The sequence below is a fragment of the Amphiprion ocellaris genome, chromosome 2 (genome assembly GCF_022539595.1).
Source record: "Amphiprion ocellaris isolate individual 3 ecotype Okinawa chromosome 2, ASM2253959v1, whole genome shotgun sequence".
In the NCBI taxonomy this organism is placed as follows: domain Eukaryota; kingdom Metazoa; phylum Chordata; class Actinopteri; family Pomacentridae; genus Amphiprion; species Amphiprion ocellaris.
In genome coordinates, this window is record NC_072767.1 from 11360633 (window position 1) to 11504811 (window position 144179).

Genomic DNA, 144179 nt, shown 5'->3' on the forward strand with positions numbered 1-144179 from the left:
CACCAACTTACAATTGATCCAATTTAAGGTGCTTCACAGAACGCATATAACGCAATATAAACTGTATAAAATGGGCTTCTCACGCTCAGACACATGTACGCAATGCACCCAAAACATGACTGACACTTACTTTCACGCTCTGTGGCTTTGTACACCCGTCTATCAATTCTGGGTAACAATCACACAGAAACTCTCCAATATTTTGGACTGCGGGATTCCACATTCCCCGAACGTTTGCCTAATTGGTGATCTAACGCAAACAGCCCTTCCAGACATTCATATCCAACCCACACTTGCAGCTATCGCCATCGCCAAAAAAACTATCTTAGTTAACTGGAAAGATAAGAAAGCCTTCAACATCATCCATTGGCTGAACCTCCTCACAGAACACATCTCACTAGAGAGAATATCTGCTATCAGAAAAAAACAATTGGACTCCTTCAAAGAAAAATGGTCTCCATTTATTAAATCAATAAATATTAATCTATAGCCTCCGCTTGTATGTGGGCGTATGCCATTTCCCTCATAAAATTGTGATTATTATTGTCTGTGTGTATGGTCTGACTTCTCTCTGCTTTATTTCAGTTTATTAACCCTCTACCTTTTCAAGTAGGATGGCACCATGGACTTCAAGGCTGTGTGCATGCACTGGTGGTGTCCTTTCCCTATTGCTCTTGGGGTCGCACTCTGGCTCTGCGGGGCTGGCGTGGCTCGGGCCCCTCTGCCTGGAGGTGGGTGTCCCCGGTGTCTCTCCCTTCGAGCCCTGGGTCTGCTGGTTCTGTGCGCTCTCCTGGGGCCTTGGGGGTGGCGGCGGCTGGTCTCTTCTGGGGCGCCCTGGCTGGCCCTGGGGTTTGGGGTGGTTCGGCCCTCTGGTCACTCCCCTGTCCCTTCCTGCTCTGCTTCCCTCCTCCTCCCTCCTCTCCTACCCGGCCGCTCGTCCTCGTCCCTCTCCCTCCCCTGGGGGGGCTGGGGGCCCTCCGCTGCCTGGGGGACTGGCATGGGGGCCGGGTGGTCTCTCTGGGGGGGTGGCTCTGGCTCATCCGGGCACAGGCCTTGGTACTTGCCTGTGTGCCGCCACTGGAGATCAGTTTCTGCTGGCTGGGGGCTTCTGTCTGGGCCCGGTGCTGTCCTGGGGAGTAGTGGGGTGGATGGGGTCTCGGTGGTGCTGCGGGGTGAGCGCCCTGCATCCTGGACGTGCCGGCTCCGGGGTGGGCGTGGGGGCTCGTGGCCCTCGCTCCCTGGTGGTGCGGCCTGGTCCTCCCTCCGGGGCGGGGTGCTGCATGCGGCTGGCCCGTGGTGGGGCTACGGCGTCTGCCGGGGCGCTGGTCTAGCGCTCCGACTTCTGGGGGTTTTGGTGCTGGCTGGGCCGGTCGGGTTCGGGTGGGCCCACCTCGGCCTCTTGCCTCTGGGCTCTGGGGGTCCTCGGCATCAGTACCGGTGGTCTTACTACCTGTCTCCCCCGCTGCTCTCTCCTCATGGGCCGGATCCACACCAGACTGCCTCTTACTGTGCACTTCACATACTTCACACATCACTGTATATAGTTACTCTTAGGCACATATAGGGACACAACAGTTAGGGACCTGAGAGCAGGTGGGGGCAGGAACGATGGGCTCTGTGGTGGGGCAGATGGCAGGGCTCTACGGCCTTGTCTCTTCCCCATCACCCTCTTGCTTGCCTCCCCTGCTCTCTAATTTCTTTTTAATGCACCACACACACTCACAGCTTTGGGGTAGGTCTGGGACGGCTCGGGGAACTTGGGTCAGGGTAGGCTGCAGAGTAGCCATCCTCTGTGGTCCTCTGGCCCGCCCCCTGGACGCCTCGCCCAGCCTCCCCACTTTTAATGCACCACATGACACTCAGGGTTACACTATCAAGGTGCAGGGATAATGTCTCCAGTCTGGGATCGGGAGACATGTTAATAGGGAGTAATGGGGGGGATTTCACCAATATGGCCTCGCTGGTGGGATCCGGCCCCCTTATGGCTATGGGGTGGCGGGGGTGGACCATCATCCGTGTTGCTGTGGCCGGGGGGTCCCCGGGACCTGGGGGCTGTGGTCGGGGTGGGTTCTCCTGCGTGCCCGACGGGTCCAGGCTGGTGCGATGGCTCTTGGTGGGCTGCGGGGGCTGGATTGGCCGTCCTGGTGGGTGCTGTGGCTGTACTGCGGGCTGGCGGCATGTGGTGGCTCTGTCCTGGTGGATTGTCAGGGCGCATTGCGGGGAGTGGGGGCCCTGGGTGTACTGCGCTCACCTGGGGCCTGGTGCGGGGGGTATGCGGGGTGCCTCCCTGTTGGCGTCGCCGGGCCCCACCACACTGTCCATTTTTACCCTCTGGACTCACATCGGGTCCCGGCTCCGATTTCCTCTGACCGGCTCCCGGTGGCGGCCTGCCTTGTGATGGGCTGGTTGCTGCCCCTTCGGTGGGCTGCTCGGCCCCTGTGTCTGGCTTCCTGGCTGTGTGGGGCCGTTGGCCCCCTCGGGGGAGGGAGAGGGGGTGGGGTTGGGCGGGTCGGGTGGTGGGGTGGGGGGTTTGGTGGGGGCTGGGGTGGGCGGGGTTGGGGTTTGGGTGGCGGGTGGGTCCTCGTGCCCCGGGCTGCCTGGGTCGGTCTGGGCGCGCTGGGGGTGTCGGTAGCTGCTCCCTCTTGTTCTCCGGGTCCGCGTCGTTCACGGTGTCCCCGGAGGCTCTCTGGGGGCGCCACCCTGTGGCTCCTACGGCCCGGGGGGAGGGGTGCCCTGTTGGCTTGGCCCTGCCTTGCCGTGATTGCTGTTCTGGGCTTCCGGGTCCTTCACACTTGCATGTTTGATCAGGTCTCGCCAGCTACTGCCGAGTCCCATTTCAGTGAATGATGGGACCCGCCAGAATGTGCTGAGAATCTCTCCAGAGTCTCTACCCTAAACTCATTCTCTCTTGCACTAGTATCCTCTTCTGGCCTGTTCTATTCTATTCTACACTATCAAGACATCCACAATTATGGTGCTCAGTACTGTTTGTTTAATTATTTATTTATTTATTGTATCTCTTTTTCTTTTCTGCTGGTTTGGATTTCTTGTCTTTATTCAAAAATTTTTTTATTTTTTTTATTTTTTTTTAAATCGATTGACAGTTAGTAGTTGGGCATAACACACCACCTTACTATCTTTAATTGCAATAGCACCGCCTGTTAATTTCTATCCCTGTTCATCCTGTTCGTCCTGTTCATCCTGTCCAGTCTTTGTTTCCCCCACACATCACTGAGGTGTAGCACTGCCCTCCCTGGCTTATAATAGGGAATTCTAATAAAGAAGGTCTGCTTAGCTTTCAGGGAGGGCTGGTGATGGTCACACACATGCACTAAATATTAAAATATTTGGCTGCAAGACTAAAATATGCATCGATCTCATACAATGTTGACTCCCCTCTTGTGGAGTTAAACAATGAGAACAAATGCAGACAAAAAAAAAAAAAATAAAAAATTAGCTGATTAAAAGGAGAAAAAAAAATATATGGCAGATGGGGCGGGGCTAAGGGAGGACTCTATGACGTGGCAGTTTCTCATTGGACCCATACTATAGCCCGCCTTATGACGTGGCAGCCTCTGATTGAACTCCTTAGGACAAAGTCCCGCCCACTTGTGATCTGGCAGCTTCTGATTGGGACCTGTCAAATTTGATGAGAAGTGTCCCATATTATTATTGTTTTATAAATCTTATTTTTTAAAACGATCATTTCTGGCATTTTTAAATGCGTCATTTCCTTTTTAAAAAAAAAAAAAACAACAAAAACTACAAATATGGCGGATGGGGCGGGGCTAAGGGAGGGACTCTATGACGTGGCAGCCTCTGATTGGACCCCATACTATAGCCCGCCTTATGGCGTGGCAGCCTCTGATTGGACGCCTTAGGACAAAGTCCAGTCCACATGTGACGTGCAGCTTCTGATTGGAACCTGTCAAAATTTGATGAGAAGTGTCCCACGTCACTCTCTATTATTTATAAAGTTCTGTTGAGCTTGACAGCCTTTTCTCCAGTTAGTGGAATACTGAACTGTGTGAAGTTAGATTGTGGAGTTATGTGTTTTTTGCCAAAAAAAAAACAAGTGTTGGAGTTATGTGCTTTTGTCAAAAAAAAAAGTTCTGAAATTTTTTAAGTTATCTCTATTTATTTATGTCTTTTATACTGAGTCAAATCCAGTCAACTTCAGTTTGATATTTGATATTATCTCAAGTAAACAATAATAAAAAAGTTTTCTGAAAATTTATAAAAATGGAGTTATCTGTTTTTGCAAACGTACTGTATATATATATATGTATATTATACATACTGGATGTTTTGGTGTGTGTAAATATAAAAAAGGTCTCTCCTCTCCTCACTGTTTTACAGCTGAATTCACTTGACTAAGATACAAAAATATATATATTTTTTTTGTTTCCTGATTGCACATAAACCATTCCAGACAGAGAAAGGGTTGCACCACTGCTCAACACAGCAACTCCTCCACCGCAGATCTATAAATCTGAGTGATAAAACACAAATGTGTGACATTCCTGCAGTGAAGCATTCTTCCCTATTCTGATGCAAGAAACGATTTTCACTTTTCAATAATTCTTGCTCATAACTCACTATCCATGGCCATATTCCAGTACTTTCAGTTAACAAGAGGCTGTAAACAGCTCAACTTCTTGTGCAACAGTCTTTCTCCCCTCTAGAGTGTTTAGCAGAATATTTTTCTCCAGTTGCAACAACACCCACTCATAAAACCATAAGTCTGTGGAGAAAAGTGAGACAAGACAGGTGGAGACAAAAAAAATGTTCCTCCTAAGAGTGTTCATGCAGTGGGGTCAAAAGGCCACTGGAGATTAAGCCATTCCAAAATTTGCAACCTGCGCTGTAGTATGTTTTCATTCTGCACTTCCTTTGGTGAATCACATAATGAGATTACATGTTGTTTGTTTTTGTGGCCAGAGGCTGAAACAGACCTTTGTGTCCGGTATATTAACCACTAATTCTTCACCTCATAAGTAAAGCACTAGACTTGGCATTATACTTGATGGTTGTACTAAGAGCATTTCTCTGATGAAATACAGTGAAGCACTGATCGTTATCAACTGTTTGGGAAAAATTTGCCTTAACTGGAGACAGTTTTATCTGAAAGCTTCCACAGACCCAGCACTTTCTAAAGAAAAATGGGAATTCTGTTTCTGGGAAGAGGTTGCCATCTACTGGGAGAGCAGCACCACAGTGGACCGCTGGAGACTTCAGCTGGAATCCAGCCTCTGAAGCCCTCGTAACATTTACTGATAGAGATATTTTCCTTATGGGAAGTTGGTCTAGCTGACTGTGTTAACTTTATTTATATAGTATCTCTTTAAAACAGTTTACAAATTGCTGTATAGACAGGCCAAAAAAAAAAAGAGGATACTCAGGCTGGAAGGTGGAAAGGCGGAAAAAGTCACAACTTTCATGGTACTTTGGCCGCACATTTTTTCAGGTCATTTGAAATACTGATGTAAAAATGTAGAGTCTAATTAACAGGTCAAAAAGCTTTGCATATTGATGGGTCATTCCATAACTGGAGGACATTTGGGCTTCAAAATTTTTGAAAAATAAATCTTTTCTTTTAAAATTTTCTGCTCCATATTCATCAATAATAGGCAATAAACTATCAAGGCTTGATTGGCTAACCATTTTTATTCCATGTTTTATTTGTTGTTTGCTAACCCTACTTTAATCACAGTAACAGGGTTGCTAATCCATGCTAATGTGATCTTTTTCTCAGCAGTAGAAGCTAGATATTTAGCTAGCTGTTACTGCTGACCAAGAGGACAAAGTTACTGATGGAAAACAGTCAAGAAAAAAGGAAAAAGAATTAGTCTGATCCTGATAATATGAGGTAGAGTGAGACATTCAATCAAGGCTGACAATGTTATGAAAGGACAGGACATAGCTTTGCTCTACCCATTCTTTTGGAAAATTATTTGATGATGTTAATTCCAGCATTTCATGTGACTCACTGTTTTCTTCTTCTTCTACCACCTAAAAAGGTTATGCTAACATGTTGTGGGACACACGCTCCATGCATAATAATTATTATTTAAAATATTATATTGACTGAAAAATGTTCCCACAGTTACAAGAGGCATCAATGAAAAATGATACCAATAAAAGGAGATTTAAATTTCATTGTAACTGTTTTATCTGAGATTCAGTTTGGTCGCTCAGAGGGGTGGGACAAGAGAAAGATGGCATTTTCAGGGGAACACCAGCCTTATTTGGTATTTTAAAAATATTTTCAAACATTTTTTTTCTCCTATTTTTTTTTATTTGGTCTCAGGACAAGAACATTTACATCATGACTGCATCTTTTAGTATTTTGTACATGGATTCTTAGAAATTTGATGGGTGTGACGTAAAATGTCCTCCAATTCTGGAATGACCCTGATATTCAGAAATGACTGTCCCTAGAGTGAGAACATGTGTGTTTGTTTTACACAAAGCCTTTATTTCAGCATTAATTTCTGTACCCACTGTCTGATTTTAACTCATGGTTTATGTCAGCATTCAGATTGCTAACAGACCTGTTGCTATTAGCTACTTCTTGGTTCTATTGATGCAGTGGGTAATACACGCTCACTCCAAACACATACATCCCTCTAACTAAGCAGGAATAGCCATTAATATAAGTAACAGTAGCTATGTGTTTGACATGACATATCTCCATGGGTCTTACACACAATAGCCCCTTGATGTGTGTGTGTGTGTGTGTGTCATTGTGCGTGTGCCTGTATGTGTGTGAAACAAATGTTTAGGCCAGAATTTCACCAAGGGATTAAATGTGCTTGCTGCCGAGGCAAGGGTAAGATTTACACTCATATAAAAACAGTGTGCCAGAGAGTGGCTCTAATCTGCTGCATTGATTTCTGTGAAAACAGATACAATCTAGTCAGATTTGCATTGTCTCATATGAAACAGATCTGGTGTTTGGGCAGCTGATTTCTGTTTGTGCAGCTATCAAGCCAAGTCTGTAGCGTGCTGGCAGCTCCATGAGGCTCTTCATGTAAGAAATGCTGGAGTCAGCATGCTGACACACTCTCCATGTTAACATGGCGATCACCAACAGGTATAATGAAAAATAATCTGCATCCTAAAGTGAACTACACAACTAAATCATCTTATTAGAATAAAAAAAATCTGTGACAAACAGAACACTGTAGTATTTAACATTTAGGTGCTTCTATACTAAATAAGAGCTTTATCCATATATATATATATATATATATATATATATATATATATATATATATATATATATATATATATATATAAAAGAGCTTTATCTATATATAAATGTGTGTGTGTGTGTGTGTGTGTGTGTGTGTGTGTGTGTGTGTGTGTGTGTAGCAGATTTATTTCCTTAAAGCCTGGATTTTTTTACCATAGGAAAGTTACGTGTCAACGTCTTTCAAATCTATTTTTTTATTTATTTAATGGAATAGTTCTTTCCAAAAAATAATATGGAAATTAACAAAAACAAGACAACATTACCAATTCTGACTAAAACAAGTGTCTCTCACAGCTTTGTTTCTAGTTCATCTATAATTAGTTCCAGATTACTTAGTTCTTTCCAAGGACCCACCTTAGGAATATAGACAACACTGTTTTTTGGTGGTAATACTATCTCAAAGCCTATCTCCACTGTCAAGAATATAATCTTTGTGGGGAAATATTTAATCCTGAAACTATTTTTAAAGCAATTTTATGTTCCCGTTTGTGTGTGTTTTTAAATCAGGCAAATTTAAATGTTTTGACTCTGATTCAGGCAATAAATGTCTTTATAAACTGTATTTATAAAATGTAAACTCATCCTCAGACTACGACAAGTTTACACAAATGCTGGTGATAAAGTCCTGCGGCTGCCATTATTTTCAGCCAGCTGTGGTAGCTGTTCATGGTCCTTGGGCAGTAAGAAGTTTTTCCCCCAATTTTCTCTGACCCACATTTCCAGGTAAAAGCCAATACGCTTTTCATTTCCTCCTCTCCATTACCACAGGGTAAACACAAACCTAGCAAGGAATTTCCTGTTATTCCATAAGGAGACAGTTAGCATTTGCTAACATTGCAGACTGCTTCAGTTACAGCTAATATGTCCAGAGACAGCCACTGTGTTTGCACAGCATTTATTTCACACTACACAGCTGTATCCTTCAGATGTTTGAATGTAATTCATTGCACATTGTGGCTGTCTGGGAAGGACAGCTTCTTACTGCAGCTTGCGTTTAAGCTTTTTGCAGCTTTTTGCCTCAGAGTCAGTCAGTCTGTCACCGTAATATTATTGGTACTTGGGTTACGTCCTTCTTGTTTCTGCTTATTGTGAAATTTAAATGACCCAGTCGAAGTTCATTCTACTTCTCTGACTGCAGGCCAGTTGCATGTGTCTTCAGGATGAGCCTCATATTTGTTTATGTCAACATACCTTAAAATCATTTTGTTTAATAAAATGAAGTTAAATTAAACGAAAATAAAGAATGATGTTATACACCTGACAATATGGAGACTTCTTTAAAACAGCACATGTATCATCACGTACTATATATATACTGTAAGTTACAATCACTTCAGATGGCATTCCGACCTCTTCACCTTCTGCACACTGTTGTAGATTTCATTCTAAAGGGGAAAAAAGGGGTCATCAATCTACACTCTATAACTCATAATGACACAATAAAAATCATTTAGAAATTTTGCACATTTATTAAAAAGAAAAAACTGGTCAATGTCTCATTGCCTCAATCTATGCCTGTTTTTCTTTTGGCAAGATAAGTCATGTAACTGTTTCCCCAGTGTAATATGGTAGACTCAATTTTGTCTTGTTTTGGTTTTATTTTTTTGCTTTTGTAATTTACTTTTTAATTTAAATGTATTCCTTAGGTTTAAGATTGTTTAAATGCTGTTGCAAAAAAAAAAGAAAGACTATAATAAGTGAGCTACAAAAAAAAGACAAACTGAAATCTCTTATTTAGAAAAATATTCTGATTCTTAATCCAGTTCTTTACAGCAGCCGCTTTGGCAGTCATGGCAGCTTTGAGTCTTCTTGAGTAAGTCTCTTCAGGCTTTGCACACATAGGTTCAGGCAGTTCCATTCTTCCTGCAGATTCTGTCAAGTTCTGTCAGATTGGATGGGAAGGGTCTGCCTTCCATCATGACGGTGCTGAGGGTCTGTGGGGTTTAGGTCTGGGCCACTCAGGGACATACAGAGATCTGTCCTGAAACCATTCCTGTGTTGTCTTTGTTGTTGTTTACTTTGGTTCACAGTCCATGCTAAAAAAGTGTACCGTACCCCCTCAGGTCTCTGCAGTCTGGAGCAAATATTGTTTAAGGACCTCTTTGTATTTGACTGCATTGATTCTCCAGAGGGTTCCTTGTACTTCATGGCTTGGATTTAGAATCTTATATATACAAGTGCGTCTGTGGACTCCACTTAAGTTCTAAACACAACTCTGGGATAATTAAAGCAAATAGTGTGCTATTAACGACAACTAAGACAATCACAGTAAAAGGGTCTAAATAGTTTCAAAAATGAGAGCTTTTGGCTTTTGATTTTAAATAAATTTGCAAGGGAATTTAAAAACATGTTGTAACTTTGAGTTATTGAGTATAGATTGATGGGAAGAATCTCAACATCATACATGGAAAATTAGGTCCACAATACAATGGAGAATGAGAAAAGTAAGGGTCTGAATACTCTCCAAAGTGACTATAGTTACACCTGTGTTTTTCTTCTGTGGCATGACAGTGCTGTCACTAAAACAAAGTCTATTTAACTAATTAGGAGGTATTCCATTGATTTTATAATCAATGATGTCAGTTTGTTGGTGAGTACTACTGTACTTCTAGGCTGTGAAGAGTTGTTTTGCTACCTAAGCAAAACCTAGGAGCTAAGCAACATTGTGTATGTGGAGTCATTGCAATCCAATGCAATGTGGAGTACACTGGGAGACTAAACATTCACTTGATGGGCGCATGGACCAACTGAGGAGAGCAACTCATCATAACAAGACTCAACAGTCCACTTACAGCTAAAGGATAAGGGACAGCAATGTTCTCATTCTGGACAGAGGACAGGTGGTTTAAGAGATGAATGAAGGAAGCCATCTGTGTTAAATGAAACAGCCAACACTTAACAGTGAAAGGGAGTCTATAACACCCCTTATCAGGTACTTAGAATGCAGATCTGAGGTCCCTCCCTAAACCTTTTACCCACTATTCATACCCTGAGTCATCCTGCACCAGGCAGTTTCAAAATCACTTCCTCCTCAAGACATGAGTCTTGAGTCATCAACAGGCCATTGACCCTTGTGATTTGGGGGTTAGAATAAGTACCTGAACGAATGAATGAAATGAGAGGTGAAATGTTGTCAAAAACAAAAAGAGAAGTCCAGTCGTCCTCTACTGAAGCCCTTTGGAACGCTGACGCTGTATTTACACAGAATAGTGGGCAAATCAGGCAGCAGTCCATTCTCTTTTAACTGAAATGTTTATTCTAGTAAACAGTACAGACCATGTAGAGAGGATCACTGTTCAAAGTAAACCAACATCTGTTCTCTCCTCAGCTGTTAGTGTAATTGTAGCCAATCCCCCAAATGGTTTCATAACAAGTTTACTTTTTCTTCTTCATCCTCACTCTTTATCGGACAAATATAACAGACATGATACTATATAGACTGTATACACATTGTATGCATCTTGATAAAGACAGCTCTGATTACTTTGCCTACATGGGATGGTGAGCAGTTGAGGGCAGAAAAAAAAAGATTCCAACAAGCTTCAGAGTAAACAAAAAATGACAGAAGTCCCCCCAAATCAGACCACTTACTATTAAGCATCAGCATGTCAGTACAGACAGAATTCAAACACTTCACACCAAAATAAAAATATTCAGCATTTTGATGAAATGAACATTAAAACTAGGAAATTATTAAGCAGTAAATATATTTCTCATCTACAACCAATCTTTAAATATTTCTTTAACATCTAATAACACTGCTGATATTTAAATAATCGTGAATAATGAACATTGTGTTTTCTTATCTTTTCACTGTGCAATGAAAAGCTTGTAGATTCTGTAAGTAGTGGATTGAAATCAAAACATGATTTCTTTTACAAAGTCAGTCCAGAGGAGTGGCTGGCTGAGGATCTATAAAAAATCATGTTAAGAACATACGCTACATAACGTCAAAAACATCAGACTGGTTTCAAATAACATACAAAACAACAAACGTAAACATGATCTATTGCACAGTGGAGGTATTAGGTAACACACACAGTATGAATGATGGTACTGTCTGTAACACACCCCTCTAAGCAGCACACAGCAGACAGGCTGAGCTCAGAGGAAGACAAGAACAGATACAGGGCCACAGTTCACAGGAGGGATGAGGATCAAAACTTCTTGGTACTGAGCAACAGGTATGTTGTACCAAGAGTTGGCATAAAGCATCTGGCCACATCCATAATACTCTAGCTTTCTCTTTGATCAAATCATTCTTCGCATCATTTTAGCAGTTTTGGACACATTTCACATTCCAGAACTTTGGCTTACTTTAGGTGTTGTTTTAGTGGTACAGAAACTTGGGCATCATATCAACACTAACATTAAAGAGTTAGAAATGATACCCAGCATAAATGTGTTGGCATGAGCACAGCTTTTCATTCAAGCCAAGAAGGCCACATTGACTCAGTTGATTTTTTAAAAAACTTTTCTAATATTTCACATTGTTTCTGGGAGGTACTGCAGGGGTCATGATTACTGGCGCATTGTCTATGTAGCCCTCTGCTTTGTAGATGCTGCTAGAAGACATCACAACTCAGCCAGCTGATGAACATACAAACACCAGTGACCACAAAATGTCAGCTGCACTCTAAAGAACATCTGGCATAATGCCAGAACTGAATTCTGCTGTTACCCTCTGAGCTGCCCAAACCCTGTCCCAGAGCAGAAGGCACCACTGTGTCTTGTGATACACACATCTACTCGACATGGTAGATTTATGTTCACATTTCACAGATGGTTTGCTTTCAAAATGCAGCAGTTATCCAAGTGTGATTAACAGGACAGGTACACCGAGACCAAACTTGAAGAGACATTGGATACTTAAACATTACCTTTTAATTTTGACTGCACAAGCTGCCTGTCACATTGTTGAGAAAAAATTAGACGTGGATTAAGTTTGTTAACAAGGGCATTTCATTAAACTAGCACTGTCTCCATAGAGTTTAGGAGGGCGGCAGTAGTGGCAGCTTCACTCTTCTAACTGAACTCATGTTAGAATCACTGGGCACTTAAATGGAAGAAAGCTGCGCTGAAACACAAAATTATGCTTCCGGTTGTGTTTACAAATGTATAGTGTGAAAAAAGTCACTATATAGCCTGTACTGAGCTTATGAAAGCAGGAGAGTATTAGAAAAGAAATGGGTCAGATACTTTCTGAGATACACTGTATCTGTTAAACAGATTTATGCTTCTCCAGACACAGATCATCATCAATCATCTTAGCAGAAAAGCTAATAAACCAATGGTTGAAGAGGAGCCAATATCACAAGCAGGTTTATTAAGTGGCTAAGAGCACGCTAATAACATTGACTATTAGCATTAAAATAACACTTAAAAGTACAGTGCCCAGCTGTTTCAGGGTAGAGGATTAGATAGTATTTCTATTTCATTAGTCTTTTACTTTAGATGGATTTCCAGATAAACTGCCCTGATAGTAAAGCAGTGAAAGCAAATGGGTAGGTGAAATCACACTTGCTTGTTAGATTTCATTTCAGTGACGAAGAAAAAAATACCTATAACAGAGTTTCTCAGACTGCAACATTTTCACTACAATGTGACAGGAGCAAGGCAAAGATTCAAAATGTCAACACGTGTTTTATGTCTCAGAAGTAGATAAAACTCTTCGGGAGGTATAAGATGTGTACAGCTTAGAGGGAGAAACTCACTCTGTACCAGGGGCACTCCTCTCCTACAGAAGAACATGTAACAGCTACAGCAAAGTTAATATTCATGATATGTAAACAACACAAAGAATGGCAGGGAGAGGCAGTTCACCTTTCTGTCTGGCAGTCAGTGGATGCATTTCAACCTTAACTCAAGCATTTCTGTCTGATTTGGGTGAATTCACATTAAGAGGATTTTTAGCATTTTTACCCCAAAATGAAGCAATTTCATTTTGAATCCTTGTTCTATATTTCAGTCATGCTTTTGGCCTCCGTAGTACCATCATTTGTTTAATGTGGTAGCTGGAGAAGCAAATGTAATACTGAAGACCATGTGGTCACCTTGCCGTCTCACAGCCAAGCCTTCTTCAGAGGCTACTACAACCCAGCACCCAGTCAATGTCAACTTACAATCTGAGTAGTTGCAAAGTATTTTTGATCACAATGTGCTCATCCAGTTACATGCTATTTTGTTTTTCTGGGAGTTCCACACAAGATACGGCTTTTTGAATTTTATTGAGGACCACAATGTTACAGTCCTGGAAAGACATCTGACAGAACCTTAACATTTGAGTAAAGTAGGCACATGCTTAACATTTGTTACGGTAATGTCCCCTTCATCATGGCCAATTAATACCGCACCATTTAAGAAGGACTACAACAAAGTTAGAGTGACAGTGCGAGGTTATTTACTTTGAGGTCAATACAAATGACATAAAATCACATTTAGTCATTTCAGCCTCATTCACAGACAGGAATCTATGCAGCTCCAGTGCCACTGGTGGTTGGAAGCATTTCTATTGAGCCAACAGAGGCAGGACAGGAGCGCTTCTGTTCAGCAGACTCCTGCTAGTGAAGAATGAAGACATGTGGCACCATTCTATTTTATCATTCCTTTTTCCCCGTGTAACAATTTTTTCACCTTAAAAGTTATTAAGTAGTTTGTCTGTTACAAATTTAGTAAATATTAATACAAAATATGAATTTAATATTGAAAGAGTGATTGAAATATTTTGGTTCTATCAGAATATATCCAGTACTGCATTACAGAATGGTCCTACGACCAAAGTCTCTGTCAGCAAGCTTGGCTTTGAACAAGCCAACAAGCGCAGGACAGGTCATCTCTTAAAGTAGTATTGGCGCTCTGAGGAGAATACAACTCCATAGCAAGCACATGGCAAAACACTGAGCAAAGCACATGATTGGTCAAGGTCACACACAGAATACAGCATCACGTATATAAAACATGACACAACATTTGGCTGCAACTGTGACAAACGGGGTTTGGGTGGAACACGATGTCTTCAGAAATGGAGTTAAGCAGAATCTTTCTTTTGCTTTTTTAAGTCCAGATGAAATCACACTTTAGACACTTCAGTCTGCCTCCTTCAAACATTAGCCACTCCTTCAAGTAAAGGGACAACATATAAAAACATAAGGTGAGTGGTTAAGTTCGTGTTGGAACATCAAGCTATGACACATCAGAAATAGCACTTTTTCCACATCTTTCCAGTTTTCAGCCAATCACAAACTTTTCCAAACACTGTAGCTTGTGCTTGCTGCTCTGTAGAGCACTGGGGTGACTAAAGCTCAACTACAAATAATAATCACAAAACAACTACATCAACTTGGATGCTCTTCAAACAAAAACCTGTCCAAATATAATGTAATAACATCTAGCTCATTAAATAAAAATGGTTTAATATCCTTAATTTAAACAAACAAAAACTATGTGAAATGTGGACAAATCAATTCCCTCATCTTACCTTTGACTTTTTAGATGTGGTATGACATCACAGCATTAGGATCAGAGTGCAGCTTTCGAGGAGAGGCATAGTTAGTTCTGTCTATATACGCTGACCAAAGATTAGAAGTACTGCAAGTCACTGCAGAAATCTCTCTACAGTACAATCACAGTCATGGACAAAGAATACATATTTATACAATTTGTTACTGTCACTCCAAAGGGTATGCTGACATCTGGTCATATATCAGGTACTTGTCACATTAGAGGAAAGTGGTTTGTGTTTTTTTCAAGCTGCAGAGAAGCATTTTGCATTTTCTATACATCCCATAATATGAACAAGAGTCAAATGTGAAAATATCAGACTAATGTTGGGTCAAAGTTTTCTCTTGTACTGCGTGACCAACTTACAAGCGTAAAGCAGATATAGTTAGTTTGTGGTAATTTAACATAGTTACAACATAAACATCTATTTGTTTTCCAAATAAATATGTTGTCACATTATGATCAGTACTACTCTACAAGCACAATGAAAAATAAGATGTCTATGTAAGAACTGTGTAATGAGGCCTAAAGGGGGCTTCATCAATTCTAAGAAAAATCCCTCCTCATGCTGTCCTCGTGACTTCACTGGGTTTGTCTCCACTTTGACTGTCTGGTCTTTTGAACAGATAATAATGCAAGTAGTGTATACTGTTTCCTAAAATAAATTACCACAAACTAAGTGTCACATTTTGGGCCATACGGCTCTGCGCTGCTCACTTGGTCTGGTGATTAATCCAGCCTTGGATTATTACTTCAGGTGAATGTCTCTAACCTGGTGGTTTAAATTAAAAGGAAACATGATATTTGGGACAAATGCTGACCCAGAGTCAGATGATAAAAAGAATAAAATTTTCATCTCTGCAGAGTTTTGCCTACGCAGCAGATGAAAACAACTTCCTTCTGAGGTAAAAAAAAAAAAAAAAAAAAAAAACTCAATATCGATGTTCTCACATCTCATCCGAGTCTGGGTTAGGAAGGTAATTGTGAAAAAAAGACGATGACCTAAAATCTAGGAATTGAAAATTCTCAATCCTGAGCAGTGCAAAATCCAGTCTTCCCCATAGGCCCCTCAATAACAAGTACTTATGTAACACCTCCTTCTGTTGCATTTTCTGACCAGCAAAACAACTCAACACAGTATAGTAACTGACACAGTCTAGAACCATCAGCAGCGCAGTGCTATAGAAGAGAAAGAAATCCCCTCCAAGAAAAACCTGGCCAGTTTGTAGTATCATTTTTCTTCACTGTTGCTTCTTACACTGAAAGAAAACATCTATTTCTGCTTTTGCTAATGACAGGAAATTTTGTTATCATGACATGGAGAAAAAATATACCATGCTCAAATACAAACTGTCGAGGTGTTTCATCTGCGATGATCAGCTTGTCTGCTTAGTCCAGTGAACGGATTCATCACATTATTATCCAGCCACTATAGTGCATATACACAGTGCATCCGTTCGTTCCCATCAAGCCCTCTTGCCTCCTCCTCCTAATGTCATCCATACCTCAGCTCTCCTTCTCTTCATGTCAGCAGGAGAGTTTTGCAGTGATGAGTTTTTGGCCCACAGTTTGGTTGTAATGATTTTAAACGTAGGGTCAGCCACCAGACTTGCCTGGGAGTTCCTTCTGCTTTGACTCATTGAGTGTGGAGGTGCTGGTCCTGTCTGTGTGTGTGTGTGTGTGTGTGTGTGTGTGTGTGTGTGTGTGTGTGTGTGTGTGTGTGTGTGTGTGTGTGTGTGTGTGTGTGTGTGTGTGTGTGTGTGTGTGTGTGTGTGTGTGTGTGTGTGTGTGTGTGTGTGTGTGCGGCAGTTTCCACAAACACTTGGAAGTTAGTCCAGTGAAGTACTTCACGTCTGAATATTTAGATGTCAGTCACATTTATCTGCATGTCAGCCAGTCTATGGCTATGTGTGCATTTGCGTGTGGTAAGGATTCCAGGTCATGCATTGGACATCTCTGCCTTGCTGAGGGCAATGGCCAGCTCCAGGTCCTCCTGCTCCTGCTGTCTGAGCCTTTTCAGTCGCTCGCGCTCTGCTCGCTCACTCTCACGCTTTGCCCACTCCAACTGCTGAGCCTCATTCCCAAGCTACAGACAGAAAGAGAAACAGAGAAAGAAAGACAGAGAAGCCCTTTTCAGACAAATAAAGGGAATACCCCCTATTGCAGTATCACTTAAATGGCAAGTGATTAAAAACTCATAACAATCGCATTACTTCTTAATTGACAGTAGATAACAGTAGATAATAATCTTTAGAAGAATAACTTTAACATTATTGTCTGTTCCAAGTAAAAACAGAAATTCATCTTTTGTGAACGATCACAGACGAATACTAATTGAGAAAGACTATATTGAAAATATAAAAATATATATATTGAAAATCCCAAAGTAGAAACTCAATGTAACAAAAAAGAATATACCTGTGATCACTGACAGGCAAGTTAGAAAATCTGCGACCTGAAACTAAACTGAGTACACCTGTGAATCAGCCTAAATGCATGAAGATGGTTATAAAATGAGCCGTGAACACCAGAACGTTGTCAGTTTTGTAGCTAAGAGCTGTGTCTATCGGCATGTCTGAACTGTATGAATGAAAAAAATCTGAATGTCAGCCTTTTCGAAGACGAAAAGGATACAGGAAGATGGGTGACTAACGAAAAAATCAGTGGAAACACAGTTGCAGCAGTACTGAGCAGGTAAAGAATAAGCCACACTACCACTGGTCAAATCTGCAAAGGAAATCCTACTAAAACGATGCCACTAACACTGTGCTACTGGCACAGTCTTGCTCTGAAAAACAGACAGTTAAGTGCTTCAGACTTGGCACAATGGCTAGCAATGGAAATCAGTTACTGTGAAAGCTCAAACAGTGTGAAGGACAATCTACTTCTGTGGACTATATCCAAGAAAAAAAAATCTTGCAGAGGAATATTCCAATAACAATACAAAGCACACTTTGAAAATCACACAAGAGTATTTTAAAAGGTAGAAGGTGTAACTATGACTTGGCTAAGTATATTGCCTGACTGAATCCAACAGAACATCTCTGGGGTATTTTAAAGAGAAAGGCAGAGAAACACAACCCCACCAGCAGCTAAGACAAATAATCTCTAAGAATGACAGAACATCTTACCAGGTATGTAAGATGGAGCAAAACTGGTATCCTTCATGACAAGGATTGAGTTCATCATCAAAAACACCCAGGACATATGAAGTATTGAAAAAATAAAAGATTTGATCTCAGTAAAGGTGTACTGACCTTAGTTGCACTGAGTTCTTACTTTGGGGCCTGTAATTTTAACAGAGTAAATCTAAATTGTTAATTTTAGACAAGAGCAAATATGCTAGTGTTACTTAGAATTAATGCAATTACTGTAAGGTGATACAATTTATAACCATCTGGTCACAATATCCAAAAGTAAACAAGTAACTGGTACTGTCCCTCGAAAAAAAAATCTAAGTTTACCGAGGAGAACTGCTGCTGACATGACTAAGACCATTATTGTCTATTTACTGTAATTTATAAGAGGTAATTAATCAATATAAACCATTCTATCTTTAGGAGCCTTGTCAACTCAACTTTAGTGCCTAAAACTTTTGTATTTCTGTGGTGTACATATGAAAAATTGTCTTAATGGTCATTAACAAGCCTTTTGAGAAACACTGCCAAATTGTTATTTCATGTGAATTTCATGGTGTTTGGTCTCTTACCTTGACTTTGTCAGGTCCTGTCAGAGAGGGGGATTACAGAACAGAGAAGTTATAAACCACAAAACCCTCAACTCAGTGGATCTAGGTTAGTTTACAAGACACCACGCCAAAGCACATACATACTGTAAAGGGATACCTGAAGAGTTCTGTGCAATCCTCTTTCAAACATTGTCTTGAGCTACCTATTAGTCATTTGCAAGTGATTCTACAACCTTCAAACTACTAGTATTAAATCAAAGTCAATCAGCAAGTCTTACAAAGCTAAAAGTTACTGAAATAGAAACTGGCTGCTGAAGTGCCACACGTGAGACAAACGGACTGTGATGAAAGAGAACATTCAGTGAATCCCTTCAAGTAGAAACAAATGACACTGACAACTAAAGAAAAAAAGACTTTTATGACAACAGATGTGGCATGCAGAGAGTGGGAGAAAAAGATGGACAAATCCATTGTTTCTGTGAGACTTAAATTGTAGAATATATTGTGTTTATTCCAGGAAATGTGTCCTTTCAAGGACATGTCTTATTTTCACCCAGCATCTTGTTTTACTGCTTTATGATATTTGACCATACCACATGATTGATGAATTAAATGTGTCCTCAAATCAAATCAATCTCTGGACTATGAGGTAGTAAATTACAAGAAAGGAACTTGTGCAAAAGTTTGGTGAAACTCACTATCTGGAACAGTAAGACCAGACAGTACAGAAATAAATGGAGTGACTTTTGCAAACTTTGGCCAAGTAGAATTCAGAGAAAAACCTCAGTCTAGTATTCTGTTATTCCTTGAGGGTAGGACAGTTCCCTTGTTACTTCAAATTACAATTTTACAATCCCATATTATTTACTATAGTAGGAAGGAATGTTTATATTTTGAAGCCCTGATATTATCACATTACCCTTAAAACCTTGAAATCTGCAATCAGGCTTTAAAAGCCAAATCATGCTTGTTGTTCAACAAATGTCACATTTTCAAGCAAAAAACTTTCTAACAGTCTGCTAAATTAAATTGTAGAATTATAGTCCTTGAAATACTAATGGTTGAATTTTCAATTTGAACAGTAAAAACAAACTACTCACTTTATTTTAGTAGCATCATTTCAAATTTTGAAAAAAAGTACCTTTTTCCAATAGCCAGATTGTAAAAGATTAAAAATTCTGTGTTCCTTAGTGCAAGCAATAAGCCAGTAGTGAATCAGCAATGACACTCATGAGTCACAAAATTTGAGCACTTTCTGCTGAACTGCAGGCTGTGTTTACACAAATGAAAAACATAAGTATTAAATGTCTATAGTATGCAGAGCCACTATTCTGTTTTTATGATATGTGGCATTAAAACTTTGTCATACTGCAAAGAAATTATTTTTAACTTCTCCCTACTTCTAGCAATGGTTGTGCTGTTTCTATAGTGGTGCAGGCCTTTATACTGCAGTGAAATATGAGCCCACTGTGAGGAAAAATGTGACAGGAACAAAAACATCAAGAAACTGCTTGAGGATCAGAGGATTAAAATGCCATAGTGATTTTTTTAAAAGTCAAGCTAATGAATATATTTTCAGAAATAATGCTTTCATTTATACGCAGTAAAGCAGTCAATGTGTATCTGAGGTTCCACAAAAACACATGGTGAAGCAGTGCTACCTGCTGTGTCAGGCTACAGAGAAACATGGACGGATTCTCCAAAGTAGTGAAAAAAGGTAAAATAGACAAAAGCAAGCATAACCAAAATAAATAGATCAACTACTGACAACAAAATAAATGGCAAACATAGCAGCGTGCGTACACGTACACACACACACACACACATACACACAGAGAAGGGTCATGCAGGGCAGACAGACTCAGAAACTGACAGTTGAGTAGTGATACTGCTGTGTCTTGTATTAGATGGAGAAAGTTGACAAGCAATTGAACCGAGTGGTCTCAGTTAGCTATTTAGACACAAGCATTGATTCCCAGGCCCATCCAAAAAATGACCTTGAATTACCTGGAAAGCTGGAAAATGAAATGCACAGTATTTTGTGATTATCAGAGGGATTACTGTGACAAATTGTGAGTATTGTGAGTAAATTGGTCACAGGTGTCAATGTTAGCATGTAAGATTGTCTGTTGGAAACAGTCCAACAAAAGGCTTTGTGTTGGCCTCGTGTTGGACTGACAACCTGTTCAATGGCACAACAGGCGTGTGTTCATTTTCATGTGTGCTCTCAGTGACTCTACTAGTGCAGGCTGTAAGCATCAGTGCAATGGACTGTTGATAGCACCCTCAGCCTCTGTGTGGGGAAACCTATGATATTCTTCCTGCCAAAACAAACTAACCACAAAAAGGGTCACACCCTTCCCTGCAATAGAGGAAGATAAGAGTCTCATTTTAGCTCTACAACCTGTACAGCTGAATTATCAAGCTGCAGTTTCTAAAGTGAGTTCAAATGTTGTGTCACAGTGGAGAATGGGTGATATTTTAGATCACTGCCAGTCAAAGTGTCTCTGGTCCAGTTAAAATGGGCTCGTCAGATACTTGGATCTAGTTTTATAATATATAATATTTTTTTTGGTTGGTCTTTAGATACATACATATATATATATATATATATATATATATATATATATATATATATATATATATATATATATATATATATATATATATATATATATATATATGCATGTGTGTGTGTGTCTGTAATTTTGAACAGAACCAAAGTAAATGCTTTCCTCTGACTTAAGTCTTCACGCTAAGCTAAGCAAAGCAAAGCAAAGCAAACAATGTTCGGACTTCAGCTCTGTATATCAACAGACATGAGACTAACTTTGTTCTGCTCTGGAAAAAAACTGAACTATTCTTTCAAAATCAAACTCACCATCCCTGAAACATGAAATAACTACCCTAACCAATCATGTCACTACGAACACTTATGCAATTATCCATTCAGTTGATCAGGCGGCAGACTCACTTCTGGAGCGTCAGTTTACGTTCCCATCATTGCGGGTGTCACATGGTTGCCTGGTTTGATTAATACAGAAACTTCTAATGTGGGATTTTTATCACATCTTCACTAGCGTTTACTCCAAAAAGTGCAAAAAAACCCAAAAAAACAACCAGTGAGGGTCAGTTCTGTGAAATGATAGCTTTTTGTGGAGAGAGTAAGAGGAGAAAGGCCAAAAAGAGTATCTGGTTACCCAGATAAAAACTCTCTGCCATTGTGGCCCACAGAAAACACCTCAAAATGGACAACACGTCCAATCTTAAGGTACGCTCCACCAACAGAAGACCATAACAGGTTCCAGTCAGCCAAAAACAAATATCTGAGGCTGCAGTGGCCACAGACTCATAAAACTGGACAAAAGATGCTTGAAAATGCAGTTTGGTCAATAAATCTCAATTTCCACTGGGGCACACAAATAATGGAATCAAAATTTAGCATCAACGGCATGAATCCATTGACCCAACCTGCCTTGTATCAACAATAAAAGCTGAAAGTGGAACTGTAAAGGATGCTTTCTCACTAGACACACTTCAGGTCCCTTACAATGTTACCATAAGAATCTAATTTTCTAAACTAATTGATAAAGAGAATATAAAAAAACTTAACTTAGTAGTTAAAATAGTTCCAGTTCTAATCTGAATATGATACATGATGATGAGCCTTGACATTCTTAGTCTTAGCAGTGCTCTGTTCTCTTTGTAATTAGGTCTCAGTGAGTCTGTGGGTGGAATGGTCAAATAAACAACAATACAGTAATAATATACCATACTCACTGAGATGCCACATTATATTCCTGAACGGAACGTTAGGCACTCAGAATTAGGGGTGCCGTGAATCATGAAAGTCTCCTGTTCCTATCCTATCCTATTCTATCCCATCCTTCACTTCTAGTTACTTTAAGATTGACACTGGCAGTAAAACCGTTTTTCACGCTATGGCAGTTAAACTTTGCCAGTAGTCCATGATTCACATGCAAACCGGACTGTGGGTAAGGATCTATACGGATTAACTATGGACCAGTGTTCAGAAGTTTTAAGCAGTGTCCTTCAGTCGCAGTGATTTCAAATCTTGTGACTGTGCTGGTGTGCGTGCAGAGCTGTGTAGCCTGGTGTGGACACTAGTAAACAGTATCACCCATCTCAACTTACAGAACTGAAGTCTGTAAAACCTGAGGTACAGTCTTTAGGAGGTTTACTTGATGCTGAGGATGGGGCGAAAGGATCTTTGCCGCTGAATGGGTCTCCCAAGCCCTTTTTATTCTGAAACGGGTCAATGACGTCACCGCTGAATGGCTGAAAGGGGTCACATGGTTTGGAAGAGTCAGCTGTGCCACTCATGCTCACAGGCGTAGTCTTACCTGGAGACAAAAATGGAGGTAGTCATCATCACTGAAAATAGTTTCCCTTATGAAACACTTTTTATATCATCAGCAAATTTCTGTATTTTTCCACCTCTTAAATAAATGCAAAAAAACAAAAGAGCATTATCAAACTAATTAAGACACTGATGTTTCTCAGGTAACAACAATTTCACAACTCACAGGCTTCAGGTTACTCATATCTCCAGAGGAGGATGTAAATAAAATAAGCAGATGTGCTCACTGATAGCTGGGAGAAATGATGACTCATGACTCATCACTTTAGCTAAAGTCTCACAATTCTCAGCTTAGTGAACTCTGTTGATAATACAAGACCTGATACGATCACACAAACTCAAATTTCTCTGGCTCTCATAGTTCAGCCCACACCCTGCTTCACTTCCAGTGTCACCTCGAACTTACGGACCAGCTTCTGAAAGCCACACAAGTTTCACATCCACATGCGGCACTGCAAATAATTCAAATCAAGTTCCATCACAAATCTTTCTTTAAGTCATGACCTGCAGTACAACATCTTCTGGAGAACGGAAATATATACAAACAGCTGGTAAAGGAAAAACATAGAGAAAGACAACACCCTAAGAACTAAAACCAAAAGCGATACCCCATAACCACCAAAATGGTTTTTAACGGTTTTCTGGTAAATCACTTGGTTGGGTTTCCTCCCACATTGCCAAATGTCGGTGCACCTATTTACCAACTACATGAATACAACAATGTTGTTTGTGCTCAAAGAGTAGATATAACCACTTTTGTGGTCACGGTCCACAGAGACTACTTTAGTTGTAATAATGTAATTTAACTTGTAATTAATACTGGAAAATGTTAGAAAGTATGTCCTTAAACTTCAAAACAACACTTTTGGCAAAATGATCAGTTCATTTGCATGGAAGCTACAAATTATAGAAAAATCCAAATACTACTTTAGCAAATTCTACTGTTGTACCTGTCATGTTAACTTCCACGAGTTGTCAAAGTCAGGATATATGCATACAAAGCTAAAAATCTATTCCATTTACTCAGCTCTGTAAAATGTGAAAAAGAAAAAAAAAATCCCAAACATACCAAATTAGATATTAAAATTTCTTGTAAAAAAATTGTGAAATGTGTGTGTTAGAAATCTTAAGTGTATTCTTTTCTTATGATTGTGAAGCATTATGTGTCCACTAGTGTCTTCATTTTTTACTTGAGATAAATTTGTCAATTAACATTACATTGTACATTATGGGCTCTCTTACATTAACTGCATTTAATTTAGGCAGTATAACAGAAGGCGTGTGGGCAGGGAGAAGTTGACAAACTGCTATCCCCAAAGACCAAACAAACCAGCATTTTACTAAAAATTACTATAAAATGTAATTTTTATATTAAAATGCCTGTGTATTAAACAGAGTAATGCATATATATGCGTGAGCAAAAACATAACCAAACAGTAATCATAGTAATAGCTGGGCCTGGCAGAGGATCGTGGGAATGTTAAGACTACATTGTGGTACTTCTGTAGGTGTTAAACCACAGTACCAGTGAAACCGTTGTCATACAACATACACATTCAGTCCTATTACCCAGATAACCCCACTGACTGGGGTGAGCAGTTCATTTCACACTCCACGCTGAGCAAAACTGCCTGCCTGGCAATCAGTTTTTTCCTCTTTCAGTAAACTGTGTACATGGGTGCACTCACACTTCAGAAACCACAATGATGAACTCCACCCTGTTTTAAAATTATCCACCACATTTGTGGCATGTAATGTTAATGTGTATTATACATGCATCATGCAACTTGAAAACAAAAAAGCTACAGCAATGTGCCACAGCATGCATATGTGCGTGTGCAGATGAGTAAGGTAAAAAAGAAACACAAAGACACTAAAGAGGCACTAGAGACAACTGTATAACTGTTGAAACTGTTGGCATTCACCCACTGCACACAACCTGCAGGGTGAATTTCTCTGAACCACTAACCCCTGTAAACACACATACATTTAAGGGAAGGAGAGAGGAAGCAAGTTAGGGTGTGTCTGCTAACAGCAGGCCAAGTAAACCACACATCATCGCTCTTACACCATCACCTTCACATGCACAAACATCAGTGCAGCAATTTGTGAGCAATAATAATAAGATCTATGGAAAAATTACAAAAGCATTAATGTGACATTTAACACTGTCTCACACAGAGTGAACTTCGGAGTTAAATCTGACTGGAGTCTGAGCAAACAAAACACTGATATCCAAGCTCTGACAGACTTCTCTCTAGATCCACTGAGTCAGCAAGTGTGTGAGATATGTAATAGCAGCAAGTGTGGCTAATCCTGAAACAATATTGTCAGTATGAACAGTAAGTTCCAACAGCCAGATTTGTACTTTCCCCAAAAGACTTTTGTCATCACAGCCATTTGAAAAGATTTTTTGCAATTACCGCAAATTAAAGTATCAAACCCAACATATTCTTAATATTCAATTCAATTTCACTTAAATAGCGCCAATTACAGTTCAAACTGTCTCAAGACACTTTACAGAAACCATATGCCTGAACCCCCAGAGCAAGCCCTAAGGCAACAGTTGCAAGAAAAAACTCCCTTTGAACGAGAAGAAACCTTAGGTAGAACCTGGCCTTTTATGGGGGGACCTATCTGCTTGCTGGCCGGTGGGTTGAGAGGGACAGAAGAGGTAGAGGGGGAGGGAGAGACGGATGAGGAGGGATGGGACAAGAGGGGGGTGGGGAACAATACAATTTATAATATCTTTTAAGTATTTCCAGCCATTACGATCTACTGCTATTATTTATCATCTTGGCTAGCAGTTGGCATTTTGAAGCCACACAAAGTCACTTGAAAAAGTGACAGACAAATTTTTGAGCTGTGCAAAAATTCTATACCAGCACTAATGTAATTTTAGATGGGATTTGTTGTATTTCTATTCATTTTTGAATTTAACAAGGCAATGCACTCCCAATGGGAAATGGTTTGATCAAATGCTCAATGATGGATCGTCACCTTGCTGCGGTGGAGAGGTTTGTGTGGCTCGAGGACTCAGAGAGCGATGATGTCGGAAGCTTTAGCTTCTGGTAGGGCCACCCATGGCGGTAAGGTCGAGGATGAGAGTCCAGACAAAGAAAGATCCAAACCTCAAGTCCTAAACGACAGACCAGGTGGATGAAGTTACCTGGAGAACTCAACAGCTGTGAAGGCAGACGAAGGCTGCAACAAGTCTCGCAACTCCAATTGTCTTGGATCTCCTTGCCATTGGACTCAGTTTGGGACTTGTGAAGGTTGTGTGCTTCCTGAGTGGTGCAACACCATGTATATGCAAAACAAACTCACGCGCAGGCATCTTTATTTGTGTCACTGAAACACTTTTTTTTAGGTTGATTGGGGAAGGACAACGGGAGCAATTGTGATAGCTGAAAGCTACTTGTCAAGAACTGGCACTGAAGTGGTGCTTATTTGTTTCAGTCCTTCAGCTTCCCGTCTGAAGCAGAGAAGCTGTTCGGCAGTGGTGGCAGCCCTGTTTAGGATCCACTTAGCTCACCCTGAATTGGGAGGGGGCTAGAAAAACTGCCCTAAACATAGCCTGCTTCACCACCCCTATCTGGAAAAGTGCGTATAGAGGGCTCAAAATCACTGAGGTTGAAGAACAGTAAGACACCAAATGAAGTTTGGAACGTCTGAACACTGATGGACACCACGAACAGGGAGAGACCAGAACAATGAACCGCCATCGTTGCCTGAGAACTCTGCAAATTCCACCTCCATATCGTCGCTCTCAGCAAGACCTGAAGAACCTGACAAGGCCAACTCAGGAAACAACAGGGCCAATACACCTTCTTCTGAAAGGACTCAAACCAGGATCCATGGAGTGGGCTTTTGCCATCCAAAACGCTCTCCTCCCAAAGCTGTAAAAACTCCCTCATGGAATCAACGAGCATCTCATGATGCTCAGAATCCGACTCATCAAGAACCAGACGAGATTAAGGAGAGGCTCTATGCTCAGCTCAACAGTCTCCTGTCTGCCTTCCTGAAGGACAACAAGATCATACTGCTGGGAGACTTCAATGCAAGAGTCCAAAGAAATCATGAACTGTGGCGAGGAAACATCAGAAAGGAAGGAGTCGGCAAAGTCAACGCCAACGGGACTCTCCTGCTCACAAAAATCACCAAGCACAACCTGGTAATCACCAACACTCTTTTCCAACAGAAAAAATTGTTAAAAGTCTCCTGGCATCATCCAAGATCAAAACACTGGCACCTAATAGACTACTTCATCACAAGGTCTCGCAGTCAGCAGGATGTGATGCACACCAGAGCCGTTACAGAGGCTGATGAGCGCTGGACCGATCATCGCCTCATCGCCTTGGTCATGAAGCTCAAGCTGAGTCCCAAAAAGAAATACCGAAATCAGACCAGAATCAAGCAGTTCAACATGGAATCCCTGCAACACCCAAGCAGCTGTGACAAGTTCCAGGAATGCTTGCAACAAGAACTGCAAGGCAGACAGCACACCTTGTCTGTCCAAGAAGACTGGAACCAACTAAAGGACGTCATCATCACTACCTGCACGGAAACCACTGGCCTCAGGAAGAAGAAACATCAAAACTGGTTCGACAAGAATGACAAAACACTCAAAGACCTCACTGACAAGAAGAGACAAGCCTTCCATGTTCTGAAAAATTATCTGCAGTCCACCGCAAAATAAAAGATCCATCAAGAATGCAAGGCTGCAGTACAAAGAGCAACCTGTCAACTCAAGAATCAGTGGTGGACAGATAAAGCTTGTGAGATCCAGCAACTAGCATATGCCAACGACAGCAGAGGTTTCTTCAAAATCACCAAAGTCATCTTTAGACCATTGACACACAGAACTGCTCCCCTCAAGAGCAAAGACGGGACAACCATCCGGAAAAGAAACTTGGAAATTACAGCCATTTTTGAACAATTCATGAACTCTGTCCCATGTTTGTACAAATGATCAGTTATGTAAGATAAAAAAATCTACTTGATCACATTTTGAAATGAATCCTATTACATTAGTACTCATCACCAAATCTATAGCATTTTTTAACAAATCATAACAAATCATTACACTTTTTAAACAAATTATTTTTCACATTTTTGTGCAACGTCATGGTGTTCTGAATGAAAATATGCTATCTCTTTCTTTGTCTGTTAGCGGCAAGCTTGGCACTGCATTCTGTTCAGCAAAGTACTGTAATCTAGTGGATGATTTGACACTGCAATTCTGAGAGTTTTGAAAGAGAGTCTTCTACTACCTAGGAAGCCATGTCTTGGCCAGCATTGATCTCAACACCAAAATTCAACACCGCCTGAAATGTGCTGGCAGCGCCTTCAGTCGTCTGTTAGTGAGAGTCTTCCTGGATCGAGAACCGACTCTACAAAGCAATCATAGTTCCAGTGCTCCTGTACACATCAGAGACATGGACTACATACTATCACCATTTCAAGACACTTGAGAAATTCCACCAACTGTCTCTGAAGCATCCTCAAGATCAGCTGAGAAGACCAAAGAACGAATCTCTGCGTCCTGCAAGAAGCCAACGTACCCAGTCTTGAAGCCTGCATAATCAAGAAGCAACTGAGATGGAGCAGTCATGTTGTCAGGATAAGCAATAACCAAGGAACAAGGAACCCTAAGACAAGGAATAGAGATCCTGGAAGCCAAGCAGTGCAAGGAGGTGGAAGAGAAGCACAGGAAAAGAAAAGAGAAAGAACAACAACCATTGGTGACCTTGCAACCCATAACGATCTGCCCTCGCTACAACCGGAACTTCAGGACAAAAATTGCATACATCAATCACATGAAGACTCAAACATGATGACGTCAAACTACAAATTACAACTACGAAGGAGACTTTCATCCTCGACTCTGAGGGAATGCCACACAACATCTCCAGAAGAGATGCAGTCTGTTACTGACTGGGTTGAGACCAACAACCGGTATAGAGGCATAACAAACAACAAAAGCATGTGGTTAATTTTAGTGACCAACCAGTAGATTTCAATTTATTTCTAAACTAATTTTCTGTACATTTAGATGTCAATGGACAACAGTGCAGATATCGGTACTTTAGGCAGTGCCCAGAAATGTTATTTAAAAAGCTTTTTCATCACAGGTAAATTAATTTCCCTTACGCTAAAAAACGAATAAACTGCCTGTTTGGAAAAACATATGGAAAAAAACCCCAAATCGCTTTTGTGTTGATTTTTTTTTTTTTTTTTTTAAAACAGAAAAGCTATTTTACTGCTTGCCAGTATATGAAAGCTTCAAACTTCACTGATCTAAACTGTGCACATTAGATTTTTTTTACTCTAAATATCCTCCATTGCACGAGAAGGGCACCCTTTAATATTTTGCCATTTCTAGGCCAAACACAACTGAAAAGTATTTTTTGGCAAATATCTGCGTAAACTGCCAACAGTGTATGGCAGCTGATGTGAGAATGCAGCACAGCTCAAATATATGACTGCTGTGGTGCACTTGATTTACAAAATGAATAAAAACAATTTGATAGTCAGTTTGATAGGTAAGTGTGATCTTCTTACATCAAACATTACATGTGAAGAAAATCCACTGATGTGAAAGTTAATCAAAGCTAGTTCTGTATCAAAACATCATCTGAGTAGTGAGAAAAGCACATTTTCACACCCCTGACAAAATTCCGTCATGTCAGTACAAATGAATATAAAACATAATAGGACATACTGCAGTGTGCATCATTCCTTGCCACTGCAAGTTGACTTGACTTGAAGAACAACATAGAAAATACAGTCTCTGACAGCAGTGGTTTGGCAAACACATGAAGACTTTTATCTTCTCTGTACCCATAATGACATTCTTTCCTGTTGACATATCAGATCTAAGTTTAAGGCTGTGCTTTCAACTTGGAAAAAAAAAAAAAAGTTTTTTCAGTTACACAAAAAAAAACAGATCAACACCACGTAATGGTATTCTACAGAATAACTAAAACCACACCTTTTCCTCTTTTTTGACAGATACAGGCTACAAAAACCATCAGGACTTATACTGTTGAACTAACTAATGGTTACCTTCACTGAATAAAGTGACTAACAGCGATGTGACATCATTGTTCTCAAATCTGTGGCTGTAACTACAATAGACTAACAGATGCTGCTGGTAGAAAGAAAGAGGAGCTTTTTTCATCTCAGCTTTAAAGTCTACAAGAACTCAACTAATTTTGAGATACCAATCAAATGTGTTGTACTTGCAACATCCAATTACTGTTTGGCTAAATCATTAGCCTTCATTTTGAGCTTCTTCTATTCACCATCAGATGTGGATTAGGATGGAGCAATGACTCACTGCATGCAGTTGGTGTTGAGCACATCAGATTCATGCACGTTTATGTTCTGCTCGTTCAACAGGTATTGATAACATATTCCCTCACAGGTTAACTGAAGAGCACTTGTGGGTAGTGAGTACTGTTGTCATATACTCAAGTAAAATGTAACCTCAGGTCTGTTTCATTCTCTGCCCTGCTGTCTGCTGTGTGTGAGGACCTCAGCCCCACCCTTGTGCAAAGAGCAGACTACAGGAGAGAAAGGCCAACAGGCAAAAATCCAAACTCTGCAGCCATGTTATATATTTTAGGATGAAATTATCATCAAAACTTCTATTATTGGAACAGCAACTATAATTTATTGGTTTTATTTGTCAACCATTAATTCATCAGTGCAATAATTTCCTCACTATTGAATTATGCCTCATTCATTTACTCATTGTATATTTTTTCTGGTCACTGTTCAAGAAGACACATAGGCACGTGTCTTGGTTTTGGATAAAGAAGCCAAAGATCCACTTCCATTTTAAGATAAGCCCTGTTCTGCTCACCTTGGCCAGTATTCACAGGCTTGTTTTCATCAGTCATGAAAAGATCACAATAATGCTCATATTTTCAATACAATTTCGAAGTGAAATTGCTGGAGTGACAGACTCTGAATTGACTATAGGTTGCACTGAGCCAAACTTTTGTCATGCATTTGTGGATGTGCTGAAAAAATCATTTCAGCCCTGTCAGAAGTACAGTTATTTCAACTCATTGCATCAATAAAATATCCAAATCAAACCTTGTGAACATTTTTTCTCTGTTGTTTTGGAAACAAGTAAACTACAAACAATATCACCAGGGGGCCTAATAATTATTGCCTCAACTGTACTTGAGCTGCTGTTACTTAAAAACCCATTAGCCAGTGGGAACACAGCAAGAAATATTTGTCAGAACTGAAAACAAAAATCAGGCAGCACAAAAAAAGAGCTGAAAGTGTAACCTCAAAGTTCACAGTAAGGGCAAAAGTCTCAACAATGAGAAAGGAGCAGAGGAAACTGTAAAGACCAACTGCTTTTTTTTCTTTTCTTAAAGTTCAGTGAGTTTTGTTCTTCAAGTTGAATTTTTGTTTGATATTGAAAATGTTTTTGTTTGATTATACCATCACAAATCTGATTCCATTATAAGTAGATGCAGTAGGACACTCACCACTGGGTGGTTTGGGTCTCGGGGGAACACTTTTCTTCGGAGGCAGAGCTGGTGTGTCATTCTTCCTGCTAAATGGGTCCTCCACAAAAACTGGCTAGAAATAAAGAGTGGGGGCAGAAATAGAATCTGACTGGTTGTAAGAAAAATTAAGTAATACAGGCTCTGAAACTTAACATTTGAAAGATGACCAATAAAAGATGGCACCATCACCGCCATAATGATAAATGACTCGCATGTATGGTACTGTTATCATTGTTGCTACTATACTGTCCTTGCACGGTGAAAAAGAAACCCTGTAGTAATTATTAAACTGACAAAGAAATAAGTAATCAAAGCATCACCCTATGCAATGGGAGACAGAAAGTCAATCAGCTTAGAAAGTGTGCATTCAGGAGAAGGTTTGGCTTCTGGTACCTTCTGGTAGTCTGGCAGCCAGCTAGCCCTTCCTTCAAAAGGGTCTCTGGGCTTTGACATGTGGCTGAAGTCTGCAAATCCAGGAGAGTTGTTACTGCTACTGCTGAATGAACTGCTGCCAAACGGGTCCAATGTGCCAAAGAGATCTACAAATGACACAGTTACAACAAATTTACATTTACAAGTTTAAATTACTAGCTTCCTTCAAATGTTTAGTATTTTTAGAGAACACCTTGGACAAATATTAAACTAAATAATTTTGGACTGCTAAAGTATTTTCTGAAATATGTGAGAATATTTTTTTGCAGCTGACCTTTGTTGGAGGACTTTGTGTGGCTCTACCTCTCTCTTTAAAACAGCCCAAAGGTGATCTGTTGGATTTAAGTCAGCAGACATGCTAAGCCAGGCCATAGTTTTCTGTGATTTTGACATTGTGCTTTGGATGAAATATTTTGTTTCTGCCAAGGTTCAGCGGACTGTCATCTTGTCAACAGATATTTTGGTATATCCACAGGAATGTATGCTGGGATCTATAAATGCCATCTCTTCCACACACCTTTTACACTCATAAAGTCTCAATATCTGCATGAGTGTACCTCAGTGCTGGACTGCCTGGAGTATGCATTAACTGGTGCAGTCCTGGGCACATAACTGGAGGAATTTTTTCCCATGTGGAGCCGTTAGGCAGACAAGCAGAGAGATATAGCCTATATATTCAAAACAGAGAACAGTCTGGTATTCACAGCTCATTTAATAACCATGTTAACGCAATTCATAGTAGAAATTACTGTACTCAATTTTGTTTTGAGTTTCTACTTTAGTGTACTTTCAGTATTTTCAATATGTGCATTAGATCATTCAGAAATGTTTAGAAATAATGCAGCTATTTAGAGTAGATACAACACTGAATCATGTGATATTAAGGTATTATGGCTGAGGGGTCCCCTCACTTTTGTTGTATACTGTAAGCTATGACGCCATCCAGAATTTACTATATTTTTTTATAGTCTTTCTAAGCAGTGGCAGGCCAGCTTACACACTGCACAAAATAAGATATGTTACCATTTGATCTCAATAGAAATACAGAAAATTTAAATTCTTTACAGTTGCAAATGCTGGGCCTTACCAGACTTTGCATGACTATTATCAAGCCGTATTTGAAGTAGCATCGAGATAACAAAATCTGAGCGGGTAAGTTCACTTGTAGCACAAAATAGGCAAATGTAACACCTTTGCTCTCCAGCCATTGCTTTTAAAAGGCAAACCAATTTGGTTGGTTGATTGACTGTCTGAGGAAACAGTGGTCAGTGTGTTGACAGGCTCAAGTTTCTCCAATTAGAGAGGCGTTCAAGCTGACCCATAGTGTGCACATGTTTGAATGAACTTCATTAAGATCCTGGAATGAATAAAGTAAAGCTTTTCTTGAAAATGAAAAGAGGTTTATTTTGTGCTAAAGAACAAACAGCTGCTGAAAACGGTACAATGCACTCTCTGACAGCAGACATAAAATAATTAAGCTATGGCATGAATATTATTCCAGAACTAAAAATCTCTCTCCCTCTCCCTCTCCCTCTCCCTCTCCCTCTCCCTCTCCCTCTCCCTCTCCCTCTCCCTCTCCCTCTCCCTCTCTCTCTCTCTCTCTCTCTCTCTCTCTCTCTCTCTCTCTCTCTCTCTCTCTCTCTCTCTCTCTCTCTCTCTCTCTCTCTCTCTCTCTCTCTCTCTCTCTCTCTCTCTCTCTCTCTCTCTCTCTCTCTCTGGCTTTTTAGTTAATTACATTTAGTCACATTATGCTGTAGATATTGTAGACTCTGCTTTTGCTGTGCCCAGAAATTCAAAATAATTTAACCTTGCTATTGATATGGTAATTTTGTTTTTTCTTTCAATTTAATTTGGTCGACCTGATTATTCACAAGATTCGTTAATGGAGACTGATTTATTAACATGATTGACCCTACACATCTTCGTCACTGTTTTTAGCGTTACCCCAACACATTTTCAGAGTTTTAAGTTTGGTATAGTTTGTATCTCCCGTTGTGTGTATATTTCCAGGTTCCTGTCATCTCCCAAACCTGCTGCCGGCTTTGAAAGGCATGCTTTTTTTTTTTATAATATTCAAAATTACACAGAGCAACAAATTTTCAGACAATCATCACATTTCCAACTTTACAACAGTCCTTGAACTGATCATTTTAGCAGAAAAAAAAAACAAAAAAATTGAATATTTCATTAAAAATTGTATTTTACGTTTCATTTAAAAATTTGCCCCCAAAAATTTACAGTTATATAATATAATAATGTTATAGTAACCAGACCCCAATTTAAAAATGTTTGCGCTGTGATTACACAGGATTGACAGGCTGCTCTACCAATGACCGCGGTGCCCAGCATAAACAAGATGCTTTGTTCCCTGCACTGTCTGGTTGACTCGCTCCCAGCAATGGGCAGGGTACTAATGTAATGGGAAAACAATGGCAAACTTTAAATTCTGAAAAAGAGTTGGGGAAACACTGTAAAGATGTGTTGCAGTTGTAAAGAAGGAAATAATGGCTGCAGACATTTGCAAAATGTGTCGAGCCTATCAAATCATTGTGCAAGCCTTCAAAATTTTAATCCTACAAAATTTATGAACTATGTTTCACCATTTCAGGCACGAAGCTCAATTTAGAACTTTCAAAGCATCTTTTTGTTTCAAAATACAGTGTGATATTCATCCCATATTAGGACACCTCAAAAAGAAACACTAAACTATTACAGAGACAGACTGGAAGACATTGCAAAACTGACTTCAATCTAACCTCTAACTAAGGCTAAGAAAACTGTTATACGATAGTTTGCTTAGTTCACTTATCCTTCTCAGACATTGGTGAAAACACAAACTGACAGATTCCTTTCATATCTGAGGTAAAATACTTCATGATGTCCAAAAGTATTGTGGTGAAATAACAAATTGAATCATACCTGGTCCTTTGGGTTTTGGGTGGCTTGAGGAAAATGGGTCACTGCTTGTGAAGTGACTGGCTTGCTGTAGGAGGCATAGAAAGAAATACACAATTAATAGAAACCCCGATCAAGTCCCACTCAAACTCAGATTAGAGTTTTCTTCTTCAAATAATCAGAAAATGTCCACACTTCTGTTGAAGACTATATATAGAAAAATTCTAATGTAGATTTATGAGACATATAGTTCCAGTCAAAAGTTTGGACACACCTTCTCATTCAGTGGTTTTTATGTATTTTAATTATTTTCTACACTGTAGACATGCTGAAGACATCAGAACTACAGTTGCACTCAAAATTATTCACACCCATTGCAAATTACGTTTATTGGCAAAATGTACAAACTTTCAGCTGTTTTTGATCAACAACTCGAACAAGAATAACTTAAATAGCTCAACACAACCAGTGTTACAGGCGGATTCTCCAAATTCAAGACAAAATGCCATTTTTAATGACTACTGCTGTTCCAGAATCATTCAACCCCCTGAATAGAATCCCACATAACAGCACTCCTTTGCAAATCAGGAGTTGTCTCAAGCACACCTGACATCACTAATCAAAGGCTTCACTGGTGGCATTATGTGTGTTGGGATAGAACACAAATACCTGGACTGGGTGGGGTTTGTTCACAGTGACGTTTGACTGCATGTTAGAAATATGGTTCAGTTAAGAGAATTGCTCCAAAAGTTTAGAGAGGAGATCATTGCCTTGCACAGACAAGGAAAAGGATACAAAAACATAGTAAAGGCACTGAACGTTTCTAGAGATATTGCTGAAAGCATAGTTCGCAAGTTCACAGTTAAAGGAACAGAGGCTATACTACCTGGATGTGGCAGAAAGAGGAAGCTATCAACAGCTACCATCAGATGTCTGAGGAAGCACGTGGCCAAAAACCCTGAAGTGACTGCAAAAGACCTGCAGCAAGACTTGGTGGCAGCAAGCACTGAGGTTTCAGTGTCTACAGTGAGGCACACTAAACACTGAAGGTCTCCATGTCCAAACTCAAAAGACTCAAAGACGTACACCACTACTGACCCAAAAGCACAAGAAAAGTCACCTCCAATAGTCTCAAAACCATACAAACAAGCCACAGAAGTTTTAACATTCTATTCTGTGGAGCAATGAAACAAAACCGGAACTTTTTGCGCATGTAAATCAGTGGTACGTCTGTAGGAGAAAGAATGAGGCATACGCTGAAAAGAACACCCTGCCTACAGTGAAGCATGGTGGTGGCTCGGTGATGCCCTGGGCTGCTTTCTGTCTTCTGGCAGTGGAAGCCTGCGGCATTTGGAAGCAAGATGGATTAAGTCCAGTATCAGTAAATCCTAGGAGAAAATGTCATGCTGTCTATGAAGAAGCTGAAGCTTGGGCATCACTGGATTTTCCAACTGCACAATGACCAAAGCATATCTCAAAGTTCACAAAGACTTGGCTTCAGAAAAAGTCGTGGAAGATACTAGAGTGGCCATCACAGTTGCCTGACTTTGATCCCACAGAAAAACTTTGGTGGGAGTTGAAGAAGCCAGTTGCAGCACTCAAACTCAAGAATATTATAGAGCTGAAGGCTATTGCCCATAAAGAATGGGCGAAGATTTCTCAGGAACACATTCAGAACCTGGTGTCTGGCTATGCATCACATTTGCAGAAGGTCATAGCAGCAAAAGGGTGTCTACTAAGTACCAAAGATGCTAAAGATGCAGTGCAACTGTATGAAAGAACACAGATGGAATTATGTAGTAAACAAAAAGTGTTAAATCAGAAAGTGTTTTATAGTGTAGATTCTTTAAAGTAGCCCCCTTTTGCTTTGATTACTGCTTTGCACACACTATTTTTGTCCTGATGGTAGTGGTCTCTCCCAGGAGGACAGTTCCCCATCCACAGGGGTCACAGGATGGTATGATTGAAATAATGTGAATCATCTGTTATGGCCTTTGCTGTCAACACATCTTAACCCAGTTGAACACCAATGGGAGATTTTTAACAGCATGTTAGACAGCCCTCTGCCCCACCATCATCAAAACACCAAAGGAAGGACAATCATTTTGAGAATGGTGTTCATCCCTCCAGTAGAATTTCAGAGACATGAAGGCACATAGTGGCCCACCACTATACAGTGACATTTTATGTTGGTTTTTATTTTAATTTGTCACTAGTCTGTGTGTGTAAGTACCTTGGAAGGTAAGGTTGCACTTTTACTAAAGGGGTCTGGTGTGGAGAAGGGATCCATTTTTGTGGTCTTTTTGAAGAAATCTTCTGATGAAGCCTTGAATGGATCAGTCTCTTTGAATGGGTCTCCTCCAAACGGGTCTGCTGCAGAAATAATGGACAACTTTAACTACTGACTCTTGCACTGTAGTGTTTATAAAACAACCAAACCAAGGAATTCTCAACAATATTAAATGGCCGATTTCTGCCTAGGAAAGAGTTAACATGCACTTGGGCACTGCTTGGAATTGACATCTCAAGTTAATTTCACTTTTTTCTGGCATTTTCAGGCCCGACAAGTCAGACAACAGTTGTCTTCAACATACTCTAAAATATTAATTTGGTTAAACTGTCTATGTGCTGTGTTCTGCAGAAAACCTAAGTAGGGCCCGACCAATTTATCAGTCAGCCGATAAAACCGGTCGATTATAGCCCTTTTCAAAATAATCATCATCTTCCAGAGGTTTCCCGATTAAATGCCGATATATTCTTAATTTGTCATAAAACAGTAAATGCTGTTAAATGTTGGAGTCGCGCAGAATGATGTCCTTTTGTCCAACACATGGCACTCTGACTCCATTCAATCCTCAGTCCTCACCGCTGTCTTCTCAGGAATGTACAGGAGGAACTACTGCCAGGCAACATTACAGGAGTGGGCTGAGCTGACAAGGATGTTTATAACGACATTAAAAATGAGTCAACATGTCTCCCGTTTCACTTTAACTCTCTTTGTCACGTGTCATGACGAGTGACATGTGCTCCGTTGCGTTGGTCATGCTTTTCATTTTCGCTGCATTGCTACAGTTGTGCTAACCTAGTTTAAGTTACTCCTTGTCGGTTTATGTTAGCAATAACATTGCTGTAGTTATGCCAACCTAGCATAGCATTAGCTAACAGCTTAAAAGTCAGTAAGTAACTGCAGAAATAACGAAAGCGTACAAAATATTTGAGAGTACAGAATGACCGTTCATCACTCCGTCAGCTGCGTGTTAAGGCACATTTAAGGAGAAGCGATGTGAACGCAGAGGGGAGGGGGTTTAATCAGTTCAAAAGATTAACATTACTGTCTGTCTTCAGCAACCGTCATGCTGTCATGCCACTCTTAGTTTTACTTTGTCAGAAAATACTATAACACAGTGCCACAGGCTGTAACAGCAACTCACTGTGTGTTGTTATGGAGCAACATTAGTGTCGGACTATTTGTGACCATTATATATTTAAAATGCAACTCTGTCAAAGATGACATGTTTTACATCTGAGAAAAGCATCTCTGGTTTTTATTTTGGTTCATATGAATCCTGACTTCATGGCAAAGAAAATAATGGAGTAGAGAAAATGTGATTTAACATTAAAGGGCATCAGAGGGTTGCAGAAATAATGTTTTGTCAGTAATTCCTTCAGAGCCACTGGAAACGTAAAACTGGCAAGATTAACAGTATTTATATTTGTGCAAACTTTTGTTCACAACTGCTTATAGTACTTCATTCTGAAATTGACCATTCTGCATAATGAGTACCTTCAATTTTAGTATTTAAGTATATTTTGATGCTAATACCAATATTTTTCCTCAAGTAAACATTTAAATGCAGGACTTTAACTTGCAACAGCAAATTTCTTGCACTGTAGTACTGTAATTTTACTTTAAGTACAAGATCTGAGTACTTCTCCTAGCACTGTCAGAGGGTCAGAGACATTCCAGAGACTGTGGCATTTGAAAGTGATCAATCAAAAGAGTGGGAGATCAGCCACTATCGCACCTCCTAAGTCTCAAAAGTCAACTTGATGAGTGAGCGTTAAGTAGTTGTGAGTGTGTGCAAAAGTTGGGGCGAGCACTCGTCACAGCCCTGTGCTCGCAGGGCCACATTTGTCCTCATGGAGTAGATTTGACTCTTGTGATAATTGATGTCCTTTTGTGAATACAGTTCTGTAAGCTTGTAATACATGCACATAGTTGGTTCTGATGTGCATGGGTTTTCTCTATATACTAACTTTACTTTGCCCCAGTGAACGAACTGTCTGATATCAATTATTCAATTCAAATGTATGTATTTTGTTGTTTTGCTAAATTAAATCTGTCAAAAAAAATCCTCAAGTAAATACCTGTGGATGTTGGCTGCTGCTTTGCAAAAGGGTCATTTTGAAAAGGGTCACCTACAAGAGAAATTAAGCAGGAAAATGAGGTAAAAGTAGGAGGAAAGGAACCGAAGGAGGAAGACATAAAAGACAGTCAGAGAGCAGCTCAGCTGAAAAACAAAAGGTTGCAAAGGAGAGGAGAGGAGAGGAGAAATATGAATGGATGACAAAAAAGCAGCACAATAAATGGATGACAGAGAAAGGCTATGTCGAATTCTGAGGAGGGGGGAAAAGAAAGTAAAGGGGGGGGAGACAACCTTTGAATGGGTCTGTTTTGAAGGGGTCTTCAGAGTGGAAGGGGTCAGTGTGAAGCTCCTGTGGCTGGCTGTTGAACACTGACGGCTTCACTTTGAATGGATCTTCCTGTAGAATGGAGAAAGACAAAGACAAACAGAGAGAGAAAGATTATGCTATTTAATGCCTTGAATTGAGATTTCCAATTAACATCCACACAATTTAGCACACAAAAACAGAAAAAGAAGTGTTTACTCTCTTTATTCTATAGAAATCCTAATGACATCACATAAAAATTAGTGCAGCCATCAAAACCCTCCAAAAATGAGCCGTCAATACCCCAAAGTGAATCCTCTAATATGATCACACAGGGAATTAACGCCTTAGTTAAAAAAAAAAAACGACAGCTGAGCATTTCCTGACGGTAAGATGCATTGCAAGGATCAAAAGCACACTGACGAAATCATGCAAGCCTGACTTGAATGCAACAGAACACCATTAGGGTATTTTAAAGAGAGAGGCAGAGCAACACAACCTATCCAGCAAAGAGTAGCTGAAAAAATAGTCTTTGAAGAGTGATAGAACATCTCCAGAAATTTGTGCAACAATCCTCCAGGATGGAATCTGTCATCAAAAATAAAGGCAGATATAGAAAGTACTAAAAATATATAACAAATGTAACGTGTGTGTTTGTACGAATGTTGAAATACATGTAACCTCCTTCGGATGAACATCCTGAAATAAAATAATAGCGATCTTCCTGGTATGAGATGGACTAAACCAATGGAATTCAGTTATTATGAAAATAGTAGGTTTTGATCAGGGTGTAGGAACTCCGAAGAATTGCAAGCCTGAAGAAAACAGAAAGAGAGCTGTCATTTTTTGTTCAGTGACAAAAATGAAAGCTAGAGGACTGTCATGCAGCAGTTTGCAAACCACTGGTAATGCCTTGTCTAGGTATGTAACATGTCTGGACAAAAATGAAAACAAGGAGGATAAAATAAAACGTGATAAACATTAGAGAGAAACAGATGTGTTTTTTTTTTTCAAAAAAAAAAATTACAGCATTCTAACCTGTTAAAAACATATGTACGTAAGGAGCTTTAGTGCAGCATTCAATTATGTTGCCAGTGGGAGGTAAAGCAGAGATATAATATAATAGAGATTCTGACCTGTGCTGCTCTCACCACGGCTGGGAATCCTCCATTCTCTCTGTCACTGAAACCCTCGCTCATGTCAGCCAGGTTGGTCATACTGCCTCCATGAGTTCCATTTAAGGTGCTGTTGTACTGCTCAATGCTTTTAGACACTTCTTGCTGACTGTCCTGAATCTGGGACAATTTGCTTCGAGCCTGTAGGATACACACACAAACGGTTACAAATAACTTTTCCGGACATTTTCAATTATGTAAGACTGGCATGACAGCTAACGATAGCCCCTTAAACTAATAAGTTCCCTTTGTGAAAATCACCCTCATAACAACTGTGCAAATAAGTCTAGGCATTCTCCAATATGCTTGAAAAACCTCCCTTCCTAGTACCTTGAAAGAATATTTGCAACTGTACTGAGAAGAACTGGTACTGTTAAAAAGGCAAAGGGTGCTCACCCAATGTTGATCTGGCTTTTTAATTTTTTTTTTCTCCAAGTTAGTTCATAACTGTAAAGTATGCATCACAATATGTTTTGCAAGAGTCCCCACTTAATTTTTAGTGCCAAAGCTTGCACAGTGCTGTATGTGTTCATCTGTGGCTCTGCACTTACTGGATGACTGTGGACTGTAGGGCTGACCTAAATTACATTTTGCTTCTTTTCATTGACTAATCTATTATGCAACAACAACTCTCTCTTATCTCTGAAAATACAAATTTCACAGATACACACGACACTAAAGCTTGTTGCTAACTCTCAATTTTGACTTTACTGGTGTAGGAGAAACTTAAGGAGACACTTACAATACCAACAATATAATATAGCAATTGATTCAAAATTTTTGATCCACATATTGTTGTGAAAGGGTGTGAGACATTCCAGTTTCAGTCTCAATTCTTAATCCTACTCCTATTCAAAACTATTGTTTATTTATGTAATGTGATTTCTCTACACTATCTCCGCTCAGACAACAAGACCAGTTCAATCTTAATTATATCTATCTTTGATTAACTAGTAGACACCACTAAATGTTTTAGACTTATGAAACCTTTACTCTCTTTATGAAAAAATATCCATATCACACCTTCCCAGGTCTAGATAATAAACATCACTATGCATAAACTAGATGCAATTTTCATATTCATATGACATTTGGTACTGGGTCTTTGCCCTAGTATCTGAATGGTGAAGACGCCGATTCATAGTTTTTTTTTTTATGTTTTTGTGCTATTATGAATAGCAAGTATTCATGATAGCACAAGTAAGGAAAGTAAACCAATATGTTTGGGGGTGAACATGTTCTAAAATTTTTGAATTCTTGAGCATAAGTGCACATATGTATTAGACAGTAGAAGTCATTTTCAAAGTGCCTATTAGATGTTCTCATACTTTTCACCATGAAAGCTTGTCACTAGGACACAGTTTTACATGACACTATTTAACGTTGACCATAGCAGCCGCTCTCCATAAAAAAAGAAAATATAAATTTTTTGCAACAGTTGATTTGACATTAAGTACATTCAAAAGAATATATTTTTAGGGCTCACCAAAAAGAATTTTATTAAGGGAGGATGAAGACCACACCATATACAATTACAAATCATCTGTGTAAAGCCAAGCTGTATATGCATGTTACAAGCATTAAATGGTGTATGTGCAAGGGGTAGCTGTGAGGAAACAGATGACACACCACAGCAGCTTAGACTAACACACACATGTTGTGCTCTAATCTGTCTGGTGGTATAGGACAACCAAATACTGACTACAGTGGTAATAAAGAAGTAGATTACACAGTGGAGTTTCCATGTTCTCCCTGTGCATGCGTGGGTTTTGTCCAGGTTCTCCAGCTTCCTCTCACGGTCCAAAAACATGCTGAGGTTAACTGAATGTGAGTGTGATTGTTTGTCTCTTGTTTGATAGACTGGGAACCTGTCCAGGTGTGCCCTGCCTTCACCCTAAATCAGCTGGGATAGACTCCAGCCCCGCACCACCCTAATGAGGATTAAGCGGTGTTTAGATAATGGATGGAAGGGTTACTTGGCGCAGTGGCGCCTCCTATTGACAGTTTTCAGACACACACAAACAAGACCTACAGTTGTGCTCGTAAGTTTACATACCCTGGCAGAATTTATGATTTCTTGGCCATTTTTCAGAGAATATGAACGATAACACAAAAACCTTTCTTTCACTCATGGTTAGTGTTGTGCTATAGTTTTTTATTATCAAACAACTGGGTTTATTCTTTTTAAATTATAATGACAATAGAAAGTACCCAAATGGCCCTGATCAAAAGTTTACATACCCTGGAGGTTTGGCCTGATAACAGGCACAAAAGTTGACACAAACGGGTTTGAATGGCTACTAAAGGTAACCATCCTCACCTGTGATCTATTTGCTTGTAATCAGTGTGTGTGTATAAAAGGTCAGTGAGTTTCTGGGCTCTTGACAGGCCCTTCATCTTTCATCCAGTGCTGCACTGACGTTTCTGGCTTCTAAATCATGGGGAAAGCAAAAGAATTGTCAAAGGATCTGCGGGAAAAGGTAATTGAACTGTATAAAACAGGAAAGGGATATAAAAAGATATCCAAGGATCTGAAAATGCCTATCAGCAGTGTTCAAACATTAATTAAGAAGTGGAAACTGAGGGGTTCTGTTGAAACCAAACCACGGTTAGATAGACCAACAAAAATTTCAGCCACAGCTGCCAGAAAAATTGCTCGGGATGCAAAGAAAAACACACAAATAACTTCAGCTGAAATACAGGAGTCTCTGAAAAAAACTGGTGTGGCTGTTTCAAGATGCACAATAAGGAGGCACTTGAACAAAAATGGGCTCCATGGTCGAGTCGCCAGAAGAAAGCCGTTACTACGCAAATGCCACAAAGCATCCTGCTTACAATATGCCAAACAGCACAGAGACAAGCCTCAAAATTTCTGGAACAAAGTCATTTGGAGTAATGAGACCAAAATTGAACTTTTTGGCCACAACCATAAATGCTACATTTGGAGAGGAGTAAACAAGGCTTATAATGAGAAGTACACAATCCCTACTGTGAAACATGGAGGTGGATCGCTGATGTTTTGGGGATGTGTGAGCTACAGAGGCACAGGAAACAAGATGAATGCAGCATGTTATCAGAAAATACTGGAGGAAAACTTGCACTCATCAGTCCGGAAGCTACGCATGGGACATACTTGGACGTTTCAACGATCCAAAGCACAAGGCCAAGTCTACCTGTCAGTGGCTACAACAGAATAAAGTAAAGGTTCTGGAGTGGCCATCTCAGTCTCCTGACCTCAATATCATTGAGCCACTCTGGGGAGATCTCAAACGTGCAGTTCATGCAAGGCAGCCCAATAATTTACAGGAGCTGGAGGCTTTTTGCCAAGGAGAATGGGCAGCTTTACAATCTGACAAAATAAAGACCCTCATCTACAACTACCACAAAAGACTTCAAGCTGTCATTGATGTTAAAGGGGGAAATACACTACTGGGGTATGTAAACTTTTGATCAGGGTTATTTGAGTAGTTTCTGTTGTCAATATGATTTAAAAAGAGTAAATACAGTTGTTTGATAATAAATGGCTTCACCCAACCACTTACCATGCGTGAAAGAAAAGTTTTTGTGTTATCATTCATATTCTCTGAAAAATGAACAAGAAATCATAAATTCTGCCAGGGTATGTAAACTTATGAGCACAACTGTATGTTCTACCTGGTTGATCTCATCCTGGGTGGCCTTCAAAGACTTGATGATGGTCTCTAGTTGGATCTTGCCAGCAGCCAAGCTCTGCTCCAGCTGATTCTCCTCCTGCTGCAACCGGCCAAGGTCAGCCTTTGCCCGGCTCAGTTCTTCTTCCTGGCACTGCAAGTCTGACTCCTGGGAGTGGATCTGACTCTGGAGGGTTGAGATCTGAAGACAAAAGAGAACAAAACAATGAGGCTGGGTCACAAGTTAACACCGGCCAAGCAATGATGGTCATTAAAATCCATTCAACATTGCACTAACTGGTAACTATGCTGCCACCTGATGGATAAAGATACTTTGCTTTCTTCTCTTTGGCAATATTTTAGTTGCCTATTATTAATTCTTGTAGCTGAGCAGAAAAACGAAACAGAATTGCAAAATTACAAAAAAACAAAAACACATTGGAGAGCTACAGCAATGCATGTCTTGGGTGTAAACCTGTGTCTTGTTTTCAGTTTCCTCTGCATCTTCCAGTTCCTCCTCTACTCCTCACCATCTGGGACTCCTCCTGGCACTTCATCCGGACTTCATTCAGCATGTCTTCTAATTTATGTTTCTGTTGGTCCATCTCCTCCAGGCGGTCCTGAGCATCTTGTTTCTGAGCCTCTAGCTCCTGCAGACTGGTTGTCTCTCTGTCAAGGTCGTTCTGCATCTCCTGATGAATGACCATGAATGAAAATAACATATGAATGGCAATCAAAAACCACATTCCATAGTTAGGTGTTAGATCAACCCAAGCTCTTTAACGCACTACATGTACCCTGCACCCATTGGCTTTGTATAAAGATATGCCAAGCAGGGAGCGAAGTTTACAGGTTCAAACATTCTAAAAGCAGATCAATCTTAATAAATTAATGGAAATAAAGCAAAACCATGTGTTCACAGTGGTACTAACTGACCAATAAACAATTTGTCCTCACCTGTACCTCGACACTCTTATGTCTGATGGCCTCCTCCGTCTCCCTGATGTCCTGCTCCAGAGTATACTTCTCCCTGACACATATCAGGAAACATTTACACATAAAAGTGCACAAAAGACAAGATAATAATGAAAACAGAACAGGAATTAAATAATTAACCAACCCCTGCTGTGTACACACACGAACATATCAGAGTAACAAGACACTGGACTGGGATTCTATCAAATCCACAATGTCATAGATATGGAAAAAATGAGCTACTGTCAACTCTAATAAAAAATGAGTTTGTTAAAAATATTTTACTTGTTCTTATCTATTTTCTTTTTTATTTTATGTATTTATTATTTTAACAAATATGTATTTGGTTGTGTATTATATTATGACAGAATGGAATTGCAAAGAGTTCTAATAAATGCAATGTGTATTTCATTTCAAAAGAGGGTACACTTGTAAAAAATAAAAAAAAAAACATGTTTTTACTTGTCTCTGTTCTTAGATTCGTGTGTAAACCAGAGAAAATAAATCATCTGTTTATTTTTACTTTCTGCAAAAAACTGCCATAATTTGGAGAGTTCACAGATCTTGCTTCCACATGATCCAAGTCTACACAGTCACAAAAAACGGAGGGTATGAAGACAACTGTGCAGTCTCAAATACACACTCTCATTGCAAAATTTATATAACTTGGACCCTAGCTAACCCTTGTGTAGTTGTGAATGAGAAATCTTTAACACGAACATAATAACTTCCTGATAAGACTCACCCAAATGAAAAAAAGATCTCTCCATTCTCAGGAGGCTATATTCACGTGTTGCAGCTAAGCTGCCTGGTAAAGATGTCTAATCATTCAAAACAAACTATTTACTAGATACATATTAAAACTGCATCGAGCTTAGTCTGTGCTTGCCATCATCATCCCTGTACATTGCACAGCTCCAATATGTTTTTAACTGCCATCCATGATGTAGGCTTGACCTTGACATATGTGCAAGCTGGAATCACAAGACTGTGAGCATATCCATCCTTACAGGCATGTCTACAAGCTACTATTCTGGGAGAAAATGGATTTGCAGATGGCATAGATATCGTAGAGGGAGACTGCAGCAACAACTGGAAAAAATGAAACATTATGCCTAAAACAGTGGAAAAACCACCATTGTATTTGTGTTTTAATGACATATTTACTATACAATAACTCTTCTATTGCTATTCCAGCAGTGTCGATTGTGTTTTTCTCAGCGGTGACACCTGTCGCTTAGAAGAGGACTGTCTATGCTGTGATTATTCACAGGATAAATAACTTTGTATACAACTTTGTACTAAATGCAGTGACCCTTACCTCCAAACAGACAAGTGTGTGTGTAAAATGTTATCACAGTGTGGTGATGTACAGTTTGCATGCGCCATGACCAATGGGTAAAGAATAATGGAATATTCCATAATTTTAATAAAGAATAATTAGGCAGTTTTGAAAGTATGTGAACCCACTGATCCATCTGACACTGATACTACAGTGAAAACTAGTGAGCAGACATAGTATTCATTCTGTGTAAATTTGACAGAATGCCAGCCCATGGATATTCAGTAGCTGGTGTGTTTACCTGAGAGTATTCCACTGGGTAAAGGCAAGAGTGCTGACGCAGCATGGAGAGTAAGTGGTGAACAAACAAAAACTTGATAAAATAATACATCAAAGAAAGAGTGGGTGGATGGATGGATGGATGGATGGATGGATGGATGGATGGATGGATGGATGGATGGATGGATGGATGGATGGATGGATGGATGGACAGACGGACGGATGGATGGACGGACAGAGAAAGTAATCGGAAAGGAGTAAACCAAAAAGTTCATCCACATCTGACGATGTATGCTTCCCCATTAAGTATGCATGTATTTATAGGAGGCAAGCAACAACTGGACAGGTAGAGAAGGTTTTGAATAGGATTTAGGATGTCATTAATGGGCCCTTGGTGTCCTGTCATTTTGCAAAAGTGTACCCCAGGCAAAGCAAGGTAACTATTCACGTGAAGTGCATTGCTGGAGAGCCAATACACAATGATTCCATCAGATTTCCTTGTTCAATCAAACTATAACATGCTATATGAGGAGGAAGAGTGACTAACATCGAGAAATCATACCAGGGGCTACAAAAAGCCAGACTCTGGTCATAGCAGCACAAGAACAGGCCCTGAGTACCAGAGCAATAGAGGCAGGGGACTATCACAGTCCAGCATATAGTAGCAGGGTGTAAGATGCAAGCTGGGACAGCGCATACTGATAGCCACAACCAAGTGGCTGGGACAGTGTACAGGAACATCTGTGCTGCATGTCGGTTAAAAATCCCTGTGTCTTGATGTAACACAAGATGAGAAGGGGTTCAAAATAAGAGAGCTAAGATCCTGTGAGACTTCAAGTTCCAAAGTAACAAGCAGATGCTGGCTAACCAATCTGACATAGTGGTGGTTGACAAGGAGCAGAAAAGGGCAGTTGAGATAGATGGTGTGGTCACAGCTGACAGTAAGTTCCAAGAAGGTCAAAAAGTACCAGGGAGTGAAAGAACAACTGGAACAGATGTGCAAGGGGAAGTCTGCATCTTTTCCTACCACCATGGGGACTTGACTTGACTAGTAGTCAATGTAAGTGCATGCAGTTCAGACCTGTGGTGTGTTGAAAGTAATACAGAAATGTTTCTATGCCTGACCTTGTTAGATTAAATGATGTATGTGTCTACAATGAGCTTCAGTGTATGTGTTAGGAGAGGAAGTCTGTGAGATAATAAAGGAACAAAATGTCAAACTCTCAGGATTTAATTACTTTGCAAAAGTGTGAACTATGATTGCAATTTCTATTTTGGACTGTGGCAAATATATTTTTGGAGTTTAAAAGGAAAGATGTGACATACAAGGGAAGGTTATCTTGCCCAAAACGTACGACTCTTTAGCCACAACCACACTTTGTGCCCACCAGTTATTCACCCTATCAGACATTTTTTTTCCCATGAAGACCTGCACACTTAATGATGTATAAGGGAACATGGGGGACTGATCTTCGACCGAGCTAATGTTGGATGACGTGCAGGCATTGAAAAAGCACTTTACCATTTAAATTTAAAAAACATAGTGCTGTGACATTGTTCTTCTGTAATCAGTGAACTATATTTGTGCTATTTCATTTGGTCATCAGTTTTCTGTGTGAGTAGTACATTTTGAGAAAACAAAAATTTCAGATGTATCTACTGAAGTTTATCTTATAATATTAAATAATAGTATCATGTAATCAGGCTCATGCTGGTCAAGACGTGATGTAGTCTGTGTTTTAATGTGAATACAGGCAGTGATCAAAGCCTGAATGTGGATGATGACATGGACTAGTGATGAGTCAATGTTACAAGTGATAGGTTGAGCAAAACTAAAAGCTTTCACATAGGATATCACAAAGTGCCTTCATCTTACGCATAGCGACTTGACAACAAAACTAAACATAAACTCCAAGCTGGATCTTGTAAATGACTGCTATTAGAACAATTTACAAATGGCTACACTAATGCTGCTGGTATTACTGCATTATGTTTTGGCTAAATGATTTGCTACAAAATAAAAATGACAATGAGAGAAATACTTATGCAACAGTTTGTTTAATTTTATGCTTCAAACTTAAATTTGTGTTTTAACCTTCCCGTCATTTATAGATGCGGACTGTTATGTTATTTAAGTGCTGTCAGTGATGTTTCTTACCTCTGCAACTGGGCTATCTCCTGGCTGATGTCATCCAACTCTTTGATGCCGGTAAACTCTCCTGAACCCACTGAACTAGAGCTGTCCTGTAGAAAGGGACAGCAGGTAGAAAGAGAAAAGGATGACAAGGGAAGGAAGAAGACAGGTTGGCAAAGTAAATTTTATTTGTTAAAGAAAGTAGGATGATGACATGGCACCAAATGAGCCATGGCAGATCAGGCCAGGAGAAAGAGGTAAAGAGGGAATAGGAGAGAGACCAGTGTTCAGAAAGAGGAGCAGCACAGAGGTTTAATCAGTAGGTAAGGCCTGGGACATTTACCAACAAATGGGGACGTATCACAACCACTGACAAACTGCCAAAGATAGGAAAGATTCAAGATATATTTGTTTTATGAGCTGAGAACATTTGAAGGTGGTTCTCAACCAATTTCCAGCATTTTGTCCACTAGCTTCTGTTGATGACGCCAGTCTGATGGTACGTGTGCATCGAGGCATTTAAGAAAGTAAGAGGCTGTGTCGCTACCTAAAACTGGATGCTGTACAACTAAGCCCTACCACCCTAGATAACGTACAGCTGCTGTCTAACAAGAAACAAGCACAGGCTCCATGCCTCCGGTAAGGACACCTGATTCGATGAACACTTCATTGGTTGGCTGTTGCGGCCAGAATGTAATGCAATATTACCAGAATGTGTTGCACAGCTGCTTACATAGGCAATGAATGAAAAATAGAGAAATGGCAGACCTCATAGACATGTATCACAAGAGTGTGTTTGCACTATATGGAAAAAAAAAAGATTTAAAAAAAAAAAAAAACAAAAAAAAAAACACCCTCGATTAAACTTATTTATATATTCCAAGGTGACAAATAACTGCTAAAACAGAACAGCAGCTGCTGTTTCAAAAATCTGTATTTCCAAAGAATCCTGATTCTCAAAGAATAGATTTTTCAGTAATTTTGAATCTTCCCTCCATCATCAGGCAGTTGACAGTGAGACACTGTCACTGCACTTCATTGAAATGAAGAGAAAAATCTTGCATGCTTTCTAGTAATGAGCCACCTACTGAAAGCATTTAAAAGTAGACTGTATGTCTAAGTTACCTACCCACAACTTGAACAATATAGCCTGAGAGAAGAGGAAGAGGGGAAAGGTAGAAACATCAGCAGCAAAAGAGTTAAAATACGAGAAGAACAACATTGAGCAGTAAATGTCTTTGAATAATGAGCCTATGAAGGTTGGTGGATAGGCTCCATCTATTTATATTATATATGTTTGTTTTGGCGTTTTGGCAGACCGGTAGACATGTTTATACCCAACTCGACAAAAGGCATGACACAGCTTAGAGTTGATGCAAAGAGAAGAAGAAAATCTTACTCACTCGTCTCATTTCCGACAAAGCAGCCATCTCTGATCCCACTGGAGTCATGTATCCAGACATACTCTGCAACCACAAACAAATGACAAAAGGAAGAGTTGTGTTTTCATCCAATGTCAAATGAGACACAGATTATAACACTTAAAACTACAGGAACTTGGATTTCCTTTTGTCTCACCAACATGCCAACAGTCAAAGTTTGAAACTGAAGTCAGTGCAGAAGTAATGTAAAGAGGAGGTTGACTGATTACACATCTTGAAGATTGTCGGATCTGTTTTTCCGTATTTTTCAATGTCTTGCCTTCAGCAGTAAATGACTGCTTACACGTCACAAGTGATAGCCTGTCAGCACCGAAGTGGGCATTTCAGTGTAGTTTTGTGTTGGAATTTGTTACTCATACTTTGACACAGAGATTTGTATTTTTACTGTAAATGCATATTAGTTACAAATATCAGTTATTCCATTTCAAAAAGTGTCAATTTCTCCCATAAAATACTGAGTCAAGGCAAATATATACAACACATTTTGTCCATAGGGGCAATTCTATGTGCCTTAAATAATTTAATACTCAAGAATATCACATAAGGACAAATAACAATAAAGAAGTAAAAACAAACATATAGAACTTTGCAGAATAAAATAATAAATGTTACTAAAAGATAAAGATCATAAAATTCACAGTGCATAGTAAAAAAAAGACACATTTTTACTGTAATTATAAAATGTTAGTAAAATATTAGTAAAAGAATAAACAAAATTAAAGTTCACAGTACATACTGTAGATAATGGAAGTTTTAAAGCTCAATCATTGGCACATAAAAAAACTAAACAAAACAACAAAAAAACATACTGCCTGCTTTGTAAAACGTGATCGGCATTTTAAAACCTCTGCTTGAATTCACTAGGGCTAGTGTAAAAACAGCAGCAGTGACGTGCTGCGCTCTCTTGGGCCTGGATAACATGCTAGCAACAAAAATGTGAACAAACTGTAGCTGCTTAATGACCTTTTTTTGCAGTAGTCGAGTTAAGAGGCCATTAGAGTACTGGCTTAGTCTCCATCATGTCCACTGTGGGATGCTGCTGCTGACCTTCCTAGAGCCCACTGCTTCCAGCTGCCCATTTCCACCAATCTACTCTGCATCGCCCTCACTATACTTTATATGCTCATCTACACACTGTTTGCATCTTACTACCAGCTATATATGTAGTATATTTATTGCCAGAGCCTTACACCATGACAGTAAACTAATGAATCAGTTTCAATGTTGGCCTGTACTTTGTATGTATCTTCTATGTTACTCTTATCACGCATGTATCCCAATGTGTGTTATGTTTCCTTGTCCCCCACCCCCCTCTTCTCCTGTCCCTGTCCATCCCCCTCCTCCACCCCCATCCCCTCTACCTCTTCTGCTCCTCTCAACCCAGCTGGCCAGCAGGCAGATGGGCCCCCCCATATGAGCCGGGTTCTGCTCAAGGTTTCTTCGCGTTAAAAGGGAGTTATTCCTTGCCACTGTCGCCTTAGGGCTTGTTCTGGAGGTTCAGACATATGGGTTCTGTAAAGTGTCTTGAGACTATCTGAATTCTAATTGGTGCTATATAAATGAAATTGAACTGAACTAATTACAGCTATATCTCTAAAGATGATAAGAGGCTTGCTTTGATATAGCTAGTGAAGGTGACATCTGGGTCTATGAGAACACCGCATTTTCAAGGCCCAAAAGTGGAGGTGTTTAAGGTGTTCTAGTCAATACATTTTTTTCACAAAATCTTCACATAGATCTCAACAATGGCATTTGGACAGTACTATTTATCTTTTTACATTAATATTTATTATTAAGGTATTTTAAATTAATATGTTGATACAGAGAGGTAAGGGTATTTTGAGCAATTTTTTTGGATGTCCATTGATATATACACAGCATTTTGAAAACTGATCGCTAGTACTGTAGACACCATGACCAAATGGGTAGCTTTATTTATTGTTCATTTTATTACACGATTAGACTCTTTCTTTCAGTATGGCTTTACCTATACTATTCCATGGTACAACTATAATCCTATCTCAATCTGCAAGCAAATACAATAGAAGAGGTGAACAGTTGCACTGCATTTACTGTTTTTTCTCAGATTCCTATTCAGTCATAGCTATGCTTGTGAGCTACCATGTAAAATGTTTGACTGATCATCAGAAGCAATTTGGGGATCAGTTTCTTGTTCAACACTTCAAATGTGGACAGGAAGAGCTGGGATAAGATAGGCAGATATAACAATATCTCACTCAGCTTTAATAAACATTCACAGTTTGTGTGTACGAGACCTACTGGTACAGGAGTGCCTCTTTCAGAGGGCGGAATCATGTCAGCAGTCAGGGCTTGTGGAGGGTCAATGCCCTTGCTAACTTTCTGCTGGATGAGATGCATGGCGAGGGCAAACTGCTCCCTGGTCAGCTTGCCTATCTGCCGTGTGTCTGCCAAAGCCCTGGATGGAAGACCAGACAGTCAACAAAGACATGTTGAGTTAATTCAGTTTTCCTGAGATGATCATGATGCTGAACATAACAGGACTAACCAAAATCCACAGCAAAAAAGAGAAAAAAGTCAGAAGCCTCTACAAGAAATTATGTGACACTCCTGCAACAATACACAATACATGCAGGCATCTGCGGCAGAAACACACTTACAAAAAAGTCAAATAATCAAGAGCTGCTTAATTTCATTACCAAGTATGAAAGCAACCAAATGAACTGGTACAAAGATGTTTGTTCAAAATCACCTTTAGCTCATTTTTTGGGATATACAATGTAATCACTTCATCATTTTATTCTGTTAAACATTTGCGTAAAAGTTTGTCATGATTTGGCCAAAAATGTGTTTCACCACAGTGACTTTCACCTTTGATCACCAATACACCATTTGCACCAAATACTGTAAAAAACTAAAAATTCTGCACTCCTCTGTGTAAATATATAAAATCCATTAATGACTTAAGTGCAACCAACAGTCACATGACAAAAATTCAGGGACTATTTGGTTGAACTGAAGGCTGTGTTTACACAGAGCAAAGAGGAGACAAATACGGGAATAAATAAAATATGCAAATAGCTTAATATCTATTGTATGGAGATCCACCTGTTTTCAAGAATTGCGAACATGCTTATGTACTGAGAAAAATGTTATATATGTCGATTCTAAGATTTTCCAGAAACATTCCATTTCTTTTTTTTTCCTCCATTTTAACGATTTGTAGAATGACAACATCTTTATACAGCACACACAGCCTTTAATTCTTCATACTTGTAGCCGTGGTTGTGCTGCTGTTATTTCTATAGAGGTGCAAAAGACCTGGACCTCTATCTTGCCTACGCACACACATGCATGAGAACCTACCATATATGTGCAAGGACATTCTGAGAAAGTCCAGACTGCATGAAAATATCCTTTACTTCCTGTCCACTGACAAATCCATCTAGATCAGCATCCGTCTTCAAGAAGATGTCATCATAGCGACCACGCTCTGATACTGGTACCACCCAGTTCACCAAATGCTGAGACAAAGAAAAATGCAGATTTTACGAGTTGCTGCATTAAAAAAAACTTGATCAGGACATCCTCAGCTTATATAAAACCCATTATGTCTTTAACTGATTATTTGACTGCAGCGCAGACACAAAACTAAAACACAGATTACTGGCCGGTACTCACATTGATCTAATAAAACATTTAATTTGTATTTTGGCATAATGTTTCTTACATCTACACAACGTATATTTATTCATTAGTAAAACCAATCTGCATCAGTGCTACTCTTTGCTGGTTTTGTATAATGTTTACTATTCTCATTTGCTTTTGTGTCTGCAAGGTTCTCTTGATCAAAACACTGAGTTTTAAAGGAGCACAACAGGGTATTTTAGACAGCTGGCCTTCGAAAAGCAGAAAACACGTAAAGGATTAAAAAATAAACCAGCCTTGATATAATCAAAACTGATCATAACACAATTTTAAAATAATGTACCACAATTTCCGCACTATTGAATGCACCTGAATATAAGCTGCACCCACTAAATTTAAAAAGAAAAAACGTTTTGTGTATATATAAGCCGCACCTGACTATAAGCCGCGTTGTAACATGAGATATTTAGACAGAAAGATTTTTTTTTTTAAACTTTTAATTAAACAAGTGCTTTTTTCCGAACAGTGCCTGTAACACGGCAGTAACACGCACTGAGTCAGTTCACGCTGCCGACTCCAAAGTCTCACAATGAATTCATTGATGCCAAGCTTATGTGCAGCAGCTCTATTCCCTTCTTCGACAGCCAAATCGATTACCTTTAACTTAAAAGCTGCATCATATGCATTTCTTCGTGTGTTCTCCATGATGAGGGTGTGTGCATGAAGCACAAAATGATTGATTTGAAGAATTTAGTGTGAGTGCGTTTGATTTAATTCGAACAGTTTCATTGTTCCACTGTGACCTGTTGGGTAATTTCATTCTGATGTGACGAGGCTAAATGTATTGACGGCATGAAGCTCGCCCGTAAAAATCTATACATTAGCTGCATCGTTGTATAAGCCACAGGGTTCAAAGTGTGAGAAAAAAGTAGTGGCTTATAGTCCGTAAAGTACGGTAATTAATTCAGCTTTTTCATAAATGTCAATAAAATGTTCAACAATGTTTTATCTAAAGTATAATCTATAGTTATTGATCATGGATTAAGATGTCTAACATACATGTATATAAGTGTATGTAGTACAAAAAGATAAAAGATTTGGTAGCCTAGTTAGTGTATTTTACCTGTCCAGACTTGAGTGTATGTTTGGGAGACAGGCTGCCGGTGCTGTTGAGGGAGTTCATGCTTCCGTGGGAGGGTGTGGAGCGCAGTGAGTCTTTTGGTGGTGGAGGGCTTGCAGGTAGTCCAGGGACAGAGCTGGTTGCTGAGCCAAGACTCTTCTTCCTCTTAGATGGAGGGATGAGGGCAGATGGGAGGAGTGCAGGGACAGGCTCCTTTTCCAAAGCCCGGTACACCAGGTGCATGGCCTGAAGAAGCACATCCTGCTATCACTACTAACACCTTGTCTATTAGCTTTTATGGAAATACGTAGATCCCAAACTTATTATTTGCATCCAGTCCAGACACAAGTTCTATTTTTGAATATCTGGTGGTACTTACATCAATCGGGTATTAAATATTTATCAATTGTAATTTTGTTGATCATTTCCCAGTACTTGAACAATGTATGGTTAACCCAGTGGTTCTCAAATTTTTTCTGTCGGGCCCCCCTTTGGAGGACAAAAAACTTTCGTGCCCCCTCAATAACTTTGTGTGTGTGTGTCTATATATATATATATATATATATATATATATATATATATATATATATATATATATATATATATATATATATATATATATATATATATATATATATATATGAAACTGTGAAAACATGAATATGCAGGGCTGTGTTATTTTATCTGATTCCATTTTGTTGTTTTTCACAGTAAAGATCAGGGGTGTCAAACTCATTTTAGTCCAGGGACCACATAAACCCCAATCTGATCTCCAGTGGGCCCCACCAGTAAAATCACAGCATAATAACCTATAAATAACCACAGCTCCAACTTTTCCCCTTAGTTTTAGTTCAAAAAAGTACATTCTGAAAATATTCACATTTAATGAACTATCTTTTTACAAAATATTATGAACCTGAAATTTCTTAAGGAAAACAAGTTCAGTTTCAACAGTAGCCTATTATGCCTCAGTTCATCATTTACACATGCATTGTAACTGCCAGATAACAGTTTATCTACAAAAACACAAAACATTCAGTCACAGGTATCTGCAACTGAACAATCTAGTATTTTACTTCATGATCAGAACAACTTGTGAAGTTCTAGAAATTATTTTAAATTTACAGCTTTACAAATTTACAGTTAATGTTGTTGTAATTTTTATCATTTGTAAAGTCGTCCCGCGGGCCAAAATGGACCGTCTGGTGGGCCGGTTTTGGCCCACAGGCCGTATGTTTGACATTGCTGGTAAAAATAATCGGAGGAGATGAGCTGAGTATGTGACGTGATCGAGTACGCTGGTGTTCCGACTGCAAATTAACGATGCGTTCTCCCGTTCTCAGGAGTCTGTACTTCGGAGTCTGAACGGCCAGTGCATATACCATAGGTATATACAGAAGATCATTATTATTATTATTATTTATATCTATGGCATATACAGTCTATGGGGCCAGCACAATTTCAGTATTGTTGTACGCCGCGAAAAACAAGCCGACGTTAAAACAATAGTTCAGCTAACTAGTTCCGTGTTGAAGGACGTTTTCCTCCCAGTCGCCCGCGCTCCCCTTGACATGCCTCTGTGTCCCCCCAGGGGGGCGCGCCCCACTATTTGAGAAACACTGGGTTAACCCAAAGTTAAAAATAAAATTGTCAGGTGAATAGCTCCTATTCCGTGCAGTATTTTGCATGTGATTTATTTTGTCTGAATTCTGAAGCTAAGTTTAGTAGACAAGTGTCCAATTACTTGTCTATACTTTTCAGTTCTTTCTAGTGCACTTAGCAACATTGAGGAAGTCAACACTCACCACTGCAAACTCATCTTTGTCCAGATGGCCATCTTTATCTATGTCACTCAGGTCCCAAACCTAACAGCATAAAAAAAATAAACATGCAAAAGATTACTGAGACCATTTAGTAATATGCAAACCCCACAGAGAAAGGCCCCAGCCAACCCTGAGATTCAAACCCAGGACCTTCCAGTTGTGAGGCAACAGTGCTAACGACTCCTCTTTGACAATCCATTACTTAATATCGAATCTGTGAAAAACATTTTTTGACACTGAACTTCATACCACTTGTTTGTGTGGAAGCAAGACATATTGAAGTTTTGAATTGAGTAGTTTAATCTTCAATCATTTAGCAACAAGTTCATAATAGGACTAAATGAAAAGAGCAGAATTAAACTAGATACCTTCCCAAGGACATCCAGAGGTAGCTTGGAGTTGATCAGAACTGGTTTGACTTTCTCGCCTGACAGCAGGCCATTGACAGGGGCCAAGCTTTCAAAAATCCCATCAAATTTATTCTTCTCCTCATGCTACAAAGAAAAAACACACACAGACTTGTCTGTCTCTTAACTCAAGGGAAGAGTGTATGCTTATTCCCAAAATCCCTGTTTTACTATATTGCAATGATAGAGCCTAGACAATACTAGACCTCTGAGTCTGAAGCCAATATCAACATTTCAAGGTTAAACAGCATAGATGTAATAAGCCGAATTTTTACAGTGTAAAAACATTTTCAAGGCTCTCGCTCTGACTAATTATTGCTCTATTCAATATTTCCCTCCTTATTTCTTCATTACTTTTGCAATGGCTGCTTTACTCGGTGTGTGTGATTATGTGTGTATGTGTGTTTGAACACACCCTGACAGCCCAGTGTGATTCGCCTGAGGCAGAAGTTGTGGTGCTCAGAGATGGACTGCTGGTGTCCTTCTGAAAACAGACAAATAAAATGCTACCACAGCACTGTCACATCACCCACTTGCTGACCGCAAACACAACATTCAATACCATTTACATAACTTGAAAATGACAGAAATTGTTTATGAGTATAAGAACTACATTGCAGCTGGTTGTAGCTAGTTTGTATAGGCATGGATTTTAGGTTTAATAATAACAATTTCACACTCACAAACTTCGGAGGTGGGACTGTAAGGTTAAGGCTGGACAGGCTGACTTCCTGACCACTCTGAGCACAGGCCACCAGCCGCAGAGCTATATAAAACCCCTGAGTGAGAAAACACAGTGTTAAACTCACTTTCTTACTCTTCCTGAAATGGCTGACAATGATGAAGCATTCTAAATAATGACAACACTTGTCATCATTATTACACTAGAAATGTGAAAAAAAAGAATTGTTTTAGTCATTTTATTATATATCATGAAACTGTTTAATCTATTTCCTATTTCATTTTTTTCATTATTTATTGTTAAGTATTTGGTGATCAGAATAAAACAACATAATCATTTATCTACTAATCATCTCTTCCTGACCTGTCTGTCCAGATAGCCTTTGCCATCAGGATCTGCCAAATCCCAGATCTGAAACACAAGACACAAACACATGTAAACAGTGAAATGAAAAACAACATTTATTAACTGATCACTTGGTACATCTAAATATGCCTCAAAAACATATTTGATTTCTAGATCAAAATGCCTCTCACTCTTGATCGTTAGCTAGAATGCAGCTAGCAGAGCAGTATCATACTAGGAGAAGTGCATTTGACCTTCAGCTAGCAAACTTGTGAACAACTCTGTGGTTGAGGTGTATTTTGTTCATTTAGCACATATCAACCTCCTCCTGGTCTAACAGAATGAAGATGAGGTGTACATGAAGATGAACAGTTGTGTGTTGCACTGTTGTTCTCTTTACAGCTCTGTATTGCTTTGCCACATTTGCTACTTCGCTACTTTTGAGGAATCCAATCACATCTAAAGAATATGACTAATTTTGCCCAAATATTCAATTTCATGCAGAAATAGGCATAAGGATACTCTATTTCACTGTGTCTTTAAATCCATTATAGCAACAATGGCCATATTGGCCAAGATGGCCAGCTTGGTAAACGTTATTACCTGGTCACTGAAATAAACTGGTTGGTATAAAGTGCCACACACATATGACAACACTAAACAAAGCCTGGAGTTGCAGGCAGGAACTGGACATCATAAATCAAAGGGTTATTCTTTCCATTGCAAGACTTGCACAAGAGATGACACTGCTCAGTGCTTCACTGTATGTAACAGCTCGTTGCTAACTTCACTTACCTGCTAAGTAATGAGTTAAAAGCTCTGGAGTACATAGCATAAAATGTCATTTCACCTATTTCCAATAAAAAAAATACTGATGCATCTAAAATCTTTCTTGTGTCTCAAACAGTAAAGGTCCTATGCATGAAAGGTCTGCAAACAGTCTAAAACAGGCACATATCCAATTGTTGTTTCAATTATGCAGAGATAATTAATTGGTGCACCTTCTTCTCGTTTCTTATGACAATAAAAAGTTCACTGCTCTGGACAGTTGTAAACAAGAATAGCAAGTGACACAGAATGACATAGCTTCAGACTGAAGGCTGAACTTCAGTGTACTAACAATAACACCTGCAATAAAAACAATAAAGATCCAAGAGCTGCAGCCAACTGCTGTGTACAGTGTAATTTATACAGCTGTATTCTTGCTACCTACCTTTCCCAATGTGATGTCAGGGAGTCCAGACTTTTTTAAGAATAGGGCAGCTTCAGTTGGTCCCACTCTCCCTGTATTCCCAGGATCAACCTTAAAGCAAATCAATTTTGAGTGCACTTTGGCATGTTTAGATTTTGAATTTCTCCATTTAATACTGAACTCTCTCTCTAACAGAACAAACATAGCATGCTTGGGGTCATCTTACCTGTCTGTAAAAGTTCTCATATACAGAGTTCCCACTCGACAGCTGTGGCAGAGAAAGAATGTAATGACACTATAAAATAACATGCACTTCTCTCTACAGGTGAGATTTGTCCATGCAATCTATTCTAACACAAAAGTCTCAACTGGAGTCTGTGAAGTGTGATAAAATAAAGATCTCACCAAAAAATAAAAACATCAACCAGTGAATGTAAAATACATGTTTGTATTAGTATCATTTACAGACAACAATATAAAACATGTCGGACAAATAAACTGATATTTATCAAGCCCTGTGTCTCAGTGACATGGCACTTTCCTTGTTGCACCACCAGTCCGTTCAACTGGTGACCTGCTTTACCAGCATACATGCTGTTTTCCCTGCCAGTTAGTTAACATAAATCTGGAAATGCACCTATGTTATCTTGTGATAGCCACAACTTAACACAGGCACACACTGCCTGCTTAATAGCAAGCCTCAGGAACAAATGATTGTCTCACGTTGCAAACTTTTAAGAAGACACGTATGGCCACTGCCTTGTTGTGTATTGAGGAATTAAGGATTAACGGCAACAGATACACTATATTGCCAAAAGTATTCGCTCACCTGCCTTGATTCGCATATGAACGTAAGTGACATCCCGTTCCTATTCCATAGGGTTCAATATGAGGTCGGTCCACCCTTTGCAGCTATAACAGCTTCAACTCTTCTGGGAAGGCTGTCCACAAGGTTTAGGAGTGTGTTTATGGGAATTTTTGACCATTCTTCCAGAAGCGCATTTGTGAGGTCACACACTGATGTTGGACCAGAAGGCCTGGCTCTCAGTCTCCGCTCTAATTCATGCCAAAGGTGTTCTATCGGGTTGAGGTCAGGACTCTGTGCAGGCCAGTCAAGTTCATTCACACCAGACTCTGTCCTCCATGTCTTTATGTGTATCAGGCGCCTCTCCTGTGGAACCAGCTCCCAGTTTGGGTTCGGGAGGTGGACACCCTCTCTATTTTTAAGACCAGGCTTAAAACCTTCCTTTTTGACAAATCTTATAGTTAAAGGCTGACTGGGGGACCCTGATGGGGTGAGCTGGTGTTTTCATTTGCACAACTGACTTCCCTTCTTGACGTCCCTTTAGTTTGCCCCTAGTTCTGCTGCTATAGGCCTAGACTGCTGGGGGACCTCTCTTGATGCACTGAGCCCTTCTCTAACTACCTGTGTATTTACTATGTTTACCATTATTGCATTACACTCACTCTGTTTCTCCCTGTGTCCTTTCTCCGAGTGTCCCTGGTCCCAGAGCTGGATGCTTCAGATCTGTGGTTGTTCTCCCACCAACTGGCCGAGTCTCCATCTGTGGGATGCTGCTGCTGACCTTCCTCCAGCCCACTGCTTCCAGCTGCCCATTTCCACCAATCTACGCTGCATTGCCCTTACTATACTTGATTTGCTCATCTACATATTTTTGAATTTACCACCAGCTATATATGTAGTATATTTAATGCCAGAGCCGTACACCATAGCAGTAAACTATAATTAGTTTCCATGTTAGTTGTACTTTGCATGTATCATCTGTCTTATCATGCATGTATCCAACTGTGTGTTTTTTGGTCCTTGTCCCCCCCCACCCCCACCTCTCTATCTCTAACCCTCTACCTCCACCTCTGACCCTCTACCTGTAACCCTCTACCTCTATCCCTCTACCCCGCCACCTTTCTACCTCTTCTGTCCCTCTCAACCCGCCCGGCCAGCAGGCAGATGGGTCCCCCCACATTAGAGCCGGGTTCTGCTCGAGGGTTTTTTTCCCTGTTAAAAGGGTGTTTTCCTTGCCATTGTCGCCTTTTGGCTTGCTCTGGGGGTCAGGCATATGGGTTCTGTAAAGCGTCTCGAGACAATTTGAGTATAATTGGCGCTATATAAATAAAATTGAATTGAAAAAATTGAATTTATGGACCTTGCTTTGTGCACTGGTGCACAATCATGTTGGAAGAGGAAGGGGCCAGCTCCAAACTATTCCCACAAAGTTGGGAGCATGGAATTGTCCAAAATGTCTTGGTATGCTGAAGCATTCAGAGTTCCTTTCACTGGAACTAAGGGGCCAAGCCCAGCTCCTGAAAAACAACTCCACACCATAATCCCCCCTCCACCAAACTTTACACTTGGCACAATGCAGTCCGACAAGTATGGTTCTCCTGGCAACCGCCAAACCCAGACTCGTCCATCAGATTGCCACATGGAGAAGCACGATTCATCACTCCAGAGAACGTGTCTCCACTGCTCTAGAGTCCAGTGGCGGTGTGCTTTACACCACTGCATCTGATGCTTTGCATTGCACTTGGTGATGCATGGCTTGGACGCAGCTACTCGGCCATGGAAACCCATTCCATCAAGCTCTCTGCGCACTGTTCTTGAGCTAATCTGAAGGCCACATGAAGTTTGAAGGTCTGTAGCGATTGACTCTGCAGAAAGTTGGCAACCTCTTCGCACTATGTGCCTCAGCATCCGCTGACCCCACTCTGTCAGTTTACGTGGTCTACCACTTGGTGGCTGAGTTGCTGTCGTTCCCACACACTTCTTATAATACAGCTGACAGTTGACTGTGGAATATTTAGGAGCGAGGAAATGTCACGACTGGATTTGTTGCACAGGTGGCATCCTATCACAGTTCCACGCTGGAATTCACTGAGCTCCTGAGAGCCACCCATTCTTTCACAAATGTTTGTAAAAGCAGTCTGCATGCCTAGGTGCTTGATTTTATACACCTACGGCCATGGAAGTGATTGGAAGACCTGATTCTGATTATTTGGATGGGTGAGCGAATACTTTCGGCACTATAGTGTAGATTGCAGTGAGCTGGTCTGATTACTGAGCCACATACAGTCCAGCCCGAAATTATTCATACCCCGAGAAAATTTTAACTTAAAGTTATTTTTAAATGTAAATGAAAGCTGAGAAATATTTTTTTCCACAATGATACCTCTTGTACATTATTCTATTATCTTTTGGGAAACAACTGTCATTTTCAATCAAAAACACTTGCTGCTTGAATAAAACTAATGCTAAGGGTATGAATAATTTTACAAACCCTGAGCAACCTTTCACCATAAAAGCCTCAGCTTTACCTTCAACATTACCTCAGATACCTCAAAGGAAAAAATGCACATATCAAACAAGTAATGACATAGACCTTCCAGAAGTTAAAGACCAGAAACTGTTTGTAAAACCTACCCTAAAGATTGCCTCCCCATCTGCTGATGAAAAACATGTCAATGACTAATCAATCAATGCACATCTTTAACACTTGTTTAGACGGCGTTTAATCTCTCTCATCTGTTCTTAATCCACCTCAACCCACAATGTAATAGCAACAGCAGCATTTCGATGTCTCACAGAAAAATCTGAGGTAAAAGGCATATTTGCTGTCCTTCTAAACAAGTGTTGCAAAGCCCCTGCAATTCCTTTATTTGTTTTACTGCTTTCTCGCATGTTATAATGTCTTAAGAGAAATAGCAAACTCTCCTGGTTTTAGCCTTCCTTCATGTTTAACGTCAACTCTGGCCCCAGTTTTCATCGATACTGGGAATGTGAGACTGTGAACATCTGTAATTTGTTCTGATATGCTGAATGTAAACAACCGTCACCACACAACAGGATGACCAGTTCAACTGGAGCAGGCACACTCATTTTCCAGGACCAGCAGACGAGCAGTGGATATCGTGCGTGCAGATTGCAACACAACTAAATAACAGACCATCAAGATGACAAAACAGCTCATCCAAATACTCCTCTGATGCTCATTTCAGTTTTGCACCGGCGCTAAAACATTATAAACCAGCAGTACCATATTATACAATTGACGTGCAGCCGCCTTCTATTACACTGTCACTACTCTGTCTGCTCGTCAGCCTCAACATTAACTTGGCTGCCAGTCAGCTCACATCAGTATCATGAATGTAATGTAGCCCGGTGCTCCGTCAGCCTACACAGCGGCTATTCTCATCCTCCCAGTCCTTGGCATCCAGGCTAGGCTAGCTAAGGTTTGCTAGCATTAGGATTGTGAACGCTATTGCAGTTTATGATGCTTTGGTACGCATACGTGCGCATGGCGGTCTGGGTCTAGGCTTGTTTACACCGTCCATACTGTTTATTCTATTTAACTGTATAATTAGTTAGTTAACTGTGTGTCATGTCTTAGGTAAACAGCTACAAGGCTAGCTAGTACCAACTGATGCTAACCAGCCGGCTATCTAACGGTATTGCAATAGGCCTTATTCGAGCAGCTGACTGTCTTATTTCTATATGCATTTTTAAAGGCAGCTTATGTGTTGTTTTACGACAAAATAAACGGCAATGCCATGAATAGCACATTCCGTGTCACACCGCTAAATATCTTAGCCTTAAGTTGAAGCGTGCGGTCGTAAATCGCTGCATCTTTACCTGGGTGAGAGATGTGAGGGCTGCCATCTTCCCTGTTGCTGCGGGAACGCACCCGCCCTTCCTCTGCGAACAGCACGCCCCCTAGCGGCAACCCGGCCTCCAGCACCACAACCCCGCCTCTGGCACCATAGCCAGCAGGAACCACTTCACTTAGAATGAAGTTCAGCTGATGATTTATCCAATGATGATGCTAGTTCTCTTGTCAGTAACCCAGGATCTCAATAGTTTTTTTTAAATTAGAAAAGATTCGAATTATTATCGGTGTTATTTGCACTGTTTTATTGCATTTTTTTTTATTTCTGTTGTCTGTAAAGCACTTTGTGTTGCATTATATTTGTATCAGAGTGCTATATAAATAAAGTCTGATTGATTGATTGACTGACTGACTGACTGACTGACTGATTGATTGACTGATTGATTGATTGATTGATTGATTGATTGATTGATTGATTGATTGATTGATTGATTGATTGATTGATTGATTGATTGATTGATTGATTATTAACACGAAAGGGGGGAGCAGAAGCTAAAATTAACACTAGAATCAATTCAGACGAAGAAAGAAAAGTTGATATGACTAGACAGAAAACTACAAAACACCTTCACATAATGGTCAGTTTTGAGAAAAGACTTTTAACATGATGCTGACATTTACATTGAAGTTGGGGACCTGATGAAAAAACAATCACCATCCACAGCAAGTGCTTTTAAAGAAGGAACTCAAATCATATTTGTTATAGCCTGAGAAAAGTCGATGTGTGAATTGAACTAAACATTTATCAGTGTAACGCCAAGCGTTGTCTATCATTGTCAAGCAGCAGATCTGCTGAGATTATTTAATTAAAAACCTTCAATTAATATATATATTCAAGTTATTTATTTGAGGTATAGTGTTTAAGAAACTTTATAAGTGAACTTTTTCTCCTGCATCTCTTCTCATGGACTGAATTAGAATTACTATTTAAAAATGAAATGAGCATTAACAGCTGATACAATGTGCAATCACACTCCAGCTGTTAGCTAAAACTAGCAACTCTGATGTAGCTTGGTGGTTCTCAGACATCTTTGACCCTAGACACATCTTAGCTTTTGATTGTAACTGGTCTAGCTGTGTGCTCACACTGATATTGATGTGGAACATTGGTAAAGACAGAGAGCAAGTGGAATGACCTTACTTTGCCTAGAGCAGTGTCTCATTCATTCATTCATTTTACTCTGAAATACTTTGAAAATCATGCAATTATTAGGTTCAGATCTTAGAACATGTCTACTAGGCAAACAACCCAATGTTTCAAAGTCCTAACAAAGCATCTGAATTAATCATTAAAGTAAGCTCCGTAATTTGGCACAAACATTTAATAAATAGTACAACATAATTTGGTTTTGTTATTTACATTGCAGCTTTTGTCATAGTCTACTACAGAATATGATGTTTGATGCTGATATGTGGAAGCTGCATGCTAAATCTTGCAAGAGTAAATAAATGAAAGTTTTTATTTTTAGGATAAATGTAAAAAGTGGTTACTTGTGATTTTGTAATCACAGTTGTCTGTTTGGAAGTATGATACTGAAAACACTGAAATACACTCCTTCAGTAGATATGAGGCTCTTTTGAAGCCTAGCTTCAGTTTAGGAATAACTCAAGATGTGTACTTGATAGTAAAAACATGTCATCGTCTGCTTGCTTTATGATAAAACATTATCTCTTGTCACCCATCTTGTAAAAGCCATTTATTTTACACAATGCTTAAACAAAAGAAAATCACAACTACCTCTCAACTGCTGTATTTAAGGTTGTGACATATATGTGTGTGTGTGTGTGTGTGTGTGTGTGTGTGAAACAAGACATTGACAAAATGGCTAAAACAACAGAACAATTGAAATCAGAGCAACGCCACATTGGCGGTTTCATCTTTCCTTAACCCACTGCCATGCTATAAATAACAATTTCATGCAACCAACAGTCCCACACAGCATTTGTCATAGTACAGTACCTTTTTCCCTCAGTTTGCTTTCCCCATTTCCACCATAACACAAAATTTCCAGTCATTTCCAGTTCAAACAAAATAAAGAGCAGTAAACAGCAAACAGAGAACAGCAAAGCACATGCTGTATGCTGAAAAAAAACATGTATATTTGTTTTGGATTTAGCACTTATTCAAATTCCCTTTAGTGCACTATAGAAGGATTAACTGATAATAACTAAACAGCTAATAATGATCACAGATCCTAGTATACTCTTTGAAATCTGCTTAAAATACTATATTGCAAAATACAACACCATTTGTAAAATAAAACATGTTCAAGTCTTTAACCATAAGGCATGAAGGAGCAATGGCTCAACCTCTTACATTAGTAAGATGCATAGAAGATGTAATATGAGGCAAACTGAACAAAAAAGATTGTCTGAAAGAAGGAAGTGGATTATGTTTATTCAATCCAGCAAAGAGTGCAATTTTTCTTTAAAAAAAAAAAAGATGGCACTTCATAATCATAATCAATGTTAAAATGTTTTCATCTGCAAAATATATAAAGCCAACAGCCTCATCAGTGAAAGACCTGAACACCATTTCTCAAGCTGAATGCATCAGGGTGTAACCGTCCTAACAAGAAATCACAATATACAGTGAACTATTTCAGTGCCGTCCCTCTTCTGGTAGTGGAGTTAACTGTTGGCTTACAGCAGACAGATTTGACCAAATGATGGATGGCTACTGTTTGTAGTTGTCATTCATGGCAAAAAGTTGAAAATAACAACTGTGAATACATCAAATAATGACAATAATAACTGGAAGAGAGTGAAAATAAGATAAAAGTCAGCCAACAACATTCTGAGATCCTCATCCGAAATTTTTAAGTAGCAAGTCTTGACTTAGAAAATCCAAATTATGAGTCACTTACTCCCTCAAAATTCAAGAAAAGTCAAAACTTAAATTACATACTTGTAATTTGGACTTGGTATCTTCATTTTCTTTTTCTGGCAGGAATGGTTGGCAACACTGTAAATACTCCTGCAGCACATTCATTCACCGTGCAGATTTTATGAAAACACAGAACCATATCTGCATTGGTCAGTGAAAGTTCAGCAACCACCAGAAGAACACGTTTTTGCTATTTGGAAGCACTCAGTCTGAGATATTGTCAGTGTCTGGGATTTTTGGAAAGAAGCAGAAGAAATAAATCTGGATCAAACCTGATCTCTAATATAAAGCAATACTGGCTCGCAAACTGTGAAGTCAACAGTTTGCATCACACTTTCAGGTAACTCCAACATGGAGGGTTTGCAAATGCACACATTGAAAATGTATTTCTCTTATGTATATATTAACTACAGATACACTTGGTGTATACTGTGTGTGTACAGTAGTTTAACACAATCTACAGGCAACCTGTAAGCTCACTGCAGAGGAAACCTGTGAAGGTGATGCAGACTGTTGCATACTTCCTGACATGACTTCTCTCAGTGTGAACACTCAGTACAAGCAGCAGCAGCAATGATGTAGCAGCAGTGAGGCAATGCTCAGTATCATGATCATCACAGCTGAATGGAGAGTAGGCAGCACAGCTAACTTAGAACAGCATGTCATCATCACTACCACCATCATCATCAGACCACAGTCATATGGCACGAATAGAAATGTCCTCTTCCTCTCCTGTCCGTGTCACTCCGTGATGGCCTTGTGCAGTGCTGTCACCCACTCTGCAGCCCTCTGTTGAACGGTGAAGTGTTGAGTGATGTTTGGTTACTCATCATCCCATGTCTGCTGTAGAAGGAAGTTAGCAGCCAGATTCTCGTTCTTCTCACAGGCAAAGTAAGCCTGGATGACTAAGCCTTCAGGAAAGCCAAGCGCTTTTAACTGTAAACACAAGCAACATGTTGACATTACACACACATACACTGGGACAGCTGTGTCTCAGACAGTAACTGCACATATGCATGCATGTAATGACATGACAAGAGGATTACAGAAAAGACAATCATGCATGGGAATATAACATACAGTGGTGGAAAAAAAGTTTCCGGACACCCTGAAAATTTTACACAATCTCAAATATTATCATGAAATATTTGTGGAAAAATCTTTTTTGGGTTTCAAAAAGTGTGGCTGCATTAGACAGACACAAATACAAATGATATTTTTTTGTTTATCGTTTACAAGAAAAACTAACAAAAAATAAAATATGTTAGTTCTCAACATTGTCGGTATCAAAGTCAACAAATAACAGAGAATGTGTTCAAAGCTGAACAAAAAATAAATAAACCATCATCAAATGAATATTTAGTAGTATTTAGCAGCAGCAGAGCTCTAATCCTGGCTGGCAAGTCCCTCACGAGCCTTTCACGCTGTTGAGGGGTAATCTGGTCCCATTCTTCGTAAATTACGGCTTTTAATTCTTCTAAATTCTTTGGTTTATACTTTGAAACAGACCTTTTGATAATCCACCACAGATTTTCAATGACTCATGTCCTCAAGTTCTACTAGCCCTGGATGTGTTCAAGGGGCACTATCTTGTTGAAACATGTGCAGAAGCTTGCAAGTGGGTTTGGAGAATGGCACAATACTTGGCAGAGCTGGCCAAAGCTGTGCCATCACAGACTGAGATGACCAACACCAGCAGCACTCATGCATGCCAAAACTATGATAGTGCCTCCACCATGCTTGACAGTAGGTACTGTACATGCTGGAGATAATGCTTTGCCTGGCCTTCTGCATACCCTCAGCATTAGCAGGAGGAAGATAAAGCTGGAAACTGGACTCATCTGACCACAGAATCTTCTTCCAATTCCTTACTGTCCAGTTCTTGTGTGCTTGGGCCCAACGATGCCAGGCTAACCTCTGTCTCTCATTGATCAGGGACTTCTTGACAGCCTTATAGGACCTTAAGCCATGATCTAAAAGTCGATCATGTACAGTGCAGAGGAACACTGGACACCAGTTTGGTTTGACCACTGCTGCTGAAGCTCCTGTGATGTCATTTGGTGGTTTTCCTGCACATGTGGATCAGGATGCGGGCATTTCTTGCTGAAGAAACCCTTGGACGTCCAGATCTTGGTTTGTCTTCCAAGCTGTTGGCTGGTCTGTATTTCTGCAGAGTGTATCCAACTGATGAAGGACTGCATCTGCACTTCCTGGCTATCTGACGGCAGCCGTACCCTTCCTGGCTGAGAATCTGGATCTTCAGGCGTGTTTCCTGCGTTAGGCCCCTTGTTCCAAAATGACCCAATACTCAAAATTTCTCACATATTTTTATGGAACCAATCAATTTTAAGTTTTTAATGGCTTTTTTAGGATTTGTTTAGTATTATGGCTGTGACTGTACTAAAAGAAATTGCACTTGGAGACATAAGAGGGATTCTTAATGCAATTTTTGCATGGGGTCTAAGAAAACTTTTTTCCACCACTGTATTGAAAAGATCTAAAAACATTGGTGCTGCTTGTGTAGCTGCATCGCTTCATAAACTGTTGACTGAAAACTGCACTTGACATGCAATAATTAAAATAGAAGAAATAAACATTTTAGTATATAGAAAGATCTGGTCTCTCAATACCAGCTATCACAGAATGACCAAAAATGTTGCCTTTTTGGCCCCTTGAAACTGTAGTTTTTGAATTTTTTATTTTTGCATGATTATCATCATTGGCTTACGTTTTTATGAATATTACAATGGATTTTAATCATGCTTAGTTTCTTGTTTGGTGTTTCTCTCTACAGATTTTGTTGTTGTGAACATTTCTTGTCCTCATCTTTTTTCCCCCCTTTTTGTTCTAACTAAAGCAGAAATGCACCAATAAGTTGGATGCTAAATGCTGTAAGACAAAAAGAAGAGATTCAAAGATACATGAGAATTTTTGTGTTTTTGCTGTTTGTGCTTGGAGTGGTTTGGTTAATGCAACATCACGCTGAGAAGAAAAACAAATATTCTTTCAGAGGTTTGTGTACTCTAGTATTAGGAACTATTGAGTAAAGTTTTGCAATTAACCAGACAACAAAACTTAACACAAACCTGGAGAAAACAGTTGCATCCCAAATCCACTCTCACCTCTCCAATAACAACCTCTGAACAATTCCAGTCTGGTTTCCGCCCCCACCACACCACAGAAACTGTTCTTCTCAAAATAACCAATGACCTCCTGATGACAGCAGACTCTGGACTCTTATCCATCCTCATCCTTCTCGACCTGAGTGCAGCTTTTGACACCATCTCCCATTCCATCCTCCTCCATAGAGTGGCATCCATTGGTTTATCTGGCACACCCCTGGACTGGTTCACATCATATCTCTCTGGCCGCACTCAGTTCATTCAGTTAAAAACATTCACATCCCATCCATCTCCGCTCTCCTCCGGTGTTCCCCAAGGCTCTGTTCTCGGTCCCATCCTTTTCATCATTTATCTTCTCTCCCTTGGCCACATATTCCGGAAATATAACATACAGTTTCATTGCTATGCGGACAACACCCAGCTCTACCTCTCCACCAAACCCGTTTCCACCCTCCCTCCCACCTCCCTCTGTGCCTGCCTCCAGGAAATCAAATCCTGGTTCTCCTCCAACTTCCTCAAACTGAACAGCGACAAAACTGAGTTCCTCCTCATTGGCTCCAAATCAGTTCTCACTTAAACTAACAGTTTCACCATCACCATTGACAATTCCTCTTTCTCCCCCTCCCCGCAGCTCAAGAGTCTGGGTGTCGTCCTCAACGGCACTCTGTCATTTCAAACTCACATCAATAACATCACTCGGTCTGCATACTTCCATCTCCGTAGTATCAACTGCCTCCATCCCTCCGTCACCCCTGTCAGCACCATCATCCTGGTCGACTCTCTGGTCACCTCCCACCTAGACTATTGCAACTCTCTTCTCTCTGGTCTCCCCCTCAAGTCTTTCCATAAATTCCAACTAGTCCACAATTCTGCAGCCCGGATCATCACCAGGACACCTTCTCTCCATCACATCACCCCAGTTCTCCAACAACTTCACTGGCTCCCAATCACACACCGCACCATCTACAAAACCATTCTCCTAACCTCCAAGGCCCTCCATACCTCACGGAACTCCTCCACATGAACACACCCAGCTGGACTCTCAGATCATCTTCTTCCCTCAGCCTCACCATCCCTCCTGCCCATATGACCACCATGGACTCCAGAGCCTTCAGCCGCTCTGCCCCCCGCCTCTGGAACTCCCTCCCACCTGACATCGGAAACATCAACACACTGGACATTTTCAAATCCAATCTCAAAACCCACCTGTTATAACAAGCCTACTCAGTTTGACCTCCATTCCTCCTTCTCATTCTGTTTTTTTAAAATTGCAAAATTTCCTTCTTTTAAATTTTTTAAAATTCTTATGTTTTATACTGTATATTTGAATGTGTTTAATCTGTGTTTCCTCTGTACAGTGACTTTGAGTGTTCTGAAAGGCATCTATAAATAAAATGTATTATTATTATTATTACACACATTGCTAACTCCCTGCGCTGTACTGTCAGTGAGACTGGTACACTGACCCTCTCAATGGCTTCTTTCTCCTGTGGGGTGACCTGGATGTAGTTGGTGTGTGGTGATCCCTGGGCCTCAGCCCCCTCTTCTCCTGTGTCTCCACTTCGTGGCTCATTCAGCATTTGCACAAAACGCTCCTGGTGCTGTGTGATTTGCTGTAACACACACACAATGAATCTGAATACCACCATACAGATAATATGCATGTGTCCACTTCCTAGCAGAAATGACTCAAGCAGCTAATCATGATTATAGATCCATCACCCATTCAAACAATATACAGTAGACATGGCAAGCTGACCTCAATGACTGTGTCAGATGCATTTGGTCAGACTTTTGTAATAGAAAAACTTCATCAAAGTATTATTTAACTTCTAATTGTTTATGTTTTTCAATCAAAAATGCATTATGTAAAACAGTAGGTTCCTATTTATAACACAGTTTTCAAAATAGGTTTCAAATTTCTGCCACTGATAATGAGGTATTATTTTGGATTGGCTCAAGAATTTTAATTCACAATATAACAGTTGTTGAGAATTAAGACGGTAATGTAAAGAAAACAGTACATTTTTAATTACATTCACCATTTCATGTGTGGACATGTAATCCAAATGTGGTGCACTGGTAACGTATGTCATATTTACCCTCAAAAATCTCAAAGCTGTCAGCAAACAAAAAAAATGTTTACCTTAAACTGACAGATTTCTTACTGCTCTGTTAGCAGTTTTTGGAATATCTTACAAACAGAAAAACAAACAAATCCCTGGCAGAAGTCATTGTGGCATGTCAGTGTGGTACCTGCAGCAGCTGGGGGTTGTCTCTGCCCAGCTGTTGCAGCAGAGCTGGTAGGAGGGCTGGGTTCTGCTGGATGATCTGTCTCATCTGCTGGAACTGAGGCTGGTTCCTCAGGAACTCTAGAGGATTCCCTGTGGACACAGAGCCTCCTCCAGCAGTGGGGGGCTGGCTGGCAGACACTGGTCCTGGTGGGGAGAGGACAGGCTGGTTACAGTTTTTGTTCCTTGTGGGAGACAATTTAACCAGACAAGGTAAACCAGATGAGAAAGTTTGTTTCTGGATAGTTCAATAAACTAACAGCTTGAGAAATCAAGGTACTTAATAAAAATTTATGCTGAATCAAATAATCCATTGGTATCATGAAGCTGTCCTGCAAACCGATTTGAAACCCACAATGGGAAAAGGTCCCAATGCAGTCCTCCCTTGTGGGGACCTCGGTCGAAGAGCTAATGTGAGGAGCCCACCGTCTTCAAGACAGATGCTCATCACTACCTTAAGCAGCATCTTTTCTCCCAGTGGCAGTATAAAGACAGAAGAGTGATACGGGGAGAGCAAGAGGGTAAGACATACAACAAAAGCTGGCCGTTGAAGTATTGACATTGCATTTTTGAAGTATATGCCTTTACCACTAGGCTACAAAGCCCCTACCAAAAACTGTTTAACACAGTAACAGCCAGGGTCAATCCCAAAACCAGGAAGCAGAGACTGTATTATATTTGGCAAGGACACAGAGAGGACAGAAATAATGATGCCCCTTGTTTTGTCTGAGTTAAATCAATCAGCATTTTTTGTCTCCAAGCATAACCAATTAGTATCTGTCTTCAATGAGTTTAACTAATCCTCATTAAGGCAAGCACTGCTGTTTTCAGCATCGGTCAGAAGCATCTACCTTTGACTAGGAACTTTTTTCTCACCTGAAACTGGCACTGAAAGACATTCTACAGGGACGGGTCTTTGACTCAGAACATGCAAAAAGGTTTTCACTGTCCTAAAACAGCTCTCAAATCCTACGGTGGCAAAACTCAGTTATGTTGAAGAGACTTTTTAGGGTAGACTGTGGCTTTAGGCCACAACCTCCTGGAAAATGTAGGTTAGGTTCCTGTATCATTAGAAAGATTCTTGGGGTCCCAGAAAAGTTCCTGGTGTGGGAAAAAGGTCCTCTGAAGATGGACTCTTTCGACAGAATGACATAATAAACATAAGTAGAAATAGTAAATGTGTGATCTTACTGTTAGAGGCTGCTGGAGGCTGCTGTGGCGGTTGTGTAGCAGGGGTTGAAGGGTTGGGTAGAGCACTCTGTCTAACTGGCTCTTGACGCGGAAGCTCACTGGCCTCCACAGGAATACCCTGCAGTACATAAATATTCACACTGAAATAGAGGGGCAGGTGGGGTTGGAGAACTACAAGCTTGCTGGATAAATCCTCACCATTAGTAGATACTCGACTGCTCTGTCTGGGTTGTTGTAACTGGCTCTGAGTGCAGCAACAACCTGCTCCCGCTCATAACCCATAGACATGATCTCTGACACCAGGTTCTCATAGGCCGGACCGGTCACTGGGGAAACAACAGGAGAGGAATGGCAGAGGCAAGGAAGTGAATCAAGACTGTATACAGTACAGAGGTGTTTTTTGTAGATTTATGATGTAGTCACTACATGCCATGACACACCTCATTTTTAGATTAAGCTTGACTAATTACACATATTTCTGCACAGTAATTATGTGTATCTGAATTGATCAAATGTTTCATAGACATAAGAAGTGTCGTAGAGTGTTGTCATTAATCTTCTTTTTATGTCAATTAAACCTGATTAACATTTTTGTTACCACATTTTTTTGGTACACCTAGCTCTGTTCAGGTGAGCTCACACAGACACGCATATTTTTTATGTATGGTTGACACAATTTTATATATATACACACACACACACACACACACACACACACACACACACACACACACACACACACACACACACACACACACAAAGAGTACATTAGTGGTTTGTGTTCATGAAAAATCACAGTGAATTACCTAGAATTGATGCTGCTTCTTCAAGGAGACCCAGTTCGTCAACAAGGCTGATGAGCACAGAAAAAAAGAAAAAATTACAGTAAACATTAGATTTTGTTAAAATAACAAGACAAGAGTTTTACTGAGCTCTGTAAAGTTATTCTAGGGCACTATCGTGTTTTGAGCTAAATGTTAATGTCCGCTTACTAAATGCAATGCAAAAACAATAACAATGGCAGTATTCTAGCATTTAATTGGTGTAAAGTTTACCATGTTCAACATCTTAATTTATCATGTTAGTACCAACTTTATCAACACAGACAAAATGGTGATAGTCACTGATAAATTGTCATCTTGTTCATTCTGGGACAAAAACAAACAACTCTAAGCCTTCATCCGCCCTCTGTTTTGACTCTTGCCACAGCCACATAACTGACTAACTTTATGCATGTATATCCATCCAACCATTATCTATACACTGCTTAATCCTCATTAGGGCCGTGGGGGGCTGGAGTTTATCTCAGCTGACTGAGAGTGAAGGCAGGGGACACCCTGGACAGGTCACCAGTCCATCACAAGGCTATATATAGAGACAAACAATCACACTCACATTCACACCTACGGACAATTTAGAATCACCAATTAACCTGAACATGTTTTTGGACTGTAGGAGGAAGCTGGAGAACCTGAAGAAAACCCATTCATGCACAGGGAGAACATGGAAACTCCACAAAGACAGATCCCAGGCTCAGACTGGGACATGAACTGGGGATCTTCTAGCTGCAAGCCGAAGGTGCTAACCGCCAAACCACTGTGCTTCCCATTGCATGTATATCATATTAACCAATTAGAAGTAAACATAAAGTACAGCAGGGGCAGATGGGAATTACAACTACTACTACTTTGAAACAAAGTATTGAATCACTTTTGATCAGATGATGGAGAAAACATGAAGGACTGTTGAAGTAAATGCAGTTCTTTCCTACAGCCATGGTCCTAACTTCACTCACTCTGTGCACATAAACCTAAGGTTCCTCTAACCTGGAAGCAGAGGATTGTTGGACTGGTACAGTGGCAGGTGGTTCACTCTCAGGGTCTTCCCTTGGTTTCTCCTCTGGCTGGGCAGCAGGGGTGGGACAGAGTGCAGGGGCTGAGGCTGGGGCTGCTTGAACAGCGTCAGGAGCTGGAACTGAGGCAGAGGCAAGAGTGGCAGAAGAACCAGATGCTGCTGGAGCTGAGTCTGTAGCAGAGTGTAAGTCCAGAGCTGCTGCTGCTTCAACTGAAGCTAACTGTGTGTTTTCTGGGGCGGGAAGTGGGGATTCAGTGGGAGGCATAGACTGTGGGGCAGGTATGGGAGCAGACAATGTATGTGTAGGTGTAGAGGGTATTTGTGTTGTTCCAGAGGCTGGTTCTGGGGCTGCAGCTGGTGCTGGAGTTGTAGCTGGTTGGAGAGCTGGCTGAGGGGCTGTTTGTGGAGGAGGGGTTGCTTTAGGCTGGAAGAAATTTGAGAATTGATCATTAGTAGTGTGGATATGATGACCACACACAGCCTTACTGATTTCACTCCACTATAACCGTTCCAAAAGTCAGGCATAAGGCATAGGGGAAGCTCAATATACATTTTTGCAAGACTAAGTGCAGTACACCAAGAGTTCCATTATTCAAGGTCATAGACATTTGTCATTACTCCACCACCAAGAACGCAGCAGAATTATGTGACGATTGGCGTACATGGCATACATATGTCTGTGAATCTGTCCGTCTGTCTGTTAGCAACATTACTCAAAAACGGACTAATGGATTTGGATGAAATTTTCAGGGGAGGTCAGAAATGACACAAGGACCAAGTGATTAGATTTTGATGATCACATGATTGTGATCCTACTGCTGACTCATTGGGACTTATCTGTCGGAAATGATACAAGAAACAACTGATCAAATTGTGGGGGTGTTTCCTGAATTTTCTGACTTTTTGGCAGCGTCTTCCTCATGTCAAGAAACCGCTTCTTTGATAAACACTTCCTGTGCTGTAGGAATGGTGCCAAAAATAAAAGCCCGTAACATAAAAAAAAAAAAAAAATAGGCGTTCAAAATAAAAGCATGAAGGGAACTGTTATTTTAACACTAGCTAAACAAAGCCTTGCAAAAAGTGATGAACTGATCAACAGACCTTTAAGAGTAATTTACACATATGTAGGTCACCTGATTCAGTATCCATATATAATTTACACATGGATAACACACGCCTGTGTTCAGAGTACATCTATATTAAATGACCACATTCTATAGTGCCGTGATTTCTGATCATCAATAATAACAATAATAATAAAATGCTGCATTTCTACCAAAATATGCTGCATTTCTGACAATGCCATATGGGGGAATGAACAGCCTTGGCCAAGTACTGCGCTCTCTGATTGCTTTTCTTGTTTTACCTGAGATACAGAGCAGAGATACAGACACAAGACTGAGGCATGCTGCCTTTAACTGTGTGCCAGAAATGGACAATGTTTCTGTGTGTCTGCATATTAACCGAAATAAACTGAGCAACACTTAACTCAATCACTTTTCCCTGTTTATGTCAACTGGTAATGAACAATCTCTATTATCTTACACTATTTTTAAATTATTCAATTGGCGTACTATACCTGTTGCATTGAAATTGGCTGTGGTTTAAGTGCTCAAAGATTATATGGAGCTGTATTTAACAGTCAAGATGCTTGTCATGCAGCTGTTCAAAATTTACTGTGTAATACATTTAAGATATATATATATATATATATATATATATATATATATATATATATATATATATATATATATATATATATATATATATATAAACAAAACAATGGTAGGGGAATAAATAATTATTGATGAAAAACAGTATTTCTGTTACAAGGAAGACACAAAGCAGCAAAGTCTAAAAAAGAAAAACTAAACAGTCACTAACCTTGGTAACCATGACCACCACAAAGTTTTTCTCATCGATTTTGTATTCTTCCAGTGGGGTGTCGTCATTTAAGATTTTGCCTGTGACAGTCAAAGAGAAATGGCAAATGAGACAAGATTTATAGCACAACTGTTAAATTAAAAATACCCTTCAAAATATGGAACAGAATTAAACCTAAAGACAACTTCCAGTGAAAATCTTGTTTTCGACTTGTTAACATGTCTATATGGTATTTTTTTATAGAAGAAAGAGAAGATGGGATTATTTTCAGGTAAATACTTTAAATATTTAATTTTGGGGAACATAGAGGAGTTTCAAGGGGTTTAATCACCGATCAGAGAAGAATTTAAAAACTGTAACTTTCACATCAGAGACACACACTAGATACAATAGCCAAATGTTTTAAGCACTTTATACCTATCTGAGGCGAGATTTAGGAGATATATTTAACTTTTTGATTACCTACTTAATTCATTGCTGCTTAAATACTGGGATGACTTTAGCAAGCTGATGTGGAGTATAGAGCTATTTTTACATTCCATCATTATCTATTCTCTTACACTTTTGTAAGAGAAAACAGCTCTCCTGTTTAAAATCAGTGGAGGTTATTAAAGTCCCTTCAATTCATACAACTGATATGCATGGTGTGTACCATTAGTATTGGTGCCATTATTGCAATTAAACATACCTTGAGCAACGATTTTGAAAGATGACTACACACTTGACAGAGAAAATGTCTGGGTTGTTCCCATTTATTATTTTAGGAAAAACCTGCCAAATATATAGACAAAGCATTTTCTATGTCTTTAATTTGTTTCTGTCCCACTAACTCACCTGCATAGATGAGTTTCTGTCCTGCTGAAGGAAATGCATCTTTTCCTCTGTCCTCCTCTATTTTCTCCTTCAGGGCTTTCACCTGACAAACATCAACAGATGATGCATTAATATTACTCAGAGTGAAACAGCTCTACATTACACCATGTTAGTAAAAACTACAGAAGATCAGTGCCTGACGGCTGCTGCCGGAAATGTCTTACCATCATATGTTACAGCAATGTGTTCATGTTCAGTGGCTGATCTCCAGAAAGTAAGCACTGAAACCACAACCTGCCTTGAGTCAGTTTCAAGAGTTTGCATATTCAAGTTTCTGTCGAAAATGTTTCATTAACAGTATAACAAGAAGATGGCTATGGAGCATGGCACAAAGTTGATGTAGTGTAAATACAAAGATAATGTCACAAAATCCATTCATGATGAATATAAGCTTGCTTGGTAATTATTAGTGTTCATTATGTGGAATGAACCTTTGTTACCTATGAAATGCCATTTCATTCAATATTAAATAAATGCACAGAGAAATAAATAATTTTTTTTATTTATATATATATATATATATATATATATATATATATATATATATATATATATATGTCTGTGTATATATATATATATGTATATATATATATATATATATATTCCTGCACATACTGTTGTATACTGTACGTGCATGTTTGACCAGCAGCCATTAAAACAAGATGTTTACTGTTTATCTTAAAACAAAATAATAATAGCTTGCAGATGTTTCATACAACTTCGTGCCAGTGACTGTTACGGTCACTACAATTCACGCGATAACACTGGAAGAAAACATTATTTTAATAACACGATATTTAAACATATTGTAATTTTTTTAAATGACGGAAAACTCCAGAAAGACTTGTTTTCTGTATCACAAAAATATACCAATGCGTTTTCCCATTTCTTCATTAGCAGAGAGAAGGTTTAAAATACTGCACCGTCATTCATGGTGAGGTACTAATACAAGTCTAACACTGTCAAGCCACCTATCACTTCATATACTAAATCCGCTCGCTGTTTTCAAAGTAAATCCTCCCTGCGGGATATAAACCTTGTAAGATTACCACAAAATCCGCTGAATTCAGACAAAATATTTCACAGGACGATTAAGCACATGAAACCAGTACTTACATCCTTCTTCTGATAAAGTGCATGTGTACTTTCATGACTGTGATGCTGTTGCAATTTTACTTTGAAGGTAGAGGTGTCCGCTCTTTCAGGCGCTAACTCCAGCTGAATCACCTCACATGAACTCCCTCACTGTCCACTACTACTGCATGACTGCTAACTTGACTGACTGCATATTTGTCACGTCGACATTACTTTTTGAAACACGTCAAATAATTATCTCCTTTATTTATGAGAGCGTTCTTTTCCACGGACGGCCGTGTCCTCACAGTGTCCAACATCCCCGTATGCCTCAGCATGTCTGGGAACCCTCCGGCCTGACCGTGTTTACTTCAGCCCCGTTAACTTCTACTCACCGTCAGTTCTGGGTCTATCTCTATTTTGAACGTCTGCTGCTGGAGGGTCTTCAGTGTTATCGTCAGCATCTTTCGACGTGGTAACAGCTGCTTTCAGGAAAACAGTGCAGTCGGTGTTGTCGACTGTAGCCGCTCTTTTCGCTCAGTATCTATCGGGGTCTAAATGTATGTGTGACTCAGCTGTCTCGAAGCAAGCTGGACACGGACGCCATCTGCTGCTGGAGGCCACGTATAACATGATGCCGCTTTCAGGTGCTGTAGGAAATATCCAACTCGGAGTGCCCAATACAGGATCACTGAAATTCAAATTCACATCTTTTATTTATTTATTTATTTATTTTAAAAACTACTTTTTATATCCACCTTTATCTCTAATGACAGACACAATCCTCCTTCGCATGGAGGAGTTTAACAGATTTCTGGAGACATGGTCCGCCATTCTTTAGAGCCTATTTTTCAGCTGCTCTTTGCCGGAGAGGCTGTGTTGCTCTACCTTTGTCTTTAAAATACTTCAAAGATGTTCTGTTGGATTCAAGTCAGGAGACATATTGGTTCAGGTCGTAGTTTTCACATCCGTGTGAATTTGGTATTGGGCTCTGGACCATTGTCATGCTGGAATATTCCTCTTCTGCAAAACTTCGGCAGACTGTGAGTCATCTTGTCAGCCAGTATTTTGGTTTATCCACAGACATTCATGATGCCATCTATTAATGTCACACTCCCAGCACCTTTTGCACTCATGCAGTCTCATATCATCACCCTCCCACCTCCGTGCTTCACTGTCAGGACTATGTAGTCACTATGGTGGTCGTGACCAGATCGGGATGGAACTAAACAATCATAAAAATCTGAATTGGTCACTACCTGTATCTGTAGACATGCAACCAGCATAAGTAATCAATAGTTTAAGAGATCACCAGCCTTCGTCCATTTCGGGTCATCTTAATTCAATTGTGGGAGTCACAAGAAGCAGAAGCAGCAGAGGGTGAAATGTGTTATTACAGCTGTACCAAAACACAGGTTCCATTTTGGTACAGTAAAAGTTGTATGCCAGTAAAAAATAAGGATCTTGAATTAACAACTATAACACAACTATGAATTAATACCATGTTTGTTTGGTCACCGTTATATCACCAGTGAATAATTTCTTTCACAGCACACTGAAATAAAAGTAGGACCACTGAAAACAGGGGTTGATGTTTTGAGAGAAGCTTCATTTTATTCACTGGAACTCAAACAGTGTGCGCTCACGGTACAGTCACTCATTCAGAGCAATGAGAAAATCAGGATTGTAATTAAAGAACCACAGCTTGTCTAACACACACACACACACACACACGCGCGCGCACGCACGCACGCACACACGCACACACAAAGTTTGGGAGGTTTTCTGGTAATGAATGTAATATCGGAATAAATTATGAAGGGGTCACTGCAAAAACAAATGACTACATTGCATGAGAGATCAAAGTGCATAAACCTGACACAGACTCTCAATTTACTGGACATCCCCACAAAGGAAAAACATGAAAATGAATTGGCTCTCTGAGTAACTGCAGGATGCACACACACCATGACACCTGCAATGTGCAGTAAATCACCTTAAATTAGAAATCTTGCAACTGAAGCCGACGAACAAACAGAAGGAAAAACAACATGTAAACCCTTCTCCTTCTCTAATTTGAAGGTTTTAAAAAGCAACAAGAGGATCAATAAAAAATATATCTGATCTGACCCTATTTTTCACCCCTTCCCCATTCCTACACCTGAATAAAAGGCTGCTGTAAGAAAGGCCAGAGTCCAGAGAGGAGCACACAGCAGTCCATCAACCAGCCCCTCTCCTTTACAACTCGTCCTTCTGTTTGACATCCTCCTCTTCTGTCCCAGCATCTTCCTCACCTTGCTTACCCTCTGCCTCCTCATCCTCCTCCCCACCATCTTCCTCGTCGTCTTCCTCGTCGTCCTCCTCATCACCCTCAGTGTCCTTATTCTTGCTCTTCTCCTCCTCCTCCCTTAGTTTCCTCTCCATGTCCTCCTGCTCCTCCTTCATTTTCTTCTCTGGTCCCTATGTGGGTAAACAAGACAAGCTAGATTAATGTTTTGGACCAGTGTTGAAGTTAACAAACACATTATGCTGTACATGAACAGAAAAGATTGATTCATAAATAAGTGTAAAGATAGTTTAAGGCTAATGGCAGCATTCTGTAGAGTGGAATAAATCACAAGATACCAGTTTGTCCACTGTTAGTAGAATACTTGATGCATAAAGTCCTGTGGTCTTTTATGTCAAGCATGGCAAGTGTGCACACATGCCATAGAGTTGCATTGTGGTAACATTTGTCCAAACTAAAATTAGTTTGGAACTGGACTGACACCAAGACTCAAGTTTATTACTCCACCAAGGAAAGCGGCGGAGTTATATGATGATCGGCGTACGTTTGTCCTTCTGTTTGTCTATCTGTGCGCAACATTACTCTGAAATGGACTAACGGATTTGGATGAAATTTTCAGGGAGGTCAGAAATGACATAAAGACCACTGCGGACTTATTCTTAGGAAATCATACAAGAAAGAATTGATTAAAGAGTTGGGGGTCCAAGTCCCATAATTTCCGCCACCCGCTGCATATTTAGGTCACGCTATGCGGTATCCGTACACAACGTACACATGCATAACACACACCTGTGCTTAAGAGTAGGGCTGCCACAAACGACGCGTCGACGAATCGCCTGAGCACGATACGTCATCAAAAGCGGAAGTGAGCGCGCAATGCAACAGAAATCACAGTCCGAGCGGAGCGCGGAACACGCATGGACATCCGCGCCGTATCGTGCATATATAGTATATGCACGATGCGGCGCGGATGTCCGCGCTGTATCGTAAACGCGGATGTCCACGCTGTATTGTGCATATACTATATATGCATATACTATATATGCACGATACAGCGCTGATGTCCATGCGTGTTCCGCGCTCCACTCGGACGGTGATTTCTGTTGCATTGCGCGCTCACGTCCGCTTTTGATGACGTAAAGTGCTCAGGCGATTCGTCGACGCGTCGTTTGTGGCAGCCCTAGCTCAGAGCAAGGTAATTTTGTTTGGTGGTACATCTATATTAAATGGACACATTCTATGTTGCTGTGATTTCTGATAATCAACAAACCATATCTTCATTTAATGGCTGACCTATTCCACCATGTGAAGTACAGCTAAAGCTGATATATGACCCTTCAAATGATCATTAGTTGCTCGTCTCACCGACTTACAGATCACCTTCTAAGATGATAGGTCGTCTCAGCTGGATTAGTTTAGTCTGCTAGCAAGCCATCACATCTCTGAAGTTAGAGACAATTTTCAAGCGGGCTGTGTTCGACCCTGCTTTGCTAGATGTGGATGTAGAATTTGGACGAAAGTGTGCCTGCAGTAATTTTAGTAAGCAATCTTAATCCTTATTGATTGCCAGGATCTGTGACACCCAATAACGATGCATTGTTATAGCAAATTAGAAACTTTAGTCTCTGTTTACCAATTTGAAGATGAAGTACTTTCTGTGGGTTTATGTGTCTTTAAATCAGTACAGCTTTGGGGCGGGTATAAATTTTAAGGGATCCCATTTGGTGTGTGGCACCAGAATGAAAGGGGAGGTGCACCATTTAGTGAGGATATGAAAATACAGGGCTACTTGCAGGAGGAACATGGGTTGAGATGTTGGGACCCACCACATTCCACATGGGTGTGCAAGAGACAAACATGCAGGAATAATGGTAGGTCTAAGTCTGTTTGTTGTGCGTATTGTTTAACGATGTCAGAAGTGAAAGTGTGTAACATTTTCCAGACCTGTTTCCAGGCGGAGCTGAAGGCAGCTGGTAGTCAGTAGGACAGTTAACACTTATTCACTACGTACTTTAATATTATTGTAATAGTGGATTTTTAAGACTGTTAGTATTTGTTTCTCTACAGAGCATTACTGCTCCATTAGCAGCTACAATTCTACAATTGAATTGATCAGATGCTTTTATCCAAAGCAACATAAATCAGAGAGTAGATACAATACAAACAAGGACCTAGTCGGGAGAAAACAACCTGGATAAGTGTCATCAGGTGTAATAGGACTTTGGTGCTTACAGGAAGTGCGGGAGGTAATAGGACTTTTTTTCTTTTTCCTTTTGCAGTCTGTCAAGTGCAAAGGTGCTCGGTAAAGAGCTGGTTTTTAGTCTTTTCCTAAACACTAAGAGGGATTCTGCAGATCAGAGTTTGGTAACTCGTTCCACCACCTGAGAACGACAGAGAAGAGTGTAGCTATGGACCGGCCTTGTTGTGGTGATTGTATCAGGAGCCTTTTGTTGGCCGAGCGTAGTGAGCGGGAGGCAGAGTATAGAGTTCAGCTAGGAATGAGCTGCTCTTGCTGCCGTAAAGCCATTTTCGTTGTTTTTTAGGGAGGGGTTATTCTTTACTTTTAGTCCCTTTACTGTCTTTAATCTTGTCTGCTGTAGCAAGTGAGCTGGAGAGGCAAAACTACGTGGGTATTGCTCTTGGCACAGACTAGGTGTCTATTCCCTCTTCATGTTTTTTCTTGTTTTCTTACAAGGCCTTGTAAGGCTGCAGGTGCAAACGGTTTGATTTTTGGCAAATTATTAAACAAAACATGAAAAAAAGTGATTTGGATTAAAAATCATTACTTCAGTGGACTTCAATGGAACGGCATGCCACATATTATTAGTTCAAGGAACATCTGAATATTGAAAATCCAAAGGTTCGTTGGATGTGGAATTGTTTTCATAGTTGCTGGCTGATAAAAAATAAAACATATCATGCATTTCAAATCACCAGTGGTTATTGGGGTCCAGAGGGTTATACAAAAATCAAATCTGAACTAAAATAGTGCTTTGTTTAGTGTTTAGTAGCCTCTACATCCTTCTATGCATACATATTACGGTCCTACCTTAGTAGCTCCCCAGGTTTCCGTCCCAAAGTCCTCTGCTTCTTTGACATCATCAGTGATCAGGAAGTTGTCAAAGATGGTTCCAGATTTAACCTTTGAACAAACACATTAAGATTCTTTATTCAAGAAATCCAGATGACTTGTTATTCTACTTTTCTTGATTCAACAGTAATGTACTATCTTTCCATTTTAACCTGAATGAAACAAGCCTGAACATATTCTTATCATAACTGAGTTATTACAACTCTCAATAGTTGAGTAGATATCATTACCTGCCACAGATCCAGGCCCAGTACTCCAATGTTGTCAAACTTGTACATGTTGGGGTCATGAGTGTACTCTGGGTTGTCTATCTCAGGGTGGACCCATGCTCCCTTGTAGTCAGGGTTGTCAATCTTTTTGGGTGTCCACTCACCCTGGAAAGATGTCACAGCAAGGGTTAGGACTAGTGCTGGCACTGGTTATTACATGATAAAAGTAATGCCTTCAGAATATAATATACATTAAATTTCTCACAAACATTGGCGATCAATCCTGTAATCTGTAAAACTCCAAGTCATGTCTTCAGCGGCGCCAGCCGTACCTTATACTCTGGGTTGGTGATCATGGGAGGTTCCCACTCTCCGTCCATGTCCTCATCCCAGTCATCAGGTTTCTTGGCATCAGGGTCAGGGATGGTCTCTGGCTTGTCCCAGTCCTGGAAAACATCAGCACTGTCTCACTAAAAATGCAACTGTATGAAAAAACTGAATGAAAAAATGAGACAGCAATGTGACTTGGGCCCTGAATTCAGATAACTAAATTAGGCTGATTTGATTGGTTATTATTTGACACAAGCTTCAGTTTGTCAGTTCCACAGAAGTGGCTAAAAATGTTGAAATGTGCACTTTATTCACAGAAAGCCAAAACATCTTCAAAACTTTGACATTCAACATGAACTCCAAACATGAAGCCAGTTTCAGACACCAGAGAGTTTTGAGGTGACTTGATTTCTAATCTGTGATGCCTGTTTTTTTCACGATATGAGTTTTGAGCCTAGTGACCTAGCTTTCATCGCTAACACTCATTGTGTCTGCGAATACTAGTGAGACAGTGAGCAAGTTTCAAAAGTTGAAATACTTTCAGATATTGCACATGATAGAAGTAACTGAGATGAACACCCAGGTCATGATATGTGAAGAACTGATCGCCTACTTCAGGCTTGGAGTCGCTGGGATCATCGATTTTGGCCCTGTCATCCCAGTCACTTGGTTTCTTGGCCTCGGGGTCCTTAATCTTCTTCGGGGGTAGCATGTCCCAGTCGTCCTCCAAGGAACCAGATTCCACCTTCTCATTGTCGATCTTTACCTCGTAGGTCTGGTCTGGATTCAGGATGAGTGTGTACAGGTGGGTCAGCTCATCATCCTGGAAGGAGAGAAGTTAGAGAAGAATCATTTTTAAATTTATGTTCACAAAATACTTAATCTTAATTATGCATCAGGCTTTACGCATAGATACCTTGCATTTGACGTCTTTCTTGATGAGGTGGTTCTGGCCCTTGTAGTTGAAAATCACGTGAACCTTCTTTGTGCTGTATCCACAAATGTCAGGTCCTGAACACACAAGTCGCATGATGTTATTTCTTATATTTCCTTTTTTTTATCATTACAGAACAAACTCAGTAAGGACTACATTTCAAATGGCTGTACATCAAACTCAAGAGTAAGGACAATATGTCAGATGTCCTTTCAAGTGCTCTCTCCTAACTTGGGGATGACACACTGGTGTTCTGTGGTCAGACCACAGTGCCTCCACTGGCAAACGAGACTCACCGAACATGATGTAATATTGTGAATCTCCGTGCATGTCGCTCTGGTCGAGGTCAGAAGGGAAGATCTTGACATAGCCGCCTCCACAGTCAATCTTCTGCTCATGTTTGACAGTGAACTGGATGACCAGGGGCTTTCCTTCATTGCTAAAGGGATCAAAGCGGGCTGACAGGGCATAAAAGCGGGCATCCTGGCTGGTCTGGACACCTAGTGCAGATAGAAAAACAGATGTGAACAACTGTTAGCAAGATGGACACAAATCCATGACTTTTTTGTGACTCTGCATTAGTTTCTTCTTGATGAGATTTCCTTTGTTTAAAAAAAAAAAAAAAAATGCTATTCCTATCAAAAAGGATCAAAAGTTTTTGTACACCATTTATTCAAACCTGGACTGACAAACAATACCAATCTGACAACTGCAATAAGGCTCCAGGAATGCAGTGCACTAAAGTTTTAGCAGTAAAGTATAGTATAGTAAAACTTTATTACCCCCATGGGGCAATTTCATACAGAAACCTCCAGGGCTGAAAAACAAAGGCAACACAGAAGTGCCAAAATTGCAGTTTCTTCAATGGCCACTTGAGGCTGGTTCTGAAAGTGAGTCATTCCCCATAGAACCCCATGTTAAAACATCCAACTTCACAGCACAAATAGAGGCAACAATTCATACACAAACACCACACTGTCACAATGAATCATCAGAAGGTGTGACAATGTCCAAGGTTAAAATAAAAGTTAAAAAAAAACAATAGAAAATAGGACAATCTGTATCTAGTAATAGTACCCTGAGGAAAACTCTGTCATACATGTGCAGCAGGTTGTATCTGCATATTCCATGCATACTTACTACTGCTCTGTAGTGTAGTTACTGTGATAACTGTCCACATGGACACAGCAATGTGTGCAGAGGTCTGCGTGGACTCACTTGAATGTGGACACAGGAAAAATATCACAGGCCTTACTGTGGTTTGTGCCACTTAACTGAAAATGTGCTTTGGGAACAATAGTCCCTGCATTTATTTATCAACTGGTATGATTGCAACAGACTTTTAGTGGTATCTATGAAACTTTGTCTTCAAGAGAGTCCTTGTGTCAAAAATTATGTTTTATTTTAAATATTTTTTAATTAATTTGAGTTTAGTCAATGCAAAACTGCATGCAATACAATAAGAATTGGGGGTGTTGGGAAGGGCCCAGTTTTTAGTTCCAGAGCAAGATATTAGCTCTTGTCTTTGTAGAAGGTGTACTGAGGACATGTCGTACAAACAAACCTGTTTTTCCTGCATTTGCATGACCTGTCACCATCTGCAACAATCAAAAGACACGCCAGAGAACCAACTTCCTGCAAATCCACAAGTATGCCTGTGACAGTATATAGAAGAATTACCTTTATCAGCCTCAGCGTCCCCGTAGAACTTTCCAGCAGTCAGTTTCCACTGGCCATAGTCTGACTTGTGCTTTGACTCCAGCCACCGGCTCTTATATCCATCTGAAAGACAACAACTCACGTGGTTACTCCTGCTGTGAAAACCATATCATCAGATATGTTTATATATATATATATATATATATATATATATATATATATATATATATATATATATATATATTACAGCGCTCACTCTCCACATGCTTAGAACTGCTGTTATGCATTAGTAGAAAATCACTTCTACAAACTGTACTATACTTCCTAGGTAAAGTGTACATTCTGAGAACATTTGCATGACAGGGGTTTTGGTACAATTTATATACCACCAATTAGGGTTTGCTCTACATTTTAAACGTTTGTATTACTCAAATGGTATCTTAATAGTGAATTGGGCGCTTTTTAAAACATTTTTATCTAAGCTGTCCTTTCATTCCCACTGCTGATGCTGACTGAGAGCATAAACTAAGAGGCTTTTACAAAAAAAAAACTAAAACAAAACTGAAAACTGTCCTGCAGCTGAAATGGAGTGACCTGAATGCCCCAAATACGGATCGTCAAATCAAAAGTGAAATTATATTCAGACTAGGATGTAAAAACTCGAAGTCACAATCGATCGCATTCACATTGCTTGAAAAACATTTTTAAAATAATACTAGAACACATACTTTACAGCTGTATTAGGCTACTTTTTAGCTAACATCTCACTTGTTTAATACATATAACGAGGCCTATCGCTGTTATAACGGCTTGACTCGATGCAGGACGGTAATTTTAACAGCAACGTCCTTTTTAATGGCCAGATATTAAGTCGGCCTTAATGAAATGACCAAGTGACAGGCCTCCTGTCCAGTACAGTTCAGGAGCGACTTTCTACACAACCATGCACACACTGGACAGGACAAGAGGTCAGAAAACTGGCGATACTGCACCTCCATCCGCAAACTGTTCCTTGAAGTAGACCGTAGCTTCAATGGTGACAGCTATCGATGCAAAAACAGCAAGAACGGCCGCTGGAAGCTTCATTTGTGCAGCTTCGGTCCGGTGCCGGGGCGTACAGAGAGCAGGTCCGTGAGCAGGTAGCGAATAACGCTGGAGGAAACGGAACCCGAGAATTTCTACGGCGCCGAGCCCTGCACAGATGGCCGCACCTGATTGGACGAGCGCTTCGCCAATGAAATTAGACCACGAGTTACTTTTCGGAAATGCTCGTGTTGCATCGGACGAAGATCGGAAGGATTACTCTACTGTCCTGCTGTATTCAGGAGCTGTGGGACAGAAAGCAATGATTGCTAGCTGAAAATAACACGGAGCTCATAGCCCCATCCACTAAATAGTACACAGAGGCTTTAGGTCCGATCCGTGAGATTGGACTTCAAATTAAAAGTCTGTCGCTTTGACTGCAGGCAGGTGTTTTGTTGTCTGACGTCCGTGGAAGCAACGATGCCCATGTCTTTATGTCTTTATTTTACCTCATTTGTGCCCTATAACTAATTAATTTGTTTTTAACCGGCAAGGCATTCAACCACAAACACCCTTCCACATGATTCTTCCCACCTGATCACTTAAAACTTACCCTCCCTCCCCATTTATTTTATTTTATTTAACCATGTAATTTAGTTGAGAACTAGTTCTCATTTTCGATAACGACCTGGTCAAGAGGCAGCATACAAGATGAACAACAGGTAACATATACAGCAAATCAGACAGTATTTCAAAAACAAAATACACAAAGACTTTCAAAAAATAGAAAGGCTAAAAAAGGTCTGTTAAAAATAAAAAGGCTAAAAAGAGGCTAAAAACAGGTGCAGTGGTCCTGAAGTGTTTCTCTAGCTGATTTTTTAAATAACAAGAGTGATATGTATGTGGAGAGTTTTAGGGACTTTTGTAGAGAGTTCCAGTCGTTAATGGCAGAAAACTGAAATGCGTATCGACCGAGAGTGGTACGAACTTTGGGAATGAGGAGGTGAATGAAACTGTTGGAACGAAGAGTAGGGGTGGAGCTATGAATGGTAAGTAATGAGCGTGGATAAGGTGGTGTTTTAACAAGGAGGGTTTTGTAGATGAATAGAAACCAGTGTAATTGTCTACAGGAGTGAAGCGAGGACGAGTTCACCAGTTTGTACAAGCTGCAGTGGTTGGTGTTTAAGGAGCTCCGGTAGCAAAGCGGATGGTAGAGTGGTAGATTGTATCTAATTTATGGAGGAGAGTGTTTGAAGCAGATCTATATAGCACGTCACCATAATCAAATATTGGAAGAAGTGACATTTTAACAAGGAGGGATTTGGCAGAATGCGTGAATGAAGATTTATTGCGGCAGAGAAAGTTGATTCTGGATTTTACTTTGGAGAGAAGAGTACTGATATGTTTTTTGAATGAAAGTGAACAATCTAGCCAAATTCCCAGATATTTATAGCAGAACACGAACTGAATTTCAGTGCCATTCAGTGAAAGAAGTTTGATCGGGTTTTCGATTTGTGGAAGGTTTCTGTTGAAGACCATACATTTGGTTTTGCTTGTGTTTAGTGACAGAAGAAGATCAGAAAAGGCATGTTGAATGTTATTAAATCTCATCTGTAGTGCAGACAGGGCAGTGTGAAGAGAGGAAGTAGATGTATAGAGCATGGTGTCATCGACATACAGATGGATGTGGGAATTGGTTACTGCATGGGTTATGTTACTAATCTAAATGTTAAAGAGTGTTGGACCAAGTATTGAATCCTGCGGAACTCCATTGTGAATTGGTAAAGGGTCTGAGAGAAGACCCTCCAACCTCACTGACTGCATGCACCCAGAACAATAGCTTCTGAACCAGTTTACACAATTCTTGGAAAAACCAATGCTTCGTGCCTTTCCAGCAGAATGAAGTGGTTGACAGAGTCAAATGCCTGAGCCAAATCTACAAAAACAGCTGCACAGTACTCTCTGTTGTCAATGGCACACGCAATATCATTTGTAGCTTTAAGTGAGGCAGAAATGCAGCTGTGCCCTGATCTAAAACCAGACTGCAAGGGGTTAAAGACATTATAGGTCTCCAGCTGGTCTATAAGATGTTGATTGAGCAGTTTTTCAAACATTTTGGAAAGGCAAGGCAGAATAGAAATGGGTCTGTAGCAGTTCAAATCCAAGTTAGAACCTCCTTTAAAAAGTAGGATGACTGTAGCCGATTTCCAGTCTGCAGCGATAGGTTGAACAAACCACAGATGGGAGCTGCAATGACGTGGGCTCTGATTTTTAAAAAGAATGGATCAAGTCCATCCAGTCTGGCAGATTTATGGGTCTCCAGGCTGAGGAACTCTGTCAGTACATCAGAGTCATGTATAGGCTGAAAGGAGAAGGGAGTCGTTCCAAAATCTGGGAGAGTCACAGATCCTGAGATGACCGGGGAATCCATAGGAGGAGGTGTAATATTATTATATGTACACCCAGCTTTGACAAAATGCTTGTTGAAACACTGAACCATTGTAGCTTTAGCTGTGATACTTGTCCCATCAGAATTAATTGCAGAGGGGAGATGTGAGGATAAGGTTTTGTTTTCGAGTGACTTAATAGTTTTCCAGAAATGCTTTGGGTTAGTGCCGTTAGTGAGCAGTTGCTGTTTGAAATAAGTAGATTTAGCTTGTCTTATAGACTGAGTGCACTTGTTTCTGGATGTCCTGTATAACTGCTAGTCAGATGTTTTGTTAGAGGTCTTAGCTCTTTGCCATAGTTAGTGTTTCTGATGAATAAGCTCAGTTAGAGGAGGACTGAACCAAGGATGATAAAGATTTTTGATTCTGAGTTTCTCAGTTTCTTAAAAGGATGTGTTTGCTGAGAACAGCAGTAAACAGAGTTTTAAAGTGAGACCGGGCATCTTCAATTTCAGGGATGACATTTATTCTATCCCACTGTACGAGTGACAGATCATACAGGAAAGCCTGCTCATTAAAATGTTTCAGTAGGCGTTTGACAACAATCAGTAGTGGCTGTTTTGAGGTAGAACCTTTGCGAATGCAAGCTGTGTCACAGTGGTCACTAATGCTTTGACAGAACACTCCAGATGTGTACCTGTCAGCTCTATTGGTGAGTATAATGTCAATCAGTGTGCCAGAGTCCATTGACTTATTATATCTAGTAGGGGCCTGCATAATCTGGGAAAGATTTAATGCATCTAGTTGTAACTTTACAGATAATAGAATATTGAGCATATCCCAGGTCAGGTCCCATAACAAGATAAATTCAGAGGAGGTGTGAGAGGCAACCACTTCACGTAGAGCAGGCAGAGCACAGGCAGGAGCAGCAGGAGGTCTATAGCAGCCAGCAAATAGGAGGGAGAAATTTTTAGATTTTTAGAGGGGAAGGCACACATAGAGCACAACGAAGAATATGGAAAATCATTTGATTTACAGTCACATGATTTTTACGATGTCTACAGCACACGGACAAATTACTGCGTAAACCTCTAAAAAATAATCTCTGTGTTTCAAAGTTACATATTTAGAAGTTTTTCCATGACAATAATCCTTCCCTATTACTGTTAGATGTAACTACACTGTTGCTACCTAAATGAATGTGCACTCCTTCCTCACTAGCTTACCCTTGTGCACACCAGCTCAAATACAACTCTGCTCAAATGCTGTTTGTACTCAGTGCTGCTGGAAGTCAGCTCTGTGGAAGAATAATGATACAGAAAGCTATACTCTGAAAAGTAGCAGGATTGGTTATTTAAGTTTGTTACACGTTTCAGTTCAGTTAAATTTTATTTATATTACACCAATTCACAACATATGTCATCTCACAGCACTTCACATGATAAGGTGATGAGCTTACAAATTTTAAACAAAGAACAGAGAACCCAACAATCCAAAGCTGCCTATATGTGAGACCCAGGAAGTCTGAAACTGTGTTTTGGAGATTATGGTGGGTGCATATCTACTTAAAGGTAGATATGCTCAGCCACTGTGTTGTGTTGCCTGTGTATTTTGCTCATGATGTGTGGTCTATCATATGAGCACCATATGAACATGTTAACAAGATTTGAAAAGAAAAAAGATTTTTGTAGGAGGGTTTAGTTAATAAATTATATTTAAATTTACAGATTAACAGTGAGACAATATAGATTTGACTGTCAAATGGTAAGGAAAGGCTGTTCCTTTTAACCAAGAGCCAGTAGATTTGCAAAATCTTGGGCTAGGGCATAATGGAAACTGTTGAACCACATTAATAAACGTTAATATAAGGTTCTGTAACCTAGTGTGTCCATAAAATATGAAGTGAGTCAAATGAATCAAAATATCTATCCTGCATAATCTGCATAGCACAGTACCAGCACCCATGTTTCTTATACAGTCGATGCTGCTAACATGTACACACAGCTGCCAGAACATAGAACAGAGACTGTCCCTACTGTACCTCTGAATGCTGCCTGGGTTACTCACTCAAGTGAAATAACTGATCAAGATGGAAATCCGACCTTTGCTTGTGTTTTAAATCAGATCCACACCTGAGCCTTTTCAAGCTCTTGATATAATTAAGTAACTAGAGCTAACTAAATTTATGTCCTCTCCAGCAGTGAAGATCCTCATATTACTCAGTCTCTCAGTCTACTTTTCAATCTTAAGGGGGCCCTTCTGGGGTCTGCCAGCCCAGGAACTGCACTGATCCTTAATGAAACTTTCCCCAAAGCCTTCCCCCACTGCTTACCTTACCTTCAATAAATGTCACACATATTCTCACTTAAAAAGCAATCATGGGCAGCTCATTGTTTGTATGATGCTTGTCAGTGAACAGGTGGTTTAAATCTGTTTAGTCACATTTTTTTTACATAAAATAAATATTATAGTTAATACACTGATGTACAGATATTTTACAACTTTTTAAATATTTTCAACATGTGCATGGCATTCCTAAAGGTTTTAGAACAAAGCTCCACTAGATGGAGCTCTCATAGCAAAGTTTCCAGCTTTGCAGGCTTTTTGAATTTTCAAAAACAATCTTATAAAAGTCTTAACATTTTATAAGATATAAGATTCAATTCATTTTATCATTTGTTTGAGTGTGGATGATATAAAATCCAGGCTAATGATTTAGTAAGAGAATGTGCCCCATGTAAGATCCATTTAAAAGCAATGTCCTGGAACCCAACTCCACATTGGATGCTGGAATTAAAAGATTCTTCTGTATAATAGTCCTTTCTTGTATTTTTAAAGTGGTCAAAATTAGCAACACTAACAGAAACATACAAATGACAATTACTGTATATTTTCTGATATCAGGTTCCTTGTTATTACTGAAAACCCTTTAAAGTTGGAATGAAACATCAAAGACTCTACTCAAGATCCTCCTTGGTGAAACAGTTTTTCATTTAGTGAACATGTCTGTGTAGAGTTTTAATATGCTGAAAGACATAGCACAAGTGACAACAGCAGTCAGTATCACTGCTAAGTATTTTCACCTTCAAACTGCAATGTGTGTAGTTTTGGAGAAAAGAGTTCTATAAGTGTAACTCTGATACACAGAAAGATTTTAAGGAGTTTAATGCATGACTTTAAAGCAATAATTTGTTGAGTATATATGTAAGCAGCCACATTAAAGCTGAAACTTATTCTGGCATCTTAAAAACGTGGCCAAACTGAGGAACTTTGCTCCAAGCTATAGTTATAAAAACCCACTTGCACCTTTATTACTTATAGAGTGAGCTGCTGTAATGTACTCCTTACTGGCCTCCCTAAAAGAACGATGAGACATTTGCAACTCATTCAAAGCTCCATCTAGCTGCTGTGGATGTTCATAGTGGTTGTACAGTAAAAATACCAGAAACCAAGCAATACACACCCCTAACACAAGAGAAATGCCATCTGCATCTTTACTACTACTACTTTACCCTAGACACTGAAAACATGTTTTCTTTTGTATATAGATTATCATGTTTTGAAAACACTCACACATTTTGCTCTCAGAGAACATTGAGTGAAGAGGCCATGTGCTTCTGTCTGTCTCCTTGAAATTGATGGAGTTGCATTTGGGTTAGCAGCTTTAGAATAGAACAGGTTCAGTAGTGACTCATCGTTATGACGCTGTTATTCACAGTCTGATTTGCAGTTTGGTTTTAATGGAGTAATTTAAATCTCTCTCAAACCTTATGATGGAGACACAGAGACTTACTATGTTTAAAAAGTCTCCCAAGTGTTTCTGACCCATAGATGACAAGATTGTTCATTTTAGCTTTACAGTTGTGGAAGTTGTTCCTGACCTGTTTTGCTCTGTCCACGGGCATTCCTGGTCTCATCTATAAATATCACCTCTGTGCTTCACTGTCAGGGCTATACATCCACTGTGGTACTCTGGCTAGGTTCACACTGAACATGCTGAACTCCATCTGAGTCAAACACATTTTTTGTTGTTGTTGTTTCATTTGACTGAAAAATGTGCCCCCATTATTTATCAGGCTTCTTTTCATGTTCTTTGGCAAAGTTTTGTCTTGCAGTTTTGTGCCAAAGAGCAACAAGGTTTTTTTTTTCTTGGACAGTGCCCACAGAGGCTAATGTTATGAATTGTCCCTCACAGCATCTGAGCTCTCACAGAAACTCCAGTTTCCATTGATAACTCTGAGTGAAGTCTGAAACATTTGCGCGTCAGTTTTCAGTGCTGTGCAAGTAGTGCACGTTCTGTGGTGTAAATTTTAGGAGGATGACCATATTGTGAAATCTCGCAATTAGATTTTTCAGGTCCTATGGTAATTCTATTTAATGTGGATTCAGGATGCAGACATGAAAACAGACACACCTCATAGACCCAAAACTGATAAAGTTCTGATGTTCACACCTCCTTTTGTAACCATGTTCCTGCAGTTTAGGCTAATTGGGAAACACAAGTGTAGTCGTTTAGTTTCAGCGATCACAGGTTAAGTTCTGTGTCAGTGATCACAGCTGGATTCACTTCTGCTCCATTGAGTTTCTGCATTGGGGCCTTTATACTTGCTATAGTTTGTTTTTGATTGTTCATAGTAGATAGTTCTCTACTTTTTAACTTTTTTAGGACAACACAATAAAATGTCATGAAAGGTCTGGAATATAATTGTATACTGTACACTAAGTTAGTGCTGCTGCAGTACGTTGAAACAAAGCAAAGTAGTAACTGTGCTATGATATGATGTAACTGAAATACTTAGAACAAAATTACTTGACCAGTTAGTCAGCGGTCACCAGCACAAGTAAACACGCTCTATCAATATCAGGTTTTCAGAAAATGACTAATTTTTCATGTGAAAATGTGAAGAGCAATGGAAACTGGGCAGAACACGGTGCAGATCACAATGACACCAGTAACAGCAGAACAACACACATATGAATGATCTGATGTTTAATACACAAAGGGTCACATTTAATGGAAGTAGTCCAATCTTTGCATCATATAATGTATGTTTCGAGCCCTGGTCACACATTCCCCATTTCTCTCAGCAACTATTCCCAGTGTTTAGCTCAAACTTACTGTGAAGTTGACATTGCAAGAGCAGAGCAATTGCATGGGATCTTTAGTTTCTGTTGTGAACACAAAGGCAGTCTATTGCAACCAATACAAGTGGCCTGGTTATACTTCCAGGAAGAAATATGTATATCTTACAGCTGCATCCTGTGGCCAACATGTGTAACAGCTCCTTCATTAACATCTGCTGAAGCTGTACAGCAGAACAACCATATCTGTTAATCACCCGAAAGGTTTAGTGCCAGTGTCTGGTTCTGGTGTGTTTCATCTCTATGGGATTTCACACAACCCAGGATTAAAACTTAAGACCTTGGTACTTATAAAGGAACTCATTTTCAAACATAAGTTGAGGACATAAGCATATACTGTTGTAGATATTAGTTCATTTTTATTGCAAAAGATAAAATCAGATTGCAAAAGTCTGAACGAATTAGGATAACATAATTGGGACAAGGAAGAAGACAAGAAGAATCACAAGGTAGCAGATGTGCAGGTAGAAAATATTGTGTTTCTTTTTACTTTGGGACAACTATATATCACATTTGAAGGGCAAAACAAGACACCAGCTGTACAATCTTCAGATTAGAAAGTCAACAAGAAAAACACTCAGAGAGTGCAGTACTCCACTCAGTTGTATCATTTCCGACGAATGAAATCTTTAAAAAATTTGTGGTCCGCAATGGTCGATTTGTAGTAGGATCGCATTCATATGATCGTCAGCAGGCAGCTTACATAGTGTTTACTTGTTATAGTTTCAGTGACGCCGTGCCGCTATCTCGCAATGATACAGAAACCTTTAACAAATCCGTGGATCCAGACTGTAAGCCACACCACTGCCAAAATCTAATCACTTAGTCCTTGGGTCATTTCTGACCTTCCCTGAAAGTTTCCTCCAAATCCGTTTTTGAGTAATGTTGTGCACAGAGAAATCGTCACAAAACTCTGCCAAGGAACACAGCGGAATTCCACATTGGTGAACCTCAGAAAAGAAAATGAAACTCATCTGAATGGGAACAACAGTTGTAGAGAGATGGTTCTGCAAAAGGAAAACAAAAAAACAAACAAAAAAAACAAAATTCTGCCAGAAAAATACTGGTTGTTAAATCTGTTTGAAGGTTGATAAATCTGTATCATATTGTGTTGAAGCTTCTCTCTCTAAAAGCATGCTGTGTATGCATTTATACATCTGTTTTCTAATTTAGAATAAAGTAAATTTACACGACTTATCTTCATGTTGAATATTTATGAGGATCTGTTTTGAATTCTCTTCCACGGATACTCAGGCTGCAGACGTTCTGCTCAGTCTCCACTGGGAGGCGCAAAAGGCGGGCGTGCGATCAAACAAACACATATTTGTACTTCCATTTTTGTGAGGACACCTTTTAACATTATACAATATTATACACTCCCAGCTTCCTGCTCTAACCTTAACCATCACAGCTAGTGTCCAGTCCCACTACTGACTCTAACCCTGACTTAAAAAGGATTATGCTGTCTGTGGACTAACAACAATACAACACCTATTACAACTAGAACTATCTACTTGAGCATCCATCCATCCATCCTCTATACACCTTAATCCTCATTAGAGCCGTGGGGGGCTGGAGTCTATCCCAGCTGATTTAGGATGAAGACAGGGGACATCCAGGTCACCAGTCTATCACAGGACTATACATGGAGACAAACAATCACACTTACATTCACACCTAGGGACAATTCAGAATCACCAATTTACCTCAGCATGTTTTTGGACTGTGGGAGGAAGCCGGAGAACCCGGAGAAAACCCACGCATGCACAAGGAGGACATGTGAATTCCATGCAGAAAGATCCCAGGCCTGAGCAAATGATCAAACACCAAATTACATCTAGGAGGATAATTCTAAGAGACAATGTTCATGTTCCACTACAGTAAATATCACCAAATGACAGGCGGGTTTCGTCCCTTAGTCGCCATGTGTAAGTCTCCTAATATTTTTCAGGTAGGCTCTCAGCAGGAGGGTCTGTCTGTGGCAGCTCTGTGATGTATTACAGACTTGCACAGAGTGCCGCCATCCCGTACGTCCTCTCTCCTTTATCAAAAAATCCTACATGAAACCTGTGCTGAGCAGCATATCACCGACAAGCCCACATCCATATGCAGTCCTTTTCATTCAATGCATCACCACAAGTGCTGGTTCCCTTAGGTGTCAAGTCAGCCAAAATTACCTCACACCGGAAGTTTCTGAAAGGTAACTTCATAACATAATATTGGTGGTTTATTGAATTAGTATCGCAGCCTTTTTTTGTTGGTGGTTCTATGAGGTGTGTGAAGTAAAGATTATTATGCAATGGTGTTAACATCCTCTCACAGACACTTGAACGTATCTCATGACAATCACTTAAATAGCTGTGGTGCTGTTATGAGATGAAACACCAGGATAAGGAACATCTTGCTGTGCACATGGCTGGCTGCTGACATCAATTCATGACATTTCATAGTACAGGTTACATTACAGTGGGAGGGACAACACTTATTATTATTATTATTATTTCCATTCTTTAAAGGATAGAATGTTTTCCATTAAATAATGATATGTTCTGTTACAATTCAGTTACATTTTCAAGCCACTGATTGTTTTGTTCTGAGCTTTGCCAAATATATATATATATATATATATATATATATATATATATATATATATATATATATATATATATATATATATATATATATAGTATACTACACTATATACTATGTACTATGCTATACTATATACTATAGTATAGTGTAGTACAGTATAGCATAGTATAGTTTTATGTAAGCTGCTGAATACTTGAATTTCCCCTGGGATTAATAAAGTATCGATCGATCGATCGATCGATCTATCTATCTGTCTATCTATCTATCTATCTATATATCTATCTATCTATCTATCTATCTATCTATCTATCTATCTATCTATCTATCTATCTATCTATCTATCTATCTATCTATCTATCAGAAAACCGTTCTGACTGCTGCTTTTACTATGAAGGCGCCGGCCGGAAGCTTTGTGCAATATTGTTGGCAGCTTGACAGCAGTCTGGAAGGAGTGACTCGGTGACTGCGGCGACCGCAATTTCGGCAACATGGGAGACGTTGTAGGATTTACCGTAAACGGCTTTTAAAAACCGTCGGGAAAATGGCAGAGAGGTGAGTCTAAGAGTATACGTGTTTTATGTTTTCCTGCCCGCTGTTTTATTTGACCAAAGGGAAAAGGAAAGAGCGACGAGCCGAGGGAGCAGCCAGCCCAGCGACGAGGCTAACCGCGCTCCGCTCGGTCTCCTTCTCATCAGCTAGCTCCTCACTTATTCTATCACACGATCCAACAATTTTCACACTGTGGACTCGGGTTTGTCTTCTGTCTGCTCGTGGACGTGTTGGTGGTTGGCTTGGCTATCTCGCTCCGAATATTCGTCCAGGTGGAGGCAGCAGTGTGTGGAGGCTGCGTGTGGCTGGAGGAGGATGCTGTTGCACCTGTCGGTCTAAATTGCCGTCTCTTTACTGGAATGCAGCTAACCTGCTTTTCCGTCTGTATGCTAGCAGCAGACCCACCTCTGAGCCCTGAGCAGGTCAGGATGAGGCTGGGCTCGCCACATCATCCACATCCTCGCTCGCAGCATCCTTCGTTCTTATGATGGATTCAGGCGCCTCCCAGGAGGAGGCTCTGGAAATGGAGCAGTGTGGCACCATCCTGTTACCTGCTAACACCATCTTATTTAGCTCTGGAGCTGTCAAGACCTGGGGAAAACCTCGCAGCTATCTAGTGCCTGTCTCTGCTAGGCGTAGGGAAATTGCAACACCAGACTCCTTTGCAGATCATTCAATTTCTTTTGAACTTGCTTCGTAACAAATTTGCGTATTTCGTAACGCACAAATTAACAGCCATTTTTGCATTAGTAGTTTCCTGTTGGGAGGTTCGGCGTTCAAACAACCTATCAGTGGAAGGTATGAATGGAGTAAAACTGCGCCTCTCTGTTCGCCATTATCTCCCAATGCTGGAGAACGACAGAGACGAGTGCTGGAGGAAGCGTTGCTTGGTTTATAAGCCAGTCTTTCAATAGTATCTGTTAATGATGCTTTCAGAATTGAGTAGAGCAGAGGCTCGTCATTCCGCAGCCAGTATTCTACAGCTGCCAGAGAAAAAGATGGGAAAAGTAGAAGCTTATAATTCTGAGTTAATAATTGATAACTGTTAAATTTATGTTGTAGGGGTCATTTGGCCTCATGTAAATCACGACTGCAGGCTGCCCGTGGGCTGTGGAGCATTATACAAATCCAAACATGTTTCTCAAAATCCTAGCACACAGAGCAGAGCCTTAGTTCACCTGACTTATTGATTCGTTCAAAGTGTGCTCATTCACAGGTGCCTTAATGCACGTTGACAGATGTGAAAATGTAGCAGTTGGTGTGATCAGATGGTGGATGAGCTTTGGGAATGGGTGACACAGGGTGGGAGATGGTAGTTTTAAATTTATTTCTGGGCTTAACAGGCAGAGCCTGCTTGATTTTTTTAGGACAAAAATCAGCTATTTGTGTTGTTTATATTAACGAGGAAAAAAATCACAACACGATCTTGTTCACTCCACCTGCTTTTTGCCTCCCTGTACACTACCATTCAAAGGTTTGGGGTCACTTAGAAATGTCCTGATTTTTGAAAGAAAAGCAGTTTTCCTCAATGAAGATAACATTACATGAATGATAAATCCAGTGTAGACATTGTTAATGTGGTAAATGACTATTCTAGCTGGAAACAGCTGATTTTTAATGGAATATCTACATAGGGGTACAGAGGAACATTTCCAGCAACCATCACTCCTGTGTTCTAATGCTACATTGTGTTAGCTAATGGTGTTGAAAGGCTAATTGATGATTAGAAAACCCTTGTGCAATTATATTAGCGCATGAATAAAAGTGTGCGTTTTCATGGAAAACATGAAATTGTCCGGGTGACCCCAAACTTTTGAACGGTAGTGTATGTGTCGTGGTTTTGCGTGGGGTTACATGTTGCCTTCACTCGCACTCAAGAGAGGAGGAACTCCAGGAATATCCACAGCATTTCATGAGTAACAATGACCGCAGTGGCTGGGTGATAATGCGTGTATGTGCTTTGTTATATTGACTAATGAAGGCTTAGTTTAAAGTGTAAAGCTGGGTGAAGCTTACAAAGGCAATGCATTACAAAAATTGTGAACATGAACAATTTTGATATTAGAGTATTAATGAAAGTCATACATAATCCAGGAGTATCAAACCTTTTCTGGTTCATCCCTGTAAACTGAGTCTCTGTGAGTCCACTGATGTGGAGGCCTCAGGGAAAGAGGTGGTTAGAGTTCAGCGTTTGCATCCACACTTTCATCTGTGGTTTTGTTAATGTTAAGCAACGATCATGGCTTTGTTAACTGTTATTCAATATGTTGTGTGCTGTAGATGTTTTTCTGTATTAACTCAGAGCCTGGTCAGTGTCTAACTTTAACCATGTGCCGTGAAAGCCAGAACATAATTTTGAAAAAGGTTCATGTTGATGTCAATAACATGAGCAGATAGTGCAGTTTGAGACAGCATATTTCAGCAGAAGAAACATCCAACCGATTGTCAGTGAACATTTTACTGGTATGTTCAGTGTCAGCATCACATAAACTTACCAGATATGTTACTTTACATTTGCTTGTCATGTAAAAGAAAGCATATTTTGGCTGAAAATATCTTAGTATTTCACTGTTAGTATTTTCGAGGCTGCAGGGATGGTTTTGATAACATTTAAAATGTAATACCTTTGTCTTCTGTTGTGAACAATGCATTAAAAAAATTCTGTCTACAATCCTCAACACAGACAGATGCAAAAGTATCAGCACTACCACTAACACATTTTAAACATGTCATCAAAAAGGAGAGCAGGCTTCCCTTGGAGTACACTAACAGCTGAACATAAATAACAGACTTTCAGTAAAAAGTAAATGCCAATCTTGAGTATGCCATAGTCTACTTTTTCCAGTAATGTTCTATTGACATTTGGTGACCACTTCCAGAACCAGACAATGAAGCAAGATTGTCTGAATTGTTTCAAGCAACAATTAATCAATGCTGATTTGTTGTTGTATGACATTATTGATTCATTAAATCTGTGCTCTTTTTTTCTGCTTCTGACTCTGATATCCTGAATTAGACAAACTATGGAGCACAAGGTCCAAACTGCAAATTCTGGTTGCATATTTGAGAAACATTGGCTCTAGGTACACAGAATCTTAGTAGTGTAATAGTGAAAAGACACAGCGTCACTGAAACTGTGAGGTTTTATCCATTAATGTCATTTTATAATTTTTCATTTTCCAAAATTCTTGCAACACTTCAGTGATGCAGTTGATTCATAGATTAGTCAAGCAACCGAAAATTAATTGAAATCTGTTTTGATAATTGATCAGGAATTTAGTTCTAGTTCAAGCAAAAATGTCAAATATTTAACTTCAACTTCTCAAATATGAAGACCGGGCTGTGTTCGGGGAGCAGAAGAACTGCTAACCCAGACTTAGGATACTGAAAAGAGCACTTCAGCATATTGACCTAGTGGCTGGGCACTAGGTGTGGATGAGCTTCTCTGAGATGCTGAAGGCTCTGGACATTGTTGGGCTGTCTTGGCTGATAGGTTTCTTTAGTGTTCTGTGGAGGTTGGGGACATTACCTGTCGATTGGCAGGTGTAATGGTTTCTATTTTCAGAAAAGGGGACTAGAGGGTGTACTCAAATTATCTGGGTGTCCCACTGCTTATCCTACACAGACAAGTTGGTTCTGCAGGGCTGTGACCTCAGGTTCAGGAGGAGCAATGTGGATTCTGTCCTGGCCATGGAACAGTGGACCTGCTCTTTACCCCTGCAGAGTTGCTGAAGGGGGTCATGGGAGTTTGACTGACCAGTCCACGTGTGTTTTGTGGTCTTGGAAAAGGCTTATGACCGTGTCCACCAGGGAACCTAGGGGGGTTCTGCGGGAGTGTGAGGTATCAAGGCCATCCGGTTCTTGTATAACTAAAGTGAGAGCTGTGTTGGTATCTTTGGGGTAAGTCAAACCTGCTTCTGGGTATACTCTGCAACGACGACTCCTTGTCCCTCTTTGTGATATTCATGGACAGGCTTTTAAGGTGCAGCCGAGGTGAAAAGGGAGTCAGATTTGGGAGCTTCAGAGTTTTGTCTCTGCTCTTCGCAGATGATGTGGTGCTATTGGCTTCGTCATGTTGTGACCTTCATTGGGCACTGAGCCTTTTTATAGCCAAACAGTCAGGATGAGAGTCAGTGCCTTCCAGTCTGCAAGTGCATGATGATCATTAAACTGTTTGGGCATCGCTCTAACCACTGCTAGCTACTGCGTTAGCCATAGTGGTGGAACGTAGTACTTTTATTTCCATTTTGACTCTGTCAGTCTGTCCCTGCCTAATCAGTAGAATAAGCCGTTTAGCTGCTGTGTGGTGCAAAAACAGAGCAGTCTGTAGCTGATTATTTTAAAAACAAAATTAAGATACACCTAATGATCAGAGTTCAGGTGCAGGCAGGAAAACACTGACTGAAGAAAAAAAAGAATCACTACATTCAGTTTTACTTGCTAATGCAGAAGAGGCTACAAAATAAATGGGTATTATTCACAATCATGATTTTCAAGACAAGCCCAGAAATTGCTCTTCGGATCAGCTCTAAGATGAACATGAGCAACTGTGTTCATATTAGGGCTGGGAGGAAGGGGCGCAGCACATTTTCGAGACGAGCCGAATATTTAGACATTCGTCATTAATTGGGCCCGAATGTCTGGAGCCCAGAAATTGCTATTCAGACGAGCCCTAATATGAACATGACCAGCTGATGTATTTACATTCAAAAGCGCTGTTTTCTCCGCTCATAGAAAACAGTGCATGTTGATAAAATCACTCGGTTTTATCTTGGACAAATCTGATATTACAACACCATTTCAGTCTTTTCAAAGTAATTTTTGCTCACACACCTGTCTGAGAGTACTTCAGTCAGCAGCATCTGCTGCAGCCTGTACTGTGAGGCTATTAAGCGAACAGCCGTAACTGTAATGTGTATTGATAAGATGTTAAGCAAGTGAGGTGTCTCGCCTGTGCCTCAGTAGTAGGTGTGGCCAACTGAGAATGTTTGTTGCACCAGTGCAACCATTGACAAAGTTAGTCTGGAGCCCAGTTTTTTGCTGTAAACTCGTAAATTGCTCCCTCTGGGTTAAGATACAGTTGCTGTCTCAAGTGGAGGAGTTAAAGTATCTTATGATCTTTTTAACAGGAAAAAGGAGTGAGTTAGACTGACAGATTTGCTGCAGCTTTAGCAGTGATGCAGGCGTTGTTCTGGACTGTAATGGTGAAGAAGGAGCTGAGCTGGAAGGCTGAGTTCTTCATTTATCAGTCTGTCTATGTTCTATCCCTCACTTAAAACCATGAGCCTTGGGTGACTGAAAGAATGCGTTGTGGATACATGATGTGTCCTCCCTAGGGTGCCTCAACTTATCCTTAGACAGGTGATGAGTTTGGACTTCCGAAGAGACCTTAAGAGGGGCCGGCCTAGGTTGTTTAGGCATCTGATCTGGATGATTCTATACACATCTGGTCTGGGAATGCCTTTGGATCCCCCAGGAATAGCTGGAAAACATAGGTGGGGAGCGAGACGTTTAGAATGACTTGCTTAGCCTAATGCCACTGTGACCTGACTTTCTGGTTGAGTAGAATAAAGTCAATAAATGGATGAATATAAGATAATTTGGCATTTTACTGTCACACACAAGACAGTGAACTGAGTGTTTGAATGTTGGTCAGACAACACCAGAGAGTTGAGGATGTCACCTTGATCTGTGGGAAATTATGTTGTGTTTTTTTTTTTTTTTTGTTATTTTTTTGTGGCATTTTGTTAACAACCAACAAATAACCAGCAGATTAATTGATAATGAAAACAAGTAAGTCAAGACAGACAAGCATATAAACAGTTTGGGTAAAGTATGTCTAGTAGCTGCGGTCCAAAGTCACATCTTAGCATGTGTTGTGGGTGTTGTGGTTGTGTTGCATTGCAGTCTGTTGAGTGTATACCTTCTGTGCTTTTCTTCTGGGATTTTTTTCCAGTGTGATTGTTGAACAATGTTGGTACTTCTATTAACTTAAAAGCAGAGGGTAGAGTTGCCAAAAATTGTACTCAAGTAAGGGTAACATTCAAAATAATATCACTCAAATAGAAGTAAAAAATATTCATCCAAAAAATCACTCAAGTAAGCGTAAAAAAGTATTTGGTGAAAAGACTACTCAAGTACTGAGTAACTGATTGTAATGTCCGATTTATTTTTCAGAAATGATGTGATCAGACAGACAAAAATGTAAAATAAAAGGTGCAAATTCTGGTATTTCCAAATAATAAAATAAAAAAATAGCAAAAAATTAAAAACATCTTTACAAAATGACAACTTAAGGCACAAGAAACACAAATTTCCAAATCTCAGTGTTTCACAACATAAAGCTTTTGAAACAAATACCTGTAATAACATAACGTTTTCATGTTTGAACAGTGCAAACTACTTCCAGTGACAAAATATACTGTATTTTATTCCCTCCAAATGGCACAGGCTCAGTAGATAGAAAATAACATTACAGCTCGGGCTGGATCTGAATATCCGAATATTCGGTCGTCGGATTCTTCCCCACCCCCTGCTGTATCACGCGGGGCTACCAAGCGTGACGTCAAGCTTCACTTCGGCACGGCCGTGTTAGTAAACAGAAGACAAAAGACGAAGACGGAGATATCCATGCTTATGCTATGCTAATGTTGTCGGACTCCGAAGCAAGATCAAACGTCTCGACAACGCCTTAGTTTTTTTTATTCATTGTCTGCCACGTGTGAAGAGTTTGTGCTGCTATGCCACCACAGTTCGTATGTGGTTATGTGACTGCAGGGCGACGTCTGGTGAAACGGAGTCACGTGATGATCGTTGCTTCGCCTGACTGGTGAAACACAGTCATGTGGTAGATCCACTTGGGGCATTTCTCTGGAAAATAAAGCATATCTAATGTGGTAAATAAAAAAGTAACGAGTCGAGTGCACCTCAGTCTAACGGAGTAAGAGTAGCGTTTCTTCTTCACAAATCTACTCAAGTAAAAGTAAAAAGTATGACAGTAAAACTACTCAGAAGAATTTCTTCACAAGAATTAAAGAAGTGCTCAGCTCAGTGAATTACTAAAGAATCATCTGCAGTTTGTAAGAATCTCACAGCTCCTGATTCTTTTAGTGATCAGTGCAGAATTTGAGATCATCTTGGAAAATACAGTTGACATGCAACATACATTAACCCACATGTGAGGGCTCCTGTTTGCACACATCCACATGTCTGGCAGTCAGCTTGACATTTGATCCCAGTCATAGGGTGGGGCACTGAGCTGTGCCAGCAGCATACGGTTAAAATATTCATATTGCCATGTTTGAGCCAGTCAACTGCTACCATACCTATCACATATACTCTTGTTGTCTCAGGCATCAAGAGTTACTGAGTAGGAAAATAAATGTTATAACTTGCATCATTAACAGTTTTCTGCCAGCATTCCTCTCTTGCATCATTTGCAGTAACAATGTTTTTTATTGAATGCATTTTTATAGTTATCTATATTTGCTATTTTTATATATTTATATTATCTTTATTGCTCTTCATTATAGTAACCTGTTCTTCTTGACTGACATCGGCAAACAAGTCAGAGTGATGTGACACTTCAAATGCTGCCTTTTTTGGAGTGTGCACAGAGCCTGTGTTGTGGAAAAATGTCTTCACAACTTGAGGCTTCTTCAGTTCTGGCTCTAAGTTCTGACTGCTAAAAGTTTACAAGTCCAAAAATAATAACTGCCTTAGTCTCTCCAATACAGGCAGAAAAGAGTCTAAGAGTCAATCTTCAGATTCAAAGAAGATGTGTTTTATTCCTCCACGTACAGGTCAAACACACTGAGAGATACCCCGGGGTATGTCTGAAGACCCTACCTGATGCACTGGCTTTTATACTATTTGGCTCTGGGGCTTTCCACGCCCCAGGCCCATCCTTGTTTTTGTGACAGGCCTCCTACCATTATATCACTAGTTTCGATTCTAATAGTCTGGGCTTCTCGGTACTTTCCAAAAAATAATGAGGGATGAGCAGTTTCACCAGGTGGAGGTAGTCCTCCCCCTCCTGGCTCCATGTCCATCCTCATCATCCCTTTTTATTCCTCTTTTTACAGTACATCATCTTTTCTTAGGTACATTGGGTCACACTGACCCAGGTCACATTGACCCAGAAGCGCATCATCAGGGTGCATCAGACCTTCATCAGGGCATCTCTTGGTCACAGTCTGATCATCATCCCGTTTTAATGGCAAAAAGTAGAAACGTGTATACTGGAGCAGGCAGCACCTGGCACCGTAATGTGCTGCACCTGCTGAGGTGATAAAAACAACATACCAAGCTGGCACAGGTCACAGTGACCTGGACGTCTGTGTACACAGGTGTTCGTGTGCTTAATGCTCGGAAGCTACCTACTACTATTAATAACTGATTGATGATTACATATTATAGATTATTGACATTGATGATACTTATTAAGATCACACATAATGATTATTGGGATTTTACCACTACACCTGATCAAGAAAACCTGGTTAACAAAGACAGTTGATAATTATTGTTGGGATGCCCATTATCTCTGCTTGAGGTTTTATCTTTTGTCAAGCTGGCTAACACAAAGACTTCTCATAGTACAGCCCTCTAGTCTTATTTGTGGCATATGTGTTGAGTTTGGGCAATCCAAAGTGATCCTACTTCAATCTTTTTTTGTGTCAATGGCAGCAAGTCCATTTTTTTCCGATACTATATTGTTATAGATATTCTATATTACTTTATGTACACATAATTCTATTTTTGTTATTGTTCAGCCTCTCTTATTTAAAATCCTACCAGACAGGGTCAGTTTGGTATCATCAGGCAGCAATAAAGGAACAAAAGAAACTGTTGAGGGGACATCTCAGTAACCAGTTGGTTAGGGCTCAAACCTCATTGGAGCAAATGCCACCAGCAGTGAGCCTCCAGTTCAAATCCCAGTCAGACAGACGTTTACTATCACTGCTGAGTTCTCATGAGAAATGTATGATCTGGTGTGTTCAAGATTGACCCACAAGGCACTAGAATCAAGATAGCTTGGCCTTTGTGGCTTCAGTATCACTCCTTGTTTAATACAGGGTCTCTCATAAAGAGCACTACTGCCAACATCATAAAAATGTTTACATTTTTATACATTTTTATGAAATACAACATTGAGCCCCCTAAACGAGCAGTGGGCGCTACATCACACAACGAAGGTCACACAGTAAATTAGTCAAGCCATTATTTAGACCGGCGAGAAGAGATATGTTTTACCTTTGCTTTGTGGTAATTCATCAGAGCAGAACATTGCCATGTTAGGAAAAATAATAAACCACATGAATGCCAGGACCCAAGGTTTCCCAGCAGAATATTGCATTGGAACAGATCAGTGTTATTCACTTCACTTGTTCGTGGTTTTAATGTCAGTTGTTCCTGAACAGGGTTTAAGACTGCTTGAAAATTATTAATTCATTCCAAATAGAGTCAGTTGAATTGCCCAGAAGAAATTCCTGTCTTTTTTCTGATGCCCAAGACCAAATCATGTGTTACTGGGGCCTATTGAGAAAGTTTGTAGCAACTCTGCTGAATGGAAGACTAGGAGACATCCTAGAGAAATGACTGGGAGAAACTATATTAATGACTCATTAGGTAAGGGTTAGTTTATAAATATATAATGAAATTAAGTAATGGAACTCTTTCTCAGTGAGTAGTTCCTAGTTAACTTTAAATTAACTGCTGAGTGGTGCAAGCTAGTAATGTCTCGTTCACTGCTCATTACTTAATCATTAGTTACTCTTTCTGTGCGAGTATTGAGTAGTATTCAAGTTATCTCCCATGACTTCATAATTATTTGCCCATTACTTTCCATTTTTGGGCCTCTGAAGTATAGTGATAAAATATAATGACTAGTGTCTATTTCTGTCGAGCAGCTACTTCACAACTATTGGTTAAGAAATTAATAATTAATTAGTTATTGCTAGTGATGCTCAGTAGCTGGTTCACATTAATCAGAAAAGTGATCATTATTTCACTTTATAGATTTTGTTGAACATTTCCTCATGTTTATTACTGTGGTCTGCCAGCCTAACTTATCGTTAACAGTCACTGTATGTGCTGCTTGATTTTGAGCCATTCAGGTGCTAGCTATTAATGATTCCTTAATTATCAGATGGTAAAGTGGCGCTGCAATATATTCCACATATGGATTCATGTCCTTTCAGATTCCTTATAAATCACTTTTACACAATTATGGCCAGTTATTCACATTTTATATTAAAACAGAAATTATCTTTAAAACAACATCTTTTTAATGGTAGAGAAATAACTGGGATGACAACAAATGAGCAATCAAGGTCAGGACCTACTCTTTCTCTCTCTCTGTCACACACACACACACACACACACACACACACACACACACACACACACACACACACACACACACACACACACACACACACACACATATAGATGTCCCAATAACCTTTATTTGCAATAATTTGGTTCCCTATAGGGTTTTAGTCCTTACATTTGCGATCTGCTGTTGCACATACTTCAGATATATTGGTTGCATGTCGTACTTTGTGTCACGTGTGGAGCAATTTGTTGAAGTGCCGCAGCTCTGTTAGCTCGTCTATGGGCTAGCAGAGGGCTGACAGGAGGGGGTGGAGTTCATTGGGGATGGAGAGGTGGATAGAGGGGAAAAACGAGACAAGGCTATGAGAGGTTGTATTGACAGGCTTCACAGTGGGGGAGTAGCAGCAGTATTAAGCAAACAGAGGCATAGTGAACAGAATGTCGCCTCCTTCAATTTATGGTCCCAGAATTTATCTCTGTGTTGAGGTTTTGAGCTCTCTGCAGCTATTGTTGGACACTGAATGCTCGTAGCTGCAGAAAAGCCTGTTTAAATTAGAATATGAAAGTGGGCAGAGATATCAGCATATTGACTGGCATTGACAGTGGATGGAGGAGGAGAGGGAGGGATGGACGTATGAGATAGATGAAGAGAGAGAGAGAGAGAGAGAGCACCTTCTGTCTCTAATAGGATTATTGCATAAATGTGTTTGAAGGGCTAACCCTAGAGGCTCCCAAACCTGAGTCTATGTGTGTGTGTGTGTGTGTGTGTGTGTGTGTGTGTGTGTGTGTGTGTGTGTGTGTGTGTGTGTGTGTGTGCACGCACGCATATATGTGTGTGTGTGCGTGCATGTGTGTGTTCGAGATCGACCAATATGTGGTTTTTTTTTTAGGCTGATGTCGATTTGATTATTGGTAATCCAGAAAAGCCAATAACATATCTGGAACTGACACATTAAAACTAATACATTAAAAGTTATTTATTATTGCCATGCGATAGCAGGAAACCTTTCGTTCATAAATAGATAAGATTAGATTACAAGTACTAGTACTAAGACAAGGGAAAGCAAATTTGCATCTAACCAGAAGTGCAAAAGCAGCGATAAACTGCATTATTCACAGCATGATATATACAGTATGTTACAATATAAACAGTATGGACAGAGCGCTATGAACACATTTATAGATAGATGTGGATTCTTTATAAAATAGATTATAGCGATAAATAGTGGTATGAGCAATGTAAATAGCATAAATGGTATAGATGGTATAAACTGTATGAACAGTATAGACAGTATTAATGCTATGATATACAGTGTTTCCTCTAGAATTTTTTTCAGCAGTGGCGGCAGGCTCTACAGGAGCTGTGGCGGTGCGAATAAATGACACGACTGCAGATTTTACTTTTACAACCTATTTATTGATTGGCCCGTTAAAAATAGCTTCTTAAAGGCCGAATGTAAAAATTAAAAATAAATATATTTCAACAAGTTCATCTGAAAATGCAGTCAGCAATTACATCATAGCGTGTAGATATTAGCTTAATGCTATCAATTAGTTTACTCACATTAGCGACAGTGAGTTGGCACCGGGCCCAGTTAACTTTAGCTACCGAAATGTTACGTAACGTTAGCTGGCCATCAATATTTTGCAAATGTCTATTTAACCCTTTGATGCGTAGACCACATGAGGAGATACCCATTTTCCATTGGTTTTGGGTCACTTTTGACCCAGGTTATGCATCAAAAGGTTAACTTGTAAAATCTATTATCAATCATCTTACACTAACTTTTCTCCTGGAAGTCGCTGCCCTGTTTTCCAAGACAACACTCCTCTGACTCTCTGACCTGGCGCCTGGGTGCTTGACATAAAGTCACTTTCAAGGCTGCGTGTTTGCGAGTAATTGACGTATTAACCTGACATATCAAAGAGTAGATACTGAGCAAGATAGTTATCTGTAGTTTTCCTTAGTACTCGCGAGTGCCTGACACAGTGCAGGACTCTGCTGTGAGGGTGGAGACATGCAGCAGTGGTGTACTTGCGACAATAATAATAATAATTTTTTAAAAAATAGAAAAAATTTGAAGGAGCAGCAGCTAGGATTTAGGAATGGCGGCCTGCCACTCCTAAATTAAATTAGAGGAAATACTGATATATATACAGTATATATACAGGAAGAACAGTATGAACACTTTGAACAGTATGTCACTATGATGCAGAGTTCAGTAGAGTGACAGCTGAGGTGAAGAAGCTGTTTCTGGGCCTGCTATTCTTGTAACGGAGATCTGTAGCGCCTCTAGAGGGGAGGAGAACAAACAGACTGTGTCCAGGGTGGGAGGTGTCCCTAATGATGCTGCGTGCCCTCCAGAAAGGAGGAGAGTACCAGTGATGTGTTGGCCAGTTTTCACCACACACTGCAGTGCACTCTGGTCTGAAACAGAGCAGCTGCCGGACCAGACTGTGATGCAGTAGGCCAGAATGCTCTCGATGGTGCGTCGGCAGAACCGACCAGGTTCACCAGGATCTTACACAGTCTCACCGGGAAGAAGAGACTCTGGTGAGCCTTCTTGATCAGGGTCTAAGATTTGAATTTCTAGTAAAGGTCCTTGGAGATGTGGACGACCAGAAACTTGAAGCTGGAAACATGTTCCACCTCTGTTCCATTGATAAGGATGGGGTTGCATGTGCAGCCTTTCATCTTCCTGAAGTTCACAGTGAGCTTCTTGGTCTTGTTATTATTACTACTACTATAGGGCTAGGTTGATGTTGGTGCACCACTGTCAAGTGTCGAATCTCTTCACTGCAGGCTCCCTGATCATTGTTGATGATACCCATCACCATTGTGTTGTCTGCAAACTTGATAAACATGTTGGAACTATGTACAGATGTGCAGTCATAGATGAACACGGAGTAGAGGAGAGGACTCCAGATGCAGGCCAGTGTTCAAAGTCAGTGTTGAGGAGGTGTGATTTCCTAATCAGACAAACTGGGGTCTATTAACTAGGAAGTCCAATATCCAGCAGCAGAGATGAAGTTCTGTGAGTTTGGCTACCAGTTGGGAAGGGATGATGGTGTTGAATGCTGAGCTGAAACTGATGAACAGCATTCTGACATAGGTGTGGTTGTCCAGTTTAGAGAGGGCAATGTAAAGTGCTGTGCAGATGACATGCTTCTGTTGTGGTGATAGGCGAATTGAATCAGGCCCAGTGCGGAAGGCAGATGGGTTCTGAGGTGAGCCAGGATAATTTTCTCAAAGCTCTTCATGATGATGGGGGTAGGTGAAACCAGATGGTAGTCATTCAGGCTCGCTGCTGTGGTATGTTTTGTGTGGTGTTAAAGCATGTGGGGACAGTTTCTTGGGCCAGTGACAAGTTCAAAATGTAATTAAGGACCGTAGTCAGCTGCCCAGTTCATGTGCTTAGTTTTGTCATCAGGGCCAGCAGCCTTGCATGCAGTAATCCTCCTCAGTACTGCACACACGTCGGCTGGGGAGAGAGTGAAGGGTTGGTGGTCTTCAGGGAGCGGTTGCATGCTGATTGTTCCTATGCTAGCGAGCACAGAACTTGTTAGGCTCAGCAGTGAGGGCGTGGGTTGGAGGAGCGGAGTTGGATGATTTGTAGTCTGTAATGGCCTGAATGCCTTGTCACATGTTTTGCCGGTCAGAATTCAAATATTCTTCAATCATTAGCTTGTAGCTAATGATTGAAGAATGATTGTTCCTGATGCCCCTCTTCAAGTTGGCTTTGGATGAACTGTAAGCTTGTGACTCCACAGTGGCTTGAGTGGCAAGTATACTCCTTTCAGTGCTGTAGTGCAGAATCGGCTCCCTCTCAGCACACTGTAACTGTTGTCACTGCTGGTTTCACACATGGCTCTATATGCCTAAGGTATATTTTCGTAAACATGGCATAGAGTCTTGGCTGGGGCAGGAGACATGTTGGTGGAAATTTGGGAGCAGTCTTCAGGCTGGAGTGGTTGAAGTTTCTTGTAACAAAAAAGATTGCCTCGAGTGTTTCATGTGAAATTTCTAATGGCAGCATGCAATTCAAGGTTAGCTTTAGCATCTGGGGTTGTATACACGGCAGTCACAAAAGCAACAATAAACTCTCTAGCCATTTTAAAAATCTGCACCTTACCATTAGAAATTCCAGGTTAGCAGAACAGTGCCTCTCGAATACAGCAATGTTTGTGCACTAAGATACCCTGCCTTTACGATCTCAATGCTGCCTGCGAGCCCTTCCAGTTGGCATAGCCGGGTTGTTAGCCTCTAATGTGCTGGTCATCTATGAACTTAACTGGAGATTGTTCATGAAGTTACCTAAGTGGTTGATGTCCAAAAATTCCTACTGGCTGTATGAGATGTTTGCAAGACTGGTCTGAGTGAACAGATGTTAAACAAGTCAGCAGATAGCTACTAATTTTCAGGGCTGGTACGAATAGCAATTTCTGGGCTCTGTATATATATATATATGTGTGTGTGTGTGTGTGTGTGTGTGTGTGTGTGTGTGTGTGTGTGTGTGTGTGTGTATATACACACACATATATTCGGGTTGAGCCCTACTAATTTTCAGAACCTTTTGAGATGCTGAGCCTCACATTGATCACGTGTCATCATCTCGGTCTATATAATGAGGTTACTTCATTTAAAAAATGCTATTACTAAATTTGACATATATACATTCAGTATTGTATGTTAACAGCATGTACCCATCATTCATAACTAGACTACATCATTAATTAGGATTAATAAGGTACAGGTTCAAATAGTTGTGATATGGATGCTAGACTGTGTGTCAACAGAAAGTGTATCATGACCAACACTTTAACAGAGCAACAGCTGCTCCAGTACTCGAGGTGTGTCTGCACATGAAATGTTTCCTGCAGAATGTGCTGTTTGACAGAACCCAAACACTGTCTTATAATCACCATCACTGAAATCATGAGCATAAAGTGTCAGGAAATAGACTTGAAAAATGCTACAGGTTGTGTTTATGGTTGTATAGCCTGTGTAAAGCATGAGTTGTATGCTACTTGTGCAGATAGTTGGATCTATTGCATGTAATGTACGTTGATCTTCATTTTGGGGAAGAAGAAGAAGTTACAAGAAGCCAAATCTGCCAAGTAGGGTGGGTGTAGAGCGGTGATTGTGTTTTTGCCAAGAAATATGTATATTCACAAGAGTGTGACTGAGCGCACAAGGCATTGGGGAAATCATATATTACTGTGCCACAAGTCAGGTTATTTGTCCCTCAGACACCTTAGGATGTTACTGTAGAACTCCTTGACAGTCCGACCCTGAGGTACACATTCCTGTTGCACAGCTATGTGAATGTTGAAAAATCAAAGAGAGGGCTCCTGAGTGTCTTGGAGACTGTGTTTCTTTCACTGTGAAACAACTGTTTCTTCTTTGGGTCGTAGCTGCAGACCCGCCAGTTGTCATCAGTGATAATCCTCGGCATGAAGGTTGGATCATCCTGGATGTTGACTGACACATAATGAGATGTTTGCTCACGGCTCCACTTTGAAGTCTATAGAGAAATGTGCCAGTCATCTCTAAAACACGTGTAACACAGCTCCTGTTGCTGATTGTGCTGTGACACCTGACATTTACTGCTTGAACATGTTGCATGTGTGACTGTGACATGCTCTGTGCATGTGCAACCCATCAGTCTTGGACCTTTTTGTTCGCACCATGTGCTATCTTCTTAAATGAATATGCCGCAATGAGAGAAACACACTTTGCAAGCACTTGCACAAATGACACACAAACTGCGGCTTCAGCCTGTTGTGTCTGTTTGACACAGCTCGTGTGAGGGGCAGAATGTGTCACATCTTCACCATAGGAAATCTGGCCCTAGTTGTTGTTTTGTTGTTGGACTTTTATATTTTTCTTGCTACTCTACAATGGTTGCTGCAAGTTCTTTAATTTTTGATGTCTGTTTGTTGATGTACCTGAAATGTTTGGCAGGGCTTTGGTCATCATTAGACCTATGTATGACAAGCTTTTAGTCGGCCTCCTGCTTCCATTTAACAGTGATGGTTTTACTGTTGTGGACATTTTTTTTATCACGAAAATCAGCACTTTTTGACAATGTGCTAAACTGTTGTTCTAGCAGGATGTTCATTTCCTAATGCTCTTTTATCATCCCTAGCCTTGTGCCAGTGCTGCTGCTAACATGAAGCTCTGCCTGTCAGCCTGCCCGTTCCCATTTACCACAATCTTCTCACACAGATGGAAAAACAGAAAGCACTGCAAATATGCCATACCTCGTATTCCAAATGGAATCACTACACTTTTGTAATGAACTTAATCTTAACCTGAATGTCTTCTCGTTTTTCATGATGAAAATAATGATATGGGAAGGGACCTTTGTCACAGCTGACAGCTTGCTTTGTTACAGCAGGAAAAGTGCAGATGGCATAATTAAGTTGTACTTGGAGACTATTGGGGCAAGTGTATAACACTTGGCAGGTGATTGGATGACCCATCACCGTCTACCATAGGGTGACTTGAACAGTTGTAAAGAGACTTACTGATATCTTCTTGTCTAACGTACCTGATGATACAAGTTGATTCTGTAGCTCCACAGCTTCACTGTGTACACAGGAGAACTGTAGGACTGGATTGCAATATAGAGCACTGGGATGCACATTTTTCAGGTTCCAGTAAATGTGATTTAAAATACACATTGTTAAGGGATATATGGTGTTGTGGACTGACCCTCGGTTAGCGGTATTGGAGGCAATAGGATGTATTGACAAAGTTCACTGTTCTTTTTTTTTAACACCACAGGGGGTCTCACATTGTCACTGGATGGATATTGATTAGTACTGTTGGTGGGGTGATGTGTGGCAGGAAGGGTGGATGAATGTGACCTCAGCTGAAGCTAATGGCTCCAATAAGCCTACAGAAGTCACACACATGGACAGTGTATTGTACATTTGTTAAGTACTGTACTTAACATACCTTATATCTACAATAACTAATTTACATATGTTTTGACAGGGTGTATTTGCAAATCAAAAGCTGGTTGCTGGTTCCAGCAAGTCAACCAGTTTCTAGATGATCATAGCACTCTTCACTTAACAATTTTTAGGAGACATTGTGAACCCCTACCGATACTTTTATTAAATTAGTGCCAATTTTTTTCTGATTGTACCTTTAACTTTTCCAGTTTGCAATCACCTTTTCTAGAAACGCATTTGTGTAGAGTACTGAACACAAAAAACATCTATATTTGATGTAATATTATTTAGCAGTAGTGTCGCTTTGAATATATTGGCATCCAGGTCAAGGTGAGTTGTTTTGGTGAAGGAATTACCTTATATATTTGTTTAAAAGAAGTGATTAGGACTATTTTATCTTTTACTGTTTTTATAGTATAAAGGATAGAGGAAATAAGAAAATTAGTTCATCTGTTGTCTGTAATAGCACTGAGATAAATATAAACATTACAGGCATTTAGTTTAATTAAAAGTACATTAAAACACAGATTGACTGTCTTAAGTATGAGTTTCACTTGAAAAATATATTTCAGTATTAGTCATGTCAATCATGAATAAATATATCCCTTTAGATAACAAGTTGTATGTGCTATTTCATTTCTTTGACACTGTATGTTAGTATAAATTAATCATGAATCACCAAAGCCTGCAGTCTGGCAGGATTTCTGGTGAATCTGGAGCTTTACTTTGGAATGTGTGGGTGTGTGGTGGAGAGGGCTTGTTAACAAGCAGGAGGCAGTTTTAATTAGCCATGCTGCTGTTGAAGAACTAATCAGCCTTATGCAGGGTGGGGCATTGTTGTTGGTGGGAGGTGGAGGGGTTAGAGAGAGTGGGTTAGCAGTGGGGTTGAAGGCAGCAGAGCGAGATAAGAAGACAGCAGTGTGACACAATTAACACACACCCCCAGTTTTTATTTAAGCCTCAACCTCTGTGCATAATGTTTTTCCTCCTCCTCCTTTCATGTGGTTGATGGAAGAGACAGCTACAGTATGTGGCTATATAGCAGAACATTACAGCAGTTAACATGTTTTCAAAGCTGTTGTTTTCCCCCTCAGATCAGAATCAGTTACATCAGAATATTCCACTGGTAAATCACACATAATGATAGACACACAATAGTGATATGTGCTGGTGATAGCAGTAGGAATGTGAAGATTGATAAATAGAATGTACAGTAGTTTGGCATCTGATGCAAACCACCACTGAAAGCGCAGAAAGAAAAGTTTGTTTGCCTAAACAAACCCCAATTGTGCAGCCCCTTCCCCTCTATCACACTCCCTGTGGCTTCCGTGGAGGTTAGCTTACTTTGTTCGTCAACTTCTTATAAAACCAAGCTAATTTTGTATCAAACAAGAAGTGTCAATGGTTAAAAACTGTTTTGCAAGCTAATAGAAGAATGTCCATGTTGTTTAATTAATTTCAAATATTATTATTATGGATTATTATTATGACTTGTTAACATGGTCGACTATTGGTTAAGTAAATTGCATCCCTAGTTAACACTGAAGTTATTACATGTGCATCTTGACAAACAGATTAAACCGGCTAAATTCAAAATAAACCTAATTTCTGCTGGTCTTTATTAATATTACGTCAATAAAAATGATCAAAAATATCGATATTGACTGTAATAAAACTTGACAAATTTTTCAAATAACTCATTTGAAACTGGTGTTTACAACCACCACTGAGCTGTGTTCTGTTAGTGGGAATGACTAGCACAGTTCAGAAGACCAACTGTGACCGTGGTGAGAGAGCAAAATTGAAGCCAAAATTTTTTTCTGGTATATCGAATTTGCAATCTAAATTTTTATTGAATAATTAATGAACAAAAGCAGTGCAATTAGTGTATCCAAAACTTTGTTTTTTATCTGCTCAAGTTAGCAAAGGTTTTTTTGATTACTATGTACATTTTAATGTAGGATTATTTCACATTAAAAACATGCACTAATTATTATTATTATTTTTGTAAAGCCCTACCAAATTTGTAAATGCCCCAATGGGGACAAAAATGCCCACCAAATATATTTAAATTCTTACACTGAGTGTTCTGTTGTGACTGAATAAATCCTTGTGCAAAAACAACATAAATGCCACCTTTTTCTGAATGATATTTACAAGTCAGATGAAGCTAGCAATGTTGACACAAGGTCTAGTGACACTGCCTCTGGATGCACAGGAGTCTTTCCTCCTACCAGGTCTGTTAATCCAGCCTGTTCAGGTCTTGGCCCTTTTCCTCCCACTAATGCCTCTGAGTGGTCCACAGGGTGTAGGCAGAGCGGTCACAGGGGTCAAACACACAGACACAAGTGTTCTGCTTATTATTCAAGCTGTACAAAGCCACTTCAAATCAAAACCTCCAAAATCAATAATGTTTCAAGGAAAAGTAGCTCACAATTGCTGTGTGCAGTTGCCCTGTGTGTTGCCATATGCTGTTAGTGCTATAAGAACTCAAACCTCCATATCGACTGACCACGGATTTGTGGTGAGATGTGATGCTTTTTTTCAGCCATTGGCTATCAGTATTTGAGCTAAAACTGAAATGACATTTGAGAAAAACATTCACTTCAAAATAATGCTGACTTGAATTCACGCAGAATGGACCCATACTTTAATTCTGGACCACAGTCCAACATTTACTTGCTAGAGCCTGCATTCGGTTGAATATTTCAATGGTAAAAAACAAATCAGATACAGATAATTGTTATTGTGACAACCCTCCAAGTCCTACCCTGATCCTACTGCAGTCTGAGGCTAGTTCAAAACGGACACTGTAATACTGATATATATATGATTTTATGCCAAACACAAGTACTGTCACATCTTCAGACTGCAGCTTGTCCTTTGGGAGATTTTGTTATGCCAGATTTTCCGAGCATGAGGAACTCCCAACTATAAGGTGTCAACACCCATCTTTGTATACCCGTAATAAGTATGTGTTTTAGTGGTTGAGTACCTAAGTCAGTACTTTCAGAGATACTGAAAGAGTTATGCTGATACAACCAAGTCGTGATTGTTACATCAATCAGTGCCAGATTTGAGTACCTGAGAGTGCACCTGAGTGTCAGAGTGTACGTTTTAGAGAGAGAGTGAGTCACTGTACCTCTCTCTTTGGCACACTCTGAATCTAAACATTTGTAAGAAGGAGAATTGTAATCAGCTTCACAAATTGTTAGTATCATAAACAGTTGTACACAAATTTATCCAAAACTGATGCATTCCAGTTACTCTTCTATTAAGTATAGAAAGAACCTATGTTACCTTTCCAGATTGGTGGGCAGACCTCTGGTTTAAAGAATCTGTACTGTAGTCAGACTCATAGTTGCTAACTAGTGCTTCCCATCTGGTCCAACTCTGCAGTGATTAGGAAAGGCAGAGAGACTGAGCCATAATGTTATATGAACAAGGTCTATATTTTCTTTTCAGGGGCAGCAAACATGGTACACAACATTTAGATAACTGTTGTACTGATGTTTGGGCCTGTCTATGCACTTAATGGGTGATTATAGTGACTTGATCTGTCATCATATACTTCACATTGGCTGTGACTGCATGCTGGTAACGTTACTTCTGTATGACAGAAAGGGAGTCAACAAGAGCACATTTGATCTATTTCACACCCTGGTTACAAAGTCACAAAGTACTTGTCAAATAAAATGCACCTTATATACAATTTCTAATAAATAAAGAAAATATTGGTGTGCTTCACTAAAACAAATAACGATTTTGAAATTGAGAAGTTGGACTTACCTTTTACAACCAAACTTACATTTTTGTTATTACAAAGAGAGTAAAGTATGAAAATAGGCACTGTTGGATACCAATACTAAATTCCAAGTAGCAATATCGGTATCACTATCAGTTCAAATGTAAATGGTACCCAACCCTACTCTATCTGCACTAGATCAAGTTGTCCTTCCTCTAGACAGCCCTGCAAAGACACTTTGCAGTCACCAAGTTTCTGAATGTGGTGCCATACAGTCTTAATAGTGCTGTTTCTTGGTATGTGAAATGCTCGCTACAGGGTTACAGTGTAGTCCTAACAAGGAGCTTGTATTTACTATGTATTTACAAGGACACATTTTATTACAATGTGTCACACTACAGTCACACATCATGAAGTGTGATTGTAATAGTGTAGTTTTTAGGCTAATTTCACACACCTGACAATGCATGACAAATGTCTGTGTGTGTGTGTGTGTGTGTGTGTGTGCGTGTGTGTGTGTGGGGGGGGGGGTGTCTGTGTGTGACTGATGGTTTAAACTAATACTGTCTGTGGCAGTTATTCCGTTACCACGCACATCACATGTGCAGCACTAAAGGGTCACAGAATTGCGAAGGACCTGGTTGCTAGGAAACCATCTCCCCACGCTTTTGTGTTTAAGAGCCTTCAGCTTAAACTACCACATCACACCTACAGACACACACACAGCATCAAACACACGCACACACACATAGAGCAGCCAAATACATACAAAACAGAATTTCTTTATTTCACTTCCACAGACATGCAGCAGGGTGTGTGTGAACAGACAGCAGAGACAGATGGCAGAAGAATGGCTGTAATGAGTTATGAGCTGGAGATGGTACTGCTCCCTTGTTGGAGACACAACATAGAGGTTTCTGTGAAGCAGTGCTTATGTTAGACTAGTGTATGATGATAATATTACTTAATAAAAAGCTTTATTGTTATATAGGATTATTTGAAAATAAATTAGTGCATAACTGCAACTAACAACTATTTTTACATATCAATAATCTGACCATCATTTTCTTGATGAATGAAGAAATCAGAAATCAAAGAGGAACTGAAGTAGCAAATCCAGCAGTAAAGTGAGAAGCTAGAATATGGAAATCATTGGCATTTGGTCCAGTAAACTTACAGTAATTGTGAAACAAATATCAAAATAATGTGCAACATTCTGTGAAAAAGGTTGAATTTTTCCCACTAAATATTGCAAAATACAACTTTGGGCACTTTGCCAGTACCCTATCTTGTAATTTTAAAGAAACAGATCTGCATCTGCACTGAAATTTAATTGCTTCTTTTTTCCCCATGCTTCATCTCTGCAGTAAATTTCATGAACTCCAAGTACTTTTCTCATAGTCTTGCTGATGGACAGACAAACATATTTCTGACAGGACACTTTGTCAACCATTTATTTCAGACTGGCATGCATTTGTGTTTGGCTGTGACTCTGCTCTAGTGAGGCTCTAACGATCTGTGCAAGCATGACACAGACAGTCCCTGAGATCACAAACCTCAAAACCACACTCCCAACGGGACCAGATGAGTGGAGTCACTGCCTATGAGATGAATAAAATGACTTTAATGCAACAAGCATGTTCTATTTACTCTGAATTCATGTAAGCTGACATGACCTTCCTCATTGTATGCGGGGATCGGTGGCATTCCAGAAAGCATGCAGAAAACGTGCCAAGATGCCGTTACAGAACCTTGATACAGAGGAAATATACTATGTGAGATAGGAGACCCTGTGCGGTGTCAAGCACGATGCATTTCCTTTGAATTCATGCAAGCATTCACGTCCTTCACATCTGGATGCAGGGGATCACCGGCATACTGAATACACACAGATGAACATCTGGCAAGGCACTACTAGAGTGACTTAATACAAAGGAAATATACTATGTGAGATGTGAGACTATGAGTGGCATCAAGCTTGACGCGTATCCTTTGAATCTGTGCAAGCATGCAACATTTATGAACTAACATAAAATGGTGGCCCAATTATATGTAGTCATCACAGATTATGCATGATTTGACTTTTCATGGCCTTTCAGCAATACTGATGGCATTCAGGCAATGGGAAATGTTCATACGCTGCGGAGGATGAGTGGAAGGAATAGGTTGTGTAGCCAACTGGGGGGTCCACAGCATTGGCATGGGATGTGGAGGCGAGCAAACCAGGGACCAGACAGGGCCTTCTCAGAGTCCTTCTTGAATGAAGGCTCATCTCTGCTTGCATTGGTTAACCCTTCCAGCACCGACTCAGGAAAAAGAACAGAAAGCATATGAGTGCTGCCAGTGAAGATCAGATGTTACGGGGGGGGGGGGCGCTGGAGAACCCAAGCGCAGACACAGAAACTGGCAGACAAGTGAATAAAGGAAAGAGTTTATTAAACCTGATAACTAAACCAATACATAAAATGAGAACTGAACTGGGGGGACAGAACTAAACCAAACTACTCAAAACTCTACAAACCAACATTATGAATACAAAAAAAGAAGTCTACAAAACTAAACTGTATTAACAAAACTAAGCTAAGGAGGGGTACTTACAAGACGGGGGGAACTGACAAAAGAGGGGGAAGACAGGCTTAGGGAATCCAGGGGCAGATGGCGATGAGACAGGAAAAAACAGGCTGGAGACAGAAGCAGGGCTGGTGAGAATCTGGGAGAAGATCAGAGTCCATGTGAGGGAAATCCAGGGGGGAAAACGGAGTCCAAAAGTGGGGAAGCAGAGTCTCAGTGGGGATGTGAGTCTATGATCCGGCAGGGAGTGAGTGAAGGAACGAGGTTTAAATAGCTGGAGGTGAAGTAGTGAGCAGGTGAGTAGAGTGAGCTGATTACTGCAGCTGACACTCATTGCAGTAAACAGCTGGGAGCAGAGTGCAGACAGGTGAAGCAGGGAGAGCAAGGGGGCAAGTGAACAGGGAGAGAGAGACAGGAGGGAGAGATGACAGACAGACAGAGGGAGCCAAAGAGAGACGGGTCAAAACAGAAACAGATGAGGAACAATGGGAGAAAGAAGGAAAACGAGGGAGAAGGAGGAAGAAGGGCAGGGGCTGGAGCAGGGATCATAACATCAGAGCACTTTTACAATAATAATAATCAGCTCTGAAAGTCTAAGGTCAGTGGACTGCTTATGATGATCTGGAGAGAAGACAGACATAGTGAGGTCATGCAATAAATAGATTTTTTCAGTGCATGAAGTGAATTTCCCATGACTAAGAAGCACCCTGAGCCACAAGGAGGACTGTTGTAAGAGGGTATCTACATAGAAACACCTGGACAGTAAGTGAGAACCGACTTTGCACCAAGAAAACGTATTAGTCTGATGTTTATTGTTGCCTTCTGGATGAACTTCTTTGGTCCACTTAAGAGGATGTAGCAATATTGCTTCTAAAGAAAGCAAGAACTGCAGGATGTAAATGTCTTAAATAAAACTGGACTACAGTGTTTAAGTTCATAGAGTCAAGAAGGGAAAGAGGTGAACAAGTACTGAACCAGATTATGTTTGGTTGAATGCTGGCAAGACAGGCTGCGGGGAGAAATGGAGCACAGATGTGACTGAGGAGCTCTTTTAATGTTGACTGATGTTTGTTGTCGCAAAACACGATGATTGTTTCCTCTACCATTTATCTCCCTGCAAGAAGGGGTATAGATCATAACAGAGTGGTAGGCTGGAAGTTAGCAGGCAAAATGGAAGCCCTTTGGCCATATGTCTGCAAAACATTAGTTATTAAAACAGACTCCAAAACCTGTTAAGATGGCAGCATGAGATGAGAACCTTGAGACGACCAATGATTCTAGTGTGTCATTATCAAGAAAATGCCTGTATAAGGGTGACCCACTGTGAATCTGATCACGAGTCTTAATGTCAAGACAACAAGCAACTTATCCACACTTTATAAAGGTTGAGAAGTCTGGACACAAAAGAGCTACCTGAGAAACAACTGATGTTTCATGATTAAGATGCCCCAGCAAAGACCACATGATCATACTTCATCACAGATTGAGATGATATAGCATCTGAACAACTTCTCCAAATAAATCTAGCTTGTCCTGGGGCAGATACTCATTTGCTATAAACTAGAGACAAAGTCAAGGTGCTGATAATGTAATGCATTTAAAACAAGAGCTGTTGTGCCAAAGTGATCTCCGATAGAGAAATATGAAAGTACAGTCAAGCCCGAAATTATTCATACGCCTAACAAATTTTGACTTAAAGTTACTTTTGTTCAACCAGCAAGTTTTTTTTTTAGATTGGAAATGACACGTGTTTCCCAAAAGATAATAAGATGATGTACAAGAGGCATCATTGTGGAAAAAAAATTCTTAACTTTCATTTCCATTTAAAAGTAACTTTTATTTCAAATTTGCTAGGGGTATGAATAATTTCGGGCTTAACTCTACGTACTATCTAATGAGTCAAAGTATTTTGTTGGGGTACACATAGAGTTATGATGGTGTGATTTTCAGGTGTTGGATTAAGCCTCTTTGAACATATTTAATACTACTTTACCTGACCATAATTCTTTGACAAGATGAGACCTCTTATTAATTCTGGACATTAACCCTCTTAGTTTAATATTGTAGCTAAAACCCCAAGGTTTTATTAAATGATCAAATGGTAAGCTCTATTTTACAATTTTACAAATTCAATATAATAGGTTATAGACCTCGATGCTACCCAACATTTCGACCCCCAATATTTAAAGTAACTAAGTTAACCTCTGAAATCAACAAATCTTAGCTATATTATTCTGTATATTGTATATAACTTCTGCATGTTTTTGGACTGTGGGAGGAAGCCAGAGTACCCAGAGAAAACCCATGTATGCACAGGGAGAACATGCGAACCTCATGCAGAAAGATCCCAGGGATCTTCTAGCTGCAAAGTAACAGTGCTAACCACCGAGCCACTGTGCAGCCCCTATAAACTATAATACTTAGCTATAATATTGAATATAATTACATAGCAGGTCATTGATGATTATGGGGAGACAAACCATTTTTTTTTTTTTTTTTTTTTGTTTTAGCACTACGCAGCCAATGTCAGTCTGAGTGCAAACCAAATGTAGTTTATGTTTTCACTAAACTCCAAATGGATGCCTTTGGGAGTGTGCGGAAGCCTTTAAAGAAGCATCTATGAAGTCCACTTTTCTTAACTGAGCATCTATAAGATCCATTTTCTATACATCGCTTGAACCTCTCTAGGGTTACGGAGGGGCTGGAGTCTATCTAAGCTCACTTTGGGTGAAGGCAGGGTACAATTAACCAGTTCATCATGGAGCCAACATGGAGACAGGCATTAAGGGACACTCACATTTACACCTTCATGATTTACTTGCACAAATGTGGCCACTTGAAGTTTAAACTTGCATGCTCTTAAAAATTTTGGTCCCAGTCTGGAGTCCTGGGTGGAACTGTTGATGCAGTTAGCCTCTGGTCAAGAGGCCGAGAGATGGAACAGTATTTGGTGGACTCTACTAGAGTCAAGTCTGGCCCACTTGGATGGTGGAAACAAAACTGTGACCGCTATCCTGAACTGGCATTAGCAGCCAAATACTGCCTGGGCGTTCTGGCCAATTCCACCCATTATCTCGAAGGCTGGCTACATTGTGAACAAAACCAGCAGTTCACGCTTGCCTGAAAATGTAGATATGCTCATCTTCCTGTCGCATAACATGAAGAGAGTGTAGGTAGGCTACTGAAATGTTCGTTCCTGTAAATATATGCCGCTGTTTCAATTGCACAACTCCCCCCCCCCCCCCCCCAACCCCCCCCAAACCCCCCCCAACCCCCCCCAACCCCAATGAGCCGAATATTCGGGTAGTCGTCATTAATTTGTCCCCGAATATCCGGAGCCCATAAATTCCTATTTGGACCAGCCCTAGTGTGAACTAGCACAAAGCTGCATATTTGTTCATTTGAATCATTAACTGAAAGATATCTGAGGTATGTGACATAATTTAGCTAAGCAAAATGAGGCTTTGAAATGTGGAGAGCAGCTAGTCTAATGCAAGGGTTACCATTGAAGCTGGATCAAGACATAGTAGAATTTAAGTGTTACCCACACACACACACACACACACACACACACACACACACACACACACACACACACACACACACACACACACACACACACACACACACACACACACACACACACACACACACTCACACACACACACACACACACACACACACACACACACACACACACACACACACACACACACACACACACACACACACACACCTTGTAATGCTACAGGCTAAAATCTGTTTCCCAAAGCTGCTGTTTGGAGCCTGTGTGTCTCTAGTATGTGAACACACTGCTGTTTCTTCTGCTGCTGCTGCTGCTATTTTTAGTGTGTGGGTGTTGAGAGGTCCAGATCAGCCTACCAGATCATGGAAGCTCTGCAGAGACTCCACCACCACCACTGAGGGTGCAGCAGCGCACTAAGCACAATATGGGTTGGGGTGGAGATGAAGAAAGAAATCTGATGAAATGAGACAAAATAGTGGCAAGTTGTCAAAATCTTGAAACCTATCTGTGCCTGTCATCATTTGGGAGGGAGGTGGAGAGCTACTGCAGAACATCAGATAGTGTAACTTCAAGAATATGTAAGCTGCGAGGAATATTACTGATATATCACTTTATTCTTATGGGGTGGCCATGGCCTCCAGTGGCATTCATACTACACCAGAGAGGGGTGTTGCTGAAAGCATCGGGAGGCTGTTCTCTCAAGACCTTAGCCAAATGATCGTTCTTTTACTACAATGACAAAAAAGTCTCTCATCGTAGCTAGTGCAGGGTCCCTGTCTGGTGATATCCAGTCCAGGAAAGCAACCAAGCACCGTATCCTCAGCGAGGTGTGCTAGCTTGCTGTGGTCACCCTCCATGCGCCTCTGAGTTTTGTTTGCTTTCTTTATTTAATGTGTCAAGGTGGGTTGACTTCTTTAGCCATAATAATTTTTATTTGTGTGCAAATGTATTTATTTGTTTGTGTTTTATATTGTGCTAACATTAAAATGACTGTGTACCTTGACAAATACTGTAGTTTACAGTGGATATATTCAAATTGCACCCCTTTTTCTTTTTAATGTTCTGAAAATGATTAATAATTGTCAATATTGACAGAAATTAAACATTTTATTGTAATACATTTTTAAGCTCTGTCGCGCAGCCCTAGTGTTAAATCACTGCATAGGCGGTCTCAGGGCGCTGCGCATGATATGGTCAAGACATTAAGAAAAGCAGAGAGAGCGAGAGAGAGCACAAGGTAATAGTAGCAGGTTAGAAGAAGAAACATACATTTGTAAGCACACAATGCTATAGGCTGTTTGTTAAGCAAAGTGTTTTAGTTTTAAGGACGGATTGGATTCCGGTGTTATAAAGCCAAAGCTGAGGCAAAAAGAAATTTGCTCACTGTGAACAAGTTTGGTGATTCTGCTGTTGCCTGAGGTGACAATAGATGAAGTTACTCAGCTTTCTGCTGTCATAAGACCATAACAAGCACTAAAATCACACCAAGAATGAAAGTTCCATTTGAAGGATCTGAAGAAATTATTTAAATTTTTGTAATTGTGTGCTTGATTGCGCTTGACAGGCAGAGTCCATGAAAATGCAATAGTGGTCTCAACAACTTCTGGAAAGATGACCAACCATAAATACTTGACAAGCATATAAATAAGTATAAATTTTAGTCATATCAACCATCCGTAAAACAATCTATTCTTTATTTATTAATATTCAGCTGACCTAAGCCTTGAAGTTTTCCTGATATGAAGAGAAGACAGATGACATAATTCCACAGCGAAATATTTGTCAAGAAGGGGAGACAGCATTTATTGATCTGTTAATGAAGGAAGTGGGACTGTACGTGAATGTGCAATAAAAGCAGCCTCTCGGCAATCTCTGTAAAAGCTGAACAAGATGTGTGTATATAGCAGTTGTTGACTGGATCAAACAGGCTGTTACTGAGTAAGAGAACCATCAGGTTCCTTTACTACTCCTGTACAGATGGACCACAATGTGTATGTGTCTAGAAAAAGTTAGTCTCACAGAACCACAGCAGCAGAGAATGGTCTGACTGCACCTCATTATTACTCTACTGCAGAGGAAAACACACTCTGGATTGTCTGTATGCCTTTTCATCAATCGCAGTTTTCTTGGGTAGAGGTAAACTGAGATGTCCCTGCAATATAGTGATGGAGGAATTGTTCTAGTGGAATATTTGTGTACAGGCAAGCAAGCACTGTAGTTAATATGGGTAATTCATTGAAAGTGCCAATCATGCTCCCCTTACTGTTCAGTCCAAATTCTTGGCAAAACTAGCCATTTTCAGCATGTAGATTGCTGCTTAGAGATTGTTGTTGTTTTTAGTAGTGAACAGATAGCGGGAGGGGAGGAGTGCGCTGTGTGAAATGGCAGAGCTATACCCAAAGTATTGATCTGGTGAGTCAGACTAATATAAAGTAAAACATGCTACAGGTATGAGGCACAGCTGTACAGCAGAAGGTAGGGGTGTAACAGTACACACTATTCAGTGTTCAGAATCAACTTCTGTTTTGGAATCATGGTTTGGTATGCTTTCAGTACAGCAGCAAATAAATAAATTGAAGCAGATATTTTAGCCTTGAAGCTCTGTAAATCTTGCACTGTTAACATCCTACTGATGTTCTTACATATGAGTAGTTGATTACAGACCTCGTGAGTGGTTTTGGTATAGCCGACTATTGAAATGCTGGAGTACTTAATGAAACCCTTTGAGAAAGTAAAGGAAGAACATTATAGTCAGGTATTGTATGATCGAGCATTATTAGTCACTTTAGCACAGCTGGTATCGGGGTCATAGTTTGTTATGTGTGTGCTGTGGAAAGTGCCCCCAATCAGGCTTTACTGTATCTGTTCTGGGTGTTCTCTAAGGAGGACATTAGTGGTGGGCCACATAAATGATGTTGTCATGTGTGACCTGAAGTAATTACAGTGTCACAGTGACAGTAAACGCCAGAGACTTTCATACTCTTCACTGTGTGTCCTCCTGGGACTAAACACACCATGCTTGTTTTAATTCATTGGATTTTACACAGCTGACAGCCACAGGGAATACTTGGCAGGATAATATTATGATTATGAAGAGAGGGAAGAGTTCATTTGACTTCTGAGCAGACAGACAGGCAAGCATGTGCTAGCATGCAACACATAGACAGATACAAGATGTCTCCAAGCTGCCAGTGTCAGCCTGCTGACTGGCTGCAGTTCAGAGGACAGCTGCTGGCCTTAGTGTCACACAAGTGACTGTGAGAGATGAGCAATGCATGTTCTTCATAGCAAAACACTGACCATGTTCCAGGTTGGTCACAATGCTTTATTGAAGCTGAACTTCTTAGAATGAAAAGAGTTTAAAGTCCATCAAATCATAATGCTGTGCATTTAGTGAGCCAGAGGAAACAACATTTATATTAAGAGAAAGTAAGATAATCATTTAATATAAACAGGAGTCCTTGAAGACATAAAGAAGTCATATCACTACCAAACAGAAGACAAAATGCGAAGACGGAGATATCCATGCTAATGCTGTCGGACGACGACGAGCCAAATATTCGGACATTCGTCATTACTTGGATTATCTGGATATCAGCCTGGTTGAATGCAGCGTGTTGGAGAACTCGAGGTAAACTAAAACAAGACAAGCTAGCAAATGCTGCAGCAAAGTAGTTAGCTACAGACTGCATTCTGATTAGTTTTGTGCAAGATGTCTGTCTGAGGAACGTTCTCAGGCTCACAACGAATACCGGCAGTATGAGCCTCAACCTGCATCGCTAGAAGGGTTTTTTGTGTGTGTGACGATATAAACCGAGGCTATAGTCCCCGATACAGCGGTCAGTTCTATCTATTACAGTTGTATCAGCAGTAATAAATCTACTTGATTACTAATAATCAAATCAATAATAACCATATCAAATGACCTTTCACTGACCAATTAGCAGTTCTGTTAACATAAAATTCAATATGCAGGCTTGGTAATAATCAAACCTTATTTATATATCACTGCAATGAGTATAATAGTTATAATAAAAACTATTTCTCTGCAATGTGTTTCAACAGTGATTTAGAGCAACATGTGGTGCTGCAGTATTTTGAAGAAAATGTGAAGTATAGAGATCCAGAGGAGATTATGGTCCATCAGGCTGACAATCTAACAAGGGGGTCATTGTTGGTCTAGTACATTGGCGATAATTGCTAACATTATGATAAATCACTGAAATTGCATGTGTGTGTGGAAAGTGAAAGAGCAGGCCATACATTTAATATGAGGAAGCTTGGAACTGGACAGAACAGCCATGAATGTTTTATTAGATCCACAGAGTTTATTAGCCTATGTGTGTGTGTTTAGTTTGTGTGTCGGAGCGAGGCAGCAGTGGGGTGTGGTGCCCCCAACAGCTTCACAGGTATGGTCCTAATTTTACATCACACTCTCTGACCATGTTTGACATGCTGACGTGCTATGTGCTGTCCTCCAGATTTTGGCATTCTTCTCCTGCTTCCATGTGTCCCTGTGTCTCTGCTGAAGCGATTTACAGCCTAATAACAGATGTCACACTGGCCTGTGTGCATGTGCTTTGTGCATGTGTGTGACTGTAACAGATGCTGTATTTTGTCACGTTTCTCTGTAACATGTCTGCATAAACACAGCCATACAGAATAAGTAATGAAAAGCAACTTATGGATGCCTTTGATGGAGCAGCATCAAAATAACAAGAACAGGTGTTTATCCTATTCTTTCAAAGTCTGCATGTTTAGGTGTCATTCACTTAGTTAAGTTTTAGTTATAAAGCACCATTTCACAACATATGTATCTAAGGGGACTTCAAATAGTGAGATTACTTTGATTTTATATTCAGTTACACATAACATGTTATTATCATGTGGAGATGGGTCATTTGCATGAATGCTACCTAAAAGAAAACTGCTTGTTACTAATGTTAGCTTTCATTACCTAAACCAATGGACGCTTATTAGATACAGTACAGAAAATTAATCAGCAACAATTTGTGTAATAGGTTAATTGTGTAATTCAGGATGAAGCAGGGTTAGGTAATTTTTTAAGAAAAAATGTCAAACATTTGTTGGTTGCAGTTTCTCCGTTGTCTCAGATTTAGTTTTTCATTCAGTTCTCAATCATTGTTGAATGGGACCTATTGTGATTTTCCTTTTTTCTGTCAGATATAAAGTGTATGTTACAGTGTTGGATGTTCATATTTAACATGGCCAGAATTTCAAAAAATGAGGTAAATGATCGTATAAAAGAAATCTCTGTGAGGATAAAGCTCAGGCTTCAGACTGCTCTGAACATTCTGTGTCCAACGATTTTTCTACGTTCGTGCTGAGCTGACGTCAGGTCATAACGGATTTCTGTATAAGGTCATCTGCTCCAGGCACAGCAAGTCCATGAAGTACAGGGACAGGCCCATTCCACTGTGGTCAATACAGAAGGATTGCTCAGACATTTGACAAACATATTGTTTATTTGAATTAACAAGTGAAACTCTCAGTCTGTTTGAGGTGTTTCCTCCTTTAATTCCAAATGTGACACTATCAGTGTTCTGGCTGTTGGCTGTCTGATCACTGAATCCTACATAGTCATCAGAGCAAAAATAACACATTTAATTTATTGTAATTGGGATCAGTTTTAAAAAATAACAACACTGATAATCATGGATTCCACTACTTTCGAGATGTTTGTATTACAAGTTGCAGCAGGCTGTTAATCCATCTGCCTTTGCCGACGCCATTCCAGAGAAATGACAATATCCACTATGTGACCTATGACTGCGTGAAAGTGTCCTGTCATATCAGGCACCAAAAGGTTTGCAGCAGGCCCTTTAGGTCCTGGAAATTCAGAGATGAGGGTTTGATGGATCTGACTTGGGTTTCCCACAGCAACTTAATGAGGTTGAGATCTGGGGAACTTGGAGGCTAACTCAACACCTTGAACCATTTGCTACGTTCCTCAAACCATTCCTGAACAGTGTCCAATGTGTCAAGGAGTCTTATCCTGCTGAAAGAGGTCCCTGTCATCAAGGAATACTGCTGCTATGAAAGGGTGTACATGGTCTGCAACAATTTTTAAGTGGGTGCTACATGTTAGAGCAACATCCACATTTGCAGGAACCAGGGTTCACCAGCAGAACATTGGCCTGCACATCACACTGTGATTGGGATCACTGTGGTTCAGGTGGCGGAGTGGGTTGTAGGCCAGTTGTAAGGCTGACGATTCGATCCCCTAAAACTATGGTATTATATTGAGAAAACTTTCTTGTTCAAGCGAGATACTATCTTGTTTTAACAAGAAACAAGAAACTTTTCTTTCTTTAACAAGATATGTTTTTTGTGTTATGAAAGAAAACCAAGCAAATATTGTTGTGCCATGGTGGCAGCAGTATGCTTGTTCTTCACAACAAACAGTATTTATTAAGACACTTCATAGAAGAAATGATAGTGTGCTGTGTGTTTAGCTACAGCTATGACACTTCCTACAGCTGACCAGCTGGTTGAGTGAGGGAGCAGGTGGTCTTTAAGGAAGAAAATTGCACCCTTAGAGCCCTGGCGTAGTGTGGAAGAAGTGCTGACAGACTGCATTACAAATGTGGGTTTCAGTATGTTCACACTTGTGCCTGTATTCACTGTTCTTCAGAGCACATTTAAGTAGTATTTAAAGTGCAGCGGCTGAGGACATGGGATATTTTACCAATCAATAGAGGATTTTTTCATGTAACATTGAAAGCATTCAGCTCAAACTGCTAATGATGGCATGTTAGTATTACTGTTGGTAGTGTGGGAATAACATTGTCTCACTAATCAAGTTCCACTCTATAAAGAGAATCACAAAGTTGGACTTAGTCATGTCTTGTGTCATGTCATTGAAGAAAGAAGTAGTGAGAAATAATTGTTTTCATCATTCGTTAACCTATTGTCATCTAATGGTGTTAGACTGATCATTCTACTGTATAAATCATTAATAAATGGTCAAAAGAAAAATGGTCATCACAGTTTCTTAAAGACCTTTGTGTTTACCATTCAAAAACTCTTAAGGTCTGACACAGAATTCACACACATATATACATATACATATATATACATACGTATATATATATATATATATATATATATATATATATATATATATATATATATATATATATATATATATATATATATATTTGATATGTGAAAAACATGAGGTTATTGATGATGAAATGGGGAGAAAGAGAGACTTACAGGAGATAAAATATAACATTGTATAATGTGCAACGTAGTGCAAGACTCAGATCATAGACTGACAGTGACGTAACAGACAGGACACATAGCTTAGGCACAGCTAAAATTCATTACAGTGGTTTGCTACAGCCTGATCTTCTTCTGGAAAAAACTTTCTGATTTAGTAAAAATGGCCTCTTTTTAGTGATGTGATTTGCCGTATTAAAATTTTAACACACAAGGCTAAATTACCAACTGCCATGGGCAGATTTAATCACTATTTTTTGGTCTGTAATCTCATTAATTATGCATGCTTAATAATCTACACTGTTAACATTGACTATCAACTACTACAGAACAAGATTTTAACATATTTCAACAGTTTTTTTGTCCAGCAGTCAAACAGCTAAAGATGTTAAGTTTATTTTTATTGGAAACTAAGAAAATTTCACGCCTGAGAGGCTGGTACAAGTGAATCTTTGGCAATTTTAAAGAATGCTGGAGAGTTTCTGTTGCCTGAGGAAGTATTTAACCTATCACATATAATAGGGGTCGAACAAATTTCTGGGTTAGTGCTGTCATGATGTTGAAAGATGTGAGAAGTGGAGCTGCAGAGCTTGTGCCGCATGCTGCTGTGCAGTTTTATGTTTGAAACACTAACAATCCAAAAGTTGCTCTTCTTTTTTTGTATCCCAGCCGAACACGTGCTGCTAATCACTTATGTCAAAATAAAGGGCATATTTGTTTGCACATGGAAAATGAACCAAATCTAAATGTGGACTTGTAATATTTTAACAAAATCACGTTCTTTTTTTTTTTTACTTTTTATTTACATATATTATTTTGCAAATAATAACATCAAACAAACTGTGGTGCTACTGTTGTAAGAATATGCATTTTACAAAATCATGTTATTCTTAAATATATAGTTTGCACCATATTCCACTCTCCTTGGTGCAACTGAAAAGCCATTAGTGTCTCAGCTATGTCCAGCAGTCACATGACAAAAAATTAGGGACTATTCAGCTGAACTGCAGGCTGTGTTTACACAGAGGACTGGAGACAAGGGAAACTGAATGAATATGTCAGTATGTAAGTATCTATAGTTTGAAGAGCCATCTTTTTTCCCCAGCATTGGTAATGCCTGTGGGCACTTGGAAATTTTTAATTTTGATTCCGTTTTTAAAAAAAATAAATAATCCAAGAAATGTAACTTCAGTTTTTTCTCCTGTTTATGATTGTGGCACTATGGCTGCTTTAAAGAAGACATTTCCAAGTTCCTTCTACTCTTTCTACACTTCTACTCTACTAGCAATGGTTGTGCTGTGTCCATAGCGGTGCAGGACTTTATATTGCAGTGCAAATTGAGAACACAATGAAGAAAAATGTGATGGGATAAAAATATGCTCAAAAGCAGCTTACAGTTCAGTGTTATAGGATAAATGAAAATTGCAATATACAGTAGAAGTAAAACACACTTCCTGAACCGGCAGCCCGTCACACTTCACAACTGTCTACTAGCAGCCAGTAATAATGTGCGCATGCAAATGTTGCTATGACAACATTGCAAAGATCGTTTTCTTGTCTGCTCATTATCCTATCTCTGCTTACAAGCACTAAAGTGACATCAGACCACTAAATTGTTACCTTTGAAGAAAATCACTTGCACTTGAAATAAAATTGTTCCCAAATCCAGATATGTTGGCCTTAAATGTTCCTCATAGTAACTTATAAGGAAACAGAGGAAACATGACTATGCACTTTATTATTGGAATGGGCTGCAGCACAGCTTTAAGTTAGAAATATTCCTCAGAGACTCTAAAGCTTTTGTTTGTGTATATGTAACTTGTTCTCAGATAACTAACTAACTAACCATTCATAACACATTATTTAATACATTTCCTCAGAAACGTGGAGTCTGCAGCTGGTTCAGGATGGCAGCTGGGACTAAAGGTGGAATTCAAGGCATCCATTGATGAGATTCTTCTGTTTGTAGACTGTTAGCAACAATGTGATTGGAATTTCGGGTGTGTGGTGGGACAGACCACATCAAGAGGGAGGGCTCTGCTGTCTCATTGAAAATCTACTATTTCCCAAGACAGATTCTTAAGAAACAAATGTCCACATTGTGGTCCATATCCTTTGCAGCACAGTGGAGAATTCGTCCTCCCCTCCTCAGTTCCCCCTGTATTCTAACCCTCCAGCATCAGGCCTGCTGGCCTCTGGGACACCGATTAAGCCAGTTGAGGGTAGATGAAGCAAAACAAAAGGCTGAGTGAAAGGAAAGGCCAGAGTTCTACTGGTATACAGCCAAAAGGGAATAACAACACCAGTGGAGTCTGGATGAGGTCTAGACCCGAGGCTGCAGTTCCATGTGACATCAAACTCCATCTTCTGAAATCCATCAAAGAGACCCTTCTTGTTCATTTAGCTTCTTTGAACATGAGTACGTCTCTTAAATAGCACGAGAACCTGTTCAGTTCAACATAATAAAAGGTCCATCCTTAAGGACCAACAATGACAAAAGTTAGTATCGACTATATTAGTAAGATTCCATACTTTTCTATTTTTGTATGCCCACTTTTATTTTAAGTTTAATCCTGGCTAATGCTAGGCTTGCACAACTCTGTACAGATGTTTGTCTTTTCAAATTTTATAGGAAAGAGAAAACAATCAAGAAAAATCTTAACGGAAAGCCGAATGCTCTTTAAATAAATGTTACTTGGGATTCTGTTATCTGTAATTAGAAAACTGGAGCTAAACTCGAATATGTGGGTGCCATTCCAAAGGTAGAAAAAAACCATTTCAAATGTTACTGACAAAAACCTAGCCTTGGATTATGACATGTTGTTCACTCAGTGTTTGTTGATGAAGGTAAAAACAAGTGATGTATAACTATATATCTATAAAAACATTGCTTCAATTGTATGTTATTACTCCAAGAGATGTGTCTTTTGCAGCTAACTCAGGAGCCCAGCTGGGATTCAAGCTGAGAAGGAGTTGCAGTGATTTTGGTTGTTAAAGGGAACAATTAGGCAGCTCCCAATATTCTTCAGAGGCAGATGTGGCAGAAAATAAATACATCTCTCTGACCACACACACACGCACACACACACACACACACACACACACACACACACACACACACACACACACACACACACACACACACACACACACACACACACACACACACGCGCACATACAGCCTTCCTTCAGTGTCTTTTGTTTCCCTCTCCCTTTCTTTCCATTATCCTGATTCATCTGCAAACACCAGTTGCTCCCCACCCCCATATCCACTGCCCTCTCACCCCATGTCTCTACCACACTCTCTCTTCTCAGTCATCTTAACCCTCACTCCTTTTCTTCTGTCCCTCTCTTCACATCCTCCTCACATCCCTCCCTCTTTATCCTGGTTGCCATTTTCTCATCCGACTCACTCCAGCATAGAATTTAATGCTTCTCTCTCTCTCTCTCTCTCTCTCTCTCTCTCTCTCTCTCTCTCTCTCTCTCTCTCTCTGTGTGTGTGTGTGTGTGTGTGTGTGTGTGTGTGTGTGTGTGTGTGTGTGTGTGTGTGTGTGTGTGTGTGCACTGCAGCAAAATCTCATCTACTTCCAGTCTCCTTATGCCGGTTCATGTCAGTAAGATGCTCAAACTGTGTGACTGAGCCCCAGAGGGTGGTGATACATCTAAACCTAGATCAGTGAGCAACACTTATGATCTGTGGTCCTCTGTTGAGACCAGGTGACAGAAAAAAAAGTCAAAGTAGTAGGATGAATGCAGAAGCTGGATTGCAGCGCTAACTTGTAGCTACTCAAAAGCAACACACAAGCACTGGTCACAATCAGCTCCATGCTTGTTGTTAGTCAACTGAATTAAATGACGTGAACATTTTTGTGTAGTTACAGTCTTAGGTCTTCTTTTCTGGTATCATGCACATAATAACAAAATAGAAATGGTGGTTGTAGCATTTTGAGTTGGTGTATTGTAGGGGTATTGCACATATATAGTATAATACAGGTGTATTGTACATATATATATATAGTATAGTACAGGAGTATTGTACATATATAGTATATTACAGGTGTATTGTACATATATAATATTGTACAGGAGCACTGTATATATACAGTATAGTACACGTGTATTGTACATATATAGTATGATACAGGCGTATTTTACATATATAGTATAGTGCAGGGGTGTTTTACATATGTCGTATAGTACAGGAGTATTCAACTAAAACTAAAGCCATGGGAGCCCCACATGTATTTAGTTGGTGATGCAGAAATCTCATAAATATGTTTTTAGATTTGGTCAGTTTAAACTGCTGGTGCTTGCAGCTGATAGAACATAAATAAGAAAACTGATCAGTTTATTAGTATTTATTACGGGGAATATTCAATCAGTAACATTAGTTTCACTTTGATTTGGTTCAAATTGAACTGATTTCCTTCGTTATGAGTCAGTGTCAGACCTACATGCACTTCAATACAATATCATGTTTGAAAATATGAAGTTTGATAGTTTTATTGCGCAGCTGTCTGTTAGAAATAATCAGCTGCATTGATCGGTAAAATAAATATATTAACACATGTTTAACAGTTTTCTACCAGCATTCCTGTCTTCCATAATTTCCAGTAGCGGCTTTTTACCATCAAATTTTTATGTTCCTCATCATTCTCCAAAATAGAAGCATTCCATCAAATTCAAAATCCCCTTGTAATTAACTGATTATAGGTCCTGGTCCGTATAGGATGAAGTCTGGGTCCGTGGTCCGCCAGGTAGTTAGTGGGGTGTAGTTTGTAGTGGATTAAATGAAGACTCGATTCAGAAAATTTGGCCTTGAGGAATTTTAGAAATCAAATAACACGAGCAATCATTTCAACCCTACTAGACAGTGCAGATGATTGAAATTCAGCTGCCTGCCAAACTCAGCCGACAGTGGAACCGATGTTGGGCTACAATAGCCCCTTTCATAGAGGGTGTTTGTTAAGTTGGAGGTGTGTCATCCAGGCAGTCAGCAGACAGACCCAAATCAACAGAGCCCACCCATCATGATGTTCTGTCCTCACCTTCTTTGCTGCCAAGACTGGAATGCCCTAAATTGCCCCTGATAGTGACAGAAAAGCAGGCAGTAGGACGATGCTGAAAGCTTCTTGCTGGTGATAAGCTGTAGAGTGGACATGCAGCTGAAGGACGGTGCTACTGCAGAGAGGAGAAATGTTTTCAGAAGTTGATGAAAATGTAGAGGAGAGAAAAAATAGAGAGGCAGTTTGTTTCATGCACTGCCTATAGCTTCAGAGACATCTATGTTTGACCCCAAGATCATAAAATAAACAGAAGTTTAGAAGTCTAAAGAAAAGGCGTTCAAATAGAAAAAGTCATCATCGCATGCTTATTGCTTGTTCATGGTGTCTATAAAGGATTTCTAACAGAAGACAATAGCCGACTTTTACTTCTTTATTGAACTTTGACTACAAGGAAAATTCTAATTTATTTCACCCTGACTTTTTTCCCAACATTCTGGCTATTGTGGCTTTGAGTGTCATGTAAACTTTGCACTATTCACCTCCATTGTAGAGATTAAGGGAAACTACTTTCAGCTGGTGGCAATTACCAAGTGCTTCCTGCTGATTTTATATGAGTTATTGTAAATGTTTGGTTTCAGTCTTATTGAAAGTAAACAGAGATGTAGTTGCCTGGAATTGACATTTTTCTAATTATACTAGCTTTTACTACTATATGGAGAGCTGAGTATTCATTTTGACTTTTCTTTTAAGATGCTAGGGAGGTTCAACATAATTTCCACAATGACAGTGTTTATCAAAGCTACATATGCATTTCTGTAGTCTTTTGGATGTCTTATTGTCTTTTGGGACGTCCTGTCGTCTTTCTGCATCTGCCTCCCTCCCCACAGTGAAAGTCAGTCTGACACATAACAAGAAAAGCACTCAGAGAGCGCATTACTCCACCAAGACTGCTCAGTCCTTGTATGATTTCTGATGGGTAAGTTCCGATAAGTCCGGAGCGGTTGATTTGTAGTGGGATCACAATCATGTGATTGTCAGCAGGCAGCTAACGTCGTGTTCACTTGTTGTCATAGATACAGTGATGCCATGCCACTATCTCACAATGAAGCAGAAATCTTTAACAAATTCGTGGATCCAGACTATAAGCTGCATCACTTCCAAAATCTAACCAGGTGGTCCTTATGTTATTTCTGACCTTCCCTGAAAATTTCATCCAAATCTGTTGGTCTGTTTTTGAGTAATGTTGCTAAGAGACAGACAGACAAACCAACGCACATTAGTCCACCGAGGCTCCGCCTCCTTGGCGGAGTAATCAGACAACATAATTGGACTAGAGAGCAGAGCACATCAAGCTTGACTAGAAGTGACAAACAATGAATGTAGAAAAGGTGAGAGATAGGGCAGATGAAGAGGAACAAATGCACAGACATGGAGGGAACATCTGATAGGACAGCAGATGCTCGGTCAGCCTTCTGCCTTGTAAAAGCATTGATTGTGGCTGGGCGTGTTGTAAAGGCCAGCAGTGTGACTGTCAGTGGAGTGTTGTGGCAGAGACACACTCCTGAAACTACATCACACCCAGAATCTCTCTGTAATGCTCTCACAATCATTACAGTGTGCAACCTCAGGAGAGCTGCTGTCTTTTACTTTGCTGGGCTGCAGAGTGGCATTTAGAGCCTAGCTATGATTACAGTTCAAAAGAACTCTGTCACACATTAAAGTTCTCCAATGAACATCTTAGCTGCTGAAGTCACACACTACACAAAAACTAGCCATTCCTGTGTGCTTTCACTCTTTGTGCTGCGCTATGTTGATCACATCCTGATTCCAGCTTTGTTCTTTCTCACAAATGTCAGATTGATCTATTTTTAATCCTGCTCTTAGAAAGAAAGTATAGTTTCCAAATTGTTGAACTAAATCCTTTGTTCCATTACTCTTGAGCTGCTACATGCTCTACTATTTTCACCATCTAGATAATATGTGTCCACAGGTTTGTTTTTTTTTGTTGCATGGGAGGCACCACATCACTGGTGAACTCTTGATGGGTATACATCTTGGAAAAATAATTACCAGCTGTTCTTCAACAGAACACAGGATTCACTCCCCTACAGCCACGCAAGCAGTGGCTGCCTCTGAATGTACAGTGTTTCACTTGGAGGCTATCTGTTCCTGAATTTCAAACTGGACCAACATGGCTGCTCACTCACAAACTTTCTCTTTTATTACGAAAACAGTTTGGGGAATGTGTTTCTGAAAACATTTGAGGAGACGTCCCCTGCTCATCTGTAAGCCTTCCTCCTTTTTCTTGTTCAGTGCTTGTGTGCCACCTCTCAGAGCACACAGTCTCCCACAGATTACACTATTTAATCTTGATTAGAATCGCAGTCCTGCACTGCTGAATGCTGCTTAGCAGAGCAGAAAAGAGAGATGAAGAGAAGGAGGACAAGGGCAAAAAAGACAGACCTGTGAGGCACAACAGAAGGACTGCAGGGACACAATGAACAAAGGGTTTATGGCAGAATCAAACATCTGAAGAGAATAACACACATTCTGCTATAGAAGAAGTCAAGTAAAGAACATTTAACATTTTCTAAAGTTATTTTTTAAACTAAGTCATAGCCTGGCCTGAATTGTATTTTTACCCTCATGTACATTTGCTTCCATTTCATGTGTGTAACTACAGGGACTGTTTGATTATCTCTGAGTATAGGATCAGTATTCATTTTTGGTACTACTGAGAAGATTAAATATATTGTAACTTGGCACGGCATGTCAGTCTTTCTGCATCAACACATCCTCTGTCAATACTGGAATAAAGATCGCCCCAGTAACCTGTGACTGAACAGCCACTGCTGAGTATAAAAACAATGTTTTTACAATATTTTTAAGGTCAGTTCTTCAGTGTGTTCTGGACTAATCAGAGTCCCCAGATGTAGTTTGCATTGGCTGTGTATTTCATGTTGTTTTTCTCCAGCCATTCTGCTACATATAGGTTACACTTACAAATTCCCATTAACACTAGAAACAACAGCCTCCAGGTAGCAACCTACCACACTGAAAATGTCAAATTTTGCCAAGTTGTTGTATTGTACTAGTGTACAGTCATGTAACCCTGCTGTTTTTGTGTTTTTTTGTTTTAGTTTTTTGGGTGAATTTGCAAAAGTTCCACCAAAACAACCCCCCATCACCCTTTTGAGGAAATACTGTAGCAGCATGTTTGGCTAAGCTGTGCCAGTTTCAACTGTGGTTAGTGTAATGAAATACAATTAAGCCACAATGTTTTTCTCTACAGCAGAACTAACTGAGGTGCAGCCAGACCACTCTGTGCTGCAGACTGGTCTGGCTACAACTCAGGCAATGTGGGACTTGTTCAGAACTGACAGAAAATGGAGTAAGCAGAGTTAGCAGAGTGGGAGATATATTTTTTGTGTAATCCTTGGTTGTGTGTGTCTTTAAGTTCTTACATTTTTTCAATCACCTGTTGAAAAAGCTTCTTTGGAGTCCCATCTTCTTCCACAGTTGGTGTGTTTTCACAAGCTAACAGCTCAGTGGGTTTATAGGGAGTTCATGAACAAACTGAAAACGTATATTCCATTATCATTTAGCCTAATCTGTGATACATTTTCAGCTTGTAGAGTTTGAGGCTGAAACCAAACAACAAATACTCTTTACCCGCAGTACCAGTGCAATAGTGAATCACTACACAATTTTTATCCTGTTCTCAGGCTGCACGTTGTAAAAATCTGACATTGCAATATTTAGTTTTTTATTAATATGATATGAAAATGGCAGGAATTTTAACCAGATGACTTGAATAACTCTATTTCCAAAGCATTCATCTGTCTAGATTGCTGTGATGTTGTGTTAGTGTATCTGCATAGAAAATACCAAATCATTTTTGAAAAACAAAAATAATTACTTTTTACTTTGAAGGCGTTTTCTTGCATGCCTAATGTCTGGAGCCTTTTTCTCATATGGTGGGTGTAACAGCAAATCCAAAATCCATATATAATCCAGTATAGTTTTTTTAAAAAATTTTTTGGTGTCATTCAGATCACACAGAGCTTTGTGGTTCTGATTTAGATGGTCACGCAATGTCATTTGCAAAACTGAAAAATGCTTATTTTATGGTTGACATCATTCTTTCTGTTGCAGTTATTTTGATCAATATTGAGAGCATGATTAGTGTATTTATCACAGTTATTCATTGTAAATGATCTGCACTTGTGCAGTGATTTTCTACCTTAATGGTACTCAAAGCACTGTACAATGTGTTTCTTATTCACCCATTCACGCAAGCACTCACACACCAGTGGCGACAGAGATGCCATGCAAGGTCAGAGGTATAACTTGCCCACACTGAAAACTGTAGGGGTCCCAGGAAGAAAAGTAGTGCTTTAACTTTCATAGTGACTGAGCATGTTTGCAGCACTCATTCCTAATACACAGATTCAATTCAATTCAGTTTTATTCATAAAGCGCAGATTCACACATATCTAGCATAGTTTAGTAAGGTACAGACCTTCTGAATTACAGTGAACAGAAAATCCAACAATCCAAAGCAGATGAGACTAGGCTTGGTCACTGCAGCCTGATATTCACATTATCTCTGTCGCTATCTCTGACAGAAGTTACACTGCTTCTCAAACGTGAATCATCTCCACATATGACTAGATTTGACCGGATTATAGCTGACAGTCAATTGTGCCTCTGGTTTATACAAAGTCAAGTCAGGATAATATTTTTCAGTGCAGACTGTCATTGTTGTCTCTTTCTGTTACAATGTAGTGTGTCAGGTTACATGCATATTGTGAGAAGGCCTGTTTAATGTTCATCATGTGGCTGGTTTAATTCATGTGATTTTATTTATACTACATAGTTTTTTTGTGTTTTCCTCTAAAACTCAAATTAATTACATCAGATACTGTGTCAGTTACTGTGTGTCAAAACAACAGTTGAAGTAATTTCAGTGGTGATCTGGCTTTTCCACTATTAGAAAGCTATTGTGTTTAGCCAATAACTCGCATTTGATTGGAACACGTGGAAGTCAGGCAAAAGTCCACAGAAATGACCGCACATTGACGATCAGATCCTCTGTACAGCTTTCTGTGGTGTTTTTGTCAGCCAGATGAATCAGTGTGTGAGATGTCAGTATCTGTTCTGGCAGTAGATGAGATGCGGAACTGGAGCCTACAGCAGAGTCCACAGATAATCAGATAGAGCAAAGGAAAT

The 144179-nt window shown here is 40.0% G+C and overlaps 4 protein-coding genes across 16 annotated transcripts in view; 1 reads left to right on the plus strand and 3 right to left on the minus strand.

Moving 5' to 3' along the window:
* Nucleotides 1-10491: 10491 nt before the first annotated feature.
* Nucleotides 10492-64203, minus strand: eps15l1a (epidermal growth factor receptor pathway substrate 15-like 1a). Of its 12 annotated transcripts, XM_055017053.1 has the most exons (29): nucleotides 64141-64196; nucleotides 59719-59760; nucleotides 59514-59603; nucleotides 58319-58366; nucleotides 57957-58052; nucleotides 57689-57757; nucleotides 57235-57360; nucleotides 56849-56908; nucleotides 55047-55289; nucleotides 53642-53799; nucleotides 52577-52733; nucleotides 50258-50320; nucleotides 49984-50004; nucleotides 48879-48964; nucleotides 46743-46775; nucleotides 45142-45214; nucleotides 44715-44876; nucleotides 44189-44386; nucleotides 40496-40675; nucleotides 39347-39452; nucleotides 39057-39107; nucleotides 36922-37061; nucleotides 34713-34776; nucleotides 31755-31900; nucleotides 31341-31434; nucleotides 22649-22810; nucleotides 18468-18484; nucleotides 18016-18045; nucleotides 16780-16844 (listed from the first exon to the last, which is right to left on the minus strand). In XM_055017053.1, exons 1-28 carry the CDS (start codon nucleotides 64165-64167, stop codon nucleotides 18034-18036), a joined length of 2724 nt encoding a protein of 907 aa, XP_054873028.1. In that variant the 5' UTR covers nucleotides 64168-64196; the 3' UTR covers nucleotides 16780-16844; nucleotides 18016-18033. The 12 variants fall into 12 exon arrangements, with proteins under 12 accessions (XP_035800910.1, XP_035800909.1, XP_023119132.1 ...); XM_035945017.2 differs by lacking the exon at nucleotides 18016-18045 and having other exon boundaries at nucleotides 10492-16844; nucleotides 36922-37058; XM_035945016.2 differs by lacking the exon at nucleotides 18016-18045 and having other exon boundaries at nucleotides 10492-16844.
* A 1653-nt stretch (nucleotides 64204-65856) lies between these two features.
* On the minus strand, nucleotides 65857-79945 carry rad23ab (RAD23 homolog A, nucleotide excision repair protein b). Of its 2 annotated transcripts, none has more exons than XM_023263367.3 (10): nucleotides 79746-79945; nucleotides 78238-78319; nucleotides 77404-77483; nucleotides 75492-75943; nucleotides 74472-74518; nucleotides 73864-73991; nucleotides 73666-73783; nucleotides 72440-72621; nucleotides 71650-71796; nucleotides 65857-67997 (listed from the first exon to the last, which is right to left on the minus strand). In XM_023263367.3, exons 1-10 carry the CDS (start codon nucleotides 79812-79814, stop codon nucleotides 67884-67886), a joined length of 1419 nt encoding a protein of 472 aa, XP_023119135.1. In that variant the 5' UTR covers nucleotides 79815-79945; the 3' UTR covers nucleotides 65857-67883. The 2 variants fall into 2 exon arrangements, with proteins under 2 accessions (XP_023119135.1, XP_054862066.1); XM_055006091.1 differs by lacking the exon at nucleotides 79746-79945 and adding an exon at nucleotides 78441-78465.
* A 993-nt stretch (nucleotides 79946-80938) lies between these two features.
* calr3a (calreticulin 3a) lies at nucleotides 80939-89015 on the minus strand. The gene is made up of 9 exons (XM_023263376.3): nucleotides 88853-89015; nucleotides 87882-87983; nucleotides 86498-86701; nucleotides 86184-86278; nucleotides 85881-86090; nucleotides 85270-85383; nucleotides 84959-85102; nucleotides 84687-84779; nucleotides 80939-81810 (listed from the first exon to the last, which is right to left on the minus strand). The coding sequence occupies exons 1-9, from the start codon at nucleotides 88944-88946 to the stop codon at nucleotides 81589-81591; spliced, it is 1278 nt and encodes a 425-aa protein (XP_023119144.1). The 5' UTR covers nucleotides 88947-89015; the 3' UTR covers nucleotides 80939-81588.
* A 10416-nt stretch (nucleotides 89016-99431) lies between these two features.
* arhgap39 (Rho GTPase activating protein 39) overlaps nucleotides 99432-144179 on the plus strand; it is a 96090-nt gene continuing 51342 nt past the window's right edge. Inside the window, exon 1 of the mRNA XM_023263378.3 lies at nucleotides 99432-99556. Within this exon, the coding sequence (XP_023119146.1) occupies nucleotides 99546-99556 (11 nt within the window). The 5' untranslated portion in view covers nucleotides 99432-99545. The remainder of the gene's footprint in view (nucleotides 99557-144179) is intronic.

What these genes read in the sequence shown, in the direction of transcription:
- eps15l1a (XM_035945016.2), bottom strand. Translation starts at nt 64,167, where the DNA reads ATGGCAGCCCTCACATCTCTCACCCAG. An exon ending in ATACACTCAAGTCTGGACAG is followed by an intron (nt 53,800 to 55,046) that starts GTAAAATACACT and finishes TCTTTGTCTCAG; the next exon opens with CATTTGGTGAACTGGGTGGT. An exon ending in GTGCAACCTTACCTTCCAAG is followed by an intron (nt 34,777 to 36,921) that starts GTACTTACACAC and finishes TGCCTCCTACAG; the next exon opens with CAAGCCAGTCACTTCACAAG.
- rad23ab (XM_023263367.3), bottom strand. Translation starts at nt 79,814, where the DNA reads ATGCTGACGATAACACTGAAGACCCTCCAGCAGCAGACGTTCAAAATA. An exon ending in ACAGAAACTCATCTATGCAG is followed by an intron (nt 77,484 to 78,237) that starts GTGAGTTAGTGG and finishes TGACTGTCACAG; the next exon opens with GCAAAATCTTAAATGACGAC. An exon ending in GCCTCCAGCAGCCTCTAACA is followed by an intron (nt 72,622 to 73,665) that starts GTAAGATCACAC and finishes TCTCCCCACCAG; the next exon opens with GACCAGTGTCTGCCAGCCAG.
- calr3a (XM_023263376.3), bottom strand. Translation starts at nt 88,946, where the DNA reads ATGAAGCTTCCAGCGGCCGTTCTTGCTGTTTTTGCATCGATAGCTGTC. An exon ending in GGACGCTGAGGCTGATAAAG is followed by an intron (nt 86,702 to 87,881) that starts GTAATTCTTCTA and finishes TATCTGCACTAG; the next exon opens with GTGTCCAGACCAGCCAGGAT. An exon ending in TCACCAACCCAGAGTATAAG is followed by an intron (nt 85,103 to 85,269) that starts GTACGGCTGGCG and finishes ACATCTTTCCAG; the next exon opens with GGTGAGTGGACACCCAAAAA.